Raw genomic sequence first — 121,896 nt, 5'->3', positions numbered from 1 at the left:
AAAGTGGATAACCTCGCATTTATCCACGTTATACTGCATCTGCCATGCTTCTGCCCAATCACCCAACCTGTCCAAATCGTACTGGAGTTTCTCGGCATCCTCCTCACAGCACACACGCCCACCCAGCTTTGTGTCGTCTGCAAACTTGGAGATATTACATCTAGTTCCCTTGTCTAGATCATTTATATATATTTTTTATTTATATTTTATTTATTTATATTTATATTATATATATATATATATATATAAAAGAACCTGTTACCTTGGTAACCTGGCAGTCATGTTTTCTCTGCACTCGACACCTCCCAAGAGGAAACAGTTCTTGCACCGAGTATATTTAACCACCAGCATCTTTTTCCCAGATCAATCTTGTTAGTTCTGCGTGACTCTATTGACGAGGGGAACCATTTAAAAAAAACATTATTTTTTAAACGACAAATTCAGCTTGAAGAGCTACGGTAAGTACCACAAAAAGACAAAAGGGGGGGGGGAGAGGGGTGGGCAGAAGAAAGTGCAAACCATTTTTAACAGCGAAAGAAACGGTTTTTGGAAATGTGTCTGATTTAGAAAATATCCAAAAGCGCAGTGGCTTTTTCATTTCGACAAGGGGAAGACGATTTTAATTGTAAAGTTAAGAATCGTCACACCCACCCCCCCCCCACCCTGAGGGAAATGGGCGAACCCAATTTCGACGGACGACGCCTTCGCTCGAATGCCCCGCCCCCTCGTCACGTGCTTTGGCGGGAAGGCCCGCCATTGGTCGGGTGGTCGCGCGTTACGCCGGCGGGTTGAGGTCACAAAGGGGGGCGCCATGGAGACGCGCATGCGCCCGCCCCCTAGCCAACGGTTTTTTTCCTCCTCCGTCGTTCGCCCGCCTCAGCTCAATGGCCGCCATGACGGTCGCTGGCAGCGAGGCGTCGTCGGTCTTGTTTGCTCGGGAGCGACGCGGCGGCGGCCATGCACTTTTGGACTCTCGCCTTCCTGCTCGGCCACTTGGCGCTGGTCGGGGCGGCGCCTGAAAAGGCGTCGACGACGACGGTGGTGGTGGCGCTGGAGGAGGAGACGGCGCCGAGCGATAAAATGGCGTCGAGCGGTAAAACGCCGACGAGCGCCCTCCATCTCCTAACCTCACCCTGCATGGCGGCGACGATGACGACCGCGTCGACAACAATGATGGCGACGATGACCGCCACCGCATCCTCGTCGACCGCCCAGCCTACGGTCCCGTCGACCACCCAGTCGGCGGCCCCGTCGACGACGGCGCCGTCCGGCACCTCACCGACCTCGGCCCCCATCGTGCTGACCAGCTCCACCCAGATCGCGGTGGGCGGCCCCGCTGGGAGCCACCCGGTCTCGGTGGGCGGTGGCGGCGCCGAGATCCTGATCGTCGACTCCAACGGCATGGCCGCCCCCATCGTGCTGGAGGTGGGCGACGAGATCAGCGTCAGCTCGGGCGACGAGATCAGCGTCAGCTCGGACGACGACGACGCCTCCCCCCAGGACCCAGCAGACGGTGGCGGGGCCGAAATCCTCATCAGCAGCTCGGAGGAAAATGCCACCTTCGCCCCCATTGTCCTCAGCGCCGGCGACCAGATCGTGTTTGCCACCTCCAACGGGGCCAGGACCGAGACCGCCTCGTCCATCGTGCTCGGCAACGGGACTGAAATCAAAGTTGCCAGCGTTCACACGGCGAGCTCCCCTGTTACCCTGTCCAATGGCACAGAGGTGATAACTGCCCATTACTCTGACACCGATGAGTTGGATAACACTGTGGTTACCGCTGAGAATGGGGACTCCAGCACCAGCACCAGCACCATCATCAATGTTACTCAGGGCAATGTCACTGTACCGGAAGACGTCTCTGGCACACCAGAAACCACCACCCTTCTGCCCAACCCCATGACTATTGTCATTTCGCTGGACAGCGACTCTTACACCTGGGCGCGGTGGAGCGCCTGGTACTGTAACTGTGCCAACAGCAGCATGTCCCGCGTAAGGGGCGTCGTGGACAAGAGCACGGGCGCCACCCTCCAGTACAATGACTACCAGCCCAGCCATTTCCAAAGGGAGCCCTGCAATTATAAAGTCTGCAAGTGCAGCAGGCAAGCCAAGCAGTGCCACGCGACCAATGTGAGCTGCTTCGAGCCCGACCCTTACAACTGCGTGTTGAGCGACATCAACTACCAAGAGACTATGGACTCCAAGGATTATTGGAAGAAGTTGAAAAAGGGGGCTCAGGCTCTCTACCACAAGATTAAAACCTTTCTGAAGCAAAATGTGAACGAGGAGACTTAAGTCAGCGAGGTGAGACACTGGCAGAGCCAAAGTGAGTTTTCTTTTGCACTAAATAACCAGCCCCTTGGATACGGCAACTTGCATTTAAGAGTTGAGTTCAGCTTTAGTTTGTTTTCTTGTTTTATAGGAGCAGGAGGAGCCCCTCGAGCCCGCTCCGCCATTCAATGAGATCATGGCTGATCGGCGACCTAACTCCATCTTACCCGCCTTTGCGCCATATCCCTTAATACCTGGTTAACAGAAATCTATCAATTTCAGATTTAAAATTAACAATTGACCCAGCATCAATTGCCATTTGCAGGAGAGTTCCCAATTTCTACCACCCTTTGTGTGTAGAAGTGTTTCCTAACTTCACTCCTGAAAGGTCTGGCTCTAATTTTTAGACTCTGCCCCCTAGTCCTAGACTCGCCAACCAGCGGAAATAGTTTCTCTCTATCTGTTCCCCTTAATATCCTGAAAACTTCGATCAGATCACCCTTTAACCGTCTAAATTCCAGGGAATACAACCCTAGTTTGTGTAATCTCTCCTGGTAATTTAACCCTTGGAGTCCGGCTATCATTCTGGTAAATCTACGGTGCAATCCCTCCAAGGCCAATATATCCTTCCTAAGGTGTGGTGCCCAGAACTGCTCACAGTACTTTGTACAAGAACAAGTGTTGATCCTCAGTAAGATTCAGTTAATGCGCACAAGTAGAGGAGAGGGCAGGTCCGGCAGCATCGAGGAGAGAGAAACCGAGTTAACGTTTCGGGTCGGGGACCTTTCGTCAGAACCCGAAACCTTGACTCGGTTTCTCTCTCCTCGCTGCCGCCTGACCTGCTGAGTGTTTCCAGCATTTCCTGTTGTTATTTCAGATCTCCAGCATCCGCGGTATTTTGCTATTGTAGAGGCGAGGGCACTTCTTCCAAACCCTGGCCTGTTCTTCAAATGGTCAGTCTTGCTGTCGATCATTTAAAAAAAAAAACAGATCTGGAAGTTGCAGCACAAATGGTGCATCGCCCTTACCTTGTTGAGCCTCTTTGACAGTCAGAGCTCCGGGAAGCCTGGAGATAATGGCCCAGAAATTCGGGTCGGAGGCTTCCCGCGGGTGCGAGCCTCCGACCTGCACTTACCTAGTGCGCCGGCCGTTGAGCTGTGGGCCCGCGTGGGATTCCGATCCTGGGCCCGCTCCAACTGCCGGCGCGCGGTGCTTGTGTATCCCAGGGGCGCAGTTAGTTCGAAGCGTCCCCTGGGATCACGTGGGCCATGGAGAGCCAATGGTAGCAGGGAATGCTTCATTCATAGATTTGACAGGAAGGGCTGTCAAACTTATAAATACTATAAGCCCCAAAACATCAATAAAATTTCAAATAATTTTTTTTTTAATCACATTTTTTAAATAACTATATAAATTACATAAAATAAACAATAATTAAAATGTTTGAAAAAATTAATTACAGTTTCTAACGGGGCTAAAAATAAACTTACCTTTCTTTAAAGTATTTAAAAATAATAAACCTGTGGAAAAAATGTTTTAATTTAACTTAATTCACCACTTACCTTGTTAAAAGCAGGCCTTGCGACTGCTTTTTACAAGCGTAGCTCCTGGAGACATACCCTCCCGGAGAAACCTGCAAAAAAACCGGGAAGTTCCAGGCGTACGCGCTGCCTCTCCGGCGCACGTGTTCAACCTGTGAACCCCTTCCTTTAAGGGAACGGAAGTTCCGGTTTCCCGCGCATGCGCAGTGCATGCACGAAACCGGCACTTCCATTGGGCCTACGGGTGAGTACCCAGCGCGGACTCGCCCGTTGGGCACCCGAAGTTCTGGCCCCTTAAGTCTCAACCATATCAGAGAGGCACGTTTTCAACACGCTCTATAAGTAAGTTTAATCATTTGTAAAAGTTTTTTTTTTGATATTTATTTTGTTAAAATATTCTCAGTTGTAATTTTTTGTATTCATTCACGGGATGTGGGCGTTGCTGGCAAGACCCAGCATTTATTGCCCATCCCTAATTGCCCTCGAGAAGGTGGTGGTGAGCCGCCGCCTTGAACCGCTGCAGTCCGTGTGGTGAAGGTGCTCCCACAGTGCTGTTAGGGAGGGAGTTCCAGGATTTTGACCCAGCGACGATGAAGGAGCGGCCGATATATTTCCAAGTCGGGATGGTGTGTGTGACTTGGAGGGGAACTTGGAGGTGGTGGTGTTCCCATGCGCCTGCTGCCCTTGTCCTTCTAGGTGGAAGAGGACGCGGGTTTGGGAGGTGCTGCTGAAGAAGCCTTGGCGAGTTGCTGCAGTGCATCTTGTAGATGGTACACACTGCAGCCAGGGTGCGCCGGTGGTGGAGGGAGTGAATGTTTAAGGTGGTGGATGGGGTGCCGATCAAGCGGGCTGCGTTGTCCTGGATGGTGTCGAGCTTCTTGAGTGTTGTTGGAGCTGCACTCATTAAAATCCCTCACTTTGGAGAAAACAAGATGGGGATTGAAAGGACTTTCAAAAAATATTGTAATGTCACTGGTTTCCCCTTCTGTTCACTGTTATTAGCTGTTTGCTGATTTTATTTTTCAAATTGCTGATTGGCAGTTTTCATTCCTGCCTGCCGACTGGTACATTCTACACAGGTTCAGTTGCGATTTGTCACTGTTTTTGAACACAAATCTTCAGCCAATTAAGTGTAAGTGTTATGTTAAACTTGTATCGAACCTTGGTTACACCTCACCTGGAGCACTGTGCACAGTCCTGGTCTCCACGTTATAAAAAGGATGTAGAGGCACTGGAGAAGGTGGAAAAAAAGATTCACAAGGATGATACCAGAACGGAGAGGTTATAAACTACCAGAAAAGGTTGAACAGGCTGGGGCTCTTTTCTCTAGAAATAAAAGATTGAGAGGTGACCTGATCGAGGTCTTTAAAGTTATGAAGGGGTTCGATAGGGTAGATGTAGAGAAGGTGGTTCTACTTGTGGGGGAGACCAGAACTAGGGGCCGTCAATATAAGATAGTCACTAATAAATCCAACAGGGAATTCAGGAGAAACTTCTTTACCCAGAGAGCGGTGAGAATGTGGAACTCGCTACCACAGGGAGTGGTTGAGGCGAATAGTATCGATGCATTTAAGGGGAACATGAGGGAGAAAGGAATAGAAGGGGGATATGGTGATGGGGTGAGATGACGAGGAGGCTGGTGTGGAGCATAAACACCAGCACGGAGCAGTTGGGCCGAATGGCCTGTTTCTGTGTAGTACATTGTATGGAAGTGACACAGGAAGTGTGATGGACATAACACATGTACAGGCGCAAACCTTTTTATACCTGCTAGTCAATCTCCTGTGGCATTGCATGTGGGGTTTGAAGACCAAGTGTAGGGCATCCTTGGAGCACCATGCACAGATCGAATTCTGTCCCCGCTTTTGTTTTTATACAATACCTGATTTCCTATTATTTATAGTTAAATAGCAAAACTTATGGTCATCTGAGAAGCGGAGAAGTAGGGTTGGTCGGAGCATAGGGACAGGAATAAGCCATTCAGCTCCTCGAGCCTGTTCCACCTTAAGGAGTTGCCGGCAGATGTAGAACTGAGGGACTACATTGCCACCACTGGTGGGAGGGTGTAATTACTGTGTAGCACAGGCACTTTCCAATATAAATGTGGGAATAGGAATTTCTAATGGTAAAAGTAACACAGAAATATGTTAAAAGGAACTAGCATTTATAAAGTGTTTTTCACAATCTCCCAAAGTGCTTTACAGCCAATGAAGTACTTTTTGAAGTGTGGTCACTGTTGTAATGTAGGAAACTCAGCAGCCAATTTGTGCACAGCAAGCTCCCGCAAACAGCAATGAGATAAATGACCAGATCATCTGTTCTAGTGATACTGGTTGAGGGATAAATGTTGGCCAGGACGCTCCCCTGCTTTTCTTCAAATACTGCCGCCTGCCTGAGAGGGCAGAGGGGGCCTGGGCTTAATGGCTCCACCGAAAGACGGCACCTCTTGACAGTGCGGCCTTAGGAGAATTTGTGTTTAAGATGACTTGTCACTTTAAGGTCAGAAAGTCTCATTGCTTTTAGTAAATGTAGCTTGAGGACACGCCAAGTGTAATCGTCGTTTGGTCAGGGAACTTTACAGTATTGGGCTGCAGCGCAGAATCACCTACCATTTGTTTTGCATCTGTAACAAAGTGAGACAACTGCTGAGATAACCTTTTATATAATACTAGTGGTGCTGCTCACAGTGAGTCCGAGAATATAAGTTTTTGTAACACTAGGTGTATTATTCCATGTAACGCACAATGTATTATATAGATCGCTGCTTTACAGTGACTGATATGTTGATTGTGTTTCTGTTTCCTATATTCTGGAATGTTTACCAGTGTTTGGAGGATCAAATTGTCTGACTGTGCCATTTTCCTGTAGTAACTGTAAATGAACCATACAAGGAGAATCTAATAATCTCCCTAACCCTACCCCTAACCCACATGGCAGCTGTCTCCCATTCTGCCAGCGCATTTCACACCTCATCTAGAGCCGCCCTTTGTCTCTTTACTAGTCCGACCACCATCTCGTCTGGTTTTGAATACCTCTTAATGTCTCTTGTTCTTTCACCCCCATTTCCCAGCCCCCAAACTGGCCTTTTAATCTGTTTCATTTCCTGTGTTTTCTCAGTTCTGACGAAGGGTCTTCGACCTGAAACGTTGACTCTGTGTCTCTCTCCACGGATGTTGCCCCGGCCCGCCGAGTATTTCCAGCGTTTTCTGTTGTTTATAATAATCGACCTGATTAGTTTCATACATTGCTTTACAGATGTACTATTTTTTTTTTCTCTCGCTTTAAAAATAAGTCCAGGATGGCAAATAACATACAGCAAACTAGAGATGGGTCTCTGAGATTTAGCAGCAATGGGGAGGAGAAGGGTCTTAGCAGCCTGGGAGGTCCTGAGCTTTGGGTGGGGGCCAAGGATTTGGCACACCTGAGGTTGGGACCCTGGGGTTTGGTAGCACTAAGGCAGGGGTCCATAATGGCTTTCATCTGAAACATTTATGCTCAAGAAAAAGGTTCCAAAATTCCCTTTCCTCGTTTTTCCCTTACCCACACAACTATGAATTCGAAATCAACACCGAAAACGCCCAGCAGGTCAGGCGGCATCTGCGGAGAGAGAAACTGAGGTAACGTTTCAGGTCGATGGCCTTTCATCAGAACTGGAAGATGTTAGAGATTAACAGCCTTTTAAGCAAGGACAGAGCCAGGGACAAGGGGGACAGGGAAAGAACTGAAGGGAGGGGTCTGTGATAGGGTGGAGGGCAGGAGTGATTAAATGGCAAAAGTGATGATGGTGCAAGGCACAATGATAAGATGGGTCCAGAGGAGGTGTAAATGGTTACAGCAGAACAACAACTTGTATTTATATAGCACCTTTTAATGTAGTAAAACGTCCCACGGCGCTTCACAGGACTATTAAAAGACAACAAATTTGACCGAGCCACATAAGGAGAAATTAGGGCAGGTGGTAGGTTTTAAGGAGCGTCTTAATGGAGGAAAGACAGGTAGCGAGGTGGAGAGGTTTAGGCAGGGAATTCCAGAGCTTAGGACCTAGGCAACAAGGCACAGCCACCAATGGTTGAGTGATTATAATCAGGGATGCTCAAGAGGGCAGAATTAGAGGAGCGCAGATATCTCGGGGGGTTGTGGGGCTGGAGGATATTACAGAGATAGGGAGGGGCGAGGCCATGGAGGGATTTGAAAACAAATGAGAATTTTGAAATCGAGGCGTTGATGAACTGGGATCCAATGTAGGTCAGCGATCACAGGGGTGATGGGCGAACGGGACTGGGTGCGAGTTAGGACACGGGGCAGCCGAGTTTTGGATGAGCTCAAGTTTACGTAGGGTGGAATGTGGGAGCCCAGCCAGGAGTGTGTTGGAACAGTCACAAAGGTATGGATGAGGGTTTCAGCAGCGGATGAGCTGAGTCAAGGGCGGAGACAGGCGATGTTTCGGAGGTGGAAATAGGCGGTCTTAGTTATGCTGGGATATGTGGTCGGAAGCTCATTTCAGGGTCAAATATGACACCAAGGTTGCGAAGAGAAGGGGATGAAAGTATGGAAAATCTGGCAGAGAAGGCTCCCATGGGCCGGGACTGTGGCAGAACAATGGCTGGAAGACCCCATGGGTACGGACCACCCCACCGGCCGTGCACCGACAGGGGATCCCCACCTTAAGCACCAGCTCACATCTCCTCTCCTTCACTCCCAGTGGCTCTGGTGCAGCCATCCTCCATTACCTGCATTCTGAGAGCGAATGGCAGCCAGCTCAGCATACTGTATTTGCTGCTCACGATGTGGCCCACTCTACACGGGGGAGACCAAATGCAGATTGGGTGAGCACATACACTTTCCACCCAGCGGGTAGCATCGGATAGCAGTCAGGAGCAGGAATTCTGGCAGACTCTTCCCCTGCCTACTCCCAGGGCACGAGGTCAATCAGTGTCCCGATGATGGGAGGGGAGAGTCAATACTGAGGAGGACTGCAGCAAATTACAAGACAACATTAATAAACTTGCAGAATGGGCATATAATTAGCAAATGAATTTCAACACAGATACAGGTGAGGTATTACATTTTGGTAAGAAGAATAAGGAGGTCACATATTACTGGGAAAATAAGAATCTAAATGGAGTAGAGGAGCAGAGGGGTCGAGGGGGACAGATACTCAAATCACTAAAAGTAGCGACGCAGGTTAACAAGGCCATAGAAAAGCAAACCAAGCTGGGGTTTATTTCTAGAGGGATAGAATTGAAAAGTAGGGAAGTTATGCTGAACCTGTATCGAACCTTGGTTAGATCACACTTGGAGCACTGCGTACAGTTCTGGTCACCGTATTATAGAAAGGATATAGAGGCACTGGAGAGGGTGCGGAGAAGATTTACAAGGATGATACCAGAAATGTGAGGGTATACATATCAGGAAAGGATGAACAGGCTGGGTCTCTTTTCTCTTGAAAAAACAAGGCTGAGGGGTGACCTAATAGAGGTCTTTAAAATGATGAAAGGTTTTGATAGAGTGGATACAGAGAGAATGTTTCCACTTGTGGGGAAGAGCAGAACTAGAGAACATCAATATAAGATCGTCACCAAGAAATCCAATAGGAAATTCGGGAGAAACTTCTTTACCCAGAGAGTGGTGAGAATGTGGAACTCGCTACCACAGGGAGTGATTGAGGCGAATAGTATCGATGTATTTAAGGGGAAGCTGGATAAACACACGAGGGAGAAAGGAATAGAAGGATATGCTGATAGTTAGATGAAGCGGGGCGGGAGGAGCCTCGAGTGGAACATAAACACAGATTGAGGAGTAAAGCTGGGACCCTCCTAGACTCGATGGTTAGAAGCACACCGTACCCAGTGAGTCATTGGGACAGCACCTCAACTCACTTTAAGTGGTATTTGACTAGGGGAAGATAACCAGTTGCAAATTTGCCAGGCAGAATATTTAAGTGCAAATCATAGATGACAATCATTTAAAATTTCCAACACAGTTCAGTGAGGGTGGGGGGGAGGCGTTGGCAAAGGTTGTGTTACAACGTGTTAGCAAATCACACTGTTCATATTAATCTCACCATAATCTAATGCTTAGCTAATCCTCTCTCACGCTCTCTCCTCCTTTAAGAGGCTCCATGAAATCTACCTCGTCACCTGTTCTAACATTGCCTTATGTGGCTCGGTGTCAAATTTTGTTTGATAACGCTCCTGTGAAGCGTCTTGGGACATTTTACTACGTTTAAAGGCGCGGTATAAATGCAAATTGTTTTATTATCCTATGGGTGATGGTTATGCAAATTATTTAAATGGATGGAAACACATACGCTAGCATTATGTTTGTGTCATCTCCTGCGGCTGACAAGCAAAACACACGTAGGTCAGCCCTACCTACCCACCATATTCCTCAATCCCTTCCCTGTCCAAGAACATCTCTGCTTCGAACCAGTTTATACTGTCTGCGTCAGTGACCTTCCCTGGTGACTTATTGTACTGTTCTATTAACCTCTGGGTGAAAACGTTCCACCGGATTTCTCTACTTACTAACTTCAGCATTTTTAACTTGGTGTCTGAACTCTTCAGCATGGTGACTCATCTTGCCTGGATCAACTTCTTTGGTAACTGTGAAAACTTCCTTTAGGATTACCTTGAAGTCTTCTCCTTTCTCAAAGGATAGGCTGCAATATTGTTCAAGGAGAATTTTTTTAAAAATTAGTATTTTGTATGTATTATATGACACGTATCTCCTGCTCTAAGTCAGGAGGTTATGGGTTCAATTCCCATTCCAGACATGAGCACATAATCCAGGCTGGCATCCAGGGCCAGGACTGAGGGAGCGCCGCACTGTCGAAGGGGCAGTACTGAGGGAGCGCCGCACTGTCGGAGGGGCGGTGCTGAGGGAGCGCCGCACTGTCGGAGGGGCAGTACTGAGGGAGCGCCGCACTGTCGGAGGGGCAGTGCTGAGGGAGCCCCGCACTGTCGGAGGGGCAGTACTGAGGGAGCGCCGCACTGTCGGAGGGGCGGTGCCGAGGGAGCGCCGCACTGTCGGAGGGGCGGTGCCGAGGGAGCGCCGCACTGTCGGAGGGGCGGTGCCGAGGGAGCGCCGCACTGTCGGAGGGGCGGTGCCGAGGGAGCGCCGCACTGTCGGAGGGGCGGTACCGAGGGAGCGCCGCACTGTCGGAGGGGCAGTACCGAGGGAGCGCCGCACTGTCGGAGGGGCAGTACCGAGGGAGCGCCGCACTGTCGGAGGGGCAGTACCGAGGGAGCGCCGCACTGTCGGAGGGGCGGTGCCGAGGGAGCGCCGCACTGTCGGAGGGGCGGTGCCGAGGGAGCGCCGCACTGTCGGAGGGGCGGTGCCGAGGGAGCGCCGCACTGTCGGAGGGGCGGTGCCGAGGGAGCGCCGCACTGTCGGAGGGGCGGTACTGAGGGAGCGCCGCACTGTCGGAGGGGCGGTGCCGAGGGAGCGCCGCACTGTCGGAGGAGCAGTACTGAGGGAGCGCCGCACTGTCGGAGGGGCGGTACTGAGGGAGTGCCGCACTGTCGGAGGGGCGGTACTGAGGGAGCGCCGCACTGTCGGAGGGGCGGTGCCGAGGGAGTGCCGCACTGTCGGAGGGGCGGTACTGAGGGAGCGCCGCACTGTCGGAGGTGCCGTCTTTCGGATGAGACGTTAAACCTGAGGCCCCGTCTGCTCTCTCGGGTGGATGTAAAAGATCCCACGGCCACTATGGGAAGAGCAGGGGGAGTTCTCCCTGTTGTCCTGGGGCCAACATTTATCCCTCAACCAACATCACTAAAACAAATGATCTGGTCATTTATCACATTGCTGCTGTTTGTGGCAGCTTGCGGTGCGCAAACTGGCTGCCGCGTTTCCCACATTGCAACAGCGATGACACTTCAAAAAGTACTTCATTGGCTGTAATCGCTTTAGAACGTCCCGAGATCATGAAAGGCGCTGGAGAAATGCAAGTTCTTTCTTATTGCATTGCTCAGCCACCTTTTTATTATAGACCCGTGTCTCGGGTGAGATGAAGAGATGTGGGAGGAGGCTGGTGTGAAGTATAAACACCAGCATAGACCTGGTGGGCCGAATGGCCTGTTTTCTGCGCTGTAAATTTCTATGTAACTCTGTGGGTCACTTTTATAACAGAGGAGAAGCCGCCCTCCGCATCCCATTTAAATTTAGTCTAACTCTGATCCCAGTAACACATTCTTGAAGGGTTTTTAATGCAGAAAAATCAGTTGAAATTACATGTCATTGCGATGTCAATCCTTGTCAAGGTTGCTTGGTTACCAGGGGCCAGTGAGCCATCACTGCACCACAGCGCGAGTTTGCCACTTTGAGGAGAGAAACTGGGAGGATTTTTTTAAAAAAAATACAAAATAAGAACTATGTCTTGTAACAAATGACTTACTGGGGAGAAATGCACCAGAGAAAAATGATGGTGAGGACACAGATGTGCAATAATGTAAAACAGGCAACAGCAGGCAGTGATGCACTCGACTGTCAGATAACATGCCAACAACTCACTGTTGAGGCTCACACATGAAGAAAAATAGTTGGAGTAATAAAGGATGCTATTACAGTGGTCCAGTTGTTTGAGAATTGTGCACTCGTATTCCAGTCATTCTGGTTAAGACGCTGCTGTGCAAACTGCGTCTATTATTCCCTGATTGAGATGCTAAATGAACCATTGCTTGATTTTTCCTTATCTCGATTTTCTCAACAGGGACAGTAGGCAACTAACCTCAGCGGCGTCACTAACCGGAGAATGCGTTCGGCCGCTCCAATTATCCCACAGACTTTTACTGCTGTGCATCATAGTGATTCTCTGCACAGCGCTGTATGAATTAAACATGATATAAATTAACGTGGTGTTGGCGAGCTTTATTTTTGCCACCATTTTGAAAAATCCCAACCTGTGGGGAATGGAAGTGGTGGCTCACTAGCAAATAAACCATGGTTTTAAGGTGTCACTCTCTCTCCTCACTCCTGCACGTCTCCCCTCTTCTATATAAATGCAAATTGGTGATGTTGCCTCGGCAACAGAATCATTGGAAAGTAATCAGGAGCAGGAACCCGGCCCAATTTGTTCACTCTGACTCGGTCTCACTGAATTATTCACCGCAATCCCACTATGATCCTCATCGCAAGCAGCTGGACTGGGGATCAAACCAAGTGAGCTCGATGACTTCGAACCACACCTTGCTGGTACATTTGCTTAATGAGTCAACGTTTACCAATATACCTAAACAATAAGCCAGGTTATATACCAGCAAGGTGTCTTTGGCAATACCTCCACTTAAAAATGGTAGTGATGGAAATGATTTTAAAACCAATGGGCTATTTGGTGGGGCTGCGGTGTACTGGGCCATAGAGCAGTGGGACAAACGCTTATACCTGTGATTCCTCCCATAGTGGATTCCGACTGTTAGTCATATGAAGAAAGGGCCAGTGGAAGCCAGTGCTGAGAAGGACTCATTTTCAAGCACCTCATAACCATGAACTGAAAAAAATTAGCATTTCAATAGCACCTCATCACTTCACACACAACAAACGACTTTCAATTGTACTTAATGTATGCAAATGTGGTCGTTATTTTGCACACAGTAAAATACCACAAATAGCAGTGAGATAAACAATCAGCTAATCTGTGTTTGGACGGGTGTTGGATCAGGGAGGAATGTTGGCACAGAGCACTCTGCCTCAAATAGGTGCCATGAGATCTTTAACATCCACCAGAACAGGCAGACAGTGTAACACCACCGCCCAAGGATGGCTGCTCCAACAATGTAGCACCCCTCCGTTCTGCACCAGAGGGTCTGCCGAGATTGCCTGGCACGAGGCTTGAACCCACGACCACCTGATTCCCGAGATGAGCATGTTCCCAACTCAGTGGTAGCAGCAGCGGCTTTGTGGGGGGGGGGGGGGGGGGGGAGAATCGGAAGCGGACTAGTGACAAAACATTCAAGAACAGGGTGTGAAATCATTTTAAAAGCGAATAAATGAACAGATTATTTTCTCAACTTTGTTATGGCCGAGACCAAAGGATCACCACAAGCTTTTTTGTAAAATGTTTTATTTGAAAATTGTTCCTATTGTATTTTTTTTTCCTTAAATAAGATTTCCAATTCCATTCATCAATATAGCAGATGTAGACTGTAGCTACAGTTACTTCACGGATACATAAAGAATCAGAACTTAAAAGCCGAAGCAGATGTGAACAAGAGAGAATGCAAATTAACACAATGTCATCTACTGTGATGCTCTGTTTATTCCAAGGGCACCGTCCAGTCAGAACGTGGTCAAGGGTGCAGCCAATTTCTGGAGGAAGGGCTCCGGTTCGGGCTAAATCTGATGGGCCGGAGCACGTCGGCACACTGCTGCGGTTGAGGTTTGGTGCTCCGAGGAGTAGTAGCACGCAGCAGAAAGGCAGGGAGGGACTCGAGAGAGACCGTTTCCCCACAGAGCAAGTTCTCAATCTCCGCTGTGACTTTAGGGTGAGCCACAGCACAGAGAGGGCGAGGAAAACCAACCAGAGGGCAAGTCAAACATCACCTGTTGAGGGAACCCAACAAAAGCCAAAGCAATTGGGGGGGGGGGGGGGGGGGGGTACGGTAGCAGAGCGGTTATGTTATTGGACTAGTAATCCAGAGGCCTGGACCAGAGACACGAGTTCTAAATCCCACCACAGCAGCTGGGGAACTTTAATTCAAAATAATTAATTAATTCAATTTGGAATTTAAAAAAAAGATAGTACTGTATTAGTAATGGATTGTCGGAAAAACCCCATCTGGTTCACTAGTGTCCTTTAGGGAAGGAAGTCCTTACCCGGTCTGGCCTATACGTGACTCCAGACCCACAGCAATGTGGTTGACTCTTACCTGGCCTCTGAAATGGCCTAGCGAGCCACTCCGTTATGTTCAAGGTGGCGGCTCACCACCACCTTTTCGAGGGCAATTAGGGATGAGCAATAAATGCTGGCCTTGCCGACGACGTCCATATCCCATGATCGATTTTTAAAAAAATCAAGACTGGCAGGGGTCTAAAGTGCAGGTCGCAAGTTGTCCGCCTGCCCTCTCACCCACCCCAAAACTGAAGGCCGTTTGCTTTAACCTTACTGTTCACATCTGGTTGCTCATCATTGCAGAGCACACATTGCAATGCGAAATGGAGCCAGTGCAGGCAAGGCCCAAGTACAATTCCTAGCCTGTACGGAGTAAGCTGATCACGGCCCGTGCAGCAACAAGGACACTGCAACTGGACTCCGCATTCCTGGGCTGGTCACCCTGTGGAATTCTCTACCACAGAAGGCTGTGGAGGCCAAGTCACTGAATCTATTTAAGAAGGAGACAGATAGATTTCTAGACACAAAGGCATCAAGGGGTATGGGGAGAGAGCGGGAATATGGTATTGAGATAGAGGATCAGCCATGATCATATTGAATGGCGGAGCAGGCTCGAATGGCCGACTCCTGCTCCTATTTTTCTTTTCTATGTTTCTAAACAAAAATCAGCCACCGTTCCCAATCCTGTGTGCAAGCCAGCGAATCCAACTGGAAAATGTGTGCGTTTGAACATCAGAGGACGACAAGATTGAGCCGAGCTGTGATTTCCTTCTACAGACAGTCTGCCAAGATTCGCTATCTCAGCTCAAATAAAAGTGACTTGGGTATACTATGTGCCTACAGCTTCAGGGGAGGAAGGTGGCAACATCTTATCAAATCATCCCGCATCTCATTTGGATAATGAGACCGTGAAGAGCTGATATTTCATGATAATGTGGATTATTAGAGAGAGAGAGCGTTGAGGCATAGTCTGTGCTGGTAGAATAAGAGAGACAACACTTACAAAAAGCAATTCCGTCAAAGCTAATTCACTACAACAGACAAGAGAGCGTGGAGCCTTACAGTTCAAACAGAAAATGAAGATACTGCAATATGTACAGCATATCGAGTCCACTTGCAAGTTCGGGAAACAGAATAAATCAACATGTACTTGTAGTGTCAGAATATGTCATGGAATTTTCCCTCGGCTCTCAACTCGAAGATCAGTTAAATCAATCCATGGTATCATGCATCAGTCATAAACCAGCCATTTGGTCCGTTCACATAAGATCAACCCAAATTTTTATTAACGGGGTGACTGCTGCCAACGACCGGAAGCTGCACAGAAGCATACTGCGCACTCCCAACAACCGCAAGCATGGATGTTTCTGCTATTTTTTTAATAAAAACGAGCACGCTAACGAGCCCACTCCCTTCCCGGCTTGAGCTCGTTCCCCTAACGAACCAGAAGCACAGAACGTTTCTACGCAGCTTTCAGTTCGTTGGCAGCAGTCGCGTCCCATTTTTAAAAGGCAGCAGACAGATTTGATTGAAACACTACATATATATATATATCCTAAGCAATAATGCTGTGTAGAATTCTTCCCCTTCAGCCAGTCCAGTCTAGGACCATAAGAGACCTTTGAAATCAACCCAACCATTACCATATATATAAAAATGCACTTCTATGACGATTCGGGCCAGGAAATGATTATACTACACAGTCACAGACAAGGAATAGGCCAGCTATTCGTCAGTGGACATTCTAAAAAGGGTTTTGCTTGGTTTTGTTTCAATTTGGACAGCCCAGCTGTCAGCCACATACACACACACATTCAAGATGTGAAATAATTGCTTTTGTTGGTTAAGGTAATGGAATGGCATCATTAGAAGCACCCCCCAGTGCAGCCCTCCCATCAATTGGAGGCAATATAGTCCAACTTCTCTTTTGCCCCGGCGTATGAGAATTTGAGCGCAAAATGGCCAGCCCGAGTACCTGGCACGGTTTCCCAGCGCTAAAGCGATGCACAGACTCGGGAATAGGGCACGCAGGATTCCCCACAAGTGATTCGCTTGGTAAAATACAGCATGTAACCGAGCCACAAGCCCCGGCTTCAATCCGCCAGTTTGTGCCAAGTCAGCCAGGGATTGTTGTACGGAAGCTACTTTTAGCCTCAGCAGCTCCGGCGGGGGGGGCGGGAATAATTAAAAATCAGGTGGTTCCTGGATTTGATCCAGTGCTAAGTGCATGTCCATGGGGGGTGGACCGCGGAGAAAAGATTCAGGCTTAGCTGCGACGCCCCCTCATAGTCAATTAAGTGTCTAGGTGCACACAGGAAAGGCGTCCACTTGAATGAGGTACTGGCGGGCATCCCCAACCTGTGGCAATGTAACCCCCCCACCCCCAGCGAGTGTCAAGAACTTCAAGAAATGATGGGAGAAGATTGGCGGAAAAATCGGGTATAGTGTGCGTGTAAAAAAAAAAACCCAACCAAATGGCACCCTTAGGAGTTGGCCCATGGTTACCCCACCCACCCACCCCCCAAATGAAAAAGGCATCAAGGACAAAGGCAGTTCTCACCTTGTTGAGTTGCACACATACCATTTGGCACTCGACCACCATCAGCAGAGGCAACGGTCGAGTCTGTCCACAGAGTTCTGGGCTTCTATTGCAGATCAGTGCTAAAATCTCGCACGCCAATACGATATCTGCGAGTCAACCTATTGATGTGCGGCGGGAGATGACAACAGACTTTCAAATACACCAATAATGAGCACCTCCGAGGTTGGCAGCTCAACGCCATGCACTTCTTCCCAAGGGCATTTGTTTCCACTTCCATCCCAGCCAGCATAAAACAGGGATAATCTGCCACATGAGCTAGTGGCTGGGGTTGCGATAATGCACCTGAACATTGATGACCCCAATATGCCGTGCTAGAAGTGCACACACCGCATGGGCTGGTGTGTTAGCAGGAGGTGCACATCCTGGAATCATTTTAGAAACTGTTCTGATGCTGGAGGGCCTGTCTGGATAGGTGAACCAAGATGGGTTGAATGGCCTCCCCAATCTGTAACTTAACTTGTGATCTCCTGGCTGGGTTTGGCCCCACCTGGTAAATGGGTGGGTTCTCAAGATGAACAGGAAGGCAGATTAGGGGAAGTGCAACGAGACCTGGGTGTCCTTGTGCACCAGTCGCTGAAGGTAAGCATGCAGGTGCAGCAGGCGGTTAAGAAGGCAAATGGTATGTTGGCCTTCATAGCGAGAGGATTAGAGTACAGGAGCAAGGATGTCTTGCTGCAGTTGCACAGGGCCTTGGTGCGACCACACCTTGAGTATTGTGTGCAGTTTTGGTCGCCTTATCTGAGGAAGGATGTTCTTGCCATGGAAGGAGTTCAGCAAAGATTCACCAGACTGATATCTGGGATGGCAGGAATGACGTATGAGGAGAGATTGGGTCGATTGGGCTTATATTTGCTGGAGTTTAGAAGAATGAGAGGGGATCTCATTGAAACGCATAAAATTCTAACAGGACTAGACAGACTAGATGCAGGAAGGATGTTCCCGATGGCGGGGGAGTCCAGAACCAGGGGTCACAGTCTAAGGATAAGGGGTAAGCCATTTAGGACTGAGATGAGGAGGAATTTCTTCACCCAGAGAGTGGTGAACCTGTGGAATTCTCTACCACAGAAGGCAGTTGAGGCCAATTCATTAAATATATTCAAGAAGGAGTTAGATATATTTCTTAAGGCTAAAGGGATCAAGGGATACGGGGAGAAAGCAGGGACAGGGTACTGAGTTTGGATGATCAGCCATGATCTCATTAAATGGAGCAGGCTCAAGGGGCCGAATGGCCTACTCCTGCTCCTATCTTCTATGTTTCTATGTAACTACACTCGTACAGGGAGATGTTGAGCACAGGTCCGGTATCTCTCTCACACACAGAGCTATGTTCGTGTGCATCATAACTTGAGCGGGATTGGCAGGACTCGAACATGCCAACCGTCGCAGCTAGGGAGAACTAGGCAGGGATCCCCCGGAGGGTTAAAATATAGTGGCTGCTGTCGGTGCTCCTCAATGGCAAACAGCGGTCTGCATTAAAAACGTGTACAATTTAAAAAGAAAAATCTTGAATTGCAAAGTTGTGTGAAAGGCTACCGTCTGGTGAGGATAGTCGGACCACGAGAGGCGCGGAGTGACACCCGGTCGGGAGACCTCAAACTGTCCTCGGTCACAAAAGGAGACCGTAACAGTACCGTAGTGACTGGCCAGCGAGATCAGCAACAGCAGTGTGTCCGACAATAGGCCTTTGGCTGTTTTTATGATGGGGTTGGGGGACAGTAGGTGAGCGGCCGTCACAGAGGGCCATGACCTAGGTGTTGTTTTGCAGATTGCCACCGTTTACATCTGTTGGATGGCCAATTAGGCTCCCACACAGAGCCAGCATGGGCCGAATGGCCTCCTTCCGTGCTGTTATCATTCTACGATTGCACACTGCCTTTCCGCACCAATGAAAATTCAGGCCCCAATGCCCCCGGAGGCCGAGAGTTCACCTTACAAATAAGCAAAGTAAAGCCAACATTAACCGCACTCGCATTCCTAACCCTACCGTGGCATTTTGACTCAATATCGTTAAAATGTTGCTTAACTTTTTGCTTTGGTGTATGGCAAACTGTACCTTGACCTCTTAGCAAGAGAGGACGGAGAGAGAGAGAGAGAAATAAATGAGCACACAATTCAGATACAGACACACACACAGCTTTAAGTGCTGGGGTTAAAGTAGCTCCTCTCGACCCGCTCTCCAATGGCATGGGCAAGTGTATGAGCAGCTGTGCTGCACAGTTCAATCCCCAGTTCGTGCGGAGTTAGCCAAGGCAGCGGTAGGGACACTCCACTGGCCTCAGAGATAGGGAGCCAAAAACTGGCCAGGGCTTTCACCCCCCCCCCCCCCCCCACCACCACCTCTTCCTGATCGCTATCCAATGACCACTGAAGTCAGGATTGGGCTTGATGGCAATGTTCCCGTAGGATCATATAGCTTGCCGCCCAACGCTGTTGAGGGACACAGCGGCGAATAAAGTTTACTGGAGGGCGACCACACCCCGGCAGGAGTCAGCACCTCAATAAAAAAAAAAGGCACACCTCCTTAAAGTGGAAGCACTGGCTCCGACAATGGTAGGTATTTTTGGGCAGTCATTGTGCAGAGTCATTGCGCAGTGACCTCACATACATATCAAAGAGTTATTTTCAAATGCACTAAGAAACTTCACTCAAAAGGCATGTATTTTTTTTAAATTAAGCCCAGCCCGATCTTGCTAGTTAATAAAGCATGTAGAAGTTCAAGAGGTAGGACACTGTCTGCAGAGCAAAGGCATACAGAGCACAGAGTCTCTATTGAGCTACCTGACCTCAGGTTGGGCCGCAATACGAAATGTTGGCTTTACTTTGCTTATTTGCAGGTGACACCCAAGGTGAACCCCGAGCTTCCACTGGTCCTGCAAGGTACTGTGCAATCATAGTAGGACAGCAATTCCTGATTACTACACCGGGCGGGGAACGGTTTTAGGGTTCAGGTGTGGTGCTCTTCAAGGCTGAATAGGCTTGCTGACTGGGCATGAACCCGTAGCCAAGCGCGAGAGTCAGCACCTTCAGGGAGAGGCAGGTGGAGACCTAGGAGTAACCAGGAATCCTCTGTATTTATGAAGTGCTCTATAATGGGAGTAAGAAGACACCATTGGATGGTGGGACATCTAAACGCCCTGCTAAATGGGAGGACAACAGTAAAAAAAAAATGGAGCTCAGAATGAAGGACTGAACCAGAAGCCAAGGTTCCTCAGACTTTCAAAACCATTTTGGATTCATTCCCAACAGGCAATCCTGTTCGGTTCTTAAAAGACGACAGTCTGTTGCAGGAAATCATACTGCGTTTCAACAGGTTTCACCGATGCACTGGATGCCGAGAATGCTCTCGCCTGCACGGGTTTGAAATCTGGGACAGCATCAACCCAGCCCCTGGTGGGAATAATTAGCACGGATCTTACAATCTTATTTTGGAGAGATGGTATTGGAAAATGGAAATATGTCACACTGGTGCAGGAGGGTGGGGTGGTTAGATCCATCGCTTACTGTTCAGAGTACAGTGAGCTCTCACTGACAAAAAAAACCCATTACGGCATAGAAAGATATCCAGATAATAAGGGGAGATGAAGAGGGGTTGGGAGGAGGCTCGTGTGGAGCATAAACACCGGCACGGACCAGTTGGGCCGAGTGGCCTGTACATTCTATGAGAACAAAAACTCTTGTCAATCAGGACTCTAAATGTTGGGGTTTCTGAAGATTTGTTACAAGTGAAAATATTCACTGTAAAATACTACTTTTCAACAACCGCCCTCCACCCAGCTAAAATGATATTTACCATCTCCAGAACATCAGTGGGAAGGCTCCAATGAGAGTAGTCAAAGATGGACCACACCAATGGTTTGGAGGGTCTTGCCTGAAAATGATATGATTTAGTTAACCATTGCAACACAGCCATGGTTGAGGGCAGTGGGGCATGAACATCCTTTCAGAAACTGCCAGAGATGAGCCAGTAGTCTTTGTCTAGACCAATATATCAACTAGGCAACCCATGAGCTGTGGGCCACATAATGAGGGAAGGTTGGGGTGGGGGGTGCGAGGGGAGACTGGTCATGTTACAGAAAGTGTATCGCTGGACCTGCACAAGACAGTAATGTACAAATAACTGCAAGTCACACTTGCCAGCTAAATAAGAGGGAGGTTAGACTTTTCCCCTAGTTTACCCATTGGCTGACCGTCCTCCCACATCTCATTTGGAGGATGCTTTGCCCAACAAACATCTTGCATAAAGGAGCTTCTTGCCGACGAGACCATATAGCAACCGTCCCCCTCGCGCGATTCACAACTCGAGAGGTCAACAGCTTGCTCAAGATAGCTGTAGAGAAGCAGGGACCCGATTATCAAACTAGTCTCAACAGTGGGTTCCCCATTTCTGCCTCTTGGAAGCTGGCTGGGTTTTCTCCTTCCTTAACCCTCTGTATGGGCCATGAGGCTAACTGTAGCAAGCCAAACTGTTGGGCCAGGATCAACTGGGGGATAACCTGAACTGTGAGGTTCAGTTTCTCCACCCACAACAGCAGTGCATTTAACCCACCGAGTCAAGAGGACACCGCACATCGGAGCATGGAGAGCGACGTTCCATGATGTAGAATAAATCAAACCTTCGCGACAACAATCACACGCTCAGCTGACAGTGCAATTCAGAGGGTACCGGCAGCGTGCAAGGATGAGTGTTGGAGGTCCACCTCTCCTTCCCTCCTTCAGCTTCCAAGTCAGAGGTCAGGGGCTAAAGTACTCGTGCGGAGAAGCACCAGTAGATGTTCTCTCGGCTAAAGAAAAATACTGAAAGAAATTAATTTCTTTGCATTGGGCAACAATACAGGTGCTATAGTCGTAGCTCGTACGGTCAATCGGCTGGCTTGTGGAGATGTTACGTCCCTCCAGTTTAGTGTCATGGGGCTTGCGCCTCTTGGGGTGGACAGAACGTCGCGGAGAGCCATCTGTTTTGCAACCGGGAATGTTGTGGAACCGTCCAAATGTCGACAAGTAACATCTTCAGTTGTTCCGCCAAGCTAAAGCTCATCGCTTCTAGTTGCTTCCGACCTCAAGCACCCCACCCCAGTCATCCTAATTAAGTTGGTTCATTCCAATATTAAGTAGCGCTTTTTGAAAGAAGCGCCAAGACTCTCCCCACCCACAAAGACAAAAAACCGCCCCCCCCCCACAAGCACGGACTCGCGTTCCACGCTTTCAAACACTCTGCACGTCGAGGGACGTGACCTCAAGCCCGAGCAGGACTGTAAAGATCAGATTTTAAAACTCTTCCGTGAAACACAGCAGTCCAACGTCCCTTCCTCACAGGGAAAACTGTAGAGAGTTTATGTTTTATCAGGACACACAAAGAACCATCAATACAGATTTCATGAGCCGGATGGAAGACTTAAAAGGATGAATCGGAGCAGACCCAAGTGTGTATATATCTATATAAATTAGTCCAAACCATTTGAAGTGGCTTTTTGTAAAGAGCAGACCCATTTTTGGTAGACAAGGGAGTTCCAAGTGTGGCTCCGTTAGTGGCCCGTCACCTGGAAAACAGACCATTAGAAAAAGACAATTAGAAACCGCCAACACATCACCGAGTGAGGAGGCCAACAATTTTCCGTCAACTGATTAATACCAGCGACAGATACAGACCCACATATCAGTATATACAACAACACAAACTTCTTCAATTTGGGAGTAATCTCCACCAATAAATCTAAAATGGCCCGTTAATGTGTTGTATATTCTATGTACGTAAAATGGCTGAAGGGCGCAGACAGTCTGAAGTGACACTTGTTCAACCTGGGTTATTTTCCCTTCCTCTCCCCAGGTACTCTGGTCGGAATAAACCATCACAGTTGCCTGTCAGCACATGCTACCTCGCCCAAATGTCCACGCGCCAACCTAGACATGGGCAATGTTGGCCAATGCTACCCAACTATGGGAGACATACCAGCCACGACGGCATTCATCTGACATCCATAACATGCCCACATTTCCCCCCCCCGCCGCCAATGGGTCACTGACTAGCGATCAAGAACAGGAACCCTCACTAGTCATGGGGCAGTGAGGCCATTATCGCAACTGCAATCAGTTAAACTCACTGCAGACCAGGGGCCAAACCCAGGGGTGTAGGCTTTGTACCACACTGCGCTGTGCCCTTAACCATCGGGGGTTCAGTAAGAATTCTACGTAAAGGATTTCTTTTAATAATCAGATGTGGATAAAGTTCCCCTTTAACTGCAAGCCCTACTCCTGGCTGAGGAGATGGGCACAGTCAGAGAGATAACTACAGCCTAGATTGCCTGCCAGAGGATCACGTTATGGAGAGTTGCCTCGAAAAGCCAGGGATGAGAAAATGCTACACAGCTCACTGAAGCCCATCCCTCCCGTACCCCAAGACCCTCACTGAAGCCCATCCCCCCGTACCCCAAGACACTCACTGAAGCCCATCCCTCCCGTACCCCAACTCCCTCACGGAAACCCATCCCTCCCGTACCCCAAGACACTCACTGAAGCCCATCCCTCCCGTACCCCAACTCCCTCACGGAAACCCATCCCTCCCGTACCCCAAGTCCCTCACTGAAGCCCATCCCCCTCCCATACCCCAAGTCCCTCACCAAAGCCCATCCCTCCCGTACCCCAACTCCCTCACTGAAACCCATCCCTCCCGTACCCCAAGAACCTCACTGAAACCCATCTCTCCCGTACCCCAAGGCCCTCACTGAAACCCATCCCTCCCGTACCCAACTCCCTCACTGAAACCCAGCTCTCCCGTACCCCAACTCCTTCACCAAAACCCATCTCTCCCGTACCCCAACTCCCTCACTGAAGCCCATCCCTCCCGTACCCCAACTCCCTCACCGAAACCCATCTCTCCCGTACCCCAACTCCCTCACTGAAGCCCATCCCTCCCGTACCCCAACTCCCTCACCGAAACCCATCTCTCCCGTACCCCAACTCCCTCACTGAAGCCTATCCCCCGCCCATACCCCAAGACCCTCACTGAAGCCAATCTCTCCCGTACCCCAACTCCCTCACTGAAGCCCATCCCCTCCCGTACCCCAAGACCCACAGAAACCCATCTCTCCCGTACCCCAACTCCCTCACTGAAGCCCATTCCTCCCGTACCCCAAGACCCTCACAGAAACCCATCCCTCCCGCACCCCAACTCCCTCACAGAAGCCTATCCCCGCCCATACCCCAACTCCCTCACTGAAGCCAATCTCTCCCGTACCCCAACTCCCTCACTGAAGCCCATCCCTCCCGTACCCCAACTCCCTCACAGAAGCCTATCCCCGCCCATACCCCAACTCCCTCACTGAAGCCAATCTCTCCCGTACCCCAACTCCCTCACAGAAACCCATCTCTCCCGTACCCCAACTCCCTCACTGAAGCCCATCCCTCCCGTACCCCAACTCCCTCACTGAAGCCCATCCCTCCCGTACCCCAACTCCCTCACAGAAACCCATCTCTCCCGTACCCCAACTCCCTCAGAAACCCATCCCTCCCGTACCCCAACTCCCTCACTGAAGCCCATTCCTCCCGTACCCCAACTCCCTCACCGAAACCCATCTCTCCCGTACCCCAACTCCCTCACCGAAACCCATCTCTCCCGTACCCCAACTCCCTCACTGAAACCCATCTCTCCCGTACCCCAACTCCCTCACAGAAGCCCATCCCACCTAAGTTCGCCCCTCCAGAACCTCAACTTTCCTAGCCAGGCATCGGACTTGTGTTTTGAATGCTCCTGTCCTTATACTGTGCCTGGTGGATTATTTCAGACATTTCGCACCCCTAACGTGAAGAAATTCCTCCTTGTATTCCATCTAAATGTATTTACTTTAGAACCGCCAGTTCTACTATCCTAACTTAGCTAAAGCTTTTAATAGTTTATAAGGCTGCCCCCTTTAAGCAGTTTGTCGCAAGGCTGTAGGGATTGAGTCTCAAAACTGTACTAAGGCAGAACTTACTTGCTGAAGAGGTGCTCACTGTGAAGATAACTGGGTCTTCGCTACAGTCCGTCTTGTGTCTGTAGTCGAATTTGTGACCAATCCACTTTTGGACTTCATTCGTTCCTGAACAGACCCTGGCTGCCAAGAGAGAGAGAGGGAATCGCCAGAGATAAATTACCAACAAGTAAAAGAGCACTGGACCCTGCATCCAAGCTGTACTCTCAAATCATGGAATAAATGCAGGTTATTAAACAATCACTGGGGAGCTCACGCGAGTTGTGTTCCATTTTCTGTTAGCGGGGGTGGGCGGCACGGTAAACAGATCGATCTGTACTGAAGAATCGCACCAAAAGCCTAGGATCGAGTTACCTTACCGTTATCTTACACAACAGTGACGACACTTCAAAAATACTTCATTGGCTGTGAAGCGTTTTGGGGGTTTCCTGAGGTGAAAGGTGCTACAGAAATGCATGTTCTTTAATTGTATTTACTTGGGAGTGTATTTTTTTGATAAAATAATTACACAGCCGTTGATTAAGCTTCATTTCCCCCACCCCTGGTATAACGTCTCATTCGGCGCCGGCAGGAATGGCCACATCTGGAGTGCATTATTCTCCAGATGTCAGGTCTCGTCGGTGGGTTTTGCCAGCGTGAGAGCGTCAGCTGGTGGGCGCGACAACATCCGACTGCCGCTACACCCAGACTGGGAAGGAGGTGGAGGAGGAGGAGGAGCAGGAGGCGGCAGATTACACTGGGCTACATCGCGCGAATACCCAGAGCTGCCGCCCGAAGCAACTTCACATCGCCTCCGAAACTGTCCCAAACTCATCTTGCAATCAACAGCTTCCGTTTCACCCCATTAAGTCTGCTTCAGACCCCAGAGCGCGTTAAGCTACTAACGTACCATTCACAATGCATTTTGAATATATTTCTCTTCCTCTCTACCCCACCCCTCACCACACTTCACTGTGGGATCATCCCCATCCCGTTTAAATCCCTAAACGCCATTCTGGATAGCGATCGGGACAGGGAAAGCCAGCTGATTTTTAGCCCCTCCCTGATCCGGGGAGCGGAGGCCACCTGTAGTGCCCCATACCCCATCATGGCCACTTGTAGTGCCCCTAACTCCATTATGGCCACTTGTAGTGCCCCTAACCCCATCATGGCCACCTGTAGTGCCCCATACCCCATCATGGCCACTTGTAGTGCCCCTAACCCCATTATGGCCACTTGTAGTGCCCCTAACCCCATCATGGCCACCTGTAGTGCCCCATACCCCATCATGGCCACTTGTAGTGCCCCATACCCCATCATGGCCACTTGTAGTGCCCCATACCCCATCATGGCCACTTGTAGTGCCCCATACCCCATCATGGCCACTTGTAGTGCCCCATACCCCATCATGGCCACTTGTAGTGCCCCATACCCCATCATGGCCACCTGTAGTGCCCCATACCCCATCATGGCCACTTGTAGTGCCCCATACCCCATCATGGCCACTTGTAGTGCCCCATACCCCATCATGGCCACTTGTAGTGCCCCATACCCCATCATGGCCACCTGTAGTGCCCCATACCCCATCATGGCCACTTGTAGTGCCCCATACCCCATCATGGCCACTTGTAGTGCCCCATACCCCATCATGGCCACTTGTAGTGCCCCATACCCCATCATGGCCACCTGTAGTGCCCCATACCCCATCATGGCCACTTGTAGTGCCCCTAACCCCATCATGGCCACTTGTCGTGCCCCTAATCCCATCCTGTGGTCGAGACCAGCTAATGGAACAGGGAGCAGAGAGCTTTGTGGTGTGTAATGGTTCGGGAGCGCACGGGGCTCTGAACATACCCACATAATCCAGCGTTGAATGGTTAATGTTTCAGCTGTTGATTTGCAGTCATGGTGTTTTGGCCAGCGCAATGGGCCCCAGCTTCTCTTATAATGTCAAGTACTAGCGGAACAATTAGGGTCAATCACTGGGCGGCGGATAAAGATTCAGCTTGCATTTCTACAGCGCCTTACCCGACCTCAGGACGTCCCAAAGCCAATGAAGTGCCGTCACTGTTGTAATGCAGCAGCCCATTTGCGCACAGCAAGCTCCCAACACCAGCAATGAAATAAATGAGGTGATCTGTTTTAGTGGTGTTGGTTGAAATGTAAATATTGGCCGCAGGACACCGGGGGAGAACAGCCCCCTGCTCTTCTACAAATAGTGGCCGTGGGCTCTTTCAAGCACCCCCTCCCCCCACCGTCTCGTCCAGAAGGCGGCACCGCCGACAGTGCAGCGCTCCCTCAGCGCGGCCTGGATTTGGTGCTCAAGTCTCTGGAGCGGGGTCTGAACCCACAACCTTCTGACTCGAGAGGGGAGAGAGAGCTACCCGCGGAGACGCAACAGCGAAGAAGCTTTACAGCCGTTTATTAACAGAGATTGTGGATTGTCCGCCACTTCAGAAACAGTCAGCAATCTGTGTCCTTCACGGGGCTGGTATGAGTGGAATGTCGACGAGTATTTTTAGATCCTCTGCGTATTTTTAGTACCGTCAGGAAGGGATGGTCGTTTTACAGATTCAGTGACTCCCCATCTGGGACCCTTTTTTGCTAAACCGTTACAAAAAGGTGAAATGTTAAGACATCCTCTTGTTATTTTTTGAGAAATCTTTGTACAAGCTTACATCCTGGAGACCGGATTGGAGGAGTGACCGAGGGAGCTGAATATATATTCATGTGCATTCACACTGAGGGAGCCGTTCCTCACTCACTCACTCATCTGGCCTGTCCATCCCAAGCACTGTCTATGCCCAGATAAAGCAGGCCATCAATCTGCCAGTTCAATGACATGCCAGGGAGTTCTGCATTGTTAAGGGGGCTTTGGGGCGGGGGTGGTGGGGAGATCCTGTTGCTGAAACCCTCAACCATGCCTTTGTTAACCTCTGGATTTAACTATTCCAATGCTCTCATCTTCCACCCTACATAAACTTGAGCTCATCCGAAACTCTGCTGTCCCGTGTCCTAACTCGCACCAAGCCCCGTTCACACATCACCTCCCCCTGTTGATCGCTGACCTACATTGGGTCCCGGTCCGGCAACGCCTCGATTTTAAAATTCGCATCCTTTGTTTTCAAATCCCTCCATGACCTCAAATTCTGGCCTCTTGCCCACCCCCCCCGATTTCCATCGCTTCACCATTGGCGGCCGTGCCTTCAGCCGCCTGGGCCCCGAGCTCTGGAATTCCCTCCCTAAACCTCTCCGCCTCTCTCTCCTCCTTTAAGACGCTCCTTAAAACCGACCCCTTTGACCCAGCTTTTGGTCACCTGCCCTAATATCTCATGTGGCTGTGTCAAATTTAGTTTGATAATCGCTCCTGTGAAGCACTTTGGGATGTTTTGGAACTGTTAAAGGCGCTATATAAATGCAAGAAGTCGTTGTTGAGATGTTAATAGAGACATACAGGTATCATTCCACTATCACAAGAGAAGTTCTCCAGGTCAATATTCCTCCCTTTCCTCCTTTCCAGTTAAGCCACTGACGGCTGAGAAACTGCCATTGGTTCAGGCCAATTACTACCTTGCCCGAGCGACCTTTCCTCAGCGTGAACTTAGATGATGTAGAGAGGGGCTTTTTGACCTGGTGGGCCATCACAGTTGATCTTGATCCTAATCGAGGCTGACACTCCCAGCGCAGTACTGAGGGAGCGCCGCACTGTCGGAGGGGCGGTACTGAGGGAGCGCCGCACTGTCGGAGGGGCGGTACTGAGGGAGCGCCGCACTGTCGGAGGGGCGGTACTGAGGGAGCGCCGCACTGTCGGAGGGGCGGTACTGAGGGAGCGCCGCACTGTCGGAGGGGCGGTACTGAGGGAGCGCCGCACTGAGGGAGGGGCGGTGCTGAGGGCGCGCCGCACTGTCGGAGGGGCGGCGCTGAGGGAGCGCCGCACTGAGGGAGGGGCGGCGCTGAGGGAGCGCCGCACTGAGGGAGGGGCGGCGCTGAGGGAGCGCCGCACTGAGGGAGGGGCGGCGCTGAGGGAGCGCCGCACTGAGGGAGGGGCGGCGCTGAGGGAGCGCCGCACTGAGGGAGGGGCGCACTGTCGGAGGTGCGGTACTGAGGGAGGGGCGCACTGTCGGAGGTGCAGTCACCAAAATAGATAAGCAAAACGCTGGAAACACTCAGCAGGTCAGACCAGAAACGTTAACTCGGTTTCACTCTCTGCACAGCTGCTGCCTGACCTGCTGAGTATTTCCAGAATTTCCTGTTTTTATTTCACTAAAATAGATGCGCTGGTCATCATCACGTTGCTGTTTGCGAGACTGAGCAGAAGAGCAGGGGCAGAGAACTACACCAGAACTAAAGTGGGGGGGGGGCTGGGCAGACAAAAGGCAGCGAGATACCAGGAGCTCAGGCAGCTGCCACCAGCAGCACCACACCGGCAACAGGGGCGAGGGGCATGGTGTCGCTGGCAACACGATTGCAGGGAAACTTTCCCCTCCTTAGCCAACCTGTGCCAACTCCTCTCCTGCCCTGCCCGAGGGGAACCAACCCAGCATAGCCCGTGGACAGAACCGGGAACCGTCCTAATTATATATGGCACCACAGAAGGCAGCGTATTGAACAACAGAGCCATCAGAGAGCGGCATCAGTCCATTATAGGAACAGGAGGAGGCCATTCCGCCCCTCGAGCCTGTTCCGCCATTCAATGAGATCGTGGCTGATCTGTATCTTAACTCCATCTGCCCACCTCGGTTCCGTAACCCTGAATCCCCTTACCCAACAAAGATCTATCGATCTCAATTTTGAAATTTCCAATTGACCCCCAACCTTGACAGCTTTCTGGGGGAGAGAGTTCCAGATTGCCACTACCCTTTGTGGGAAGAAGTGCTTCCCGACATCACCCCCCTGAAGAATAAGAGCAGAGGAGTTCATACCCGGTGTCCTGGGGCCAATATTTAGCACTCATCCGACATCACTTTTTTTTTTTAAAACCACCCCAGACGATCCAGTCACGATCACATCGCTGTTTGTGGGATCTTGCTGTGCGCAAATTGGCTGCTGCGTTTCCCACATTATGACAGCGACCACACTTCAGAAAGATTCCTTCATTGGCAGTGAAGCGCTCTGGGACGTCCCGAGGTGGCGAAAGGGGCCGGGGAAATGTTTTCGATCATACAGCAAGTCTATCGATAATGTACTCAAAACTCCATCGGCTGGACTTCCCACACAGAAACGGGTTTGGAATCCACGCCCAACTAGAGAGAGATCACAGGAGGGCTGGTGCGCGCAGAATGGGGGATATATCCAACCTGGGGTTGCTTAATGCAATTACTTAATTAGGTGTTCCAGAAAAGTCCTTTTCACAACCTCAGGACGTCCCAAAGCGCTTTACAGCCAATGAAGTACTTTTGAACCAAGTCACTGTCGTAATGGAAACGCGGCAGCCAATTTGCGCACAGCAAGCTCCCGCAAACAGCAATGTGATAATGAGCAGATCATCTGTTTTTAGTGATGTTGGTTGAGGGATAAATATTGGCCCCAGGACACCGGGGAGAACTCCTCCTGCTCTTCTTCCAATAGCGGCCGTGGGACCTTTTACATCCACCTGAGAGGGCAGACGGGGCCTCGGTTTAACGTCCCATCCGAAAGACGGCACCTCCGACAGTGCGGCGCTCCCTCAGTACTGCCCCTCCGACAGTGCGGCGCTCCCTCAGTACTGCCCCTCCGACAGTGCGGCGCTCCCTCAGTACCGCCCCTCCGACAGTGCGGCGCTCCCTCAGTACTGCCCCGCCGACAGTGCGGCGCGCTCCCTCAGTACCGCCCCTTCGACAGTGCAGTGCTCCCTCAGTACTGCCCCGCCGACAGTGCGGCGCTCCCTCAGTACTGCCCCGCCAACAGTGCGGCGCGCTCCCTCAGTACCGCCCCTCCCTCAGTACTGGCACTTGAAGCGTCAGCCTAGATTCTTTTGCTCAAGTCTCTGGAGTGGGACTTGAACCCATGAGCTTCTGACTAGGAGGCGAGAGAGCGCTACCCACGTCAGAGGTGAGAAAGTGTTCCATTCTCCAGCACCTACATCCCTTACTTAAATTCACGTTAAAAGCTTCAAATGCGTTTCGCCGATACCCGGGACGTGACCCGTATGCTCAAACAATGCAACAACCGGTTTGTTCTTGGGATTCAGTGCTTTTAATCATGAACTCTCAGGTTGATTAGTGGAGCCACTCCTGGCTATTTATTTATCACATTACAATGTGCACAAGCTGACCTATTTCCTGCCCAAGTGGTGTTATGTATATTTCACTAGAATGGGACCGTCCTGTGACACAATACATGGGATGGAGTCACAAGATTTATCGTGGCAAGAGATATCTCCCAACAATCAAGGCGGGCATTGTCATCCTGATCATGTGACGTGCAGCCACTGGGTCCCCACCCCCTCCCCTCCCCTCAGAGAATCTTCATCTATTCATAAACAAGCACAGCATCGCATTAAACAGTATCTGCCGGAGCATCGTTCATGAGAGAAGGGGCAGAGCGCGAAAGGCACACAGGAATAGGAGGCGGCCATTTGGCCCTTCGAGCCTGGTCCCGCCATTCAATCAGATCGCGGCTGAGCTGCATCTCAACTCCATAATCCCCTTACCCGACAATAATCTATCGCTCTCAGTTTTGAAAGCTCCAACTGACCCCGAGCCTCAACAGCTTTTTTTTGGGGGGTGGGGGGGAAGGGGAAGGGAAGGGTTTTCTAGATTTCCACCACCCTTTGTGTGAAGAAGTGCTTCCTGACATCACCCCTGAACGGCCTGGCTCTAATTTTAAGACTCCTTGTTCTGGACTTACATTGAAACATAGAAGATAGGAGCAGGGGGAGGCCATTCGGCCCCTCGAGCCTGTCCCGCCATTCAATGCGATCATGGCTGATCATCCAAATTCAGTACCCGGTCCCTGCCTTCTCCCCATATCCCTTTAGCCTTAAGAAATATATCTAACTCCTTCTTGAATATATTTAATGAATTGGCCTCAACTGCCTTCTGTGGTAGAGAATTCCACAGGTTCACCACTCTCTGGGTGAAGAAATTCCTCCTCATCTCTATCCTAAATGGCTTACTCCTTATCCTTAGACTGTGACCCCTGGTTCTGGACTCCCCCGCCATCGGGAACATCCTTCCTGCACCTAGTCTGTCCAGTCCTGTCAGAATTTTATAAGTTTCAATGAGATCCCCCCACACCAGAGGAAATAGTTTCTCTCGATCTAGTCTATCAACTCCTTCAATCATCTTCAACACCTCAATTAGATCACCCCTTAATCTTGTGATGGGGACTACTAGGCCTGGTTAAACGAGAACAGTGCCCAATTCTGGAATAATTGAAGGAATGCAAGTGGCAATGACATCAGTACGACTGGCTGGGTGGGTGGGGTTCCTGAGCTCAATGAGCTGCTGCACAAGTGCAATTGGAGGCGCGATGGATCGGAATTATATGGGGAACTGGCTGGGAGGAGTTACCAATCCTCGGAGTGAGGGAGAAGAATTATTTGAAGAGATCTTTAACCGGAGATGGGGTGGGGGTGTGGAGGAAGCATACTGCATCTGTTAATTACACCCCCAGAGACCCACTGGGCGAGATCAGAAATCCACATCCCCAACACTCCAATACACAAGAGGGAGGCAGAGTGTGAACACATCAAATCGAGACTCCAAACCCAGGCCCACTTCAGAACAACTCGTATTTATCTGGCGCCTTTAACGTAGTAAAACGTCCCAGGGCGCTTCGCGGGGGCGTTATCAAATAACATTTGACACTGAGCCACACAAGGAGAGATTAGGACAGGTGACCGAAAGCTTGGTCAAAGCTTTAAGGAGCGTCTTAAAGGGAGGGAGAGGTTTAGGGAGGGAATTCCAGAGCTCGGGGCCCAGGCGGCTGAAGGCACGGCCGCCAATGGTGGAGCGATGGAAATCGGGGGATGCGCAAGAGGCCGGAATTGGAGGAGCTCTGAGATCTTGGAGGGGTGTGGGGCTGGAGGAGGTTACAGAGATAGGGAGGGGTGTAGGGGGTTACAGAGATAGGGAGGGTTGTAGGGGCTGGAGGAGGTTACAGAGATAGGGAGGGGTGTAGGGGCTGGAGGAGGTTACAGAGATAGGGAGGGGTGTGGGGCTGGAGGGATGTAGGGGCTGGAGGGGGTTACAGAGATAGGGAACATAGTGAACAAACCACTAACTACACATACTTGGGCTTAAAAATCAGTTCTACGGGAAATTTTCATCTGGCTGTGAATGAACTGAAAGAGAAAGCAAGAAGGGCTTTCTATGCCATTAAAAAATCAATCCAAATAGAAGTCCCAATTAGCATTTGGCTCAAAATTTTTAAATCAGTAATTGAACCAATTGCACTCTATGGCAGTGAGGTGTGGGGTAACACAACAAGAATTTGCAAAATGGGACAAACACCCAATTGAGATCCTACATGCAGAATTCTGTAAAAGTATCCTCCGGACTCAAAAGGAAAACCGTAAACAATGCATGCAGAGCAGAACTAGGCCAATATCCATTAATAATCACTATCCAAAAAAGAGCCACCAAATTTTGGAAACACCTAAAAATGAGCAACCCCCACTGCTATCATTACGAAGCCCTGAAATGCCAAGAGAGGACCATAAAGAAGAATACCCTCAGTCAACTAGTCCTGGGACTCAGTGAAGTAACTACTAACAAGAACCAGCCCCAGGACAGTGACAGCGTAACACAAATAATTCGACCCAACACAATCGTCGCTAAGCAAAAGGAAAAATATCTGTCATATTGGGTAGAAACAACAAAAACCCAAAACAAGCTCAATTGCTACTTGGCCCTAAACAGACAATACAACATGGCTGATTACCTGACCATGGTAAAGGATAGCAAACTGAGAAAAACCTTGACAATGTACAGACTTAGTGAACATAGCCTGGCGATCGAAAAAGGTAGACACAGGCAGACCCAGCTACCAAGAGAGGACAGGATATGCTCTCACTGCAGTCAGGGAGTGGTGGAGACAGAGATGCACTTCCTCACAGCTTGTAGAAAATATCAGGGCATAAGGGAGAATTTCTACCCAAAATTCACAAAAATATGCCCGGAATTCAGAAATTTGAATGACGACCAAAAACTCCCATACCTACTAGGGGAAGAGAGAAATTGTGTAACACTAGCGGCACACTATGTTACAGCTTGCCATAAACAGAGGGACAACCACTAAATATAAGAAGAGTATATATAAATTATATCAATGTATATTTATACACGCAGGGATATATCTGTTTATACACTGTATGGATAGATCTGTATTTATGTGTTCAACCATGAATGTTTTTCGATGCTTTGGCAACATAAGATGTACCTCGTCATGCCAATAAAGCGATTTGAATTGAATTGAATTGAATTGAATTGATAGGGAGGGGTGTAGGGGCTGGAGGAGGTTACAGAGATAGGGAGGGGTGTAGGGCGTTACAGAGATAGGGAGGGGTGTAGGGCTGGAGGAGGTTACAGAGATAGGGAGGGGTGTAGGGGCTGGAGGAGGTTACAGAGATAGGGAGGGGTGTAGGGCTGGAGGAGGTTACAGAGATAGGGAGGGTTGTAGGGGCTGGAGGGGGTTACAGAGATAGGGAGGGGTGTAGGGCTGGAGGAGGTTACAGAGATAGGGAGGGGTGTAGGGGCTGGAGGAGGTTACAGAGATAGGGAGGGGTGTAGGGGCTGGAGGAGGTTACAGAGATAGGGAGGGTTGTAGGGGCTGGAGGGGGTTACAGAGATAGGGAGGGGTGTAGGGCTGGAGGAGGTTACAGAGATAGGGAGGGAGTCGAGGAGGCCGCGGAGGGGATTTGAAAACGAGGATGAGAAGTTTAAGAATCCAGGCGTTGCCGGACCGGGAGCCAGTGTAGGTCAGCGAGCACAGGGGGTGATTGGGGTGGGGGTGGTTTGATGGGTACTACTAGGCCTGGTTAAACGAGAACCGTGCCCAATTCTGGAATAAAACGGGATTCAGCGCAGTGCTTAAACCGTGTCCAGGCCGGGAGGAGGTCCTGCGGAATGTGCACAGTGAAGAGGAATTTGAGGATTCTGGGATGCAGAGAGAATACAATAACTGGGAGGGGCATCCCAGCAGATGGTTACAATCACAACCGTTCCTAGAATTCCCCCTCCATTCAGCATCAGCTGTTGGCCATTTATGGAGAGGTTAGATTTACCAGAGCAATTTTGATATTTGAGCCCTTGGTAGTTTTTTCCAAATACCCATACCGCAAATTAGAATATAAATCCGAACCTTGCAAAGTCTGTACTTTTCACCTTCCCTTAAAAGAAACAGTATGGACCTCTTTACCCCTCACCCCCCCTTCCCTCCATCACCTCCAAATTTCTCCTTTTCTAAAGACTCTTGCTGGGGTATGGGTTCCTCGGGTGCCAATAACTCTTGGGTTTGCGGCAGAGGTGACGGCCGTGGCCCAGCGGGTAGCTCGCTCTCTCTCGCCTCGGAGTCAGAAGGTCGTGGGTCGAGTCTCCACTCCAGAGACTTGAGCACATAATCCAGGCCGACACTCCCAGTGGCGGTACCGAGGGAGCGCCGCACCGTCGGAGGGGCGGTACCGAGGGAGCGCCGCACCGTCGGAGGGGCGGTACCGAGGGAGCGCCGCACCGTCGGAGGGGCGGTACCGAGGGAGCGCCGCACCGTCGGAGGGGGCGGTACCGAGGGAGCGCCGCACCGTCGGAGGGGGCGGTACCGAGGGAGCGCCGCACCGTCGGAGGGGCGGTACCGAGGGAGCGCCGCACCGTCGGAGGGGCGGTACCGAGGGAGCGCCGCACCGTCGGAGGGGCGGTACCGAGGGAGCGCCGCACCGTCGGAGGGGCGGTACCGAGGGAGCGCCGCACCGTCGGAGGGGCGGTACCGAGGGAGCGCCGCACCGTCGGAGGGGCGGTACCGAGGGAGCGCCGCACCGTCGGAGGGGCGGTACCGAGGGAGCGCCGCACCGTCGGAGGGGCGGTACCGAGGGAGCGCCGCACCGTCGGAGGGGCGGTACCGAGGGAGCGCCGCACCGTCGGAGGGGCGGTACCGAGGGAGCGCCGCACCGTCGGAGGGGCGGTACCGAGGGAGCGCCGCACCGTCGGAGGGGCGGTACCGAGGGAGCGCCGCACCGTCGGAGGGGCGGTACCGAGGGAGCGCCGCACCGTCGGAGGGGCGGTACCGAGGGAGCGCCGCACCGTCGGAGGGGCGGTACCGAGGGAGCGCCGCACCGTCGGAGGGGCGGTACCGAGGGAGCGCCGCACCGTCGGAGGGGCGGTACCGAGGGAGCGCCGCACCGTCGGAGGGGCGGTACCGAGGGAGCGCCGCACCGTCGGAGGGGCGGTACCGAGGGAGCGCCGCACCGTCGGAGGGGCGGTACCGAGGGAGCGCCGCACCGTCGGAGGGGCGGTACCGAGGGAGCGCCGCACCGTCGGAGGGGCGGTACCGAGGGAGCGCCGCACCGTCGGAGGGGCGGTACCGAGGGAGCGCCGCACCGTCGGAGGGGCGGTACCGAGGGAGCGCCGCACCGTCGGAGGGGCGGTACCGAGGGAGCGCCGCACCGTCGGAGGGGCGGTACCGAGGGAGCGCCGCACCGTCGGAGGGGCGGTACCGAGGGAGCGCCGCACCGTCGGAGGGGCGGTACCGAGGGAGCGCCGCACCGTCGGAGGGGCGGTACCGAGGGAGCGCCGCACCGTCGGAGGGGCGGTACCGAGGGAGCGCCGCACCGTCGGAGGGGCGGTACCGAGGGAGCGCCGCACCGTCGGAGGGGCGGTACCGAGGGAGCGCCGCACCGTCGGAGGGGCGGTACCGAGGGAGCGCCGCACCGTCGGAGGGGCGGTACCGAGGGAGCGCCGCACCGTCGGAGGGGCGGTACCGAGGGAGCGCCGCACCGTCGGAGGGGCGGTACCGAGGGAGCGCCGCACCGTCGGAGGGGCGGTACCGAGGGAGCGCCGCACCGTCGGAGGGGCGGTACCGAGGGAGCGCCGCACCGTCGGAGGGGCCGTCTTTCGGATGAGACGTTAAACCGAGGCCCCCATCTGCCCTCTCGGGTGGACGTAAAAGATCCCACAGCCACTATTTCGAAGGAGAGCCGGGGAGTTCTAGCCTCAGCCATCACTAAAAAAACAGATGATCCGGTCATTATCTCATTGCTGTTTGTGGGAGCTTGCTGTGCACAAATTAGCTGCCGCGTTTCCTACATTACAACAGTGACTACACTTCAAAAAAGTACTTCATTGGCTGTAAAGCGCTCCCGAGGTCAGGAAAGGCGCTATAGAAATGCATGTCTTTCTTTCTCTCCTTAGCTTAGAGAGTCATTGGTGCAGGATATTCAACAGCAGATCCTCACCCAATGCTCACACACATACCTAGTAGTAGAGGTAATGACTAGCAGTCGGAACCTTAGCCGATTTCCCACTTCCCCGGCCCAGGTCAACTGGTGTCTCAGTCAGCCCGCAGTACATCGGCCAAGAGGCCGTTCTTCCAAGCGATGAGCCCAAACCCATCCTCGCCCAATATCCACCGCCACCCCCCCCCCAGCCTCACGCTAACCCCGCGTTGTGACCGGGAGCGGGAACAGTGGCCGATTTATCCCCCTCCCAAAGCCTGGTCGCCAAGGCCAGCCCTGGGACCTGCTCCGACTCGGCAGACTGCGGCTCAAAGTTGGGACCTTCCAACGGCTCCAAGGTGGAGAGTTTATCTCCGAGCCGTCGGAATGTCCTTCTTCGAAACATCTTCCAGAAGGCTGGGTGGTGGGGGAAAGTGCAAATGGAACTGCGCAAATTACCCCCGCTCCCTTTCCTTCTCACCAATGCTTGGCCACTCGAGCTCCTCAACTCAGCCAGACTCTCTCTCTCTCTCTCTCTCTCTCACACTAGTTAACAGACAGGAAACAGAGTAGGAAAAATGGGTCTTTTTCGGGGTGGCAGGCGGTGACTAGTAGGGTACCGCAGGGATCAGTGCTTGGGCCCCAGCTATTCACAATATATATATCAATGATTTGGATGAGGGAACCAAATGTAATATTTCCAAGTTTGCTGATGACACGAAACTAGGTGGGATTGTGAGTTGTGAGGAGGATGCAAAGAGGCTTCAAGGCGATTTAGACAAGTTGAGTGAGTGGGCAAATACATGACAGATGCAGTATAACGTGGATAAATGTGAAGTTATCCACTTCGGTAGGAAAAACAGAAAGGCAGAGTATTATTTAAATGGTGATAGATTGGGAAATGCTGATGTACAAAGGGACCTGGGTGTCCCTGTACACCAGTCACTGAAAGCAAACATGCAGGTGCAGCAAGCAGTTAGGAAGGCAAGTGGTCTGTTGGCCTTCATTGCAAGAGGATTTGAGTACAGGAGCAAGGATGCCTTACTACAGTTATACAGGGCCTTGGTGAGACCACACCTGGAGTACTGTGTGCAGTTTTGGTCTCCTTACCTAAGAAAGGATATACTTGCCATAGAGGGAGTGCAGCGAAGGTTCACCAGACTGATTCCTGGGATGGCAGGACTGTCGTATGAGGAGAGATTGGGTCGACTAGGCCTGTATTCACTAGGGTTTAGAAGAATGAGAGGGGATCTCATTGAAACGTATAAAATTCTGACAGGGCTAGACAGACTGGATGCAGGGAGGATGTTTCCCCTGGCTGTGGGGGTCTAGAACGAGGGGTCACAGTCTCAGGATACGGGGTAGGACATTTAGGACTGAGATGAGGAGAAATTTCTTCACTCAGAGGGTGGTGAACCTGTGGAATTCGCTACCACAGAAGGCTGTGGAGGCCGAGTCACTGAATATATTTAAGAAGGAGATAGATAGATTTCTAGACACAAAAGGCATCAAGGGGTATGGGGAGAGAGCGGGAATATGGTATTGAGATAGAGGATCAGCCATGATCATATTGAATGGCGGAGCAGGATCGAGGGGCCGAATGGCCTACTCCTGCTCCTATTTTTCTATGTTTCTATGTAATCTCGGGGCCTAGGAGTGATGGGAGACGTGATTAGACGGTCAAAACACACAAAGTCTCACCATTGAATACCCTTGGCTCGCCATGTCTCCTGATCCAACGTGCGTCAAGTGTACGAAGTTCATGGGCTCGCCGATCATACTCCGGTCAATCCGTTTTCTCTTTTTCTGGAATACAAGAACGCGAGTTAACACAGTGAAGCCGCACGTTGCCCACACCTTGAGAATCCCTTCCCCTTCCGCACCTTCCCCCAGACACTCACTGTCTCAACTGAATTCTCAGCCAAGTTTAGAACAGGAGAGGCCCCTACCTCCTCCAGCCCTAGCAGAGCTCGGAGTTCCTCCAGTTCTGGCCTATTTTGCTTCCCCGCTCCCTTCGCTCCACCATTGGCGGCCGTGTCTTCAGCTGCCTGGGCCCCAAGCCCTGGAACTCCCTCCGTAAACCTCTCCGCCTCTCTCTCCTCCTTTAAGACGCTCCTTAAAACCGACCTCTTTGACCAAGCATTCGGTCACCTGTCCTAATTTCTCCTTATGTGGCTCGGGGTCAAATTATGTCTGATAATCGTTCCTGTGAAGCACCTTGGGACGTTTTACTACGTCAAAGGTGCTATATAAATGCAAAGTTGTTTTTGTTCTCAAAGCGCTTTACAACCAATGAAGTACTTTTTGAAATGTAGTCACTGTTGTAATGTAGAAAACGCAGCAGCCAATCTGCAATGTGATAAATGACCAGATCATCTGTTCTAGTGATGTTGATTGAGGGATAAATATTGGCCCAGCACACTGGGGAGAACTCCCCCTGCTCTTCTTCCAATAGTGGCCGTGGGATCTTTTACATCCACCCGAGAGGGCAGACGGGGCCTCGGTTTAATGTCTCATCCCGAAAGACGGCACCTCCGACAGTGCGGCGCTCCCTCAGTACCGCCCCTCCGACAGTGCGGCGCTCCCTCAGTACCGCCCCTCCGACAGTGCGGCGCTCCCTCAGTACCGCCCCTCCGACAGTGCGGCGCTCCCTCAGTACCGCCCCTCCGACAGTGCGGCGCTCCCTCAGTACTGCACTCGGAGCGTCAGCCTGGATTTTTGTGCTCAAGTCTCTGAAGCGGGACTCAAACCCACGACCTTCTGACACAGAGGAGAGTGCATGCTCCCCACTGAGCCACTGCTGACACTCACAACTGGCCTCAGCGCTCCCTGGGCTAGGGAGGGGATGTTGGGGTGCGGACGGGATCGGGATCGCCGGTCATGACCTCCATGGTTCAATAGCCTGCTAGCTCGGTTCAGGCTCACAGGAGGATAGGGTGGCATTGCGGAGGTCAGTCCCAGTGGAACCATATCCCAGAGAGAGAGAGAGAAAACAAAAAAGGGACTGCAGCCCCTTCCCTCTCCCCCTCCTCCCGTCGATATTGCCATAAGGGACCGTGGTCAGGAGTGTTCGGATATTGAAGTTAAAGAGAAACCGCATCTCTAAGGCGAGGGTGGTTATTCGGTATGCAAACGAGTCCAGTGGTTCAAAGTTCACTCGGCGTTTCCAAAGTCCAAAACAATTCAACTCTTCAGCACTCCGAGATTTTATTTTTTTTAAGCTCAAGAGGGCTGTTTCACTGTAGGTTTTCTGAAATCACATTCTGTACAACCAAACCCCGACCACCCTCAATTCATTCAGGGTTTCTGGTAGGAGTGGGGTGTGTTCAACTAAATATCCTAATCATTGAACCCAATTTCTCCCCCAGTTAGAGGAATTATACAAATTGGCTGGCAGGTTTCCCTGCATCACAACAGAGACTAAGCTTCAAAAAAAAAAGTACTTCATAGGCTGGAAAGCGCTTTGGGACGTCCCAAGGTCGTGAATGGCGTCGTAGAAATACAAATCTTATTTCTCCGCAGCTAGCAGAGACCAAGTTTAACCCTGCGCGTGCAAGGAGGAATCCAATCATTTTTTTTTTTTTTTTTTAATTCATTCACGGGATGTGGGCGTCGCTGGCAAGGCCGGCATTTATTGCCCATCCCTAATTGCCCCTTGAGAAGGTGGTGGTGAGCCTCCTTCTTGAACCGCTGCAGTCCGTGTGGTGAAGGTGCTCCCACAGTGCTGTTAGGGAGGGAGTTCCAGGATTTTGACCCAGCGACGATGAAGGAACGGCCGATATATTTCCAAGTCGGGATGGTGTGTGTGACTTGGAGGGGAACTTGGAGGTGGTGGTGTTCCCATGCGCCTGCTGCCCTTGTCCTTCTAGGTGGAAGAGGTGGCGGGTTTGGGAGGTGCTGCCGAAGAAGCCTTGGCGAGTTGCTGCAGTGCATCTTGTAGATGGTACACACTGCAGCCACGGTGCGCCGGTGGTGGAGGGAGTGAATGTTTAAGGTGGTGGATGGGGTGCCGATCAAGCGGGCTGCTTTGTCCTGGATGGTGTCGAGCTCCTCGAGTGTTGTTGGAGCTGCACTCATCCAGGCAAGTGGAGAGTATTCCATCACACTCCTGACTTGTGCCTTGTAGATGGTGGAAAGGCTTTGGGGAGTCAGGAGGCGAGACACTCGCCGCAGAATTCCCAGCCTCTGACCTGCTCTTGTTGCCACAGTATTTATGTGGCTGGTCCAGTTAAGTTTCTGGTCAATGGTGACCCCCAGGATGTTAGAATCCGTACAGTTCTACAGGCAGAAGATGCCCAGCAGTACCCTGCCCAAGGGACTGTCTAAGAGCATCCCAGCAGGTCTATCCTGTCAACCAACACTCACAGGAATTGTCAAACGGGTAAAGAATTAGGTCCATCTAAATTACCTTCTACCATCCTGGTAATCACATGAGGCGACACTTTCCAGTAAGGGCAGCGTTGGATAGAAGGAAGAACCCTTGTTGGTCAGAATCCCCCCCATAGCCTGACATTCACGGCCTGAGGTACACATGGACACTAGAGAAGCCGGCAGCTCGGTTTCTCGCCTCTCACCCACTCCCGCCTCCCAATTCATCTCCTCTAGCTTTAAATAGCAAACACTGCTTCCCTACAGACTTGAGCATAAAAATCCAGGCCAACACTCCCAGTGCCGGTGCCGAGGGAGCGCCGCACTGTCGGAGGGGCGGTGCCGAGGGAGCGCCGCACTGTCGGAGGGGCGGTGCCGAGGGAGCGCCGCACTGTCGGAGGGGCGGTGCCGAGGGAGCGCCGCACTGTCGGAGGGGCGGTGCCGAGGGAGCGCCGCACTGTCGGAGGGGCGGTGCCGAGGGAGCGCCGCACTGTCGGAGGGGCGGTGCCGAGGGAGCGCCGCACTGTCGGAGGGGCGGTGCCGAGGGAGCGCCGCACTGTCGGAGGGGCGGTGCCGAGGGAGCGCCGCACTGTCGGAGGGGCGGTGCCGAGGGAGCGCCGCACTGTCGGAGGGGCGGTGCCGAGGGAGCGCCGCACTGTCGGAGGGGCGGTGCCGAGGGAGCGCCGCACTGTCGGAGGGGCAGTACTGAGGGAGCACCGCACTGTCGGAGGTACTGTCTTTCGGATGAGACGTTAAACCGAGGCCCCGTCTGCCCTCTCAGGTGGATGTAAAAGATCCCACAGCCACTATTGGAAGAAGAGCAGGGGGGAGCTCTCCCCGGTGTCCTGGGGCCGATATTTATCCCTCAACCTACATGACTAAAAAACAGAGGATCTGGTCGGTATCACACTGCTGTTTGTGGGAACTTGCTGTGCGCAAATTGTTCTAATGGAAACATGGCAGCCAGTGACTACACTTCAAAAAGTACTCGATTGGCTGTGAAGCGCTTTGGGACGTCCTGAGGTCGTGAAAGGCGCTATAGAAATGCAAGTCTCTCTTTTCCTTCTCACTTGCGGGGTGTGTGTGTGTGCAACGCACTCACAGAGAACACATGGAGAACAAGTCTCGACAAAAGCCCGATTTCGGTGCTCCCTGTTTCTGGTTTGTTTCCATGAGTCGCGTATAAAACCCTCAACGATCCCCAGAAACGTTTCCCAATGCAACAGCTTCAAACACCGAGCTCTTTAAAACGCACAGTGTGGGGCTGATGAAGACCCACCCCAGTATGACCGCAGGTGTGTCCACTGAAAACACACACAGCGATGCGGAATACACTGGCCCTGTTCCTGGGACTAGGGACAGGGTCACTGGCAAGGCTTGGAAGCTAAGCAGAGCCAGGCCTGGTTAGTACCTGGAGGGGTGACCATCAGGGAAGACCAGGTGCAGAAGGTCACGGAAGGAGCCCCGAGGAGGGGCGGTTGGTGAGAAGGTCACGGAAGGAGCCACAGGAGGAGCGGCTGGTGAGCAGGCCCGGGCGGTGGGCTGAAGATTGTTGGACAGGAGGAATGGTGGAAATGGAATGGCGGCGCGCACCGACGCAGCGGCTTTGCTTCTCCCAGTCATGGGAGCTTGCAAGATCACATTTCATTGTTCATGTACTTGTGCAATGACAATAAAGTTGAATTATTGTTATTATATTTTTCTCTCCCCCAGAGTGCTAATGACATCACTGGGCATAAAGCGCCACATCTTCGAGAAGGACAAATAAAACAGAGGGCTCTACCCCTATCCCCACCAGCCCCCCACTCCATCACCTCGGGGTTAAATCCACTTCCTCATACAAATCGAGCTCCCCGACTAGCCCTGGAAAATGCTTGTGTGCAGCACAAACGCTAGCACAGACCAGTTGGGCCGAATGGCCTCTTTCTGTGCTGTAACATAGAAACATAGAAGATAGGAGCAGGAGTCGGCCATTCGGCCCCTCGAGTCTGCTCCGCCATTCAAGGAGATCATGGCTGATCATCCAAATTCAGTACCCTGTCCCTGCCTTCTCCCCATATCCCTTGATCCCTTTTGCCTTAAGAAATATATCTAACTCCTTCTTGAATATATTTAATGAATTGGCCTCAACTGCCTTCTGTGGTAGAGAATTCCACAGGTTCACCACTCTCTGGGTGAAGAAATTCCTCCTCATCTTAGTCCTAAATGGCTTACCCCTTATCCTTAGACTGTAACCCCTGGTTCTGGACTCCCCGGCCATCGGGAACATCCTTCCTGCATCTAGTCTGTCCAGTCCTGTTAGAATTTTATAAGTTTCAATGAGATCCCCTCTCATTCTTCTAAACTCCAGCGAGTACAAGCCCAATCGACCCAATCTCTCCTCATACGTCATTCCTGCCATCCCAGGCATCAGCCTGGTGAATCTTCGCTGAACTCCCTCCGTGGCAAGAACATCCTTCCTCAGATAGGAGCTTCCTCAGCTTCTCCAACCTGTCCTTGTAGCAAAGATCCTCCATCCCCGGAACCATTCTGGTCAATCTCTGCACCCTGTCAAGGGCCTTCACATCCTTCCTAAAGCGTGGTGACCAGAACTGGACGCAGTTGGGGCCTAACCAGCGCTTTATAAAAAGTTCAGCATAACTTTTCTACTTTTGTGCTCAATACCTCGATTTATGAAGCCCAAGAGGAGATCATGGCTGCACAGCACCTTACTCGCCTTAGCTCCGTATCCCTCGATACCCTTACCAACAAAAATCTATCGAGCTCAGTCTTAAAAACCCTTATTGACCCTCAGAATCCACAGCCTTTTGGTGGGGGGGGGGGGGGGGGGGGGGGGGAGAACAGGGAGGAGAGTTCCAGATTTATACTACCCTCTGTATGAAAAAGAAACTAAAAATCTTGTGTCTGCAAGCACTTTTCCCCCCCACATTATAAATTCCTGTGTTAACATTTCAAATCGAATCTGCCTGTGTAAATGTGTCACGCTCCAATTAAACCCTCCCCCCACCATGATTTATGACGTGAAGCAAGGACACAAATGTAAACAGGGGCTGAATTAGGTCTGTGTGTTCCGGTACAACTGTCCCCACCCAAAAACCCACACTTGGTCTCCAGTCCCACGAGTGCAATACGATATTGTGTCACCCACGGCGAAGATTACACGCCCAAATCCGAGCGAAATGCAAGGCTCAAGGAAAAACGATGGCTTGGCTTTATCCACCCAACTGTGCTCCTGGCTAGAACCCTGCCAGGTTGACACGAGTCCCCTCCAGGTACCTTTACACTGTCGCACCGGTTTGAGCAGAGCACGCTCGGCACGTCTCCCCGGCTTCCCCCGGGCACCGTCTGCTTTGCCAGAGTCAAAACCAGCATATCACAGAATCTTCGCCGAGATAGTGGCCGCGGGATCTTTTACATCCACCCGAGAGAGCAGATGGGGCCTCGGTTAAACGTCTCGTCCAAAAGATGGCACCGCTGACAGTGCGGCGCTCCCTCAGCACCGCCCCTCTGACAGTGCGGCGCTCCCTCAGCACCGTCCCTCCGACAGTGCGGCGCTCCCTCAGTACTGCCCCTCCGACAGTGCGGCGCTCCCTCAGCACCGTCCCTCCGACAGTGCGGCGCTCCCTCAGTACTGCCCCTCCGACAGTGCGGCGCTCCCTCAGTACCGTCCCTCCGACAGTGCGGCCCTCCCTCAGTACCGTCCCTCCGACAGTGCGGCCCTCCCTCAGTACCGCCCCTCCGACAGTGCGGCCCTCCCTCAGTACCGCCCCTCCGACAGTGCGGCGCTCCCTCAGTACCGCCCCTCCGACAGTGCGGCCCTCCCTCAGTACCGCCCCTCCGACAGTGCGGCCCTCCCTCAGTACCGCTCCTCCGACAGTGCGGCGCTCCCTCAGTACTGCCCCTCCGACAGTGCGGCCCTCCCTCAGTACCGCCCCTCCGACAGTGCGGCGCTCCCTCAGTACCGCCCCTCCGACAGTGCGGCCCTCCCTCAGTACTGTCCCTCCGGCACTCCCTCAGCACTGGCACTGGAAGTCAGCCTGGATTTTTGTGCTCGAGTCTCTGGAGTGGGGCTCAAACCCCCAACCTTCTGACTCGGATGTGAAAGAGAGAGAGCTACCCACCGAGCCACGACTGACAGTTTGTTAAAAAAAACAGTAAAGCTCCAGGCACCTCCTTGGCAAATAATGTGCAGTTCTGGTATTACTTCTGTGGGGGTGGGGCAAGGGGTGGAGTGACGAGGCAAGGATCTGCTCGACCCCCCCTCAGCATTGTGAAAATAGGAGGGGCTTGGAGCCTGCCCAGAATTTAGCTCAACTAGTCGCACTCTCGCCTCTGGGTCGGAAGATCATGGGTTCTAGATCCACTCCAGGACTTGGAACAAACAATCAACCTAAAAAACAAACAGCTTCAGTTGTCTCTCACCTTCCTGCAGTTTCCCACAAAACAACAGCGAGTGCCCTTCGACTTAAAGCACCTTGAAGTGTTCCACATTTAATTATTTAAGAGCCAGAGGTGGCTCAGTGGGGCAGCACTCTCACCTCTGAATCAGAAGGTCATGGGTTCCAGTCCCACTCCAGAGACTTGAGCACAAAATCCAGGCTGACACACCCAGTGCGGTACTGAGGGGAGCGCCGCACTGTCGCAGGGGCGGTACTGAGGGGAGCGCCGCACTGTCGCAGGGGCGGTACTGAGGGGAGCGCCGCACTGTCGGTACTGAGGGGAGCGCCGCACTGTCGCAGGGGCGGTACTGAGGGGAGCGCCGCACTGTCGCAGGGGCAGTACTGAGGGAGCGCCGCACTGTCGGAGGGGCGGGTACTGGGAGAGCGCCGCAATGTCAGAGGGGCGGTACTGAGAGAGCGCCGCACTGTCGCAGAGGCGGTACTGAGGGAGCGCCGCACTGTCGGAGGGGCAGTACTGAGGGAGCGCCGCACTGTCGGAGGGGCGGTACTGAGGGAGCGCCGCACTGTCGCAGGGGCGGTACTGAGGGAGCGCCGCACTGTCGGAGGTGCCGTCTTTCGGATGAGATGTTAAACAGAGGCCCTGTCTGCCCTCTCAGGTGGATGTAAAAGATCCCATGGCCACTATTGGAAGAAGAGCAGGGGGGGCATTCTCCCCGGTGTCCAGGGGCCAATATTTATCCCTGAACCAACATCACTAAAAACAGATAATCTGGGTCATTATCACATTGCTGTTTGTGGGAGCTTGCTGTGTGCAAATTGGCTGCCGCGTTTCCTACATTACAACAGAGACCACATTTCAAAAGTACTTCATTGGCTGTAAAGCACTTTGGGACTGCTGGAGATTGTGAATGGCGCTGTATAGAATCATCGAATAGTACAGCACAGAAGGCCATTCGGCCCATCGAGTCTGTGCCGCCTCTTTCGATGAGCAATCCAGTCAGTCCCACTCCCCACCGCTCTTTCCCCAGATCCTTGCAATTTTTTTCTCCTTCAAGTATTTATCCAATTCCTTTTTGAAGGCTACTATTGAATCTGTATCCACCGCCCTATCAGGCAGCGCAGTCCAAATCCTGACCACTCGCTGCGTAAAAAAGTTCCACCTCGTGTCGCCTCTGGTTCTTTCGTCAATCACCTTCAATCTGTGCAATTTCTTGCCGTGGAGGGAGTGCAGCGAAGATTCACCAGACTGATACCTGGGATGGCAGGAATGACGTATGAGGAGAGGTTGGGTCGATTGGGCTTGTACTCGCTGGAGTTTAGAAGAATGAGAGCGGATCTCATTGAAACTTATAAAATTCTAACAGGACTGGACAGACTAGATGCAGGATGTTCCCAATGGCGGGGGAGTCCAGAACCAGGGGTCACAGTCTAAGGATAAGGGGTAAGCCATTTAGGACAGAGATGAGGAGGAATTTCTTCACCCAGAGAGTGGTGAACCTGTGGAATTCTCTACCACAGAAGGCAGTAGAGGCCAATTCATTAAATATATTTCTTAAGGCTAAAGGGATCAAGGGATATGGGGAGAAGGCAGGGACAGGGTACTGAATTTGGATGATCAGCCATGATCGCATTGAATGGCGGAGCAGGCTCGAGGGGCCGAATGGCCAACTCCTGCTCCTATCTTCTATGTTTCTATGTGCCCTCTGGTTATCGATCCTTCTGCCATTGGAAACAGTTCCTCCTTATCTACTCTGTCAAAACCCCTCATGATTTTGAACGCCTTTATCAAATCTCCTCTTGCCCTTCTCTGCTCCAAGGGAGAACAACCCCGGCTTCTCCAGTCTCTCCACGCAACTGCAATCCCTCATCCCTGGAACCGTTCTGGTAAATCTCCTCTGCGCCCTCTCCAAAGCCTTCCTGTCCCTCCCAAAGTGCGGTGCCCAGAATTGGAGGCAGTTCTTTCCTTCTAGCCTGTAGTTTACCTCCAGAGAAGTAAGGAAACGTTCTAAGCAGTAAACGGTCGACCTCTACTTACCGGTTGGGTCTTCTCCACTTCCGAGCAGCCAAAACATAACCAAAAGTCACTCATTTCCTCGGGCCTGGTCAGACGCCTCCCAGACGAGTTAGATCAGCTGAGGTACAAGTCCTTCTCTCCACCTCCCCACCCCAAGAAACGCACGTCAATTGGGGTCAAAAGAGCACATGTGGCAGTCCCGAGACTGAAGCCGGGTTTATCCCCCTTCGTCCGCAGGTCAAGGAGATGGGGGGGGGGGGGGGGTGGGGTCGGAGGCTCGTTCCTCGGTGGGAGCTGGCAGCTGTCGAACGTCAAAGCTCAGGACGGCGATCTTAAAAATTCTCTTCCCGCCGCCCCGCTTGGATCCGTACCTGTTTTTGGAGGAGAAGCAGATTAGCAACTAAAGCTCAGGATCGATGCCAGGCGGAAAATTAAACTGAAAGGTGGTTAGAATTCTTTCCTGGCGCAAAATAAGAAGCATTTCAACTCCCACCGGGGCCTCGCTACTGGAGTGCAGCCCAGAATGGGAGCAGTCTTTCTCCCTCCACCCACTCCTCTCCCCTAGTGCTGGCACCTTGGGAGCACAAATCTCCCACCCACCCCCCCCCCCCGCCGCGCCTCTGATCCAAGCGGCAAGTCTTCATCTGCGAGCATCGGCGGACTATTCGACCATGGCGGGCGTCACAGCCACGCCCGATCCTGCGCGCGGCTCGCTCTATTCAAAAGGAGCCGGCGCAGGCACGATGGGCCGAACGGCTCCCCTTCTGTGCTGTATGATTGCATGAACACGGCCAATTGGGAGCGGGAAGAGACCAACATCCGAACTGCAGAATCACGCACACCCTAATTTCACCATTCTCCCGCCAGGGTAACGGAGACGCCTCTGTCCCGCCACCCCGACCAAACAAGCATCCGTGTACATAAAAGCACCTGAAATCCCTACCGCCCGTTAACGGGGACGGCAAGAGAGGCTCTCTCACTTGCATTTCCGCACATTTCCCCTTCCCGTTTTGATATGCAAGTCAATCTCTCGCGAGAAAGATTCGCATAGATATGGCAACGCTAGCACGATTGTGGGATGGCCCCGCAAATCGCTAAACCCACCGGCTAGTGTCACACCCAGAAAGCCCCAGGTTCAAACTGAGCTGAGTTCGCAGATGTCTACAGCACAGGAGGAGGCCATTCGGCCCATCATTGCCTGTGCCGGCTCCTTTGAAAGAGCTCTCCAATTAGTCCCACTCCCCCCTCCCCCTGCTCTTTCCCCACAGCCCTGCAAATGAACCTTCTTCTAGTACATGTCCTAATTGCCTTTTGAAAGTATTGAATCCGCTTCCACCAGCCTTTCAGGGAGTGCGTTCCACATCTGAACAACCCTCTGTGCGTGAAAAAATTTCTCCTCATTTCCCCTTTAGTTCTTTGGCCAAGTCAGTGGATTTCAGCAGATTTTCCACCCCTCCCTCCCTCCCCGGCATAATAATCCGGTTGAACGCAACATTCCCAGACATTCGCCAAAGCAATTTGATATCTGACTCCCAGATTTTTGGGGTGTGGTGGCAACAAAGGGAAGGAGCGAGGGTCGAGGGGGACAAGGTGTTGAAGGGAATGGGCCGCGAGATTCCCAACGGGCTTTTACCTCGGAGTTCTCTGCCCTGAACTATCGAGCAGCAGCAGTGCAGCTACACAGCAGAAGCCAGCGGCAGGCTCGTTCAGCCTGTCAAGATTAAGGAACAGGGTGCGACACGTCTGTGAGAAAACATCACGAGGCCCGATCAGACACCCGCAGGAGATCAGCACAGACCTGTTAAGACATCCGATGACACACCGACTGCCAGTTTAACCCATGCGCCTTCGAGCAGGCTGCGTCCCTGCTCCGACTCGCAAGGGGTGGGTAAAGGAAAAGCAATCTCTTTTTTTTTTATAAAGTAGGTCAAGCGACCACGTTTAAGTCAAATTGCCACAAAGGGACCCTCCAAGCCACAAAATAAAATAAACCTTTGTTCGTTCGATTTTCCGGCATGGGATGGATTTCTTTTCCCTCCAGTTTTCTCTTTCAACTCCCCACACCCAATCCCTCCCCGCCCCAAAGAGGCTAATCCCCGCTGGGGTGCGTTTCGCCTTCCAACACCCAATGATTGGCAATCCTTCACACCAGAGGCCAGTCAGCTGTCCGATTAACCATGTGGGGCATTGCAGGGAAGCCCAGGGCTGATCTTGGCAGATTCCCGTGTACGTTTCCCAGAAAGGGTCACTGGAAAAACGATCAGGCATCGGGACCCTTGCCGATCCCCCTCCCTTCACCCCAGGGTCACTGAGGATAATTATAGGGCCCCTCCCCAGCCCGCGATCAGCAGTGGCTCAGTGGGCAGCACTCTCTCTCGTCTCCGAGTCAGGAGGTTGTGAGTTCAAGCCCCACTCCGGAGACTTGAGCACAAAAATCTAGGCTGACACTCCCAGTGCCGGTACCGAGGGAGCGCCGCACTGTCGGAGGGGGCGGTACCGAGGGAGCGCCGCACTGTCGGAGGGGGCGGTACCGAGGGAGCGCCGCACTGTCGGAGGGGGCGGTACCGAGGGAGCGCCGCACTGTCGGAGGGGGCGGTACCGAGGGAGCGCCGCACTGTCGGAGGGGCCGTCTTTCGGATGAAACATTAAACTGAGGTCTCATCTGCCCCCTCAGGTGAACGTAAAAGATCCCACGGCTAGTGTTTCGAAAAAGAGCAAGGGGTGTTCTCCCTGGGGCCAATATTTATCCCTCAACCAACATCATTAAGACAGATGACCTGGTCATTACCACATCGCCGTTTGCGGGAGCTTGCTGTGCGCAAAGAGGCTGCCGCATTTCCCACATTACAACAGTGACTACACTTCAAAAGTACTTCATTGGCTGTAAAGCGCTTTGGGATGTCAGTGACGGAGATAAGGAGGAGGAAAATCAGCCAGGATCCCTGCCCGAGCCACACCGCAACCCCCTGTGGAAAATAAAGAGCACATGTGTATACGTATATGGGGCGAAGACAGGACTGGGCTTAGCTGTGATGCCGCCACAGTCCAACAGCCTGAAGGAAAGACTTCCATTTCGGTTGTGCCTTTCACAACTCAAGGATGTCCCAAAGTGCTTTACAACCATTACGTACTTTTGCAGTGTAGTCACTGTTGTGACATAGGAAACACAGCAGGCAATTTGTGCACAGCAAGATCCCACAAACAGTACTGTGATAATGACCAGATCATTATTTTTTTGTAAGTGATGCTGGTTGAGAGATAAATATTGGCCCCAGGACACCAAGGAGCACTCCCCCTGCTCTTCTTCAAAATACTGCCCCTCCCGACAGTGCGGCGCTCCCTCAGTACCGCCCCTCCAGACAGTGCGGCGCTCCCTCAGTACCGCCCCTCCGACAGTGCGGCGCTCCCTCAGTACCGCCCCTCCGACACTCCCTCAGTACCGCCCCTCCGACAGTGCGGCGCTCCCTCAGTACCCGCCCCTCCGACAGTGCGGCGCTCCCTCAGTACCGCCCCTCCGACAGTGCGGCGCTCCCTCAGTACCGCCCCTCCGACAGTGCGGCGCTCCCTCAGTATCGCCCCTCCGACAGTGCGGCGCTCCCTCAGTATCGCCCCTCCGACATTACGTACTTTTGCAGTGTAGTCACTGTTGTGACATAGGAAACACAGCAGGCAATTTGTGCACAGCAAGATCCCACAAACAGTACTGTGATAATGACCAGATCATTATTTTTTTGTAAGTGATGCTGGTTGAGAGATAAATACTGCCCCTCCAGACAGTGCGGCGCTCCCTCAGTACCGCCCCTCTGACAGTGCGGCACTCCCTCAGTACCGCCCCTCCGACAGTGCGGCGCTCCCTCAGTACCGCCCCTCCGACAGTGCGGCGCTCCCTCAGTACCGCCCCTCCGACAGTGCGGCGCTCCCTCAGTACCGCCCCTCCGACAGTGCGGCGCTCCCTCAGTACGGCGCTCCCTCAGTATCGCCCCTCCGACACTCCCTCAGCATTGGCACTGGGAAGTGTCAGCCTGGATTATACGCTCAAACTGCTGGAGCGTGGGCTCAAACCCGCGACCCTCTGACGCCGAGGCGAGACAGCTACCAACAGAGCCACCGTCAAACTGCCGGCCGACACGCACTTGGCCCAGGCATGACCTGCGTAATAATTTCCTCCGGCTTCCTCCACCGCACGACATTAAAGATCTTGTTCTGGAAAACACACGGTGACCTCCTCACCTCGCCGAGACAGGAGAGCAAACAACAGGAAGAGGACTCAGCGAGCTGGGTGTCCAGATCAACACAGCCTTGTCTGGCTTCACACACTCTTGAAGTTTGTTAAGTCGCCCAGCTTCCTACTGGGGAAGAGGCGGCTGATGTGGATTAGAGTCAGATTTTACAAGGTGCTCAAAGTGCGGCCTAGTTCAGGCTTTTCAAAACCGACAAGCAGGTCTCCATTAATGACTTGGATATGAATGTAAAAGGTATGATCAGTAAGTTCGCGGATGATACAAAAATTGGTAGGGTGGTAAATAGCGAGGTGGGTAGCCTCAGTCTGCAGGACGATATAGGTGGGCGGAGCAGTGGCAAATGGAATTTAACCCGGAAAAGTGCGAGGTGATGCACTTTGGGGGGACTAACAAGGCAAGGGAATACACAATGAATGGTAAGACCCTAGGCAAGACAGAGGGTCAGAGGGATCTGGGTGTGCAAGTACACAGATCCCTGAAGGCGGCGGAACAGGTGGATAAGGTGGTAAAAAAGGCATATGGGATACTTGCCTTCATTAGCCGAGGCATAGAATATAAGAGCAAGGAGGTTATGATAGAGCTGTACAAAATGCTAGTTAGGCCACAGCTGGAATACTGTGTGCAGTTCTGGTCGCCACACTACAGGAAGGATGTGATCGCTTTGGAGAGGGTGCAGAGGAGATTCACCAGGATGTTACCTGGGCTGGAGCGCTTCAGCTATGAAGAGAGACTGGGCAGATTGGGTTTGTTTTCCTTGGAGCAGAGGAGGCTGAGGGGGGACATGATTGAGGTGTACAAAATTATGAGGGGCATAGATAGGATGGATACTGAGGAGCTTTCTCCCTTAGTAGAAGGGTCAATAACTAGGGGGCATAGATTCAAGGTAAAGGGCGGGAGGTTTAGAGGGGATTTGAGAAAGAACTTTTTCACCCAGAGGGTGGTTGGAGTCTGGAACTCACTGCCTGAAAGGGTTGTGGAGGCAGGAACCCTCACAACATTTAAGAAGCATTTGGATGAGCACTTGAAACGCCATAGCATACAAGGCTACGGACCAAATGCTGGAATATGGGATTAGATTAGGCAGGGCTTGATGGCCGGCACGGACACGATGGGCCGAAGGGCCTCTATCCGTGCTGTATAACTCGATGACTCTATGACTAAGACCCACACACCCAAAAGGGGATTTTCCCTCGTTTTGAGCTTCCCAATCCTCACATCAACAACAACTTGCATCTAAGAATTCAACTCAATTTCATTTGTCACATATAACCAAATACAACAAGTGAAATCCAGTCAGTGAAATGCTTTTTCCTTAACGAGCCGAGCGCACCAAGCAGCAAAGGACACTTGGCTGCCTGGTACGCACGGAGCCCGCAAGGACGGCAGCCATCTTCATCGGCGCCATCACAATGGGGTCCGCTCTCGCCTCGATCCGCCTTTCCCGCACTCCTTTGACGCCTTTAGCCTCGTGAAACCTCCCGAGGCGCTTCACGGGAGCGAATATCAAACAAAATTCGACACCGAGCCACACCAGGAGACTTTTAGGACCGGTGACCGAAAGCTTGGTCAAAGAGGTCGGTTTTTAAAAGGAGATTCTTGAAAAGAGGCGGAGAGGTTGAAGGAGGGAATTCCGGAGCTTGGGGGCCTCGATGGTCGAAGGCACGACCGGGACGTCCTAAAGCACTTTACAGCCAACGAAGTACTTTCTTTGAAGTGTGGCCGCTGTTGCAATGTAGGAAACGCGGCAGCCAATTTGCGCACAGCAAGCTCCCGCACACAGCAACGACACAAGTGATCAGATAATCTGGGGGTTTTTTTTGTGGTGTTGGTTGAGGAATATATGTTGGCCAGGAACCCGGGAGTCACTACATGTCAAAAGTACTTAAGCAGAATACTGCGGATGCTGGAAATCGGAAATAAAAACGGAAAATGCTGGAAACGCTCAGCCAGCCAGGCAGCATCCGTGGGGAGATCTGGCCGAGGGTCAGCGACCTGAAACGTTAACACGGTTTCTCGCCCGACCTGTTGAGTATTTCCAGCATTTCCTGTTGTTTGCCCGTCTCCCCGCTGTGCTCGCTGACCTACTCTGGCTCGCGGTTAAGCAGCGCCTCGATTTCAAAATTCTCCATCCTTGTGTTCAAATCCCTCCATGGCCCTCGCCCCCCTCCCTATCTCTGTAACCCCCTCCAGCCCCTACACCCCTCCCTATCTCTGTAACCCCCTCCAGCCCTACACCCCTCCCTATCTCTGTAACCCACTCCAGCCCCTACACCCCTCCCCATCTCTGTAACCCCCTCCAGCCCTACACCCCTCCCTATCTCTGTAACCTCCTCCAGCCCCTACACCCCTCCCTATCTCTGTAACCTCCTCCAGCCCCTACACCCCTCCCTATCTCTGTAACCCACTCCAGCCCCTACACCCCTCCCCATCTCTGTAACCCCCTCCAGCCCTACACCCCTCCCTATCTCTGTAACCTCCTCCAGCCCCTACACCCCTCCCCATCTCTAACCTCCTCCAGCCCCTACACCCCTCCCTATCTCTGTAACCTCCTCCAGCCCTACACCCCTCCCTATCGCTGTAACCTCCTCCAGCCCCTACACCCCTCCCTATCTCTGTAACCTCCTCCAGCCCTACACCCCTCCCTATCTCTGTAACCTCCTCCAGCCCCTACACCCCTCCCCATCTCTGTAACCTCCTCCAGCCCTACGACCCTCCGAGATCTCTGCACTCCTCTAATTCTGCCCTCTTGAGCATCCCGATTTTAATTGCTCCACCATTGGCGGCCGTGCCTTCAGCCGCCTGGGCCCCGAGCTCTGGAATTCCCTCCCTCCCTAAACCTCTCCGCCTCTCCCTCCTCCTTTAAGACGCTCCTTAAAACCGACCTCTTTGGCCCAGCTTTTGGTCAACTGCCCTAATTTCCCCTTATGTGGCTCAGTGTCAAATTTTTTCTCTTAAAGTACTCCTGTGAAGCACCTTGGGACGTTTTACTACGTTAAAGGCGCTATATAAATACAAGTTGTTGTGCCAAAAGTAATTAATTGACAGTAAAAAATTAAAACTCGGGACATCCTGAAGTCTTGGAAGATGCCAATTGCCTCTCTCCCTAACCCCCACCCACCCCACCCACCCCACCCCCGGTCCCAACTCCTGCTGATGATCATGCGCCAGGGAGGAGGAGGCGGAGGAGATTGAGGTGGAGCAGGAAGAGAAATTCTCCTCACTCGCCACGGACGTCTTGGGACTCAACGCTCAAACAAAAAGCAGTCCGACCGGTTTGTTCTGTGACTCAATCCAAGAGACGGAAACCTGGTAACACCGTAACCCAGAGGGAGCAAGTCCTGGGGCGGGCACAGCGGCTTTGCTGGGATCGCAACAAGTTAAAACACTTGAGGGCGTTAATGGCGCGCAAAGCAACTGGCGCCCGGGCGCGGCGATGTTTGCGCCGCCCGCGAAATTGACCAGACATTTTGCGGCGGCACTAAACACTACCGCCACGATCCCCTGCGGCGGCAGATCGTGACGCCAGTCGAGCGCGCAGCGCCCCGGACCGGATATTGAGTGGCGCCCCCTGCCTTCCCGCCTGCCGCTAGCAACGACAGGTTGAGGGGAGCGTTTTGCAGTCGGAAAGGGACTGGGGGAGCGCTATTTAAAGGCGGCCGCTTCCTGCCGGCGACATTTTTGCACCGCGCATTCTGAGAGAGAGAGAGAGAGAGAGAGAGAGAGAGAGACTGACTTCTGGAGCGATTCAACGCTGTGAAGGAGTTTTGGGGACTGAGCAGCACTTTGCAGGTTCATTTTGATTTGACCTTCCTTGTATCGATTTAGAAGACTGTGGGGGCTGCACTCTGAGCTCTTTCCCTGGGCCTCTCCATTGTTCTTTCCAGCAGATTTGATGTACAGGTCTCTCCAGGCCACGATTCAAGGCTGCATTGAGCAGGGTGTGGATGGGGAGCAAGATCGACCCTCCCCTTTAAGAACTGGCCGGCGCCAGTGTGTCTGTGTTCCATCGCTGACTGACATCACATGAGCTTCACCAGCGCTCTGAGGTAGCGCCTCGCTCCTCGGCATTAGTGCCTTGAGGTGTGTAGCGCCTGATTTAGCGCTCCAATCACCTCCAGGGGCGATAGAAGCCAAGTTTGCCGTCGGAGGCGATAATTAGTGCCAGGCGCTAAACTTTGCGCTCGGACGATAATCGCGCCCCAAACGGGGCGATACCGAATTTCTCCCCCTCGAGTTCCATCCTCCCTCGGCTCGGTCGGTGGCTGGATTCACTGCCCAGCGTGGTGCCGAGTGACACAGACCAGGAACTTGCTGCCGCCAAGGCCTGCTGGGTTTTTCCAGCTGTGGGGAAGGGGAGGAAGAGATGTTAAACCGAGGCCCCGTCTGCCCTCTCAGGTGGATGTAAAAGATCCCACGGCCACTATTGGAAGAAGAGCAGGGGGGAGTTCTCCCCGGTGTCCTGGGGCCAATATTTATCCCTCAACCAACATCACTAAAAACAGATGATCCGGTCATTATCACATTGCTGTTTGTGGGAGCTTGCTGTGCCCAAATTGGCTGCCGTGTTTCCCACATTACAACAGTGACCACACTTCAAAAAAAGTACTTCATTGGCTGTAAAGCACTTTGGGACATCCTGAGGTGGTGAAAGGCGCTATGCAAATGCAAGTTCGTGTGTTCTTTACATCATTTCTCCTCTTGCCCCCACCCCATAGGTGTTGCCTCTCAGTCAAGCCGGATCCTGCTCCCACACCCACACCTGGTGCCCACACACAACTTGCATTTACATAGAGTGTGGAAAGTGCCCCGAGATGCTTCGAAGACGAAGAAAGAAAGAAAATGCCTTTCATAGCCTCGGGACGTCCCAAAGCGCTTTACAGCCAATGAAGTACTTTTTTTGAAGCGTAGTCACTGTGGTAATGTAGGAAAACGCAGCAGCCAATTTGCGCACAACAAGATTCCTCAACTCCACTTTCCCGTGCTATCCCCATATCCCTTGATTCCCTTAATATTCAAAAATCTATCCTGAATATACTCAACGACTGAGCCTCCACAGCCCTCTGGGGTAGAGAATTCCAAAGATTCACCACCCTCTGAGTGAAGAAATTTCTCCTCATCTCAGTCCTAAATGGCCGACCCCTTATTCTGAGTCTGTTACCCCTGGTTCTAGACTCCCCAGCCAGGGGAAACATCCTCCCTGCATCTACCCTGTCAAGCCCTGTAAGAATTTTGTATGTCTCAATGAGATCACCTCTCATTCTTCTAAACTCTAGAGAATATAGGCCTAGTCTACTCAATCTCTCCTCATAGGACAATCCCCCCATCCCAGGAACCAGTCTGGTGAACCTTCGTTGCACTCCCTCTATGGCAAGTATATCTTTCCTTAGGTAAGGAGACCAAATTGGTACACAATACTCCAGGGGTGCTCTCACCAGGGCCCTGTATGATCGCCTGTTCATTACTCTGCCAGTCTCGCTCCGAATTAACCGGCTGTCCCAGCACTGCCAACTCACTGGTCCGCGGGCCGCACATGTTCGGTAGCCTGTCTCACCCGAGTCCCTGGCTTAAGGGTGGGGTGGGGGAGGGGGGCCGGTGTCTCTGGAAGAGGCGGTCTCTTGCTGAGGGTACCCAGCCTCCATCAACTCTTTGCCCAATTGGCCATTCTCTGCACAAACCCACACTGCAAACTTCGGGGAAACTATTCGACGACCTGTGGCATCACACTCGAGCCCAGTCCTGTCCTCAAGTCGGACGTGCAAAAATGCATTTTATTAGGGATCAGGAGCAGGTACCCTGGTTGACTTCCCCCACCCACCCCCCTCCCTATCCCAAGGACACTGAGGCAGTGTATTACCCCTCCCCCCGATTAATTTATCAACCAGGGCCAAATCCAGGACTTTGGTAGTTTGAGGCTCAACAACACAACTCAGTTAACTATTGTGTTTTCTTTTCCTTGTTTTCCCCCAAGTATTATGCCCAATGGAAGCTGGAGGAAAACCACAGAGGAGTGGGTAGGGTCTGAGGTGGTGATGTTCTAACACACAGCGGGGGCGTGCTTTACAAGCCAAATGAGTGTTGGAATTTCCTTTGTCAACGGATACCTGGGTGTGAGTTACAGGCTGGAATCTAATCGAGGGGTTCGGGGGGGTTTATATATAGAATAACGGATACCTGGGTGTGAGTTACAGGCTGGAATCTAATCGAGGGGTTCGGGGGGGTTTATATATAGAATAACAGATACCCGGGAGTGAGTTACAGGCTGGAATCTAATCGAGGGGTTCGGGGGGTTTATATATAGAATAACAGATACCCGGGAGTGAGTTACAGGCTGGAATCTAATCGAGGGGTTCGGGGGGTTTATATATAGAATAACGGATACCCGGGAGTGAGTTACAGGCTGGAATCTAATCGAGGGGTTCGGGGGGTTTATATATAGAATAACGGATACCCGGGAGTGAGTTACAGGCTGGAATCTAATCGAGGGGTTCGGGGGGTTTATATATAGAATAACGGATACCCGGGAGTGAGTTACAGGCTGGAATCTAATCGAGGGGTTCGGGGGGTTTATATATAGAATAACGGATACCCGGGAGTGAGTTACAGGCTGGAATCTAATCGAGGGGTTCGGGGGGGTTTATATACAGAATAACGGATACCTGGGAGTGAGTTACAGGCTGGAATCTAATCGAGGGGTTCGGGGGGTTTATATATAGAATAACGGATACCCGGGAGTGAGTTACAGGCTGGAATCTAATCGAGGGGTTCGGGGGGTTTATATATAGAATAACGGATACCCGGGAGTGAGTTACAGGCTGGAATCTAATCGAGGGGTTCGGGGGGTTTATATATAGAATAACGGATACCCGGGAGTGAGTTACAGGCTGGAATCTAATCGAGGGGTTCGGGGGGTTTATATATAGAATAACGGATACCCGGGAGTGAGTTACAGGCTGGAATCTAATCGAGAGGTTCGCTGGGTTTATATATAGAATAACGGATACCCGGGAGTGAGTTACAGGCTGGAATCTGATGGAGGGGTTCGGGGGTTTGACTGAATCATCCAGTTGCCAGCGAAGTAGCTGTTCGTGATCAGATTTGGCGGTGGGAAAGGCGGGGTGCTGCCAGGGTGGATGTGCCGGGTGGCCGTGTCGGGTGGCCAACGGCGGGAGGTCACGGGATGAAATCTCCGGGAAAACATCCCAGTAGAGTTGACAAGTTCAACCCTATTTATATGTAGAACAACAACGGCTCGCCGGGAGCGAATTGCAGTAACTTTGGAATCTAATCGAGGGTTCAGACATCATAAATGTCCGGAACAAAGCTCAAAGACTTTACGATCATCGCGAAGGCACCGAGCCCAGATTTACGGGGGTTGGGTTTTTTCTTCCCCCAAAAATAGTCGGATTTTATTTTTTAAAAACACACAGTTGTCAGTTTACTGCGTGGTTTTATCCCGTCCTGTGCGCAAGTTGTCTGCCGTGTTTGAAGAAGGAGTTAGATATATTTCTTAAGGCTAAGGGGATCAAGGGATAGGGGGAGAAGGCAGGGTCAGGGTACTGGGTTTGGATGATCAACCATGATCTCATTGAATGGCGGAACAGACTCGAGGGGCCGAATGGCCGACTCCTGCTCCTATCTTCTATGTTTGCAACATTACAACAGTGGACCACACTTCAAAAAAAAGTACTTGGTTGGCCATGAAACGCTTTGGGACGTCCGGTGGTCGTGACTAGCGCTGGAGAAACGCAAGTCTTTCTTTTTCGCATGCCCATTATTGTGGCAGGACCAACCCCAAGAGCAGATGCTGACTGCCTCTGGGCTCCATATTATTGGCCTGTGATGGCACTCACAGACCAGGACTGAAACTGGAATTACAAAGTCCTAATTACAAGATTAGGGAGGAAACACTGATGGGAGGCACCACACAGTGCGTGGAGAGGTGGGGGGACAGACTGATGAGGGGGATCGGCACACCTTGTCCCAACACCGCACGAAGCATGAGCCAACACAGTGGCACCGCCGATTGGGGAGGGCGGCCTGCCGACCCAACTAAACTGTCTCACCGCCCGACTCCCCAAAGCCTTTCCACCGCCTACAAGGCACAAGTCAGGAGTGTGATGGAATACTCTCCACTTGCCTGGATGAGTGCAGCTCCAACAACACTCAGGAAGCTCGACACCATCCAGGACAAAGCAGCCTGCTTGATTGGCACCCCTTCCACCGCCTTAAACATTCACTCCCTCCACCACCGGCGCACCGTGGCTGCAGTGTGCACCATCTACAAGATGCACTGCAGCAACTCGCCAAGGCTTCTTCGGCAGCACCTCCCAAACCTGCGACCTCTACCACCTAGAAGGACAAGGGCAGCAGGCGCGCGGGAACACCGCCACCTCCAAGTTCCCCTCCGAGTCACACACGCCATCCCGACTTGGAAATATATCGGCCGTTCCTTCATCGTCGTTGGGTCAAAATCCTGGAACTCCCTCCCTAACAGCACTGTGGGAGCACCTTCACCACATGGGACTGCAGCGGTTCAAGGCGGCGGCTCACCACCACCTTCTCAAGGGGCAACTAGGGATGGGCAATAAATGCTGGCGTTGCCAGCGACGCCCACATCCCATAAACTAATAAAAAATAAATAAAGAGGCAGATAACCACATGTAGCAAAACAGTCATAAAAAGGGCCCGGGTTTGGGTGGGTGGAAGAGTAAAAGACAGTGGGAGGAGGAGAAGGAGCAGGGAAAGTGACTGAAGGCAAGCTTGAAGGGGTAGGTTTTAAGGAAGAGATAGATGTTTCAACGAGATCACCTGGTCCACCGTGCTATAAGATTCTGAGGGGGATTGACAGGGTAGATGCCGAGAGGCTGTTTCCCCCTGGCTGGAGAGTCTAGAACCAGGGGTCACAGTCTCAGGATAAGGGGTCGGCCATTGAGGACTGAGATGAGGAGGAATTTCTTCACTCAGCGGGTGGTGAATCTTTGGAATTCTCTGCCCCAGAGGGCTGTGGATGCTCAGTCGTTGAGTATATTCAAGACTGAGATCGATGGATTTTTGAACTCTCGGGGAATCGAGGGATATGGGGATCGGGTGGGAAAGAGGAGTTGAGGTCGATGATCAGCCGTGATCTTATTGAATGGCGGAGCAGGCTCAAGGGGCCGAATGGCCGACTCCTGCTCCTGATTCTGGTGTTCTTAGAAGAGAAGTCTAGAGTGTCGGAACAGATATGAGGGTTGGTAACCAGAGGACACAGATTTAAGATAACTGGGGAGTTGACCATGCTTTTCTCTTACAAACAGTGAGTTGTTGAGATCTGGAATGCGCTGCCTGAAAGAGCGGAAGCAGATTCAAATAATAACTTTCAAAAAGGAGAATTGGATAAGTACGTGAAGTGGAAAAATTTGCAGGGCCGTGGGACTAATTGGAGAGCTCTTTCAAAGAGCCGGCACAGGCGCAGTGGGCCGAATGGCCTCCAGCTGTGCCGAGAGATTCTTTGACAACACGCAATGGCTGAAGACTCGCCCCACCACCAGCAAAACGCCCTGGCCCAAAGTGTGGAATATTACCATACCTGTAGATACAAGCAACCACCAACACCCTCACTGCAGCAGTGTACTCAAAGTGAGCAACAACATGGAAACCAGAGCAAGCAATTGAGAGTGAGAGCGAGCGCAAGAGCGAGCGCGCGCAAGAGCGAGCGAGCGAGCGCAAGGGAGAGCGAGCGCAAGGGAGAGCGAGCGCAAGGGAGAGCGAGCAGTCTTCAGCTCTTCCAAAAAACGCTGCCAGTGCTTGCTCCCACAAAAAAAATCCATTCAATCCCCAAAATCCCAAGAACCTGACTGATTCACCCACCATAAAACCAGTGGCTCTGGGAAGGCTGTGTCAAAGATCTAGGCTGACACCCCCAGCGCAGTACTGAGGGAACGCTGCCTGGTCTTTCGGAGGAGACCTTAAACAGAGGCCCCCCACCTGCCCTCTCAGGTGGATGTAAAAGATCCCACGGCCGCTGTTTCGAAGAAGAGTGGCGGGGGGGTCTCCCCCGGTGTCCTGGGGCCAATATTTATCCCTCAGTCAACATAAAAAAATGATCTGGTCATTGTCACAGAAATTTTACAGCACGGATGGAGGCCATTTCGGCCCATCACGTCCGCGGCAGCCAACAAAGCCATCCGGCCTAATCCCACTTTCCAGCTCTTGGTCTGTAGCCCTGTAGGTTACGGCACTTCAAGGGCACATCCAAGTACTTTTTAAAAGTGATGAGGGTTCCTGCCTCGACCACCCTTTCAGGCAGTGAGTTCCAGACCCCCGACAACCGTCTGGGTGAAAAAAGTTCACCTTAACTCCCCTCTAATCCTTCTCCCAATTACTTTCAATCTCTGCCCCCTGGTTATTGACCTCTCTGCCAAGGGAAATCGGTCCTTCCTCTCCACTCTATCCAGGCCCCTCATAATTTTATACACCTCAATTAAATCTCCCCTCAGCCTCCTCTGTTCCAAAGAAAACAACCCCAGCCGATCCAATCTTTCCTCATCGTTAAAATCCTCCAGTCCTGGCAACATCCTGGTAAATCTCCTCTGTACTTCTCTAGTGCGATCACATCCTTCCTGTAATGTGGTGACCAGAACTGTATGCAGTACTTGAGCTGTGGCCTAACCAGCGTTCTGTACAGTTTAAGCATAACCTCCCTGCTCTTGCCTTTATTAGCCGAGGCACAGAATACAAGTATTCCGTAGGCCTTCTTAACCACCTTATCTACCTGGCCTGCTACCTTCAGGGATCTGTGGACATGCACGCCAAGGTCCCTTGGATCCTCTGCACTTCTCAGCGTCCTACCATTTAATGGGTATTCCCTTGCCTTGTTAGCCCTCCCCAAATGCATTACCTCACACCTCTCCGGATTGAATTCCATTTGCCACTGTTCTGCCCACCTGACCAGTCCATTGATATCTTCCTGCAGTCACACTGCTGTTTGCGGGAGCTTGCTGTGCGCAAATTGGCTGCCGAGTTTCCTACATTACAACAGCGACTAAACTTCCAAAAAAAAAAGTACTTCATTGGCTGTAAAGCGCTTCGGGAATGTCCCGAGGTGGTGAAAGGCACTGGAGAAATGTAAATTTTTCCATTTGAAGGCGAGGTACCTGATGTTAATGATTAACAACCATCGCGTCAGGAGATGCGATATTAAGAATTGCCACCTTGCAGTTTAAAAGGATAAGAAAGTGACCCGGTCAACACTTTCCTCGCAAACCACATGCACAAGGACGACAAAGCACAGAATTCTCGGACAAAAATAATTCTCATTTGTAGGGGGGGTTTTTTAAAAAGGTGAGAAATCCGCTCAAGAAATCGAGTTGAAGGGCTTCCAAGGCGCATAGTGAAAAAAAAGTGGACCTGTTCGTATCAGGAAAGAAAGATCTTGCATTTTATATAGTCCCACATTACAGAAAATACTTCATTGGCTTCATGTCCCGAGGTTGTGAAAGGCGCTATAGAAATGCAAGTCTTTCTTTCCTTTCACCACCTCAGGACGTCCCAACGCGCTTTACAGCCAATGAAGGACCTTCTGAAGTGTGGTCACTGTTGTAAGGTAGGAAGTCACATAAATGGCAACAAGAGCAGGTCAGAGGCTGGGAATTCTGCAGCGAGTGTCTCACCTCCTGACTCCCCAAAGCCTTTCCACCATCTACAAGGTACAAGTCGGGAGTGTGGTGGAATACTCTCCGCTTGTTGAGTGCAGCTCCAACAACATTCGAGAAGCTCGACACCATCCAGGACAAAGCAGCCCGTTTGATCGGCACCCCATCCACCACCTTAAACATTCACTCCTTCCACCACCGGCGTACCGTGGCTGCAGTGTCGACCATCTACAAGATGCACTGCAGCAACTCGCCAAAGCTTCTTCAACGGCACCTCCCAAACCCGCCACCTCTTCCACCTAGAAGGACAAGGGCAGCAGGCGCATGGGAACACCACCACCTCCAAGTTCCCCTCCAAGTCACACACACCGTCCCGACTTGCAAATATATCAGCCGTTCCTTCATCGTCGCTGGGTCAAGATCATGGAACTCCCTCCCCAACAGCACTGTGGGAGCACCTTCACCGCACGGGACTGCAGCTGTTCAAGAAGGCGGCTCACCACCACCTTCTCAAGGGGCAACTAGGGATGGGCAATAAATGCCGGCCTTGCCAGCGACGCCCACATCCCATAAACAAATTTTAAAAAGTAGGCGAGGGGAACGGCCACCTTGACGGTAGATGATCGGGAGAGAGTCCAGAGTGCGTTTTTTTTCCTAAAGTCATGGGAAAGAGTAGGAAATGTTGAAGGTGGCAAGCGGGGAGGAAGGGCAAGTTCTGGAGTTGCGAAGTGACCAGCGAGGGGAGAATCAATAAACTACACAGACAAGAAGGTTTTGCAAGGGAGAAGGGAAGGAAATGTTATAATTTAGCAAGCCCCACACACAGGCCTATTACTCAACCAGCGCCTGATAGAACCAACCATTGTGTATGATTAACTCCAGTTTATAGGGTCAGTCTTTGCTTGAGTCCATACTGAATCAACCTCTTATTAGGTGAAAGGTTTGCCATGAAATTGGGGGGGAAAAACAACCCAAAGGTCTTTATTCCCCTCCCAGCAGAAGTGAAACATTTGCCTTCCTAGTTTTAAGAAAAACCTCCATACAACTGTATTCAGTATAAAAATGGAAAATCCCCCCTCCGAACCGCTTCTCAAAAAGGTCTGCACTAACCAGCAAGTTAAAAAAAAAAATCAAAGCTCCCGTTTAAAATAAAAAGCACTTTAAACTCACAACTTGCATTCTGTGTTAAAGAAAAAACAATCCTGCCCCATTACAAGTCTGAAGAAGTTACACAAACGCATTCTCCAAGTTTAAAAAAAAGTGCAACTTTTTTTAAAAAGTATTCAATTTCTCTCTCTCTTGCAAACCGCCGGTTTTATATTCAAGTTTCACCGGTAGATTTCCAGCCGGCAATCCCATTGAATCGTCGGATGAGTCCCGGCTACAGAAAGAACTTTTTGGGGAGTCCAGAAACTTTTCAAAAAGAACTTGGGGAGAACTTTTTTTCCCCCGTACTCACCCACTCCACCCCCTGCCCTCTTACCTTTTGTTAGCTCCTCTCTGGTTTCCCAAGTAGATGAAAAAGTCGAGCTTTCTTTTATTAAAATATATCAGACCACTTTTCTCCTCTATCCTTTCACACTTTGTGGAAATCCTTTCTTGTTCGGTGTCTGCTCTGAGGTGTGGCTCCAACTCTCACTCATTGCCAGTGACTCACTGCCTTAATCTTGCTCTAGACGAACCGAACCTCCCAATTTCTCATGGTTGGAAAAAGGAGGTGGAATAAATAAAACAGGACGCCACCTCTGGATGTAACTGTTGCTGACAACTCTTAACGAATGTGAAAGGTGTGCAAATTTAAGGGCGTGTTCTGCAAAAAAATAAATAAAGAAGTGGTTAGCACCAAACGCAAGAGCCGTGTGTATATAGAATGTGTGAGGTTGCAGCCCCTATTCCATTATTTGATGAGGGCTGCTCCTCGATTTTTGGCTGCACTTCAGTCCCCATGCTCCTGATCTTCGGTCACCCGGTGCAGAGGGGAGCGGGCAGGGTCGGGCGGACCTCCTCGTAGGACTGCTCCTGGGCCTGGCCAAAGTGGCCATTAACAGGTCCAGGCAGCGGGGCGGGCGGTCGAGGGGGTCGTTCGGCCCCATTGCCCTGCCTCTCTTCCGCGGCTATGTTCGCGCCCGGGTGGCCCTGGAGATGGAGCACGCGGTGCCCGCCGGCACGCTCGAGGCCTTCCGAGACCGGTGGGCGCCGCGGGGACTGGAGTGCATCGTCACCCAGGCCGGGGTGATTTTAATTAAATTTGATAAGTCTTAAATATTAATCTAGGGTTTTCTAAGCTTTTTTACAGTCCAATTGTTCGGTCGGGAGAGTGGGAGGCTCCGTTCGGCGATGGAGAAGAGTGTCAACCAAAGTCTGCCGGATCTGCACAACCCTCCACTGGGAGCGCCGACCCTCATCTGTGTGAATTCCTGGAGACCCGATATCTGGATGAACAAGTGAAGACAACCAAGAAGCTTGTGGAGACTGTAACCCATACGAACATAAGAACATTAAGAAATAGGAGCAGGAGTAGGCCAATCGGCCCCTCGAGCCTGCTCCGCCATTCAATAAGATCATGGCTGATCTGATCCCAACCGCCAATCTACTATCACAGAACCATCTCCTGAATCTAACAGAATTAGACACACGAAATAGGAGCAGGATCAGGCTACACGGCCCCTGGGCCCGCTCCGCTACCCACAGGGCCATGTCCGATCCGAACCTAGACTCATGTCCAAATTCCTGCCCGTTCCCCGTAACCCTTAATTCCCTTTACTTCTAGGAAACTGTCTATTTCTGTTTTAAATTTATGTAATGATGTAGCTTCTACAGCTTTTTGGGGCAGCATATTCCATGGACCTACCACCCTGCCTTGTGGGCATGAGGGCTTGTGACTGTGTGCAAAGAGCTGAGAATTGAGCTCTGTGAATGTGATTTACTGTAAAATGTTCAATTTTAAAATGAACAAAAAGAGCCATGTGTATATAGAATGCGTGAGGTTGCAGCCCCTGTTCCATTATTTTGATGAGGGCTGCTCCTCGATTTTTGGCTGCACTTCAGTCCCCACGCTCCTGATCTTCGGTCACCCAGTGCGGAGGGGAGCGGGTAGATCGGGTCGGAGGACCTCCTCGTAGGACTGCTCCTGGGCCTGGCCAAAGTGGCACCTCATCTTACAGCCTTCCGGACTCAATATCGAGTTCAACAATTTCAGATCATAACCTCGGCCCCTATTATATTTTTATATTTTTTATACACACTTTTGGTTTTGTGCCTTTTCCTTTTTTTCCTCTCTCTCCCACATGGCAACTATCTCTCACTCTGCCAGCGCATTTCACACTTCATCTAGAGCCATTGTTTGTTTCTTTACCTGTCCTATTACCATCTTGTCTCACCTTGAATATCTCAATGTCTCTTCTTTCATCCCCTCCCCCATTTCCCAGCCCCCAAACTGCCTTTTAATCTGTTTCATTTCCTGCCTTTTCTCTCAGTTCTGACGAAGGGTTTCGACCTGAAACGTTGACTCTGTTTCTCTCTCCACGGATGTTGCCCTGGCCGGCTGAGTTTTTCCAGCGTTTTCTGTTGTTATTTTGGCTATTAACAGGTCCAGGCAGTGGGGCGGTCGAGGGAGGTCGTCCGGCCCGATTGCCCTGCCTCTCTTCCGCGGCTATGTTCGCGCCTGGGTGGCCCTGGAGATGGAGCAGGCGGTGCCCGCCGGCATGCTCGAGGCCTTCCGAGACCGGTGGGCGCCGCGGGGACTGGAGTGCATCGTCACCCCGGGCAATGCAATTATAATTTAATTTGATAAGTTTTATTTAAAGTTCTGTTAATTTTCATAGAAACATAGAAGATAGGAGCAGGAGTCAGCCATTCGGCCCCTCGAGCCTGCTCCGCCATTTAATGAGATCATGGCTGATCATCCAAATTCCGTACCCTGTCCCTGCTTTCACCCCATATCCCTTGATCCCTTTAGCCTTAAGGAATATATCTAACTCCTTCTTGAATATATTTAATGGATTGGCCTCTACTGCCTTCTGTGGTAGAGAATTCCACAGTTCACCACTCTCTGGGTGAAGAAATTCCTCCTCATCTCTGTCCTAAATGGCTTACCCCTTATCCTTAGACTGTGACCCCTGGTTCTGGACTCCCCCGCCATCAGGAACATCCTGCATCTAGTCTGTCTAGTCCTGTTAGAATTTTATAAGTTTCAATGAGATCCCCTTTCATTCTTCTAAACTCTAGCAAATATAAGCCCAATTGACCCAATCTCACTTCATACGTCATTCCTGCCATCCCGGGCATCAGTTAATTTACAGTTAATTTGGTTCAATAAAAAGGGGACCAAACGCAAGAGCTTGCCTTTATGCACGCATGTCCATCATGCTCATTAGGTTGCATATTGGCGTCCCGGGGGACTTTGGGAGGCGGCAGCTGGGAGTAAACATCATCTTTCGCATCTCCCAGAACTTCTCCCAAAGAGCGCTTGGCGCACACTTACCGGCCCGTGTCCTAACTCGCACCGAGTCCTGCTCGCCCATGTCCCCCGCCCCCGTGCTCACTGACTTACACAGAAAAATAGGAGCAGGAGTCGGCCATTCAAGCCTGCTCCGCCATTCAATATGATCATGGCTGATCCTCTATCTCAATACCATATTCCCGCTCTCTCCCCATACCCCTTGATGCCTTTTGTGTCTAGAAATCTATCTACAGGAAACTCTCGTTTAAACGGCACCTAAATATCCGGAATTCTCTATTAACCGGCAAAATTCTCACTCCGAAAACAACACCTCAATAACCGGCAATGTTGCCGAGTCCGAGTCCGAGTCTCCCACGGTGGCCGAGTTAGTCAGTGGGGGTAGTTCTCCAAACTGCCACTACTCGGCTTCTTGGCGCTGTCGGAAGTCGGAACACCTCAATAACAGGAGTCTGACTCTCCTGCGCTGCCGGGAGTCTCTTTCGATCCGCCATTTTACAGGGGTACTGTGCGTCTCCCACGCTGCTGGTAGTCTTTGCATTGCATTACCCTCAACTGGCAGCACTGTACTTAATCAAGCATCTTCCACCATCCATTTAACACAACATTCTGTAGGGGAGTACCCAATTACTGTATACTGCACATTTCTTGATGTTTTAAAATTTTTCTTTGTTAAAAATAGCCTCGGTAGATAACCCTCTCTGTCGGTGCCGGATACCAAACAGTTTCCTGTATCTCCTTAACTATATTCAGTGACTTGGCCTCCACAGCCTTCTGTGGTAGAGAATTCCACAGGTTCACCACCCTCTGAGTGAAGAAATTTCTCCTCATCTCAGTCCTAAATGTCCTACCCCGTATCCTGAGACTGTGACCCCTCGTTCGCGACCTCCCCCCACCCCCCCAGCCAGGGGAAACATCCTCCCTGCATCCAGTCTGTCTAGCCCTGTCAGAATTTTATACGTTTCAATGAGATCCCCTCTCATTCTTCTAAACTCTAGTGAATACAGGCCTAGTCGACCCAATCTCTCCTCATACGACCTCTTCCACCTAGAAGGACAAGGGCAGCAGGCGCATGGGAACACCACCACCTCCAAGTTCCCCTCCAAGTCACACACACCATCCTGACTTGGAAATATATCGGCCGATCCTTCATCGTCGCTGGGTCAAAATCCTGGAACTCCCTCCCTAACAGCACTGTGGGAGCACCTTCACCACACGGACTGCAGCGGTTCAAGAAGGTGGCTCACCACCGCCTTCTCAAGGGGCAATTAGGGATGAGCAATAAATGCCGGCCTTGCCATCCCGTGAATGAATTTTTTAAAAGGACGTGACCGCTGCCAACGAACTGCGTATAAGTGTTCTGCGCTTGCGCGCTTCTGGCTCGTTGCGGGAGCAGGCTCGTTAATGCCGGGAAGGGAGTGGGCTTTTAAAAAAAAGTTTTTTAAATGCCGGGAAAGGAGTGGGCTTGTGTAAAGAAAAACGAGAAACATCACGCTTCCGGTTCCAGATTAATGCGCAGTACGCTTCTGCGCAGCTTCCAGCAACAGAGCTCAGCACCTCGAGGCTGGGGAAAGAGGGGATATCGGCCGGGGTCCCTACTCCAGATCACTGCAGGAAAGTCGCTTCGGGCGAGGGCCGAATTGGAGGGCCAGAGTGACCTTCGCTGTCTGGCTTTGCACGTGAAGAGTTCCTCTTGTCCGAGCAGTCAATGCTCAGAGGAGAAAAAGGGAAAACATTGGTAAGAAACCAAAGTATAAGTTGAAGGCACGAAAGATTTCACCAGGAACTCCAGATCAGTGGGGAACTCCTTTATTATACCTTACTAAAGGGGAAGTGTGACTGTGGCTCGGTGGTTCTTGCATCTGAGTCAGAAGGTTGTGGGTTCAAGTTCTCACTCCAGAGACTTGAGCTCGTGGTCTAGGCAGGTGTTTCAGTGCAGTACTGAGGTGAAATGCCTGTTCCTTTTTCTTTTTTCATAGATCCCCTACGTGTCTCTGCATTAGATAACAGCAGAACCATTTCTTAAGATCAGGTGTCAAATTTTGCTACACATTGTGCCTGTTGCGTTTGCAAAGATAATCCAGAGGCCGTATGTAGAACTCAACTCATGTCGCTTTTAATGGCTGATGCAACCACACTCTTACAGGCAAAAGCAATCGAATACCTATATCCAATGTCAGACATAATATAACGATAACAGCACTATCAAACTCCATGTGCTCAGGCCAAGGCAATCGAGTACCTATCCCCAATGTCAGACATAACATTTCCTCCCCCCTCACAGAATTTCAAACATGAAATGTAGTGACAAAGTCCTGCAGGTGGCCAGGGCGAGAACGTGTACGAACAGGCCGAGGTGGGGACTGGTGAAGAGCAGGCCGAAGTGGGGACTGGTGAGGAGCAGGCCGAGGTGGGGACTGGTGAGGAGCAGGCTGAGGCACAATATCTGCTTGAGGGTTGGCTGGCTGAGCCACATGTGCATCCCGCCACTCTGGGAGTAAGGCTTGGGGATTGGATCCGTGTAATCCCGCATCAGGGGGTGCTGGCACCTTCCGAAGGCGGTTGGCATGCCACCGAGAGCCGTCAGTGAGGCAGAAAGTGGCTGGTCCAAGTTGGCGGCTGATTTGGAGAGGGGAGGACCAGAATGAGGCCATCTTATTGTTGCGGTGAGGCCTGCGGACTCTGACCCAATCGGAGACTGAGATGTTGGGCGCCTTGGCCCTCTTCGACTGGTCGAAGTGGAGTTTCATCTTCTCCTGCTGTCTAGCGACTGTGGCTTGAGCCGGTGGAGCAGGGATCTGAGCTAGCGAGGGGCGGAGCCTGCCAAGGGGCAGCATGAGCTCACGGCCTAGCATGAGGGATGCGGGTGAGACCCCTGTAGTGGAATGCTGGGAGGCTCTGTAGTGCAGCAGTGTGTGGAGGAGGGCCTTGTCAAACGCACACCCCTGGGATAGGTGTGCTCTGAGGCCATTTTTCAGTGTCTGGTTAAAACGCTCCACCCCCCCATTTGACTCGGGGTGTAAGTCACACGATGGTGACATCATAAGTGCTCTCATTGTCACATAACGTTACATCATAAGTGCTGCTACTGTCACATGATGGTGACATCATAGGTTACATGATGCTGACATCATAAGTTACATTGGGGAAACACTGTGTGTATGTAGATAAACCTGTATAATCCCCTTTTAACTGCGGTATTCCCCTCCCCCCGCAAGACAATTGCAAGCTGAGAGGAATAAGGCACGTTCAGACTTGCCTGCTGCTGATAGAAGGAAAACCAATCAGGTTCCAGCAGGTGACCAATCCGTGAGTCATCACAGGTTCGCGGGCTTCACGAATTCAGTACTGTATTGTGAGAGTTGGAGTAAAGACCTATTTCTTGTAGCTCGCTGTGTTGCCTATTTCTTTACGCGGGAGACCGTAGTCCCCCACATTGGTGACCCCGAATGTCGGCGGCCGAAGCCCCCGACTCACGCAGCCCTACAGAGGCCAGCAACGACCCGATGGCAACCAGCAGCAGCCTGATGTCGGCCGGCGCCGCGTCCTTGAAGCTCCCCACCTTCTGGGAACACCAAGCACCAGCTTGGTTCGTGCACTCGGAGGCCCAATTCACCCTTCGCAGGGTTCAAGATGATGAAGAAAGGTACCTCCACGTAGTCTCAGCACTAGCAAGCTCTACCGCCGCCGAAGTTCTCGACCTGCTGGGGAACCCACCACAGACCGGCAAGTACTCAACCATTAAGGGCTGCTTGCTGCAGGCTTACGGCCTGTCCAAGGAGGAGAGGGCCCGCAGGCTTCTCTCACTACCAGGCCTCGGCGATTCTACCCCGACCCAGTTGATGAGCCGGATGCTTGCGCTCCTGGGCTCTGAACCGCAGTGCTTTTTGTTTCGGACCCTTTTCCTCAGTCTGCTTCCTCAGCAGGTACAGACTGCCCTCGTGGGGTCCCCGATCACAGACTGCGTACAACTGGCAGCCGCCGCGGACAAAGTTTTCGCCATCGCCCAACTCGGCTGTGCAGCCGCGAGGCTCCCCGACACCACCGAGCGCGCGCCGCCACGCCAGGCCGCAGAACTATGCTACTACCACGCGTGTTTCGGCCACAAGGCCCAACGCTGCAGAGCACCCTGCTCTTTCGATCAAACCAAGATGGCCACCCGGCCCAACGCACCAGCCCCGCGCCACCGCCTAGGCCCGCTCGACCGTACCCCCGCCACCACGATGGCCATCGGCACCACAGGTAAACTGCTGTACATAACCGACTCTCTTTCAGGGCGCAGATTCCTTTGCGATACCAGAGCCCAATGCAGCATAATTCCTGCCTCCCAGCTCGACATCCAGGCAGGCCGCAGCGGCCCACCCCTCGTGGCGGCAAATGGCGCAGCCATCGCTACTTTCGGAAAGCGACGGGCCAAGGTTTGTTTCAACGGCCAGCGATTTACGTGGGATTTCGTGACGGCCTCGGTGGCACATCCTTTGCTGGGCGCCGATTTTCTTTGCGCCCACGGACTCCTGGTCGACGTCCGCGACAGGCGCCTGATCGACGCAGCAACTTTCACTTCACTGGCTTGCCAGCAGAGCAACAGCCCGGCCCTCGTCGGGTCCTGCTCCGCCCCGGCGCATGACGACTACGCCCGCCTACTCGCAGATTTCCTGAGGCTCACACAACCGACCTTCTCAGCCGCGGCAGCCAAGCATGGGGTCGAGCACCACATCGCCACTATGGGACCACCAGTGTTCGCTCGAGCCAGATGCCTGGACCCAGCCAAGATGCGGTGGCCAAGGAAGAATTCGCCACGATGGAAAAACTGGGCATCATCCGCCGCTCGAACAGCCCTTGGTCGTCCCCCCTCCACATTGTGCCCAAGCCGGGCGGTGGCTGGCGCCCCTGCGGCGACTACAGACGGCTCAACGATGCCACCACGCCCGATAGATACCCCATTCCGCACATCCAAGACTTCTCGGCACACCTAGCAGGAAAGTCCGTCTTTTCCAAGGTCGACCTGATTCGCGGCTACCATCAGGTCCCCGTCCACCACGCAGACGTCCAGAAGACGGCGGTCATCACCCCCTTTGGACTGTTCGAGTTCCTGCACATGCCCTTCGGGCTTAAGAACGCCGCACAGGCCTTCCTACGGCTCATGGACTCCGTCCTACGGGACCTGAGCTTCCTGTTCGTCTATCTGGACGATATCCTCGTGGCCAGTACCAGCAAGGCCGAGCACATCACGCATTTGCGCTCCCTTTTCCAGCGCCTCAGCCAACACGGGCTAATCGTCAACCCGGCCAAATGCCAGTTCGGAGCAGCCCAAATTGACTTTCTCGGCCACAGAATCTCGCCAAGGGGAGCCATTCCCCTACCTTCCAAGGTGCAGGTGGTGGCAGACTTTCCCCAGCCCACCTCGGTTAAGGCGCTGCAGGAATTTTTGGGGATGGTCAATTTCTATCACCGGTTCGTGCCCAAGGCCGCCGCACTCATGCGCCCCCTCTACGAAGCCACCAGGGGCAAAACGGGCAAAGAGCAACTCACCTGGTCCAGCGAGATGGCGACAGCCTTCCACCAGACCAAAAGCGCCTTGGCCAACGCCACACTACTGGCCCACCCCATCCCGGGCGCCAAGACCGCCCTCACCATGGACGCCTCGGATTACGCTGTTGGCGCCGTCCAGCAACAGTGGGTTGAAGGCGCGTGGCAGCCACTGGCATTTTCAGCCGACAGCTGCGCAAGAACGAGCAGGCCTACAGCACGTTCGACAGAGAGCTCCTGGCCCTGTTCCTGGCAATCCGGCACTTCCGTTTCCTTCTGGAAGGCCGGCCGTTCACCGCATTCGTGGACCACAAGCCGCTCACTTTCGCCATGGCCAAAGTAACCGAACCCTATTCCGCGCGCCAACAGCGCCAACTCAACTTCATCTCGGAGTTCACCACGGACATCCGCCACGTCGCCGGCAAGGACAATTTGGTGGCCGACTGCCTCTCAAGACCCTCGCTCCACGCAGTGCACCTGGGCGTCGACTACGCCAGCATGGCGAGAGACCAGGTTGCCGACGCGGAGATCCAGGCCCTCAGGACGTCAACTACCAGCCTCACCCTGGCCGACATCCACTTCCACGCAGCCGGCACAACCCTCCTGTGCGACGTCTCAGTCCCCTCGCCTAGGCCGGTCGTTCCATCCGCCTGGCGCAAGCGAGTTTTCGACATCATCCACGGCCTTTCACATCCAGGGATGCGTGCGTCTCAGAAACTTATGTCCGCCAAGTTCATCTGGCCTGGACTCCACAAGGATGTGAGAGACTGGACCAACACATGCGTGCCGTGTCAGCGCGCTAAGGTCCAGCAGCACACCAAGGCGCCATTGGAGTGTTTCCCGGTGCCCGAGAGGCGTTTCGACCACGTCCACGTCGATCTGGTAGGCCCCTTGCCGCCGTCGCACAGTTTTACACACCTGCTCACGATCGTTGACCGCACCACCAGATGGCCCGAGGTGGTTCCCCTCGCCTCCACCACCACGACCGACGTCGCGCGAGCATTTGTCTCGACATGGGTGGCCCGGTTCGGCGTGCCAACCGACATATCCTCGGACAGAGGCCCCCAGTTCACCTCCCACTTGTGGAATGCCATCATCGCCGGCCTCGGCACCAAGTTGCACAGGACAACAGCCTACCACCTGCAGGCCAACGGGCTCTGCGAGCGCTTTCATCGTTCTTTAAAAACCTCCCTCCGCGCCAGCCTGGCCGACACCAGCTGGATCGACAAACTACCCTGGGTTCTCCTGGGATTGCGTACCGCGCCCAAAGAGGACCTCCGCGCCTCTGCGGCCGAGATGGTCTACGGCCAACTGCTCAGAGTACCAGGCGACTTCCTCCCCCTGACAACGGAGCCGTGGTCGGCCGCCAGACAGCTTTCCCTGCACCAGGACGCGGCCCAGCAATTCCGTCCAGTGCCCACTTCGCAACACGGCCCGCAGCCGTCCTACGTGCCTCGAGACTTACGACATGCGGAGTTCGTCTTCATGCGCCGGGACACGCACAGAGGCCCACTGCAGGCACCATACACCAGCCCCTTCCCAGTATTGGAGACGGGGGACAAAGCTTTTCTTATCGATGTCGGCGGAAAGCCGGACCTTATTTCAGTAGACCGCCTCAAACCGGCGCACCTGGACCTCAGCTTCCCGTTTCGGCCGGCTCTTCCCCCACGGCGGGGCAGACCTCCCGCGTTGGCGGCGGCCCCACAAGAGGACCAAGACACGCCAGAACCTTATTTCCTGGCCGCCGCCCCACCTTCGCCGGCAGCCCGTCCAGCCAGCCCACCGGCAGACCAGCCGCCAGACCAGCCGACGAACCAACCGGCCGACCTCCCAGACAGCCCTCCTCACACGCCAGATGGCTACTACAGCCGCTACGGCCGCTTGGTCAAACCTCCGCAGAGACTGACTTTTACAGTTAACGAGGATTCTGGGGGGGCGTACGTTGCCACATTGGGGAAACACTGTGTGTATGTAGATAAACCTGTATAATCCCCTTTTAACTGCGGTATTCCCCTCCCCCTGCAAGACAGTTGCAAGCTGAGAGGAATAAGGCACGTTCAGACTTGCCTGCTGCTGATAGAAGGAAAACCAATCAGGTTCCAGCAGGTGACCAATCCGTGAGTCATCACAGGTTCGCGGGCTTCACGAATTCAGTACTGTATTGTGAGAGTTGGAGTAAAGACCTATTTCTTTTAGCTCGCTGTGTTGCCTATTTCTTTACACGGGAGACCGTAGTCCCCCACAACATGATGCTGACATCATAAGTGATGTCATTTTCACACGATGCTGACATCATAAGTCACATGATGCGGACATAATAAGTGATGTCATTGTCACATGATGCTGACATCATAAGTTACATGATGCGGACATAATAAGTGATGTCATTGTCACATGATGCTGACATCATAAGTTACATGATGCTGACATCATAAGTGTTGCCATTGTCACATGATGCTGACATCATAAGATGCTGGCACATGACATCATCATTGTAACCGAAACCACTCCGAGGAAATCAACAGTAAGTTTGATTTGAATTTCAGCATTTAAGTATAATACAAATTATATTTATGTATTATGAATAATTAATAATTGACTGCATGTTTATGACAAAATTAAAACGCTTCAAAGACATGTGTGCTCCCAAAGTCAAAATAAGTACATGTGGTAAAAGAGGCCAAGATGGCTGATTGTTCCTGTACAGGGACAAATAATTGGTAAATAAGAATGTTTCTATAAAATAAAAGTACACACAATACCCAGCAAAACAAAAGACAAGTAACGTGAACTGTTAAATAAGACTAAGGCTGCTATTGTAAATCACTGGTTAGGCCCCAGCTGGAGAATTGTGTCCAATTCTGGGCTCCACACTTTAGGAAGGATGTCGAGGTCTTGGAGAGGGTGCAGAGGAGATTTACCAAAATGGTACCAGGGATGAGGGACTTCAGTTATGTGGAGAGGCTGGGATTGTTCTCCTTAGAGCAGAGGCGGTTAAGGGGAGATTTGATAGAGGTGTTCAAAATTATGAGGGGTTTTGATAGAGTAAATAAGAAACTGTTTCCACTGGCAGGAGGGTCGGTAACCAGAGGACACAGATTGAAGATAATTGGCAAAAGAGCCAGAGGGGAACATAAGTTTTGTTTTAACGCAGTGAGTTGTTGTGATCTGGAATGCGCTGCCTGATAGTAACTTTCAAAAGGGAATTGGAGAAATAGCTGAAAAGGAAACATTTGCAGGGCTGTGGGGAAAGAGCAGGGGGGGAGTGGGACTAATTGGAGAGCTCGTTCAAAGAGCTGGCACAGGAACGAAGGGCCGAATAGCCTCCTCCTGAGCCGTATGATTCTATTAGATAAGCTAAAAGGTTAATGGTAAAGTGGATAGTGGGCAACTGTGGTAGTAATGGGAAAAGATCTTTCAGCTACATTAAGAGTGATGTAATAAAACTCACTACGCACTTGGTTCGAGCATAAAGCAAGGCTTTAATCAACTGGTTTCAGAACATGGAGGTCTAGTTGTACTTCACTAGTTCCTGTCTTACAAAATGTCCCTGAACAAGCTGGGCCCACGCCCGAGTATTTATACTCCTTGGACGGCGCCACCAGCTGGCCGTCCAGTGTTATTTCACGAGTAGTTTCTTTATGATGATGAGGTTTAGAACAAAGAGTCAGTGGACTATCAAAGACCAAAGGTTGGGCCATTGAAAGATGCTTAAGGACAGGGTGGAAAGGATTCTCAGGGTATGGCAGACTTACCAAACGAGTACTTTGCATTAGTCTTTACTCTTGAAGATGAATGATGCTTAACCAACAGCAGCGAGTGGTGCTGTTAACAGTGAAATTGTTAATCGTAAAATAGATGAGGATATCACGTTGGATAGAAGAAGGAACCTTAAAATAGATCGGGCTGCCGGCCTAGATAATATCCACGAGGCTCCTTAAAGAAGTGGAGCAGGTGCTGTGTGAGCCACTCGCCCGTATCTTTAATAGCTCACTGAAATTGAGGACTGTTCCCTCAGACTGGAAGGATGCCAATGTGGTTCCAATTTTTGAAAAGGATAATAAGGCAGAACTGCGTAACTCGAGGCTCATTAGCTGGACTTCAGTAATAGGTAAAATGCCCAAAGGTCTCATTTAGAGATGCCCTATATGACCACTTGGACAGAGAGGGCCTTAAGCAGGGACACCCAACACAACTTCCAAAAAAGGTTGTGTCCTATATATTTGACTGCATTGTTTTGAAGAGGTTAGTAGATGAGGGTGACCTGGTTAGACAATGTTCCATCTGGACTTTCAGAAAGCTTTTGATAAGGTGCCTCACAAGAGGCTTCTCTACAAGATAGAATCTTGTAGAAACATAGATGATAGGAGCAGGAGTAGGCCATTCAGCCCCTCGAGCCTGCTCCGCCATTCAATGCGATCATGGCTGATCATCCAAATTCAGTACCCGGTCCCGGCTTTCTCCCCATATCCCTTGATCCCTTTAGCCTTAAGAAATATATCCAACTCCTTCTTGAATATATTTAATGAATTGGCCTCCACTGCTTTCTGTGGTAGAGAATTCCACAGGTTCACCACTCTCTGGGTGAAGAAATTCCTCCTCATTTCTGTCCTAAATGGCTTACCCCTTATCCTTAGACTGTGACCCCTGGTTCTGGACTCCCCGACCATCGGGAACATCCTTCCTGCATCTAGTCTGTCCAGTCCTGTAGGATTAATGGATTGAGAATTGGATGAATTGCCCGTAGGCAGAATGTTGGTGCTGGACTGGAATCTGCTTGGAGAACTGGTTACTAGTGGTGACCCTCTGGGGAACGGTGTTAGGACCTTTTGCTATTTACTATTTTCATTAATGACCTAGATTGTAGATGTTGGGGGGGAGGGGAATGATCCACGAGTTTGGGAATGGCACCAAGATACGTGCGAGGGTTAGGACTGTAGGGGATGCTCAACTACTGAAAGCAGTGTTGGGGCAATTGGCCCGAGTTTGGTAAATGATGTTTAACTTAGAAAAGTGTCGTGTTATGCATGTGGGCAGGTCTAATGCTACAAATATAAATGTTAAGATAATTGGCAAAAGAACCAGAGGGGGGAGACGAGGAGAATATTTTTTACGCAGCGAGTTGTTGCAATCTGGAATGCGCTGCCTGAAAGCACAGTGGAAGCAGATTCAATAGTGACTTTCAAAAGGGAATTGGACAAATACTTGAAAAGGAAAAGATGTCGGTGATGTAATAAAACTCACTACGCACTTGGTTCGAGTATAAAGCAAGGTTTAATCAACTTGTTTCAAAACATGGAGGTCTAGTTGTACTTCACTAGTTCCTGTTTACAAAATGTCCTGAGCAAGCTGGGCCCACGCCCGAGTATTTATACTCCTTGGACGGCGCCACCAGCTGGCCGTCCAGTGTTATTTCATGAGTCTTTCTTCATGGATCACAAGATTCATAACATTGGGTTTATGAGGAAAGAGCAGGCAGAGTAGCTCGTTCAAAGAGCCGGCACAGGCACGATGGGCTGAATGGCCTCCTTTTGTGCTGTGTCATTCTATGATACATACACCCTACAGGGAATCTTGTGATCCATGAAGAAAGACTCATGAAATAACACTGGACGGCCAGCTGGTGGCGCTGTCCAAGGAGTATAAATACTCGGGCATGGGCCCAGCTTGCTCAGGACATTTTGTAAACAGGAACTAGTGAAGCCAGCTATGAAAGAGAGAGCTGGGTGTTCACAGTGAATCACTCTCGAAAGGTTCATGACTAACGCCACAAGGCTACAGCTAAAGCAAATCGGGTTCTAGTTTGTCGTCGCAGGGCCGTTCACTACAAAAACAAAGCATACCATTTTGTCCTTGTCCAAGACCTCGGCTAGAATACTGTGGCCAGTTTTGGTCTCCTCAGATTGGCGGGGTGTAACTGAAGCTTTGGAAAGAGTGCCGCGGAGGACCGCATGATTAAATAGCGAAAACACCTTAGATATCCGGATTGGCTGAAAGAGCTGGGGGGCCTGCACATGTTGGACTCGGGGGCAAATTGATTTAATTTTCTACATGTTTCCCTTTGTGTTGGAATCCAACGGTTAATTCTGGCGTTGGGAGTTGCCGTGGCAGCTGAACATTCCCCAGTCCAGAATATCTCTTCAGCTTGGGGACTGGATCCTTGAGCGCTTCGACGCGCTGCGGCAATTTATTATTGTGTTTCGTAACTGTGAGGGGGAAGGAAAGAGATTCTAGGGGCGGCACTTTCGACTTTCTAAAATGAAAGACTTGCATTTCTCCAGCGCCTTTTACGACCTTAGTACATCCCAAAGCGCTTTACAGCCAATGAAGGACTTTTTTTGAAGTGTGGTCACTGTTGTAATGTAGGAAACGCGGCAGCCAATTTGTGCACAGCAAGCTCCCACAAACAGCACTGTAATAATGAGCAGATCATCTGTTTTAGTGATGTTGATTGAGGGATAAATATTGGCCCCAGGACACCGGGGAGAACTCCCCCTGCTCTTCTTCCAATAGTGGCCGTGGGATCTTTTACGTCCACCTGAGAGGGCAGATGGGGTCTGGATTTAACGTCTCATCTGAAAAACGGCACCTCTGACAGTGCGGCGCTCCCTCAGTACTGCCCCTCCGACAGTGCAGCACTCCCTCAGTACTGCCCCTCTGACAGTGCGGCGCTCCCTCAGTACCGCCCCTCCGACAGTGCGGCGCTCCCTCAGTACTGCCCCTCCGACAGTGCAGCACTCCCTCAGTACTGCCCCTCTGACAGTGCGGCGCTCCCTCAGTACCGCCCCTCCGACAGTGCGGCGCTCCCTCAGTACCGCCCCTCTGACAGTGCAGCGCTCCCTCAATACTGCCCCTCCGACAGTGCGGCGCTCCCTCAGTACAGCCCCTCCGACAGTGCGGCGCTCCCTCAGTACTGCCCCTCTGACAGTGCGGCGCTCCCTCAGTACCGCCCCTCCGACAGTGCGGCACTCCCTCAGTACTGCCCTCCGACAGTGCAGCGCTCCCTCAATACTGCCCCTCCGACAGTGCGGCGCTCCATCAGTACCGCCCCTCCGACAGTGCGGCGCTCCCTCAGTACTGCCCCTCCGACAGTGCGGAGCTCCCTCAGTACCACCCCTCTGACAGTGCGGCGCTCCCTCCGCACCGCCCCTCCGACAGTGCGGCGCTCCCTCAGTACTGCCCCTCCGACAGTGCGGCGCTCCCTCAGTACCACCCCTCCGACAGTGCGGCGCTCCCTCAGTACCGCCCCTCCGACAGTGCGGAGCTCCCTCAGTACTGCCCCTCCGACAGTGCGGAGCTCCCTCAGTACTGCCCCTCCGACAGTGCGGCGCTCCCTCAGTACCGCCCCTCCGACAGTGCGGCGCTCCCTCAGTACTGCCCCTCCGACAGTGCGGCGCTCCCTCAGTACTGCCCCTCCGACAGTGCGGTGCTCCCTCAGTACTGCCCCTCCGACAGTGCGGTGCTCCCTCAGTACCGCCCCTGCGACAGTGCGGCGCTCCCTCAGTACTGTCCCTCCGACAGTGCGGCGCTCCCTCAGTACTGCCCCTCCGACAGTGCGGCGCTCCCTCAGCACTGGCACGGGGAGTGTCAGCCCGGATTTTCTGGTGCTCAAGTCTCTGGAGTGGGGCTTGAACCCACGACCTTCTGACTCAGAGGCGAGAGAGTGACACTTAATTTAAATTGAGTGTGGAAAGTGGGGGGGGTGGGGGGGGGGCAGGCTTTGGGACCCTGCGGGCAACTTTGGTGCCATTAAGGAAGGGATGGAAAGAGTGAGGGAGGGGGGGTGAGGAGGAGACAGCTGGGACAAAGGCGGCGGAATACAGACAGCTGGATTTGTCACTGATGAAATAGTTCAGGCGTGACACTCTCAGCAAGCCTTGGCTGCATTGCAGTAAAGAGCGATCAACTGACTGAGGGGGAGGGAAGCAGCCTCAGGGCGTCTCTTACTCTGTCTCTCTCTCTCTCTCTCACACACACACACACACAAAGAGCCCTCTCTTTACCAACCGAGCCAGCATTTCCTGGACGAAGTAATTTCAATCTCAGAAAAGGTCAGTATGTGTCTATTTTTCCCTCTGAGCATTTTTAAAATTTACCTGCGTGTAGTGGCTGTCAGGATGCAGAATTACATCGTCATGCTCAATAGATTAGCTATTCTGCTCATTTTCCTAATATCTGGAGATTAAAAAGCTTTAGCCTTATACCGGCTATACAAGATATAGACTTAAAGTGGGTACATTTTAGCATAATCTTTTTTTTTAAGTGCCCTGATTTTAAAAAGAAAATCAGAATTGAGTGCACGAAACCCTTGGGGACAAAAATCTATTTTTGGATTTTCAGGGTCAAATTTTCTTCAGAGTCTGAATTGGGATTTGTGTTTAGATCTCAACTGAGCATCTCTTAAGGATGATGCTAGGTTTTAGCACAGAAACAGAGCTGAGACCTGAATTTTCCCAGCTTCCATTCAGAGACAATGGGGGGGGGGATTTAATTTACACCCCCACCCCCCAAAATCTTTTATTGTCTTGCCTCCCCTTGCGTTGCTAAATTTTCTTCAGCTACACCTTGACAGGGCGCACGGGGAAAACGCACGGCGTGGCAGAGCAGTGGGCGAGGTTGCGAAGGGACCCTGGGGACTGATTCCAGCCAGTGGTGTTGGCGCCGATGCCGACTGCGTGTCTGTCTGCCTGCCTGCCGTGTCAGTGCCTGGCGGGCTGCTTTGATTCTGCCGGCAGAATTGTCTCGGTTGGGCGGGGAGGGCGGGGCGGGGGGTGCGCGGGTGTTGCAGCCCACTCCCGGCATCCTCGGTCGGGGACTGCGGTTTTCGCCAAGCCTCCGGGATGGCCCTGGAGTCTCCCGGGAATTGTCGATCGGACTCCAGGACACGGCTGCGAGCAATGCCCCCGGTGGAGGGGGGGGGAAAGGGGAAAAAAAAAAATCACAGGGCAAATTTTAAAAAATATATTGTGGCGGTACCACTGGTTGTCCCTTACATTGAGATACATAATTCCCTTTAACTTACCTTACTGTATGTTTAACTTACCTTTTGGGGCCGTTGCCCTTTTAACTTACCTGTTGGGGCCATTGCCCCTTTAAGACGCGCCCTAGCGCGCTGACGTCACGTCACGTACGACGTGATGTGCATGCGCCGGCACAGCCCGGCCTAGCGTCTTCGGCCTCAACGGCCAGCCGACGATGGCGACGCGATCTTCCGCTCCCGCGGCAAGCACCGGCACAGCCCGGCCTCGCGACCTCCGCCTCAACGGCCAGTGACGCAACGACGCGCATCACGTGACGCCCTAAGCGCGGGAAACGCGAACAACGTGATGACATCACAACACAAACGTGATGACGTCATCACGCTCCCCACAGGACTGCAAACTCAGTCCTCGTGGAGTCCCCGCTGGGACAAGACCTACACCACGGTGCTCCTACAGTCAGCCATCTTACCTGCTATCTTACCTGCTGTAATTAGCCTGTTCCTGTAAATAAACAACTTATTTATAGTTTGTCAAAGTCAAACTCTCTTATTTAGTGGCGATCTACACGAACCGCTACAATATATATTTTTTCGTTTTTCTTGAACACTTTCGCTTAATAGTCTTAAATATTGGAGATGGGGGGGCAAAGGCTGTTTGACTGACAGGCAACACAAAGAGGCTTTCCGTTTCCCAATTGGTCGTAGGAGAGCGGGGCAACGTGAGGATGGACATGTCGAAGCAAGCAATGGCGGGAGAGTGTGCGCGGTCGGTGGTCACGGAATGAAAACTCCAGGGACGCATCTGACATAAAAAGACTACTAAGCACTTGGTTGGAGTATAAAACAAGGCTTTAATCAACTGTTTCACAACCATGAGATTCTAGTTACATCACTAGTTCCTGGTTACAGAAACATCCTGAGCAAGCTGGGCCCACGCCCGAGTATTTAGACTCCGTGGACGGCGCCACCAGCTGGCCGCCCAGTGTTACTGCACGAGTCATGATAAGATTCATGACAACGTCCAACCGGAGATGGCCACCCCTATTGGGGACCCATGTCGATTTTTTTTTAACTTCTTTTCAGGATTCCATTCCCAGCCCCGCCCATGGCCACCGTGCAGACATTTCTACAGGGGGCTGCATTCAGTGCCCAACCTCCTTCGTCCGATCTGGTCAGCACTCCCCCCCCTTTGCTGGCCACGGTGCCGTCTAAAATGTTCTCACCCGGGCCACCTTGAGGGTGGGCTTGTCAGTCCATTTCTGGGATTAGTGTGGGCGATCCAATCGTCTTGCCTTTCCACAGCGCCTTTCACCATCTCAGGGGCGTCCCAAAGCGCTTTACAGCCAATGAAGTACTTTTTCGAAGTGTGGTCACTGTTGTAATGTGGGAAACGCGGCAGCTAATTTGCGCACAGCAAGCTCCCACAAACAGCAATGTGGCACTGACCAGATAATGTTTTGGTGATGTTGGTTGGGGGATAAATATCGCCCAGGTCTCCCTTGCACTTCTTCCAATAGAGGCCTTGGGATCTTTTACATCCACCTGAGAGGGCAGACGCGGTCTCGGTTTAACGTCTCATCCGAAAGACGGCACCTCCGGCAGTACTGCGCTCACTCAGTACTGCACCTCCGACAGTGCGGTGCTCCCTCAGTACTGCCCCTCCGACAGTGCGGCGCTCCCTCAGTACTTCCTCTCCGACAGTGCGGTGCTCCCTCAGTACCGCCCCCCGACAGTACGGCGCTCCCTCAGTACCACCCCTCCGACAGTGCGGCGCTCCCTCAGTACTGCCCCTCCGACAGTGCGGCGCTTCCTCAGTACTGTCCCTCCGACAGTGCGGCACTCCCTCAGTACTGCCCCTCCGAGAGTGCGGCACTCCATCAGTACTGCCCCTCCGACAGTGTGGCGCTCCCTCAGTACTGCCCCTCCGACAGTACGGCACTCCCTCAGTACTGCCCCTCCGACAGTGCAACGCTCCCTCAGTACCGCCCCTCCGACAGTGCGGCGCTCCCTCAGTACCACCCCTCCGACAGTGCGGCGCTCCCTCAGTACTGCCCTTCCGACAGTGCGGTGCTCCCTCAGTACTGCCCCTCCGACAGTGCGGCGCTCCCTCAGTACTGCCCCTCCGACAGTGCGGCGCTCCCTCAGTACCGCCCCTCCGACAGTGCGGCGCTCCCTCAGTACTGTCCCTCCGACAGTGCGGCGCTCCCTCAGTACTGCCCCTCAACAGTGCGGCGCTCCCTCAGTACTGTCCCTCCGACAGTGCGGCGCTCCCTCAGTACTGCCCCTCCGACAGTGCGGCACTCCCTCAGTACTGTCCCTCCGACAGTGCGGCGCTCCCTCAGTACTGGCACTTTGAGTGTCAGCCTGGATTTTGTGCTCAAGTCTCTGGACTGGGACTCGAACCCACGACCTTGTGACTCAGAGGCTACCCACTGAGCTTAAAACATATATTATTCAGTCCTTATCACATTGCTGTTTGTGGGATCATGCTGTGTGCAAATTGGCTGCCGGGTTTCCGACATTACAACAGTGACTGCCATTCAAAAAAAGCACTTCATTGGCTGTAAAGTGCTTTGGGAAATCCTGGAGTTGTGATCAGCGCTGTAGAAATGTAAATCTTTCCTTTTTTCCTTCTCTGGCACCTCACCAAAGTGGCTCTCTTCATGCAATACAAGCAAAATACTGCGGATGCTGGAAATCTGAAATAAAAACAGAAAAATGCTGGAAACACTCAGCAGGTCAGGCAGCATCTGTGGAGAGAGAAACAGAGTTAAGGTTTCAGGTCGGCGACCCTTTCGTCAGAGCTGGAAAAAGTTAAGAGATGTAACAGATTTTTAAGCAAGTGTCGGAGCAGGGAAAGGGGGGAGGGGAGGAAAGAACAAAAGGGACGGTCTGAGATAGGATGGAAGGCAGGAGAGAGTAAAGGACAAAAGGGATGATGGTGCGGGGCAAGAGGAGATGGTAATGGGACAAGTTAAGAAACAAAAGATGGCTCGAGATGAGGTGTAAATGGCGAAGGCGAAATCGTCAACAGCTGCCATGTGAAAATAAATAAGGGCCGAGGTTATGGTCTGAAATTGTTGAACTCGATGTTGAGTCCAGAAGGCTGTAAAGTGCCGAATCGAAAGATGAGGTGCTGTTCCTCGAGCTTATGTTGAGCTTCATTGGAACAGTGCACGAGGCCGAGGACGGTGAGGTCAGAGTGGGAGCGGCGCGGAGAATTAAAGTGACAGGCGACCGGAAGCTTGGGGTCCCCCTTGCAGACTGAACGGGGAGGGCGGGGGGGGGAGGCAGGCGTTCCACAAAGCGGTCACCCGATCTGCGTTTGGTCTCCCCAGTGTAGAGGAGACCGCTTCAAGTGTGAGCTCCCACTGTGTGCGTCAATAAACTATCTGAGCGCCGGTCAGCCCGATCCAAGGAGGATGGGTCATTGCCTGGTGATCAGGGGCAGGAAGCCTGGCTAATTCCTCCCCGCACCCCCCCCCACACCCAACCCACCTTTTTGCCAGAGGACACTAAGGGGGAAAAATTCAGTTGTCAGCGATGTTTGCGCCGCTCGCGAAATTAACTAGACATTTGGCGGCGGCGCTAAACACTACCGCCGCGATCTCCTGCGCCGGCAGATCGTGACGTCAGTCGAGCGCGCAACGCCCCGGTGGCGCCCCGGACCGGATATTGAGTGGCGCCCCCTGCCTTACCGCCTGCCGCGAGCAACGACAGGTTGAGGGGAGCGTGATGCTGTCAGAAAGAGACTAGGGGAGCGCTATTTAAAGGCGACCGCTTCCTGCCTTTTTTTGTCGATGACATTTTTGCACCACGCATTCTGAGAGAGAGAGAGAGAGAGACTTCTGGAGAGATTCAACGCTGTGTGAAGGAGTTTTGGGGACTGAGCAGCACTTTGCAGGTTCATTTTGATTTGCCCTTCCTTGCTTCGCCAGCGCTCTGAGGTAGCGCCTCGCTCCTCGGCCTTTGCGCCTTAAGACAGGTGTGAAGCGCCTGATTTAGCGCTCCAATCACCTCCAGGGGCGATAAAAGCCAAGTTTGCCGTCGGAGGCGATCATTAGCGCCAGGCGCTAAACTTTGCACACGGCCGCTAATGGCGCCCCAAACGGGGCGATACCGAATTTTTCCCCCTAAGTGTGGTGGGCTAGTTGCTGCCTTGCCCAATAGCTACCCTACTTAATAGCACAGACCATTGACTCCACTGTGCTTGAGGGTTGGCGGGGGCAGTGGCAGGCGGGGGGAGAAGGTTCAGAACAAATCTGCGGAAATAACATTTCAGTGAGCGAGTGGTCAATCCGTGGAACAGGCTCCCTGGGGAGGAAGCAGTTTGTATTGATTCAGGCAAATGGAAATTAGTCAGATTTGCTGCAGTAAATAACATTATGGAATGTTAAATGTGAGTAATTGGAGACATGACACGGGATAAGTGCAGCGCGCTCGAGAGGAACAGCTGACTTTCGGACCTATGATCCCCAAAGCTTTCCACCACTGGGGAGGAGGTTTTTTTTTTCCTCGCCTCGTGTCCTGGGGTCTCCTGCAGCCCAATCGATAGAGATTGATTGCTAGAATTAGTCCATCATTGTTGTGTCATGCGACGGCAGAACGGGAGCTGGACGGACCCTGGCCTTTTACCGTCTGCGCCGAGCCACAAGCCTCCACGGAGTGCTTTTGCCGGTGATAGCAGAGCTGAAATCGAAGTCACTCCCCCACCCCATCTCAAGTAGATGACACAGATATTGCTTGCCAGAGCCCACGGCTGTAACGAGGGCGCCATCTGGCCTGTTCCTGGAATCAGGGATTGCTGTGGCAAAGATGCCAAATAGAGTCTTGAGCAGAGAATGAGTCATTAAATTATTACTGGGGCAAACAGCTGTTTGCCAGAAACAGACGGGTTTAACATGGAGATTTTATTCTCGTGAGAATTTCTTCTCTCAAGCTTTTTAATATAGACCTGCAATTATATATATAGCATTGTGCGTCATCTCACTATATATACAGGAAACTTTCGATTAACTGGCCCCTAAATAACCGGAACGCTCTATCCACCGGCAAAATTCAGGAGTCGGTTCAGGTAACTTTTTTTACTTTTATTACTTTTTTTACTCCATTTGTTGCTGTGCATGGGTGTAGCTGAAGCTGTTGCTAAGCTACAGAGACGCTTGCAACTTGTGGCCATTGTTCTGAACCTGTTGCTAAGCAACAGGGTTTGTTGCTTTATACGGAGCTCTGAGCTCCGTATCTTTTACTATAGCGTTCGGTTATCCGGAATTGTTGATGAACCGGCACCACGTCGGTCCCGCCCATGCCGAATACCAGAAAGTTTCCTTATATAATAGGAAACTCTGTTTTAACCGGCACCTAAATATCTGCAAATCTCTCTTAACCGGCAAAATTCAGGAGTAGGTTCAGGTAAGTTTTACTATATATTAGTGGCCGTGTATCCGGGGTTCCTGGATCTGTGGCCGTGCAACAGGGACGCCTGGATCTGTGGCCGTGTAACCGGGGTTCCTGCACCTGTGGCCGTGCAACAGGGACGCCTGGATCTGTGGCCGTGTAACAGGGACGCCTGGATCTGTGGCCGTGTAACCGGGGTTCCTGCACCTGTGGTCGTGCGACAGGGATGCCTGGATCTGTGGCCGTGCAACAGGGACGCCTGGATCTGTGGCTGTGTAACTGGGGCTCCTGCACCTGTGGCCGTGTACAGAGCTCTCGTACCTTGGTAAGTATACCTCTCTGTAATCCGGACTTTTTGATCAACTGGCACCACGCCGGTCCCGTCGGTGCCGGATAAAAAAAGAGTTTCCTGCATATATATTCGCCTCTCAGAAATAGCCCCTCCTTCCTGTCTGCCGTCTCTTCCTGGCATGCAGTTCCTTGGGCTTTGCACAGGCCCCAGTGTCTAGTCCGAGCGGCCACTCTCGACGTGTAAGCCTTAATTCAGGAGAAACTTCTTTACCCAGAGAGTGGTGAGAATGTGGAACTCGCTACCACAGGGAGTGGTTGAGGCGACTAGCATAGATGCATTTAAGGGGAAGCTGGATAAACACATGAGGGAGAAAGGAATAGAAGGATACGCTGATGGGGTGAGATGAAGAGGGGTGGGAGGAGGCTGGTGTGGAGCAGAAACACCGGCACGGAGCAGATGGGCCGAATGGCCTGTTTCTGTGCTGTTAATGCTATGTAAGTTCTTTTTACTATGCAAGTTGTTTCTATCTAGATAAAGCTGACGTTTAAGTGATGCCAGCAGGGTGCTCCATAATAGCTCATTGACCTCAGTGGTTGAAGCGAACAGCATAGATGCATTTAAGGGGAGGCTGGATAAACACACGAGGGAGAAAGGAGTAGAGGGAAGAACGGGAGGAGGCTTGAGTGGAGCGTAAAACGCCAGCATGGATTGGTTAGGCCGAATGACCTGTTTCTGCCCTGTGTATTATATGTATGCTCTGCAGAGAGTGTTGGCAGGCTATTCTACCACAGAAGGCATCGCAGCCAAGTCCAGTCTTCTCCTCGGATGGGCTTTCCAATGGGGGAGTGGGGGGGGGGGGCAATGTGGGGGGTGGGGGCAATGAGGAGCAGGAAATTTGGGTGAATTTTCCTTCCTTTGCCCAGGGTCGCGGAGGCTGCTTGCATCAGCCCTTTAGCTTGCGGAGCTCCCTCATGACTTTGTCCTCACGTTGTAGGGTCTCACTTGGGTGGGCGGGGGGGGTGGCGGGGGGAGGTGTCATCGTGTTGTACTTCTGCCAGAACATGTCCTCAGTTTGTTACAGTCTCCCTGAGCAGGGCCTCCTCTTTCACGTTGGCGGTCTTGCCCGAGAGGAACATACAGGCATAGCACGATACAGAGCGTAATGTGCGGTACGGATAGATACAGTATGTGTCAATTGCAGGCACAGCACAGAATTTAGCTGGCAGCTTGGCTCCAGTTGGTAGAAACCGTGCCACCCGACTCAGAAGATTGTGGGCTCAAGCCCCATGCCAGGACTGACGTAAGAAAGCTACTAGGCACTTGGTCTAAGCGTTAAACAAAGCTTTAATCAACCGTTTTACAACATGGAGGTCTAGTTGTGTCCTTCACTAGTTCCTGTTAAGAATGTCCTGCGCAAGCTGGGCCCGTGCCCGAGTATTTATACTCTCCCTGGACAGCGCCACCCGCAGGCCACTCAGTATTATTTCATAAGTCTTTCTTTCATGAATGACTGATTCATGTCAAGGACTACAGCACGTAATGTGGGCCGCCATTTCAGTGCAGTGCCGCGGGAGCACTGCAATAAGAACGCAGGAGTGGCCCACTCAGCTAGATCATGGCTGGATCAGTACCTCAACCCCATTTACCCGTCTTTGCTCCATATCCCTCAATTCCCTTACCCAACAAAAGTCTATCGATCTCAGTCTTGAAAATTTCAATTGACCACCGCCACCCGCCCCCCAAGAGCCTTTTAGGGGAGAGAGTTCCAGATTTTTACTAAAAAAAGACTCGCATTTCTACAGCGCCTTTCACGACCTCAGGACATCCCTGATGTAAAAAAACTACGGAGTGCTTGGTTTGAGTATAAAACAAGGCTTTAATCAACTGTTTCACAACCATGAGATTCTAGTTACATCACTAGTTCCTGGTTACAGAAACGTCCTGAGCAAGCTGGGCCCACGCCCGAGTATTTATACTCCTTGGACAGCGCCACCAGCTGGCCGCCCAGTGTTACTTCATGAGTCATGATAAGATTCACGACAGTCCCAAAGCGCTTTACAGCCAATTAAGTACTTTTTAAAAATTTAGTCATTGTTGTAGTGTGGGAAAGACGGCAGCTACCCTACGTGAACTGGAGGTGTACAGGAACTCGGCTGCCCCCACGTCCTAACTCGCTCCGAGTCCCGTTCACCCATCACCCTCCCTGTGCTCGCTGACCTACATTGGCTCCCGGTTAAGCAACGACTCGATTTTAAAATTCCCATCCTTGTTTTTAAATCCCTCCACGGCCCTCGCCCCTCCCTATCTCTGTAATCTCCTCCAGCCCCACAAACCTCTGAGATGATATCCACGCTCCTCTAATTCTGCCCTTTTGAGCATCCCTGATTATAATCGCTCCACCATTGGCGGCCGTGCCTTCAGCCGCCTGGGCCCTGAGCTCTGGAATTCCCTCCCTAAACCTCTCCGCCTCTCTCTCCTCCTTTAAGACGCTCCTTAAAACCGACCTCTTTGACCCAGCTTTTGGTCACCTGTCCTAATATCTCCTTACGTGGCGCGGTGTCAATTTTTTTTGTCCCACAATACTCCTGTGAGGCGCCCTGGGACGTTTTACTAAAGGCGCCGTATAAATACAAGTTGTTGTTGTAGCTAGTTTGCGCACAGCAAGATCCCACAAACAGCGCTGTGATACTACCCTTTGTGTGAAGAAGTGCTTCCTGACATCACCCCTGAACGGCCTGGCTCTAATTTTACATAGAAGATAGGAGCAGGCCATTCGGCCCCTCGAGCCTGCTCCGCCATTCAATGAGATCATGGCTGATCATCCAAATTCAGTACCCGGTCCCTGCTTTCTCCCCATATCCCTTGATCCCTTTAGCCTTAAGAAATATATCCAACTCCTTCTTGAATATATTTAATGAATTGGCCTCAACTGCCTTGTGTGGTAGAGAATTCCACAGGTTCACCACTCTCTGGGTGAAGAAATTCCTCCTCATCTCAGTCCTAAATGGCTTACCCCTTATCCTTAGACTGTGACCCCTGGTTCTGGACTCCCCGACCATCGGGAACATCCTTCCTGCATCTAGTCTGTCTAGTCCTGTTAGAATTTTATAAGTTTCAATGAGTTTTTATGGCGATTCCCCCCTTGTTCTGGACTCCCCCCGCCCCCCACTCCAGAGGAAATAGTTTCTATCTACCCGATCAACCCCTTTAATCGTCTTAGAACACCTCGATTAGGTCACCCCTTAATCTTCTATACTCAAGGGAATACAAGCCTAGTCGTTGTCTGAAATGCCACCCCTTTCAATGAGGCACTAAACTGATTTTAAAAGATCCCTCGACAATTTGGCATCCTGGCCAACATGTCATCTTTTCTTATTCAAACGGGCAAGGCCAGTGTTTATTGCCCATCGCCAATTGCCCCTTGAGAAGGTGGTGGTGAGCCGCCACCTTGAACCAGGATGGTGTGTAACTTGGAGGTGGTGTCTGTTATAAATCTCATCATGATGAAGAAATGACACATGAAATAACACTGGACGGCCAGCTGGTGGCGCTGTCCAAGGAGTATAAATACTCGGGCATGGGCCCAGCTTGCTCAGGGACATTTTGTAAGACAGGAACTAGTGAAGTACAACTAGACCTCCATATTTTGAAACAAGTTGATTAAAGCCTTGCTTTATACTCGAACCAAGTGCGTAGTGAGTTTTATTACATCAGTGTCCTTCTTGGTGGAAGAGGTCGCGGGTTTGGGAGGTGCTGCCGAAGAAGCCTTGGCGAGTTGCTGCAGTGCATCTTGTTGATGGTGCACACTGCAGCCACGGTGCGCCGGTGGTGGAGGGAGTGAATGTTTAAGGTGGTGGTGTTCCTTGCTGATCTTGTCCTTCTAGGTGGAAGAGGTCGCGGGTTGGGGAGGTGCTGCCGAAGAAGCCTTGGCGAGTTGCTGCAGTGCATCTTGTCGATGGTGCACACTGCACACTTCTCCCTCAAGCATTAATAAGCAGAATAACGTGCCATTCATCTTATTGTTGCTATAGGATATTTTTTTTAAATTCATTCACGGGATGTGGGCGTCGCTGTCAAAGCTAGCATTTATTGCCGATCCCTAGTTGCCCCTTGAGAATGGAGTGATGAGCCACCTTCTTGAACTGCTGCAGTCCCGTGTGGGGAAGGTACGCCCACAGTGACTTTGTTTGGTACAACTGAGGCCATTTCAGAGGGCAGTTAAGAGTCAACCACATTGCTGTGGATCTGAAGTCACATATATCCAGCCAGACCGGGTAAGGACAGTAGATTTCCTTCCCTAAAGCACATTAATGAACCAGATGGGGTTTTACGACAATCCGGCAGTTACCATTACTGATAATAGCTTTTTTTATTCCAGATTTAATTTATTTAATGAACTGGATTTAAATTCCCCAGCTGGCGTGGTGGGATTTGAACTCGTGTACTCCAGATTATTAGTCCAGGCCTCAGGATTACTAGTGCAATAACTTAACCACGATGCTACCGTTCCCGTACAACACAGAAACAGGCCATTCGGCCCAACCAGTCCATGTTTATGCTCCACTCGAGCCTCCTCCTGTCTTTCCTCATCTAACTCTATCAGTGTAACCCTCTATTCCCTTCTCCCTCATACGCTTGTCCAGCCTCCCCTCAAATGCATCTATATTTTTCGCTTCAACCACTCCCTGTGGTAGCAAGTTCCTTCTGAATTCCCTATTGGATTTCTTGGTGGCTGTCTTGTATTGATGGCCTCTAGTTTTGCTCTTCCCCACAAGTGGAAACACTCTCTCTCTATCCACTCTATCAAAACCTTTCATAATTTTAAAGACCTCTATTAGGTCACCCCTCAGCCTTCTTTTTTCAAGTGAAAAGAGACCCAGCCTGTTAGAAAAATAGGAGCAGGAGTTGGCCTGCTCCACCATTCAATATGATCATGGCTGATCCTCTATCTCAATACCATGATCCCGCTCTCTCCCCATACCCCTTGATGCCTTTTGTGTCTAGAAATCTATCGATCTCCTCCTTAAATATATTCAGTGACTTGGCCTCCACAGCCTTCTGTGGTAGAGAATTCCACAGGTTCACCACCCTCTGAGTGAAGAAATTTCTCCTCATCTCAGTCCTAAATGTCCTACCCCGTATCCTGAGACTGTGACCCCTCGTTCTCGACCCCCCCCGCCCCAGCCAGGGGAAACATCCTCCCTGCATCCAGTCTGTCTAGCCCTGTCAGAATTTTATACGTTTCAATGAGACCCCTCTCATTCTTCTAAACTCTAGTGAATACAGGCCTAGTCGACCCAATCTCTCCTCATACGACAGTCCTGCCATCCCAGGAATCAGTCTGGTGAACCTTCGCTGCACTCCCTCTGACGTAATAAAACTCACTACGCACTTGGTTCGAGTATAAAGCAAGGCTTTAATCAACTTGTTTCAAAACATGGAGGTCTAGTTATCTTTCACTAGTTCCTGTCTTACAAAATGTCCTGGGCAAGCTGGGCCCACGCCCGAGTATTTATACTCCTTGGACGGCACCACCAGCTGGCCGTCCAGTGTTATTTCATAAGTCTTTCTTCATGGATCATAAGATTCATAACACCCTCTATGGCAAGTATATCCTTTCTTAGGTAAGGAGACCAAAACTGTACACAGTACTCCAGGTGTGGTCTCACCAAGGCCCGGTATAACTGTAGTAAGACATCCTTCCCTGATAGGTGTACACTAGCATTTCTGGTATCATCCTTGTAAATCTTCTCTGCACCCTCTCCAGTGCCTCTATATCCTTTTTAGAATAATTTATTGTAAGAGCTAAGTTCTTGCTGTGCACATAATGGCTGCCATGTGCCTTCTACATAGCAGTGACGGCATCTTCAGAGTAATTTATTTTATATGAAGAACTTTGGGATGTTTTTACAAGAGGTAAGAATCTGCACTTATATAGCGCCTTTAGTGTCCTCAGGGCATCCCAAAGCACTTCACAGCCAATGAAGTACTTTTTGGAGTGCAGTCACTGGTGTACCGTAGGAAACATGGCAGCCAATTTACGCACAGCAAGCTCCCACAAACAGCAATGAATCGATTTTTGGTGGTGGTGGTTGATGAAAAATGTTGGCTCCCCAGAACACCAGGCGAACTCCCCCTGCTCTTCTTCAAATAGTGTCATGGGCTCTTTTACATCGACGGAACAGGCAAGACGGGGCCTCGGTTCAATAACTCATCGGAAAGGCGGCACCTCTGACAACGCAGCACACCCTCAAGAGTGCGGAAATATCAGGCTAGATTAGACTGCAGTGGGGCGCGGTATAATTCTTTCAAAGAGAATTTTTAGAATGCGTCTGTGCTACAGTGAACCATACAGGCCATAAATTCAATCCCCAGTCCGTGTCCCGGTAACTGATAGAAACATAGAAGATAGGAGCAGGAGTAGGCCATTCGGCCCCTCGAGCCTGCTCTGCCATTCAATGAGATCATGGCTGATCATCCAAATTCAGTACCCTGTCCCTGCTTTCTCCCCATATCCCTTGATCCCTTTAGCCTTAAGAAATATATCCAACTCCTTCTTGAATATATTTAATGAATTGGCCTCAACTGTCTTCTGTGGTCGAGAATTCCACAGGTTCACCACTCTCTGGGTGAAGAAATTCCTCCTTATCTCTGTCCTAAATGGCTTACCCCTTATCCTTAGACTGTGACCCCTGGTTCTGGACTCCCCAACCGTCGGGAACATCCTTCCTGCATCTAGTCTGTCTAGTCCTGTTAGAATTTTATAAATTTCAATGAGATCCCCTCTCATTCTTCTAAACTCCAGCGAATATAAGCCTGATGTCAGCGTACGGGTACTACAATTAGACTCAGCGCCTCTGGGACGATGGGGAGGGCGGTGGGGGGGCGGGGGGTGAGGGCAGTAAGTGCGGTGGGGGGGGAGGAGAGGAAGGAAAATACACCAGAGTTCCCACGACTGAGCGCTGCTCAGTAACCACGGCTGGAAAGGACGCGCAAGAGGACAGGATCAGGCTCAGCTGTGATGCCCACTACAGTTGAATAGTCTTCCAACGCACCCAGGCTCATTAAGTTATTAAAAGTAGCAACACATATTAACAAGGCCATAAAAAATGCAAACAAAGCACTGGGATTCACTTCTAGAAAAAGAGACTTCAAAAGCAGAGGGGTTATGTTAAACTTGTATCGAACCTTGGTGAGACCACACTTGGGAGCACTGTGCATAGTTCTGGTCACCTTATTAAAAAAAGGATGTAGAGACACTGGAGAAGGTGCAAAAAGATTTACAAGGATGTAATAACTGAGAGGATATCAGGAAAGATTGAACAGGCTGGACCTAAGAGAAGATCGAGAGTTGACCTGATCGAGGTTTTTAACGTTATGAAAGGGTTTCGATAGGGTAGACGTAGAGAAGGTGTTTCCACTTGTGGGGGAGACCAGAACTAGAGGCCGTCAATAGAAGATCGTCACTAATAAATCCAATCAGGAATTCAGGAGAAACTTCTTTACCCAGAGAGTGGTGAGAATGTGGAACTCGCTGCCACAGGGAGTGGTCAAGGCGAATAGCATAGATGCATTTAAGGGGAGGCTAGATAAACACATGAGGGAGGAGGGAATAGAGGGTTACGCTGATAGAGTTAGAGGAGGAAAGACGGGAGGAGGCTCGAGTGGAGCATAAACGCCGGCATGGACTGGTTGGGCCGAATGGCCTGTTTCTGTGCCGTACACTCTACGTAACATTCTCCAGTCGGGTGGTCGAGGCGACTAGCACAGATGCATTTAAGATGAAGCTGGATAAACACACGAGGGAGAAAGGAATAGAAGGATCTGCTGATGGGGTGAGATGAAGAGGGGTGGGAGGAGGCTGGTGTGGAGCATAAACACCGGCACGGAGCAGATGGGCCGAACGGCCTTGTTTTCTGTGCTGTACATTCGATGTAATCCACACACGAATGGTGGTTACGTCAAAGAGGCACTGTTGGTGAAACCGTACCCCGGCGGGGGAAGGCTGATGGTTTTGGCCGAGCTCTCGCCTTTTGACACAATAAGCATTGTTCCTAGCTTCCATAAAAAATAAATATTTCCTTATCAAAGGAATTGCGCTCTGCGACAATTCTTCCTGTACAATTCCCAAGGCAGGAGCTGTACGGAGGAAAAACAGTTTAAAAAAAAAAAAATACGGGCGGGTCCTCAAGACAAAAAAAAAATAAAACTCCTTTTTGGCAAAGCGAGGAACGACGAGCGTCAGCGAATGAGTCACAAAGTCATCGCTTCGGCCGCGCCCGCTCGCATTCTGGCCTCAGGAGTTGAAAGTTGACGGGTTCAAGGGCCACTCCACCACCCTGAGCCGACAAATCTTCCAAGCCGGCGCTGCATGGTCGCGGGTGCCGCCTTTGGGACGAGGCGCTATAAACAATACCGCCGCCGCCACCGCCCACCTCGTGAGACGCGCCTGCATGTTCCGGTGGATGTCGGAGATCCCACGGCCTCTGAAGAAGCAGCGGATGGGGGCGGGCGGGGGGGTAGTTTTCCCAACGTCAGGAAGGATGATCCCGATGGCCGGGGAGTCCAGAACCAGGGGTCACAGTCTAAGGATAAGGGGTAAGCCATTTAGGACAGAGATGAGGAGGAATTTCTTCACCCAGAGAGTGGTGAACCTGTGGAATTCTCTACCACACAAGGCAGTGGAGGCCAATTCATTAAATATATTCAAGAAGGAGTTAGATATATTTCTTAAGGTTAAAGGGATCAAGGGATATGGGGAGAAGGCAGGGACAGTGTACTAAGTTTGGATGATCAGCCATGAGCTCATTGAATGGCGGAGCAGGCTCGAGGGGCCGAATGGCCGACTCCTGCTCCTATCTTCTATGTTTCTATGTCCCGGTCAACATTCCTCCTGCAGCGAACACCACCCGAAGGCGGACGGACCGGTCAATCGTCTCACTCGCTGTTTGGCAGGATCCTGCCCCGTGCTCACACACAGCTGCAGCCATCACTTACATTGCCAGCGACCGCAATGTGAACGATTCATTGTGCGCTGCAGCGCTTTGGGATGTCCTTTCAGGCAGGGGGACTCGCATTTCTCCAGCTCCTTTCACGACCACTGGACGTCCCAAAGGGCTTTACAGCCAATGAAGTACTTTTTTTTTTGAAGTGTGCTCACTGTTGTAATGTAGGAAACGCGGCAGCCAATTTTCGCACAGCAAGCTTCCACAAACAGCAATGTGATAATGACCAGATCATCTGTTTTAGTGATGTTGGTTGAGGGATAAATATTGGCCCCAGGACACCGGGGAGAACTCCCCCTGCTCTTCTTCCAATAGTGGCCGTGGGGTCTTTTACATCCACCTGAGAGGGTAGACGGGGCCTCGGTTTAACGTCTCATCAGAAAGACGGCACCTCCAACAGTGCAGCGCTCCCTCAGTACTGCCCCTCCGACAGTGCGGCGCTCCCTCAGTACCGCCCCTCCGACAGTGCGGCGCTCCCTCGGTGCCGCCCCTCCGACAGTGCGGCGCTCCCTCAGTACCGCCCCTCCGACAGTGCGGCGCTCCCTCAGTACCACCCCTCCGACAGTGCGGCGCTCCCTCAGTACCGCCCCTCCGACAGTGCGGCGCTCCCTCAGTACCGCCCCTCCGACAGTGCGGCGCTCCCTCAGTACCGCCCCTCCGACAGTGCGGCGCTCCCTCAGCACTGCCCCTCCGACAGTGCAGCGCTCCCTCAGTACTGCCCCTCCGACAGTGCAGCACTCCCTCAGTACTGCCCATCTGACAGTGCGGCGCTCCCTCAGTACCGCCCCTCCAACAATGCAGCGCTCCCTCAGTACTGCCCCTCCGACAGTGCAGCGCTCCTTCAGTACTGCCCCTCCGACAGTGCGGTGCTCCCTCAGTACTGCCCCTCCGACAGTGCGGCGCTCCTTCAGTACTGGCACTGGGAGTGTCGGCCTAAATTTTCTGCTCAAGTCTCTGGAGTGGGGCTCGAAGCCATGACCTTTTGATGTATAAATGCAAGTTGTTGTTGTTGTAATAAGTGCTACATAAATGCAAGTCTTTCTTTGTGATGTTCCATTAGTGCCTGTTATATCCCCCCCCAATGGCATTTACCCACAGTTACATCGGTTCTGTAAGGTTGTGTTGAATTTTTGGACAGCAATGACTAAACCGAAAAAATTCTTGTGCCCCCCCCACCCCCCCCCGCTCCCTCTCTTCCAGTTGAAGATGCTTGACCTGCTCAACAGCCAGTACGACTCCTTCCTCTTCTGGAGGATGCCCATCCCCATGATCGACCTCTCCGAGCTCGAGGTGCTGGGGCAGGCCGTCCCGAAGGCCGGCTCGGGAGGCCAGGGCCCGGCCGGCAGACCCTACGCCTCGCAGGCCCTGTCGGAGGAGGAGGAGGAGGAGGAGGAGGAAGAGGAGGTGACCCTGGCCGAGTACAACTCCTTCAACTACTGGAGAGCCCCCATCGCAAGCTTCAAGGGACTGGAGTTGGAGCTGCTTTGAGTCTGTTAAAACAGAAGCCATCTTGAACGAGCCCATAGCATGCTGTTCGTGATTTATAAATTTTACTGTGTGTATCAACGGATTCAATTGTTTTCCCCCAACCCTGCTATATTTAATCCCCCCTTTAAAATGTACTTGGGAATCAAAGCCAGGGCAAATTTTGAGTTGCAATGGTTGTATAGGGCTCCAATTCCCCCCGCATTGTAATAGGTTGTCATCGATTACTCTTTAGCTTCCTATCAGATTGATACAGAACAGGAGGAGGCCATTCGGCCTGTCGTGCCCGTGCCGGCCCTTTGAAAGCACCGTCCAATTACGTCCCGCTCTCCCCCTTGCTCTTTCCCCACAGCCCTGCAAAGTTTTCCCCTTCAAGTATTTATCCAATTCCCTTTTTTTTTTAGAAAGTCTCGACTGAATCTGCTTCCACCGCCCTTTCAGGCAGAGCGCGTCCCAGATCACCGCAACTCGCCGTGTTAAAAAAAAAGAAAACTTCTCCTCGTCTTCCCCCCCCCCCCCGACCCCCTCTGGTTCTTTTGCCAATCACCACATTGGGGGAAGGCGCCAGGAGACTAGGAACAGGAGGCGGCTCTTCAGCCCCTTGAGCCTGTTCCGCCGCCATTCAATTAGAGCAGAGCTCCATTTACCCGCCTTGGTAACCGAAACCCTTTAATACTCTTTGTTGACAAAAATCTATCGATCTCAGTCTTGAAATTTTCAATTGACGCCCCCCCGCCCCAACAGGTTTTTTTGCGGGGAGGGAGTTCCAGATTTCCGCCACCCTTTGTGTGAAGAAGTGCTTCCCGACATCACCCCTGAACGGCCTGGCTCTAATTTTAAGGTGACGCCCCCCCCTTGTTCTGGTCTCCCCCCACCCCAACCAGAGGAAAGAATTTGTGCCTTTTCCTTTGTTTTCCTCTCTCTCTCCCACATGGCAGCTGTCTCTCACTCTGCCAGCGTATTTCACACTTCATCTCGAGCCGTCTTTTGTCTCTTTACCGGTCCTATTACCATCTCGTCTCGCCTTGAATATCTCTTAATGTCCCTTCACCTCTCCCTGACCTTCCCTTTTGTTCTTTCATCCCCTCCCCCATTTCCCAGCCCCCAAACTGACCTTTTTTCATCCGTTTCATTTCCTGCTTTTTTTTCTCAGTCCTGACGAAGGGTTTCGACCTGAAACATTGACTCTGTTTCTCTCTCCATGGATGTTGCCCTGGCCTGCTGAGTTTTTCCAGCGTTTTCTGTTGTTATTTCAGAGGAAGGAGTTTCTTTCTATCTTTTTCGTCAACTCCTTTATACCATCTTATATAAGCACTTAAGATTAGCTCACCCCTTAATCTTCTATACTCGCGGGAATACCAGCCTAGAACATAAGAACATAAGAAGTAGGAGCAGGGCATACGGCCCCTCGGGCCTGCTCCGCCATTCAATAGGATCATGGCTGATCCGAACCTAGACTCACGTCCACTTCCCTGCCCTCTCCCCGTAACCCCTAATTCCCTTATCTGCTAGGAAACTGTCTATCTCCGTTTTAATTTTATTTAATGTTGCAGCTTCCACAGCTCTCTGAGGTAGCAAATTCCATAGATTTACTACCCTCTGAGTGAAGAAGTTTCTCCTCATCTCAGTTTTGAAAGGGCAGCCCCTTATTCTAAGATTATGCCCCCTAGTTCTAGTCTCACCCATCAGTGGAAACATCCTCCCCGCATCCACCCGATCAAGCCCCCTCACAATCTTATATGTTTCGATAAGATCGCCTCTCATTCACCTAGTTGGGCTCGAGGGGCTAAGTAGCCTGCTCCTGTTCCTAGGTCGTCTGTGCAGCCTGTCCTCAATAATAACAACAGTAAGGCAGCCCAGAAGAGCAACTGGGAAAAGGGGAGGGGATGGGATGGGATGGGTGCAACATGAACGTCTGGGAACAATAAACCCAACCTAAGCTCTGGAATTCCCTCCCTAAACCTCTCCGCCTCTCTCCCCTCCTTTAAGACGCTCCTTAAAACCGACCTCTTTGACCCCAGCTTTTGGTCACCGGTCCTAATATCTCCTGATGTGGCTCGGGGTCAGAATTTGTTTTATAGCACTCCTCGGGATGTTTTACTGTGTGAAATGCGCTGTATAAATACAAGTTGTTTTTTGGTGTTGTTGGATGTGGGACTAAGCACGGTTGCTCTTTCTGAGAGCAGGCGCCGGCTGCCACGACGGGCCCCCGTCTGTGCTGCAGTTCTCTCCGATCCGATGATACCGCGCGTATACTGTCAATCGGTTTATACAGCCGGCCGCCCGGCTGCTATTTTACCTCTTCCGTTCGGAAAGGCGGTGAGCTCGTTGGCAGGCCGACAGTAGCCCCGGGCAACCTCTTTCCGCCCCCCACCCCCCCACCCTGTCGCTATGGCTGTAGGAATGGTCAAATTCCTATCTAGAGAATGAGTTCGACGCAGGCAATCAATCAAAATGGTTTCTAATGTCAAAATAACGAGTTTAAACAGATTGATGCAAGAGAACTATGAATACAGGTCTTAACAGGTCGGAGGCTCCACGAGGACTGCCTGGGCGGTCCAGTGGATGGCGTCATGATGTCATGACGTTTTTCCCGCGTTTGGGTGATCACGTGATTAGCGGCATGACGTCATCGCGTTTGCCCGCACTCTTAAAGGGACTGCGCATTGTACATGCAAACAGTATATACAATGGTACAGATTTAGTCTGTAACTAACACATCGTTAAAGGGAGTTATGTACAGTTGTTCAGAGTCCCTTAGTGGCTCTGCCACATGGCCACAAAAAGACCCAGTTACAACCTAAGGGGTGCAGCGCTCGTCGCAGTGTGGAGTTTCAGTCGGGCCAGCACGGCTCGTAAAAACAGTTCAAAAGCAATAAGCCGCGTGCCAAGAAAGAAACTCTGCTGCCCTGCCAACCACTGCAACAAGTTTGAACAGTATGTCCGCCGCAGTGTAAACATTCCTGATGTGGCATCCTAATTTTTGTAATGCCCGCCCCCTCCCCCACCCCCCCCGACTATTTGTTTTATTAAAAATTGAAGCTAAGGTTGGAATCGCACCCCATAGAACAAGGTGCAGCCGGTGGCTCTTAACATGGCCCCTCAGAGTGTCAGCGCCCTCTGCTGCGCATGATGTGTTTCGCAAGTGTCCATCACTGCGACACTACCCCTTTAAGGCAAGGCCGTGCGCTGTCCCTTTAAGGCAGTGCTGTGCGCTGTCCCTTTAAGGCCAGGCCGTGCGCTGTCCCTTTAAGGCAAGGCCGTGCGCTGTCCCTTTAAGGCAATGCCGTGCGCTGTGCGTAAAAGCCCCAGCTCTCAGGATAGGGCAAAATAATAAATGCCGGGGGGGGGGGGGGGGGGGAACGACACTTGTGACAAGCCAGTCTGGTCGCCACATTTGCCCGTAAAAACAAAATTAGAAACTTGGTCTGTTTAAGATCAAAAGAGGTGTCATCAGCCTTTTGGAGAGTGTCCCCCTTGGCTGGAGGGGAGGGGGGGGCGGCTCTGAAAATGCTGGATTGGGATATCGCAACCGCAGCTGGTAGTTTCGTGGCCCGTGGCGCCCCCCCCCAGCTGCGGCACAAGCAGTTACGATGCACAACTGCTACACCACCTCCTGCCCACCCACCCGCCCCCCCACCCCCGTAACTTCTGAATCAATAAAGTGGCCATGATCGGCAACATAAAATGTGTATTGGAAAAGTGACAAAAGGTCGATACCCCTTTGAGAGGTCAGCACCTCGCTAATTAACGCACTTGGTAACACAACTGGGTGCATTCGGTGATGGTTAGCGCGTCAAAAATGTTTGATTTAAGCTGTTACTAATGTGAATGATTTATTTAACGGTTTTTAGTCTCTAATTTATATATTTATTTATTTATTTATTTATTTAATGCAATGTTTTTTAAAAAGCTTAATTTATAAAGTCGACTGTGGAACAAAACGCTGGATTTTCCAGGCAAGACTTTCTGACAATTCCCCATGTCTAAGCGTGGGACACCTCCCAAGGCGGAAGAGTAAAAGAAGTGGGGGGGGGGTGGTAGCGTCAGAAAACAGGAGCAGCTCGCCAATGTTAAGCTTGGGTCGTGAAAGCTTGTAGATTGTAGGAGGGAAAGAGTGAGGGAGGCAAAGAGCGCCCCAAAGGGTTTGCGGACAGATCGGGGGTGGGGAGTGGGAAACGGCGCCAGCAGTCTCGATTTCAAAAGGGAGCCAGATTTGCCGGATCCTGCGGCTTGAGAATGTTACTTAGAGTGTGATGTAATAAAACTCACTACACACTTGGTTTGAGTGTAAAGCAAGGCTTTAATCAACTTGTTTCAGAACATGGAGGTCTAGTTGTACTTCACTAGTTCCTTGTCTTACAAAATGTCCCTGGCAAGCTGGGGCCGACGCCCGAGTATTTATATTCCTTGGACGGCGCCACCAGCTGGCCGTCCAGCGTTATTTCACGAGTAGTTTCTTGATGAATGATGAGATTTATAACAGAGTGTACGGCACACAAACAGGCCATTCGGCCCAACCAATCCATGCCGGCGTTTATGCTCCACACCAGTCTCCTCCCGTCTTTCCTCATCTCACCCCATCAGCGTAACCCTCTATTCCTTTCTCCCTCCTGTGTTTATCTAGCCTCCCCTTAAATGCATCGATGCTATTCGCCTCGACCACTACCTGTGGCAGCGAGTTCCACATTCTCACCGCTCTCTGGGTGAAGAAGTTTCTCCTGAATTCCCGATTGGATTTATTAGTGACCATCTTATATTGATGGCCTCTAGCTTTGCTCTCCCTCGCGAGTGGAAACACACTCTCTGTGTCTACCTTTCATAATCTTAAAGCCCTCTATAAGACCTCCCCTCGACAGTGCTTCATGCAGCTTGTTAGCCTCAAGTCCGCCCGTTAAGTTGACTATAACTTTAAAAGTACTTCACTGGCTGTAGAGCGCTTTGGGGAGGAAGGATGTTCTTGCCATGGAGGGAGTGCAGCGAAGGTTCACCAGGCTGATACCTGGGATGGCAGAAATGACGTATGAGGAGAGATTGAGTCGATTGGGCTTGTACTCGCTGGAGTTTAGAAGAATGAGAGGGGATCTCATTGAAACTTATAAAATTCTAACAGGACTAGACAGACTAGATGCAGGAAGGATGTTCCCGATGGCCGGGGGAGTCCAGAACCAGGGGTCACAGTCTAAAGATAAGGGGTAAGCCATTTAGGACAGAGATGAGGAGGAATTTCTTCACCCAGAGAGTGGTGAACCTGTGGAATTCTCTACCACAGAAGGCAGTGGAGGCCAATTCATTAAATATATTCAAGAAGGAGTTGGATATATTTCTTAATGCTAAAGGGATCAAGGGATATGGGGAGAAGGCAGGGACAGGGTACTGAATTTGGATGATCAGCCATGATCTCACTGAATGGCGGAGCAGGCTCGAGGGGCCGAATGGCCGACTCCTGCTCCTATCTTCTATGTTTCTATGGGGCGTCCCGAGGTCGTGAATGCAAGTTCTTCCTTTCCATTGAACTTCACCAGTGAAACCGCTGAACTATTTTCCCCTGCCAGCTTGTTCTCGCTCTTACGAAGGCACACGCCACTCGCTGAGATACGGTTCCAAGGGCGCCAGGCAGCGCCCCCCCGCCCTCCCCCGGTACCGTGTCAAAGTGGCCACCCTTCACCGGCGAGCCTAGCCTGCGAGAGTTAGAGGGCCTCGTCGGTGACGGAGGGCACCACAGCCGCGACCGCCGCTGCCCTCGCCCACCAGCAGCAGTTAGAATCGTGGAACAGAATCACGGAATCTTGCATAAGAACATGAGAAGTAGGAGCGGGAGTCGGCCATTCGGCCCCTCGAGCATGCTCCGCCATTCAATGAGATCATGGTTGATCTGATCTTGGCCTCAACTCCACTTTCCTGCCCGATCCCCATAACCCTTGACTTTCCTGTTGCTCAAAATGTCTATCTCCGCCTTGAATATATTCAATGACCCAGCCTCCACAGCTCTCTGGGGTAGAGAATTCCAAAGATTTACAACCCTCTGTTAGAAGAAATTCCTCCTCATCTCCTCCTTAAATGGGCGACCCTTTATTCTGAAACTATGCCCCTGAGTTCTAGATTTCCCCACGAGGGGAAACATCCTCTCGGCATCTACCTTGTCGAGCCCCCTCAGAATCTTATATGTTTCAATAAGATCCCCTCTCATTCTTCTAAACTCCAATGAGTATCGGCCCAACCTGCTCAACCTTTCCTCATAAGACAACCCCTTCCATCCCAGGAATCAACCTAGTGAACCTTCTCTGAACTGCCTCCAATGCAAGTACAGGAAACTCTCGTTTAAACGGCACCTAAATATCTGGAATTCTCTATTAACCTGCAAAATTCTCGCTCCGAAAACAACACCTCAATAACCGGCAATGTTGGCGAGTCCGAGTCCGAGTCTCCCGCGGTGGCCGAGTTAGTCAGTGGGGGTAGTTCTCCAAACTGCCACGACTCGGCTTCTTGGCGCTGTCGGGAGTCGGAACACCTCAATAACAGGAGTCTGACTCTCCCGCACTGCCGGGAGTCTCTTCCGATCCGCCATGTTACAGGGGTACTGTGTGTCTCCCACGCTGCTGGTAGTCATTGCATTGCATTACCCTCAACTGGCAGTACTGTACTTAATCAAGCATCTTCCACCATCCATTTAACACAACATTCTGTAGGTGAGTGCCCAATTACGGTATACTGCACATTTCTTGATTTTTTAATTTTTCTTTGTTAAAAATAGTCGCGGTAGATAACCCTCTCCGTCATCCAGAATTTTTGATCAACTGGCAACACGCCGGTCCCATTGGTGCCGGATACCAAAGAGTTTCTTGTATATCCCTCATCTATATATATATTGCAGCACAGAAGGAGGCCATTCGGCCCGTCATGCCCGTGCAGGCTCTTTGAAAGAGCCGTCCAATTTGGTCCCGCCACCCCAGCCCTGCAAATTAGTCCTCTTCAAGTGCACGTTGGGTAACAAGTGCGAGTGGGATACTTGGCCGATTCTGGGGACCCTCCGAGATGCGAAACCAAATTGTAGCCTTCTCCCCCTGCACCCCACCCCAACCCCCCCCCCACCACCTACAACCAGCGTGGCCGAGATCAACTGACGCCGCACAGACTCGCGATCGGTCCCGGTCTGCGCAGTTCGGGGTGCCTGCTCAAGCCATCGAGGAGGGGGCTGGCCCCTTTCAACTGCGTTCAAGTCAGCCGGTCCTTTCCATGCACTTGCACAGACGGTGGGCAATGGAGCTGCAGAACCTCAATCCGGCACTGGTTGCTGCGCTGTCGAGCCCTCGGAACTATTAGGCAGCGTTGCAACCAGTAACGATTCGTACAGAAGAGTCAGGACTGTGGAATTAGGATTTTAGAACATAAGAAATAGGAGCAGGAGTCGGCCATTCAGCCCCTCGAGCCTGCTCCGCCATTCAATAAGATCATGGCTGATCTTCTACCTCATCTCCACTTTCCTGCACTATCCCCATATCCCTTGATTCCCTTAATATTCAAAAATCTATCGCTCTCTATCTTGAATATACTCAATGACTCAGCTCCACAGCCCTCTGGGGTAGAGAATTCCAGATTTACCCACCCTCTGAGTGAAGAAATTCCTCCTCATCTCAGTCCTAAATGGCCGACCCATTAATTCTGAGACTGTGACCCCTGGTTCTAGACTCTCCATCCAGGGGGAAGCAGCCTCCCTGACCCTACCCTGTCAAGCCCTGTAAGCATTTTGTATGTTTCAGTGAGAGCACCTCTCAAACTCTAGAGAATATAGGCCCAGTCTACTCAATCTCTCCTCATAGGACAGTCCCCCCCATCCCAGGAACCAGTCTGGTGAACCTTTGTTGCACTCCCTCTATGGCAAGTATATCCTCCCCTAGGTAAGGAGACCAAATCTGTACACAATACTCCAGGTGTGGTCTCACCAGGGCCCTATATAATTGCAGTGAGACGTCTTTACCTCTTATAATAAAGGCCAACATGTCATTTGCTTTCCTAGGGCTGACAGCCAACACTGTTCCCCCCCTCCCCGCACCCTCCCTCTGTTGAAATCAAGACTCTCAATCTCAATGGTTGCTTCTCCCAACTCATTCTTTCCCAGAACTGTCGAGCACCCCCACCCCCCCTCTGCCTCCCTCAGTCTTACCTTTCCTCCTGCAAGCTACCAAACCCAAGATTGCTGCCTGTGAGAGAGACTGCTCCTCGATTTATTTACCCGACCTTCTCTCCTGCTCTTCTCAAATTCGCTGGCGTCCATCGGTGATGGGCCTCGGCTCTTCGCCCAAGTTCCTAAAAATATATAATGGGCAGCACGGTGGCCTAGTGGTTAGCACTGTTGCCTCACAGCGCCAGGGACCCGGGTTCGAATCCAGCCTCGGGTGACTGTCTGTGTGGAGTTTGCACATTCTCCCCGTGTTTGCGTGGGTTTCCTCCGGGTGCTCCGGTTTCCTCCCACAGTCCAAAGATGTGCGGGTTAGGTTGATTGGCTATGATAAATTGACCCTTAGTGTTAGGGGGATTAATATATGTGGGGTTACGGGGATTGGGTGGGATATGTGTCGGTGCAGGCTCGATGGGCCGAAATGGCCTCTGTCTGCACTGTGGGGTTTCTGTGATTCTGTGATATCCATAAATATAAATAAACACGCTTTAAAGCACGATGCATACCTTGTCGCAGGACTGAAAGGGAAAAGCAATCTGACCTGCAGCAAGGTGTCGCACACAAGTTGCAAAAAATGGGAGTATTTCAACCTAATTTTGGTATTTTAACACACTGCATGCGCTCTGAAGAAAGAAGAAAGGGAGAAGCAGACTTAACGTTTCCGCTCGATGGCCTTTCGTCAGATACGGGAAAAAGTTTGAGATGTAACAGGTTTTAAGCAAGTGCAGGAGCTGGGAAAGGGGGGAGGGGGGGAAAGAACAAAAAGGGAAGGTCTGTGATAGGGCGGAAGGCAGGGGTGATATGTTCTTTTGCACTGTTCGCTCCCCTCGCACGGATTAAGTGGAAGCGGCCCTGCTGCAGTTTGCCAGTGACGGACACACGAACCAAATGGCAACCACCGTGAGGGGGATAGTGCCGATATCACGGGCTGCTTCCCCTCTTCCACGGGCCAGAAGTGGGTGCACCAGTGCCCACGTTCTGAATTCTGGGCCACGTATAGAGGCCCATGCAAGTCGCAGGATGGTATTCTTGCCATCACCGGCCAAGTGAATTTGCCACGGTCAACCGAGAGAGCGCCCAGTGACTTTCAAACGGTGCACATTCCCTTATTTTGTTAAATAGAAAGCTCAACGCGGGAGGGATTGACTGCCTAGCACACCAGCGGCGGAGAGCGACTTGTTTGTTTTCACCCCCCAACCCCCTGCAAGCAATCTCGCGGGTAGTGCTCGTGAACGACTGGCTTTCCACGCTGTGAAGCAGGGTTGCCGAGGAACAGACACTGGATTCAGGGTGGGATACGCCCCAGAGAGAACGGTAGGGGCACCAGGTAAAGGCAGATTCCTTCCTTGCCTCGCGTTCCCCGACAACCCGCACCACATGGCCTTCAAACCAACACAACCCCACCCCCCCGCCCCTGCATGGCAGGAGTAATTAATCATTCCGGTCTCTTTAATGAACTCCTTCTGAAACGCACCTCCGACAGATGTCCGGAGGCACCGACTTTAGCAAATGTTGTTAATGTCCCTTTGCTGCTCTGTCTGAACAACACGGAAACAACCAATAAAATTGAAATCATTTAAAAAAAAAAGGAAAGTGTGTTGCCTAAGTTACTTTTGGTTATTTTATGGCGGCTTTGAATAAATCAAATCCTGTTTTCACTACAGCAGTCCAGGATTTTTTTTTACTGGTGTTTCGGGGGTTGTGGGAATAGCGTCCCGCCCATTTATAGTGAAGACAGGCCGGTTAACAGTGATCGAGTGAGTCAAATTCTGTCGTTACACGGGGATTATACCACGCTCCTGATCTTCGGTCACCCAGTGCGGAGGGGAGCGGGCGGATCGGAGGACCTCCCTCGTAGGACTGCTCCTGGGCCTGGCCAAAATAGCTATTAGCTGGTCCAGGCAGCGGGGCGGTCGTCCGACCCAATTGCCCTGCCTCTCTTCCGCGGCCGTGTTCGCGCCCGGGTGGCCCTGGAGATGGAGCACGCGGTGCCCGCCGGCAGGCTCGAGGCCTCCCGCCACCGGTGAGCGCCGCGGGGACTGGAGTGCATCGTCAACCCCGGCCAATCAAATTTTAATTTAATTTAAGTTTTATTTAAAGTTTTACTAGTTACAGATTATTTGTTTTAACCACCCAAACACCAGAAGTGTACACGGGATTATAGATTTATAGATTTTTTGTGGATCATTCTGTCTATTTGCATCGGAGGTTATTCAGCCCCTCGAGCCGGTTCTGCCACTCAATCAGATCGCGGCTGATCTGTATCTTAACTTCCGTCTGCCCGCCTTGGTTCCGTGACCCTCAATACCCTTACCCAACAACAATCTCATCAATCTCAGTTTTGAAATTTTCAATTGAGCCTCACCGCTCTTTTTTGTGTGAAGAAGTGCTTCCTGACATCACCCCTGAACGGCCCGGCTCTGATTTTAAGGTTATTTATCCCACTCCTGACTCTCGAATCTATCAGCGTAACCCTCTATTCCCTTCTCCCTCATATGCTTGTCCAGCCTCCCCTTAAATGCAGCTATACTATTCGCTTCAACCACTCACTGTGGTAGCGAGTTCCACATTCTCCCCACTCTCTGGGGAAAGAAGTTTCTCCTGAATTCCCTATTGGATTTCTTGGTGACTATCTTATATTGATGGCCTCTAGTTATGCTCTTCCCCACAAGTGGAAACATTCTCTCTGTATCCACTCTATCAAAACCTTTCATAATTTTAAAGACCTCTACTAGGTCACCCCTCAGCCTTTTTTCAAGAGAAAAGAGACCCAGCCTGTTCATCCTTTCCTGATATGTATACCCTCGCATTTCTGGTATCATCCTTGTAAATCTTCTCTGCACCCTCTCCAGTGCCTCTATATCCTTCTTAGAATACGGCGACCAGAACTGTACGCAGTGCTCCAAGTGTGGTCTAACCAAGGTTCGATACAGGTTTAGCATAACTTCCCTACTTTTCAATTCTATCCCTCTAGAAATAAACCCTAGTGCCTGGTTTGCTTTTTTATGGCCTTGCTAACCTGTGTCGCAACTTTTAGTGATTTGTGTATTTGTACTCCGAGATCCCTTTGTTCCTCTACCCCACCCAGACTCGCACCCTCCAAGTGATAAGTGACCTCCCTATTCTTCCGACCAAAATGTAACACCTCACATTTATCTGTGTTGAAATTCATTTGCCAATTATATGCCCATTCTGCAAGTTTATTAATGTCCTCCTGTAATTTGTTGCAGTCCTCCTCAGTATTGACTATCCCCGCCCCCCCCAATTTGGTGTCATCCGCAAATTTAGAAATTGTGTTTTTGATTCCAAAGTCTAAATTGTTAATATAAATTGTGAACAGCAGTGGTCCCAGCACTGATCCTCGTGGAACACCACGACCCACCTTCTGCCACTGTGAATAGCTACCCTTTACCCCCACTCTCTGCTTTCTGTCCTGAAGCCAGCCAGCAATCCATTCTGCTACTTGTCCCCTGACTCCGCATTCTCTGACCTTGTTCATCAGTCTATTATGGGATACCTTATCGAAGGCCTTTTGAAAATCCAGATAAATTACATCTACTGCATTACCCTTGTCTACTCTCTCTGTTACCTCTTCAAAAAATTCAATAAGGTTGGTCAAGCAAGACTTTCCCTTTTGAAATCCATGCATTGCTGACTATTCATGATTATATGTTTGGTTTCTATGGGGGAGTAATTCAGTATCGCCCCATTTGGGGCGCAATTATCGGGCCGGGCACAAAGATTAGCGCCTGCCGCTAATTATCGCCTCTGACGGCAAACTTGGATTTTATCGCCCCTGGAGGTGATTGGAGCGTTAAATCAGGTGCTACACACCTCTCTTAAGGCGCAAAGGCCGAGGAGCGAGGCGCTACCTCAGAGCGCTGGCGAGGCTCTTGTGATATCAGTCAGCAATGGAACACCGACACACTGGCGCCAGCCAGTTCTTAAAGGGGAGGACTGATGAAAGGTCATCGACCTGAAACGCTAACTCTGTTTCTCTCTTCTCAGATGCTGCTTGACCTGCTGAGTTTCTCCAGTATTTTTCTGTTTTTATCTTAAAGGGGAGGGTTGATTTTGCACTCCAGCCACATCCTGCTCATTGCAGCCTTGAATCTCGGCCTGAATCTCAGCCTGGAGAGACCTGTACATCAAATCTGCTGGAAAGAACAATGGAGAGACCCAGGGGAAGAGCTCAGAGTGCAGCCCCCATAGTCTCTTCTAAATCGATACAAGGGCAAATCAAAACCAACCTGCAAAGTGCTGCTCAGTCCCCAAAACTCCTTCACACAGCGTTGAATCTCTCCAGAAGTCTCTCTCTCAGAATGCGTGGTGCAAAAATGTCACCGATAAAAAAAGGCAGGAAGCGGTCGCCTTTAAATAGCGCTCCCCTAGTCCCTTTCTGACAGCATAACGCTCCCCTCAACCTGTCGTTGCTAGTGGCAGGCGGTAAGGCAGGGGGCGCCACTCAATATCTGGTCCGGGGCGCTAACGAGGTGTTGCGCACTCGACTGACGTCACAATCTGCCGGTGCAGCAGATCGTGGCGGTAGTGTTTAGCGCCGCCGCAAAATGTCTAGTTAATTTCGCGAGTGGCGCAAACATCGCCGCGCCCGGGCGCTAGTTGCTTTGCGCCCCATTAGCGCCCTCTTAAGGTGCTAACGGGAGGCGCAAACAACTGAATTTCTCCCCCTATATGTTCTATTTTCTCCTTTAGTAGGGATTCCATTATTTTTCCTACCACCGATGTTAAGCTAACTGGTCTATAGTTCCCTGGACATGTTCTATCTCCCTTAAATATCGGTATTACGTTAGCTATCTGCCAGTCCTCTGGCACTACACCCTTTTCTAATGAATTATTAAATATGTGTAGTAATGCCTCTGCTATCTCTTCCCTAGATTCTTTTAAAATGCGTGGATGTAATCCATCCGGACCAGGGGTTTTATCCTCTTTGAATTTGATTAGTTTATTTAATATATCCCCTCTTTATTTTAAATACACTTATCTCATTACTAATCTCATCATCCAATGTCATGTCCACCTGTTCTATCTCCCTGGTAAATACTGAAGCAAAATAATTATTTAATATTTCTGCCATCTCTCTAACATTACCTGTGGTATTATCCTGTCTATCCCTTAATGGCCCTATTCCCATCCCAACCTTCCTTTTTTATTGATGAGCCTATAAAATATTTTACTATTTTGTATTATGTTCCTTGATATTTTAATTTCATTGTTCCACTTTACCTCCCCAATTGTTTTTTTGACTTCTCTCCTAATCTTTTCATATTCTCCCTTATCATGCACTCCCCTGCTGTCTATGTACTTAATGTATGCCTCTTTCCTTACCCTCAATTGTTCCCTTATGGCTTTATTCATCCATGGAGTCTCATTAAGTGTTTAGTTTGTTCTTTCCTTTTAGCAGAATATATTTTTCCTGCACTCTGTTGAACACCGTTTGAAATGTTTCCCATTGCTGTTCTACATCGTTGTTTGCCAATATTTTTGCCCATTTCCCCCCCAAGTTCTATTCTCAGCCCCTCAAAATCAGCTTTTCTCCAATCTATTACCCTGGTTTTCGTCATACTTATGTCCTTCTCAATTATCATCTTAAAGCATATTATATTATGGTCACTATTGCCTAGATGTTCCCCTACTTTTGCTTCTCTTATCTGCTCTGGTTCACTCCCCATTACTAGATCCAATAGCGAATCCTCCCTTGTTGGGCTTTTTACATATTGTGTTACAAAGGAGTCCTGTACACTTTGTAGGAACTCCATTCCCTTATCCCCTTTACCTACCTCTTCTGTCCAATTAATATTGGGGTAGCTGAAATCCCCCCATGATTATTATTCTATGTTTTTTACTCATTTCCCTAATTTGTCTGCATATTTCTTCTCCGCCTCCCTTCCACTATTAGGTGGTCTGTAGACTATGCCTATTAGTGTGATTGATCCTTTATTATATTTTATCTCTATCCATATGGATTCTATTTTTCTCTTGCTGATATCTGCATCACTTTTTTCTACTGCCATTATGTTATCCCCAATAAGTACAGCTACTCCACCTCCCCTTTTTCCCTCCCGATCTTTTCTAAATGTTATACCCTGCACTGTTTAATTCCCAGTCCTGATTTTTCTGTAGCCATGTCTCAGTAATCCCTGCTATGTCTGGTTCCTTGCAACGCATGATCGCCTCCAACTCCCCTGTTTAATTATGGACAGTGTGCATTGCTGTAGATTGTTTAACTCATTTTTAATAGGATTTCCTCTCACTTTATGTTTAACCATCTTTTTAGACTCCTGTTCCATAACTCTATTTATTCCCTTGTCATCAATATCCTCCCTTACTTTATTCTTTCCTATGCTCTCTTTTCCTGTTTTATTTATATAAAAAGCTAGGCTGACACTCCAGTGCAGTACTGAGGAACACCCTCCGCTGCACTGTCGGAGGGGCGGTACTGAGGGAGTGCCGCACTGTCGGAGGGGCGATACTGAGGGAGCGCCGCACTGTCGGAGGGGCAGTACTGAGGGAGCGCCGCACTGTCGAAGGGGCAGTACTGAGGGAGCGCCGCACTGTCGGAGGGGCAGTACTGAGGGAGCGCCGCACTGTCGGTACTGAGGGAGCGCCGCACTGTCGGAGGAGCAGTACTGAGGGAGCACCGCACTGTCGGAGGGGCAGTACTGAGGGAGCGCCGCACTGTCGGAGGAGCAGTACTGAGGGAGTGCTGCACTGTCGGAGCGGCAGTACTGAGGGAGCACCGCACTGTTGGAGGGGCAGTACTGAGGGAGTGCCACACTGTCGGAGGGGCGGTGCGGAGGGAGCGCCGCACTGTCGGAGGGGCGGTGCGGAGGGAGCGCCGCACTGTCGGAGGGGCGGTGCGGAGGGAGCGCCGCACTGTCGGAGGGGCGGTGCGGAGGGAGCGCCGCACTGTCGGAGGGACAGTACTGAGGGAGCGCCGCACTGTCGGAGGAGCTTTACTGAGGGAGCGTCGCACTGTCGGAGGGGCAGTACTGAGGGAGTGCTGCACTGTCGGAGCGACAGTACTGAGGGAGTGCCACACTGTCGGAGGGGCAGTACTGAGGGAGGGCCACACTGTCAGAGGGGCAGTACTGAGGGAGCGCCACACTGTCGGAGGGGCGGTACTGAGGGAGCGCCGCACTGTCGGAGGGGCAGTACTGAGGGAGCACCGCACTGTCGAAGGAGCAGTACTGAGGGAGCGCCGCACCGTCGGAGGGTCAGTACTGAGGGAGCACCGCACTGTCGGAGGGGCAGTACTGAGGGAGTGCCACACTGTCGGAGGGGCAGTACTGAGGGAGGGCCACACTGTAGGAGGGGCAGTACTGAGGGAGTGCCGCACTGTTAGAGGGGCAGTACTGAGGGAGCGCCACACTGTTGGAGGGGCGGTACTGAGGGAGCGCCGCACTGTCGGAGGGGCAGTACTGAGGGAGCGCCGCACTGTCGAAGGGGCAGTACTGAGGGAGCGCCGCACTGTCGAAGGGGCAGTACTGAGGGAGCGCCGCACTGTCGGAGGGGCAGTGCTGAGGGAGTGCTGCCTCTCGGATGAGACGTTAAACCGAGGCCCCGTCTGCTCTCAGGTGGAGTAAAAGATCCTACTATTTCGAAGAAGAGCAGGGGGAGTTATCACTGGTGTCCTGGGGCCAATATTTATCCTTCAATCAACATAACAAAAAACAGATTAATGGTCATTATCACATTGCTGTTTGTGGGAGCTTGCTGTGCACAAATTGGCTGCTGCGTTTCCCACATTACAACAGTGAGCACACTTCAAAAAAAGTACTTCATTGGCTGTGAAGCGCTTTGAGACGTCCGGTTGTCGTGAAAGGCAAGTATTTCATTCTTTTCTTCTCCGCTTTTCAATTCTATCCCTCTAGAAATAAACCCTAGTACCCGGTTTGCTTATTTTTTAATGATTCAGGCACCCACTTTGGGATTGTACTTTTTAGAACATAAGAAATAGGAGCAGGAGTCGGCCACTCGGCCCCTCGAGCCTGCTCCGCCATTCAATGAGATCATGGCTGATCCGATTTTGGCCTCAACTCCACTTCCCTGCCTGTTCCCCATAACCCTCGACTCCCCTGTTGCTCAAATATCTGTCTATCTCCACCTTCAATATACTCAATGACCCAGCCTCCACAGCTCTCTGGGGCAGAGAATTCCAAAGATTCACGACCCGCTGATAGAAGAAATTCCTCCTCATCTCCGTCTTAAAAGGGTGCCCCCTTATTCTGAAACTATGCCCCCTGGTTCTAGATTCCCCCACGAGGGGAAACATCCTCTCAGCATCTACCCTGTCGAGCCCCCTCAGAATCTTATATGTTTCAATAAGATCCCCTCTCATTCTTCTAAACTCCAGTGAGTATCGGCCCAACCTGCTCAACCTTTCCTCAACCCCTTCATCTCAGGAATCAACTGTGTGAACCTTCTCTGAACTACCTCCAATGCAAGTATATCCTTCCTTAAATAAGGAGACCACAACTGCACGCAGCACTCCAGGTGTGGTCTCACCAACGCCCTGTACAGTTGTAGCAGGACTTCCCTGCTTTCATATTCCATCCCCCTTGCAATAAAGGCCAATATTCCATTTACCTTCCTAATTATTTGCTGTACCTGCATGTTAACTCTTTGTGTTTCATGTACGAGGACACCCAAATCCCTCTGTACTGCCGCATTCTGTAGTCTCCCTCCATTTCAATAATATTTTTCTTTTCTATTCTTCCTACCAAAGTGGATAACTTCACATTTTCCCACATTATACTCCAGCTGCCAAATTTTTGCCCACTCACTTAACCTGTCTATGTCCCTTTGCAGGCTCATTACGTCCTCCTCAGAACTCGCTTTCCCACCTATCTTTGTATCATCTGCAAATTTGGCTGCAATACACTCGCTTCCTTCATACAAGTCATTAATATAGATTGAAAATAGTTGAGGCCCCAGCACTGATCCCTGTGGCATCCCGCTAGTTACAGATTGCCATCCTGAAAATGACCCATTTATCCCGACTCTGTTTTCTGTTAGTTAGCCAATCCTCTATCCAATCTAATATATTACCCCCAACACCATGAGTTCTTATCTCATGCAGTAACCTTTTATGCAGCACCTTGTCGAATGCCTTTTGGAGATCCGAATACACTACAGAGTACAAAAGTAGAGAAGTTATGCTGAACCTTAATAAAGCGCTGGTCAGGCCACAACTGGAGTATTGCGTCCAGTTCTGGTCACCACACTTTAGGAAGGATGTGAAGGCCCTCGAGAGGGTGCAGAGGAGATTTACCAGAATGGTTCCGGGGATGGGGGATCTTAGCTACAAGGACAGGTTGGAGAAGCTGGATTTGTTTTCATTAGAGCAAAGGAGGTTGAGGGGCGATTTGATAGAGGTGTACAAGATTATGACGGGTTTGGATAGGCTAGACGGGGAAAGGCTGCTCCCACTAGTTGATGGTACAAGGACTAGGGGACACAGATTTAAGGTTTTGGGCAAAAGATACAGGGGGGACATGAGGAAAAACTTTTTTTTTACGCAGCGAGTGGTGAAGACCTGGAACTCGCTGCCGACGGAAGCGGAGACACTCAATGTTTTCAAGGAGAGACTGGATAGAAACATAGAAGATAGGAGCAGGAGTAGGCCATTCAGCCCCTAGAGCCCGCTCCGCCATTTAATGAGATCATGGCTGATCATCCAAATTCAGTACCCTGTCCCTGCTTTCTCCCCATACCCCTTGATCCCTTTAGCCTTAAGAAATATATCTAACTCCTTCTTGAATATATTTAATAAATTGGCCTCAACTGCATTCTGTGGTAGAGAATTCCACAGGTTCACCTCTCTCTGGGTGAAGAAATTCCTCCTCATCTCTGTCCTAAATGACTTAGACTGTGACCCCTGGTTCTGGATTCCCCGGCCATCGGGAACATCCTTCCTGCATCTAGTCTGTCTAGTCCTGTTAGAATTTTATAAGTTTCAATGAGATCCCCTCTCATTCTTCTAAACTCCAGCGAATATAAACCCAATCGACCCAATCTCTCCTCATACGTCATTCCTGCCATCCCAGGTATCAGTCTGGTGAATCTACGCTGCACTCCCTCCATGGCAAGAACATCCTTCCTCAGATAAGGCGACCAAAACTGCACACAATACTCAAGGTGTGGTCTCACCAAGGCCCTGTACAACTGCAGCAAGACATCCTTGCTCCTGTACTCGAATCCTCTCGCTACGAAGGCTATGGGCACTTGAGGGAAATAAACTTGCATGGGGAAGGAGCAGGGCAATGGGACTGACTGGATCGCTCCGCAGAGGGCCGGCACGGACTCGATGGGCCGAACGGCCTCCTTCTGTGCCGTTATGACATCTGCTGGTTCCCCTTCATCCACCCTGCACGTCACCTCCTCAAAGAACTCTTAACAGATTTGCCAAACGCCATTTCCCTTTCGTAAAACCATTGTTGACCAATGGAACTTACGTTCGACCGAATGAATGAACGAACGGACGAACGCACGCACGCTCGCGTGTAGACACAAATGACACGTACGCACGCATGCACGCACAATGGAACTTACGCTCGAACGAACGAGCGAATGAACGAACGGACGGATGATTGAACGATTGACTGGGTAAACAATGCCAGTAGGACTGGCGTGATAGGGTTTTTTTTCTTGGCTCATTAAATAGCGGCAGTTTGTACTGTAAACATTATTGATTTACCTGTAAAAAATTATTATTGTATTTATATTGTTGACCAAAAAGCTGTTTTTGAGGCTTTTTTTTGTGGTCAATGGATTTACTATGTAATTGATTCGTTGTTTAAGTACTGTTGTACTTGAATGTTAATTAAAAAAAAGGACAACAGGTAATACCAAGCAAAAATGAAGTTACTAGATTGCCAATAGGACTGGCATAAAATTGTTTTTCACTATGGGTACCTGTACTGTTAATATTATTGGTTTATCTGTAAAATTTACCACGGCATTTGTACTGTTAACCCTAAAGCTGTTTTTAAGGCTTTGTTTTATTGCGGCTAATGAATGTAATGGATTTATTATGTAACTGATGAGTTGTAACAAGTACTACCATATTTAAATAATAAATACGTTTGACTCAAAAAAAAACATGTTGACCAATGGAACTTACGTTCGACCGAACGAACGGATGATTGAACGATTGAATGGGTAAACGATGCCAGTCGGACTGGCGCGATACGGGGTTTTTTTTCTTGGTTTATTGAAATAGCGGTAGTTTGTACTGTAAATATTATTGATTTATTTGTAAAAAATTTATCATTGCATTTACATTGTTAACCATAAAGCTGTTTTTTAAGGCTTTATTCTTTTCTTATTGTGGTCAATGGATTTACTCTGTAATTGTTGAGTTGTAGGAGTACTGTTCTACTTGAATAAAGAATAAAAATCATGTTGATTCTGCTGGACTGTATTATGATTTTCTAAATGCCCTGCTAGAACTTCCTTGATAATCGATTCCAGCATTCTGTAAATGACATGTTTACTTTATTATATAATAGCAAAATACTGCGGATGCTGGAAATCTGAAACAACAACAGAAAATGCTGGAAATACTCAGCAGGCCAGGCAGCATCCATGGAGAGAGAAACAGAGTTAACGTTTCAGGTCTGGGACCCTTCGTCAGAACTGGAAAAAGCTGGAGATGTAACAGATATTAAGCAGGTACAGAGACAGGGGGTGGGGGGTTAGGAGGGGAGGAAGGAATTGAAAGAACATCCTGTACTTTTGTAAGAGGCAGGAAAGATAAAATGTTGCAAATGGGAGAGGCAAAAATCATACTGCATGAGAAATGGGGGCAGGGATTATTATCTGAAATTGTTGAACTCAATGTTGAGTCCGGAAGGCTGCAAAGTGCCCAATCGAAAGATGAGGTGCTGTTCCTCGAGCTTATGTTGAGCTTCGTTGGAACAGTGTAAGAGGCCGAGGACAGAGAGGTCAGAGCGGGAGTGAAGCGGTGAATTAAAATGACAGGCGACCGGAAGCTCAGGGTCACCCTTACGGACTGAATGGAGGTGTTCCGCAAAGCGGTCGCCCAATCTGTGTTTGGTCTCCCCAGTGTAGAGGAGACCCCATTGTGAGCAGCGAATACAGTATACTAGATTGCAAGAAGTACAAGTAAATCGCTGTTTCACCTGGAAGGGGTGTTTGGGGCCCTGGACAGTGGGAAGGGAGGAGGTAAAAGGGCATGTGTTGCATCTCCTGCGCTTGCACGGGAAGGTGCCAGGTGAAGAAGGGCTGTTGGGGGTGATTGAGGAGTGGACCAGGGTGTCGCGGAGGGAGTGGTCCCTTCGGAATGCTGAAAGGGAGGTGAGGGGAAGATGTGTTTGGTGATGGGATCACGTTGGAGGTGGCGGAAATGGCGGAGGATGATCCGTTGAATGTGGAGGCTGGTGGGGTGAAAGGTGAGGACAAGGGGAACCCTATCGTGGTTCTGGGAGGGAGGGGCAGGGGTGAGGGCAGAAGTGCGGGAAATAGAACGGACACGGTCGAGGGCCGTGTCAACCACGGTAGAGGGGAATCCTCGGTTGAGGAAAAAGGAAGACATGTCGGAAGCACTGGTGTGGAAGGTGGCATCGTCAGAACAGACGCGGCGGAGATGGAGAAACTGGGAGAATGGAATCGAGTCCTTACAGGAAGCGGGGTGGGAGGAAGTGTAGTCCAGGTAGCTGTGGGAGTCGGTGGGCTTGTAGTGGATGTTTGTCGAAAGCCGATTGCCAGAAATGGAGACGGAGAAGTCAAGGAAGGGAAGGGAAGGGAAGAGTCGGATATGGACCATGTGAAGGTGAGGGAAGGGTGGAAATTGGAAGTAAAGTGAATGAACTTATCTAGTTCAGGGCGAGAGCAGGAAACGGCACCAATACAGTCATCGATGTACCAGAAAAGAGGTGAGGGAGGGGACCTGAGTGGGACTGGAACAAAGAGTGTTCACATATCCCATGAACAGGCAGGCATAGCTAGGGCCCATGCGGGTTCCCATAGCAACACCTTTAATTTGGAGGAAATGTGTGGAGTTAAAGGAGAAGTTGTTCAATGTGAGAACAAGTTCAGCCAGACAGAGGAGGGTGGTGGTGGATGGGGACTGGTTGGGCCTCTGTTCAAGGAAGAAACAGAGCACCTTCAGGCCATCCTGGTGGGGGATGGAGGTGTAGAGGATTGTACGTCCATGGTGAAAAGGAAGCGGTTGGGCCAGGAAACTGTAAAAGTGCGGAGGGCGTCCGAAGAGTTGCAGATGTAGGTGGGAAGAGACTGGACAAGGGGAGAAAAAAGAGTCGAAATAGGAAGAGATAAGTTCGGTGGGCAAGAACAGGCTGAAACGACGGGTCTACCAGGGCAGTCCTATTTGTGGATCTTGCAAAAGCGGTAGAAGCGGGCTGTGCGGGGTTGGGGGACTATGAGGTTGGCGGCCATGGAGGGAAGCTCTCCAGAGGAGATGAGGTCAGTGACACACTTGGAAACAATGGCTTGATGGTGGGGTCATGGTCCAGCGGAGGTGGGAGGAGGTGTCGAAGAGTTGCCGTTCAGCTTCCGCACGGTAGAGGTCGGTTCGCCAAACAACAACAGCACCACCCTTGTCAGCAGTTTAATGATAATGTTACTTTATGATATGTTTACTTTATATTGCCTCTCCTCATTCTCCTACCAAAATACCTTAAAGTATTTTTTTTCCTTATAGGATGGGGAAAATAATCAGTGGACGTCCAACATCTTGCTGGAGCCTGGGTCTCCCTGGAGAAAGTGCGCGCCAAAAAAAACCCAGCCGGAACTACAAGGACTGAGATGAAGAGGAATTTCTTCACCCAGAGAGTGGTGAACCTGTGGAATTCTCCACCACAGAAGGCAGTGGAGGCCAATTCATTAAATATATTCAAGACAAGGAGTTAGATATATTTCTTAAGGCTAAAGGGATCAAGGGATATGGGGAGAAAGCAGGGACAGGGTACTGAATTTGGATGATCAGCCATGATCTCATTGAATGGCGGAGCAGGTTCAAGGGGCCGAATGGCCGACTCCTGCTCCTATCTTCTATGTTTCTATTGTGGTCAATGGATTTACTTTGTAATTCTTATTAATAAGGTCGATCTTATCGAAACATCTAAGATTGTGAGGGGGCTTGATCGGGTGGATGCGGGGAGGATGTTTCCACTGATGGGTGAGACTAGAACTAGGGGGCATAATCTTAGAATAAGGGGCTGCCGTTTCAAAACTGAGATGAGGAGAAACTTCTTCACTCAGAGGGTAGTAAATCTATGGAATTTGCTACCTCAGAGAGCTGTGGAAGCTGCGACATTAAATAAATTTAAAACAGAGATAGACAGTTTCCTAGCTGATAAGGCAAGGAGTGGGCCTTTGG

At 51.3% G+C, this 121,896-nt stretch overlaps 3 protein-coding genes across 9 annotated transcripts; 2 read left to right on the top strand and 1 right to left on the bottom strand.

The window, feature by feature from the left end:
- The first annotated feature begins 824 nt into the window (after positions 1 to 824).
- LOC147086513 (uncharacterized) lies at positions 825 to 12,663 on the top strand. 2 transcript variants are annotated; one of them, XM_085978606.1, is made up of 2 exons: positions 825 to 2,304; positions 12,523 to 12,663. In XM_085978606.1, the coding sequence occupies exon 1, from the start codon at positions 958 to 960 to the stop codon at positions 2,293 to 2,295; it is 1,338 nt and encodes a 445-aa protein (XP_085834732.1). In that variant the 5' UTR covers positions 825 to 957; the 3' UTR covers positions 2,296 to 2,304; positions 12,523 to 12,663. The 2 variants fall into 2 exon arrangements, with proteins under 2 accessions (XP_085834732.1, XP_085834731.1); XM_085978605.1 differs by having other exon boundaries at positions 825 to 2,326.
- A 3,059-nt stretch (positions 12,664 to 15,722) lies between these two features.
- Positions 15,723 to 65,939, bottom strand: LOC147086512 (CDC42 small effector protein 1-B-like). Of its 3 annotated transcripts, none has more exons than XM_085978602.1 (5): positions 65,671 to 65,939; positions 48,335 to 48,684; positions 39,233 to 39,337; positions 25,210 to 25,329; positions 15,723 to 22,779 (listed from the first exon to the last, which is right to left on the bottom strand). In XM_085978602.1, exons 2-4 carry the CDS (start codon positions 48,386 to 48,388, stop codon positions 25,225 to 25,227), a joined length of 264 nt encoding a protein of 87 aa, XP_085834728.1. In that variant the 5' UTR covers positions 48,389 to 48,684; positions 65,671 to 65,939; the 3' UTR covers positions 15,723 to 22,779; positions 25,210 to 25,224. The 3 variants fall into 3 exon arrangements, with proteins under 3 accessions (XP_085834728.1, XP_085834730.1, XP_085834729.1); XM_085978604.1 differs by lacking the exon at positions 65,671 to 65,939 and adding an exon at positions 50,112 to 50,257; XM_085978603.1 differs by lacking the exon at positions 65,671 to 65,939 and adding an exon at positions 49,947 to 50,084.
- A 10,675-nt stretch (positions 65,940 to 76,614) lies between these two features.
- Positions 76,615 to 99,411, top strand: mllt11 (MLLT11 transcription factor 7 cofactor). 4 transcript variants are annotated; one of them, XM_085978597.1, is made up of 2 exons: positions 76,615 to 76,699; positions 99,050 to 99,411. In XM_085978597.1, exons 1-2 carry the CDS (start codon positions 76,646 to 76,648, stop codon positions 99,335 to 99,337), a joined length of 342 nt encoding a protein of 113 aa, XP_085834723.1. In that variant the 5' UTR covers positions 76,615 to 76,645; the 3' UTR covers positions 99,338 to 99,411. The 4 variants fall into 4 exon arrangements, with proteins under 4 accessions (XP_085834723.1, XP_085834725.1, XP_085834727.1 ...); XM_085978599.1 differs by lacking the exon at positions 76,615 to 76,699 and adding an exon at positions 82,040 to 82,226; XM_085978601.1 differs by lacking the exon at positions 76,615 to 76,699 and adding an exon at positions 86,991 to 87,059.
- The last annotated feature ends 22,485 nt before the right edge of the window (positions 99,412 to 121,896 follow it).

This window comes from Somniosus microcephalus, unplaced genomic scaffold (assembly GCF_052327205.1).
Source record: "Somniosus microcephalus isolate GS21.2 unplaced genomic scaffold, FLI_Smic_1.0 unresolved_chr7, whole genome shotgun sequence".
Lineage (NCBI taxonomy): Eukaryota > Metazoa > Chordata > Chondrichthyes > Squaliformes > Somniosidae > Somniosus > Somniosus microcephalus.
This window is presented reverse-complemented; position numbering and strand designations above follow the sequence as displayed.

Bases quoted from the DNA above. Each gene is read 5' to 3' on its own strand.
- LOC147086513 (XM_085978606.1), top strand. From the start codon at position 958: ATGCACTTTTGGACTCTCGCCTTCCTGCTCGGCCACTTGGCGCTGGTC.
- LOC147086512 (XM_085978602.1), bottom strand. From the start codon at position 48,388: ATGAGTGACTTTTGGTTATGTTTTGGCTGCTCGGAAGTGGAGAAGACC. The intron at 39,338-48,334 runs GTAAGTAGAGGT...CTTGTATTCCAG, and splicing joins AAGTGGAGAAGACCCAACCG to AAAAAGAGAAAACGGATTGA. The intron at 25,330-39,232 runs GTGAGACTTTGT...CTCTCTTGGCAG, and splicing joins CGAGCCAAGGGTATTCAATG to CCAGGGTCTGTTCAGGAACG.
- mllt11 (XM_085978597.1), top strand. From the start codon at position 76,646: ATGCTGGCACATGACATCATCATTGTAACCGAAACCACTCCGAGGAAA. The intron at 76,700-99,049 runs GTAAGTTTGATT...CCTCTCTTCCAG, and splicing joins CCACTCCGAGGAAATCAACA to TTGAAGATGCTTGACCTGCT.